At 40.8% G+C, this 144179-nt stretch overlaps 1 protein-coding gene and 1 pseudogene across 1 annotated transcript; one reads left to right on the top strand and one right to left on the bottom strand.

Annotated features, from left to right (window-relative positions):
- The window catches only part of LOC147247689 (uncharacterized), a 3050-nt pseudogene extending 1629 nt beyond the window's left edge, over positions 1 to 1421 (top strand).
- Positions 1422 to 39059: 37638 nt separating this feature from the next.
- On the bottom strand, positions 39060 to 107373 carry LOC147247690 (uncharacterized). Its single transcript, XM_086180644.1, has 34 exons — positions 107352 to 107373; positions 104310 to 104360; positions 103313 to 103348; positions 99936 to 99962; positions 99683 to 99709; positions 98738 to 98764; positions 98624 to 98650; positions 96855 to 96881; positions 95419 to 95490; positions 88993 to 89085; positions 88773 to 88814; positions 88663 to 88680; positions 88219 to 88245; positions 70974 to 71009; positions 70843 to 70887; positions 68596 to 68682; positions 68491 to 68517; positions 68350 to 68385; positions 68185 to 68241; positions 68079 to 68102; positions 67943 to 67996; positions 65902 to 65946; positions 65616 to 65732; positions 64666 to 64737; positions 64459 to 64500; positions 64294 to 64344; positions 63636 to 63662; positions 59532 to 59618; positions 54352 to 54405; positions 54192 to 54245; positions 51763 to 51798; positions 44933 to 45019; positions 40853 to 40891; positions 39060 to 40740 (listed from the first exon to the last, which is right to left on the bottom strand). Exons 9-34 carry the CDS (start codon positions 95425 to 95427, stop codon positions 40738 to 40740), a joined length of 1269 nt encoding a protein of 422 aa, XP_086036770.1. The 5' UTR covers positions 95428 to 95490; positions 96855 to 96881; positions 98624 to 98650; positions 98738 to 98764; positions 99683 to 99709; positions 99936 to 99962; positions 103313 to 103348; positions 104310 to 104360; positions 107352 to 107373; the 3' UTR covers positions 39060 to 40737.
- Between the last annotated feature and the right edge of the window lie 36806 nt (positions 107374 to 144179).

Raw genomic sequence — 144179 nt, forward strand, 5'->3', positions numbered from 1 at the left:
CGGACACCACCCTAATCCAGTATGTAGATGATCTTCTCATTGCAGCACCGACATCAGCAGCATGCCTGGCCGCAACAAAGGCTGTCCTCATCCGATTGGCTGGACGCGGTTTTAAGGTCAGTAAAAACAAACTCCAAGCGGTCAGGATGCAAGTTACCTTTTTGGGCAGAGTACTCTCGCGAAAAGGAGCTGGCATGTCGCCTGCACATAGAGCTACCATTCTGCATCACCCAAAGCCCATGACTGTAAAGGAAATGTTGTCGTTTCTCGGTCTGACTGGGTACAGTCGCAATGACATTACTGACTATACGGGCACGACACAGGCTCTCCATAACTTGATTAAAGAGCATGGCATGCGTAACCTCAATGCTAAACTAAATTGGACCAAAGACACCGAGTCAGTCTTCATACAACTCAAACAGAAACTAGCACAGGCCGCAGACCTGGCCCAACCCGACTACCAGTCTCCATTTTTTCTCAACGTTTCTGAAACAGAAGGAGTGATTAACGGTGTTCTGTTTCAGAAAAAAGGGGGAGAAAGGAGCATACTCATGTACATCAGCATAATGCTAGACTCGATGGAAAAACGACACCCAAAATGCACACAACATGCAGCAGGGGTAGCAAAACTGATTCAAAAAACAGGACACATAGTGATGGGACACCCCCTAAGGGTACTCACGTCACATAGCATTATAGTATATGTCAACTCCTAGACATTCACCCTGACATCACTAAGGCAACAGAGACTCTGGAAAATACTGGAAGCACCAAACATCACAGTCACCCATGAAGGAATCAGCATGGCGGATTGGATGGGAACCGGACCACCGCATGAGTGTGAACACGAAGCACAAAAGGATGAAAAGGTATGACCAGATCTGAAAGCTCAACCATTAACAGATGCTGAAGAGATGTTCACAGACGGATGTTGCTACAAAGATGAAAAAGGTGGACTGAAAGCAGGATACGCGGTGGTGAAGAAGGAAGGACCCAATTGGGTGACAATAGAGGCCCGGCAACTAGAAGGACAGCAATCCGCACAAAAAGCACAGGTAATGGCTCTCAAACTAGGAGAAGGAAAACGAATAAACATCTATACGGACTCTGCCTATGCCACGGGAGCAGCACATGTGGAACTGGGACAATGGATCAGAGCAGGATACCTCATGGCAGGTAACAAACCCATTAAACATGAGCGGTAAATGAGAGAATTAGCAGAAGCTCTGCAACTTCCCCAGGAGGTGGCTATCATAAAGTGCAAAGGTCATGACAATGCCATTACAGAAGTAGCAACAGGGAACCGAGAAGCAGATGCGGCAGCAATAAGAGCGACAGGTTATCTGCCCCAACTACAAACGGTGAGTATGGAAGAAGAACTACAAATCTCTCCACTGGTCACGCTGATTGACATCAGCTGATGTCAAAAGGGGCCTCACCACAGGAAAAGACAACATGGAAACAGAGAGGAGGACTTGAAACTGAGGGGCTCTGGCGAGGGCCTGATGGACGGCTAATACTGCCCCCTGGAATCAGAGAGCAGGCACTGGAAGAAGCACATGGAATCGGTCATGTGGGAGCGGCTCTGATGAGTCAAATTCTGAGAGAATGGTGGCATCCGTTTTTATCAGACATAACAAAGAATTGGGTAAAAAGCTGTTCCATATGTTCCCTGTACAACTCTAAGCCAAGCATTAAACCCGAGACAGGTATGTTTCCGCTGGAGACCAGGCCAGGCAGGGAGATTGTGATAGAATACACGGACATGGGGACAATGGTCAGAGGGTACAGGTATGTGTTGATGTGTGTGGATGTGTTTTCAGGATGGCCAGAGGCGTGGCCAACAAAGACGGAGGATAGCAAGTCAGTGGTGAAGTTTTTGATTAATCAATACATTCCTCGGCACGGGTTCCCACAGAAAATTAGATCAGACAATGGGACACATTTGAAAAACCAACATCTACAACAGGTGGAGGCAATGTTGGGGTTGAAGCACTCGTTTGGCACCGTGTATCACCCTCAATCACAAGGTAAGGTGGAAAGAATGAACCAAACCATCAAACAAAGATTGGCTAAAATCTGTGCACAGACAAAATTATATTGGTTGGATCCTCTACCGTTGGCTCTAATGACAGTTTGATGCTCTGTTAATCAGGGAACAGGTTTCACCCCATTTGAACCCTCCACAGGAAGGCACTTCCCAGGACCAGGAGCAGGCCTGCCACCAGTGGAGCTGGAATTCGAAAGAGGGCACAAAGCATATTTCACTGAACTCCAAGCTCTCATTTCAGATTTCTCCAAACAGGTCCAGGACAAAAGACAGGCGAAGGTCGAGGGCATCCTCCCCACTGCTGACTGGGTCCTGCTGAAGGTCATCAAGCGGAAGTGGGCTGAACCCAGGTGGACCGGTCCATTCCAGGTGACAGAGAGGACGTCCCACGCGGTGCGGCTCAGGGGGAAAGGAGACACGTGGTACCATTGGAGCCAGTGCGCAGCGGCAGAGGAACCAGGCAGATCGGTCCAGGAGATCCACACAGACCTTCAAAGATGGTGCACTGACTCGGCTGAGTCAGAATCAAACCTTGACCTCAACAAAGGGGCAAAATAATCCCCGGTCAGTGGCAAGGTCACAGGGTAGTCGACCCCTGTGACTGAAGAAAGAAGATACCACCCAGAACGGCTGACAACATAAATGATGGACAATTGATCCTGCTCATCATCCTGTCTGGTCGTATGTTTTACTTTTCTTGCAGCTATGCTCAAGTTAGCCCTCACAGGCAGCACTGTGTTTTAACTGCTTCAAGCTGAATAAAGTGTATTAAAAGCTTCTTTGCATTCCTCCACTAATTGACGAGCCAAATGATCCTGAGGAGGAAACTGATTTTCAACATTACCAATTAGAGTGATCTCCTAAAGGAGATCAAAAGGGGGAATTTTGAGAAAATGAGCTTTTAATCATGTTCTGTTCATATGGCACCATTATATCAGGAGTTGATTGTGTATAAGTACATGATCTAATTGTTTTTGTTAAGTTGTGCAGGCTGCTAGTTGCGCCCGAACTGTCAAGGCTGAATGACGAAAACAACAGGACAATACGACCTGACTGTGCAGGAGGCAGGAGTACTAATCAAGAAGTGTGATATGCATGAGTGTAAAATTACGTATGCAAAAAAGGTGTGGCTTCAAGCATATATTCACTGTTTGTGAATATCTTATTCAGACTCTCTGCTGCACTCTCAAGGTGCATGTAGTGGGGTCTCCAGATATATCTGTGTCTGCTTTGTTGTGTGAAATAAAGTGTTGATTTGTCTAAAGCAGACGACTCCGGTTGATCTCTTCTCATCAATGGACCCGGTGAAGTCGGCGTACTTCAACACTTTGTAATTCAGACCTTCTAAGATGGAATCGTTCGGGTGAGATAATTAGCAGGACAAGCCCATTAAAGGCTCTCATATTTTCGATTTAATGAAGACTCTGTCAGACCATCGATTCCATGCACGAACCGTACCACGTGGATGGGCCGAATTTTTACAAACAATTTCCGAATTAAATATCCCAATCACAACTGTTACCAACACTCATGCACGCGAGCAATTACGGCTTAAACCCTCCAAAACCTTGAACAAATCAGTGCGGCAGATACGACGGAGTAAGAGAGAACGCGGGAAAAAATCTCAGATGATGTCGTTACTAATAGACACGGATTACAAGAGGACGCCTTCTCAATCAACTGGCGACAAACGCGAGATGTATAAATCTTCACCAGTTGAATGGCATCTATCTACACCGATCCCCTCCAAATGGCTCGATTTCAGTCCATAAAATTAATTTGTGCAAACTGTATCTTTTTAATCAACAAATGTTTTATTGAAAATATATATGAGAGACAGAGTATTCATTCAGAACACATATAACAATGTTGTGCCAACTCAACCAGACCAAGAGATTAATTCAGAGATGTGACAATTAGGCCTCACAGGCCGAAAGCCTTTCTTCAGCTGGACTAACACCTCTTTACAAGCCTGAATTCAAGTGACCACATGTTCTTGGACAAAGGATCGTAAAATAGGTGTGATGACTCTGACCACTGGCCCCCCTCTGAGAACTCTGGCCACTGACCACATCCAAGAACCCAACAAATGCTATTGGCTGAGAGCCAGTATCATCCCACAGGAAGTGACATCATCGGCCTCCACATATAAAACTTCAGCGTGAAGAAGACTCTCTCTCTCTCTCTGTGATTTTCGCCTCTCGGTGATCTTCTCTCGGTGGTTGTCTTCCCTTGGGTGGTTTGCAAGTCTTCAAGAAGATCTCACCCTCCGGTTCTCTTTGGGTTTACCTTTGTTCTTTCCTTCCTTCTTCTCTCTCTCTCTCTCTCTCAGCGCTCCGCTTAGTTATTAACATTCCGTAAGTTCTACCTCCACGGTGCTAACTAGCAGCTAGCTAGCCTCAGCTAACTAGCCTAGCTTTTAGCCCTGCTGCGACGCTAACTGGTTGCTAGGCAACCATACTCCCCCTCCCCTTTCTCACTCACTCACACACACGTTTACACACACACGCGCACACACACATATTATCACTTGTCTTTCGTTTAGATAACAGTTGTACCAACGTGTTGCTAATTGATTGATACACGTGTTAATAAATATATTTTTATTATATGAGAGAAGTCGTCGTGTCTTTTGTGTACGAACTTGTGGTCACGTGTCTACGCAATAGCCAGTGCTCGGATCTCATCCTTCAACATCAGAGCTGTCCCTAGGAAGTTCATGTTACAGAATATTGACTGTTTAGTAGATAAACTCTGTTTAAGACTGATAACTGTTACAAGTTTGGTCGTATTATAGTTTCCCTGAACTCATCACGGTGGTGCCCCGTATAATTAATATTTAATATTAATTAGTAATTTATTTATTAATTGATAATTATATTCATAATTATCAATTATCATTATTTTTGACCAATTTGCTCTTCAGCGCACAACAACAATGTTAAATAGTTTTGAAGAGCATGCTTTCTGATTACACATTTTACTACTCTTCACACGAGAAATACATTTAGCATATTTCTTGACAAACTTGGTGACAAGAGAATCATTCTTAAGTTATCAGAATACAATCTTATTGCTTCTTGAAAAGAGAGTCCTTTAAAGCGCTGGCAGAGGAAGAAAAAAACATGGGCCCCACTCGCGGTAGAATAATCGTCTCAAACTTGGAGTTTGTTGTAGTGTATTTCATCCGAATTCCTCGTTAGGAACGTGATAAAACTTTCGGGATAGTATAAAAAATCCGGTGGATGACCGTAACTGTTGAAGAAGCTTGATTTGTCTTGTTCAGCTTCAATGACCATCCCTACCCAGTGTTAACCCTCCCGGGTTTGATCGTGGGTGTTAGCGACTAGATAGCACGGTCGCTTATCAATCTTAGTCGGCATTAAATCGCTAGACTCTAAATGAGTCACCCAAGATCGGTCTCAGGATAGATAGGGTGAGAGAGCCTCGCTATCCATTTCATCATCTCTCGACAGATTAAACAGAAATAATGAGTAACCGTTTTCAAATTTTTCACAGTCAATGCAGAGTGGAGAGTCTCTGATATGTCTGTTTGTACCCAGATAGAGGTTGTAAAATTCCCGAACACTCTGATGCGAGTCAGAACGTGGTTGGAAAGGTTTCGAGGGGATGAAGCGTGAATTCACGCTGAGAGAGAGGTATTCAAGATTCGCGTGTTGGAACTTGAAAGGGTTCAGTTCGCTTGCTCCAACGGATGCTCTGTGATCCACAATTCCTGCCACTATATATTTAGGAAGCCTGCCTAGATACAAGTTGTCCTGTGAACATACGCGACTGGGCGGGGATAGTATAATTCTTAACCACCACGCGGCTTATGGGGTAAATGGCATTTGATTTCATTAGAGCAGCTGAATGCACCAGCATGACATCCAGCGAGACTTGCAACTTTTTCATGAAAACGCTCACGCTCAGAATTTTTAAACTGAACTCGCAATCTGCAGCGGACATCAGTGTAAAAGCATTTTTAGCCTTAACAAGTTTCAGACGTACATCCACATTGTTAAGCAGGAGTCTTTCAGAAAAAAAAAAGTCGCTGTGCAGGGGTCCAATTAACTCAAATGGTCGTGAACCATGAGCAAAGCCCGTGCGCTTGACCAACCCTTTGTTGGGACCATCTTGACCCATGGCAATAGAGTCCAAATCCGGACCGACATCTTTGTACCATAGGTCGGCTGAAAACTGGCTTTCCAGCGATTCTTGTGAAAAGTTCAGGAGGGTTTCAATGATAGCTCTGTAAGGATGTGTTGCGTACGATGAGCTAATGAGAACGTCATTCAGACTGACATCTATCTGTGAGAATATAGTATTTAGAGGGTATTGAATTATTCCGCAGTTATCGGCGTTTGCGAGATCTAAGCCATCCGTGTTTGTTATCTTAAGACGTAGATAGAGTAGTGTTGAGTTTAGGTCTAAATAAAAACTTCCACTTCCAGGTATCAGGAAATCTAGCACCTCTTGATCGGCGGCAGAGTTTAAAGGATAGATCTCTACATAATTGGTCTGCTCTATAGATAGCTGGGTCATCGGCGGGGCAAAGAGGTCGAGCTCTTATTTAGTGCATTCTAACGAGAGGCGGTGTGTGAGAGACATGTTTAAAATATATTTCTTCCATGCTCTTGGCTTTTAACTTTCCGTTGTAGCTTTCCAGCTTGCAAATCGTCCTCCCGTATGTGAAGCAGACCAGGGTGTTTAAATCTGTTTTTAATTCAATCTGGATATCCTGTATGCGCTGTTTATTGACAGGAGCGTAGTGTAAGCGATTGTAGGAGAAAGTGATCAGATCCCCATAGGATCCTTCTTTTTTAATGATTCTTAGAAGGGGAACAACATAGTCTCTGACATGCTGCGCTTCCACGATATTCGAAAAAGATGTAAAAATTATACTGACCCCTGTTAATATCACACGGATATTTGCTCACTGGATTTCCACCTGTTCGCACCCATTCACCGGGTTCAAAACCCAGCATGTAGGCTAGTGGTGCCTTGAACTTGACAGAATATTTATCGGATCCTATTATAGTGATTCTTTTCTTTATAGAACTGTAATATAAAACTATATCAATTTTTGTTAACTTAAATAAAGCATTACTCTCCCTCAGCACCACTTCAATGCTCTCATAATTCCTTTAGTAATTTTCTGATAGATTGGAGGGAGCTGGGGTCTTAAATGGTCTATTGCGTCGTAAGTGTCTTCTAAACTTATATTATTATTCCACGTGTGACAGTACATAATCTCGGCTAACGCCACCTCATAAGGTCCTTGTAATTCTATAGGCTGAGACAACGTTATGGTATAATTCGAGCTATCATTGTCCGGGAAAATGTCATGACAAGCGTTCAACGGCAGCGTCACATAGAAAGAGTCTCGATCGTCCATTATTCTCTTTTCAGATCTTTCTTGTTTTTCTCCTTTTCAGTTCTATGACCTCTTTAGCCGGGAGCCAAGAGTTAAACTGACGAGGCCATCCTCGCCACTGGACTAAAACCAACTTCTCACCATTTTTAGTTTTCCTATCTACAATTTTTTCTATACGAAAAACACTGTCAGGCATGATTGTCACTTTCTGCAGTTCTGGCTCATAGAATGTCCCATTCAGAATTTTGCCTCTTATATCTTTTAATTTATAAACAGGAGGGTCTCTGAGCACGCGTTCGTTCACTGTGAAATATTCATCCGTGAATGATTGTTCATACATTTTATCAAATACCCCACGGTATTTTCTGTGAGTGTGAATGGTTGTTCGTCTCTGTATGTTGGCCCTGCGATGGACTGGCGACCTGTCCAGGGTGTACCCCGCCTCTCGCCCGTAGATGCTGGGATAGGCTCCAGCCCCCCCGCGACCCTTACTAGTAAGGAATAAGCGGAAGATGACGATGACCCCACGGTATTTTGAAATCCGCACAATGTCCCCCTCTTTGAATTTAAATACAGGGGGTTTAATAAAGTAGTCTGTCTGTCTGTCTTTAGCGCTCAGCGGAAGTTTACCATATAAATTAACAAACACCTGTGAGGTCTTGCTAGGGGTTACCTCGGCCGGTTTCATTTTTATACTGCTATGATAGCTGTTGTTTTAGCTATCAAGCAGATCCTGAAGTACATCTATATACCTCCGGGTGTTTTTTGCGGTGAAAAAACGCCACATTTTTTATTTCAGCGTTCTATTAAAGCGCTCCACGACTGAAGCTTTCATTTCACTCCGTGTTGCAAAGTGTTGAATATTGTGTTTCCTCATCAGCCTTTGAAAGACGCGATTAAAAATTATTTTCCTGCATCCGTTTGAATTTTAACAGGTATATCGCTCTCCTCTAAAACCGAGGCAAAAGCTGTTGCAACGTCAGACGCCGTCTTGTTTTTCAATGCTCGTGCATAAGCTTTCTTTGAAAATACGTCTATGACTGTAAGCAGAAATTTAAACTGATCATTGTCTTTAGACAGAGCAGTCATATCACATAGATCCCCTTGAAATTGATACAAAGGGCGGGGTGTGAAGACACGATTCCTAGCATATGTTTTTCTTGCTGTTTTGTGAAGGGTATATGCATCCTGGGCTGAGAGCCATTCTCGCACTCGATCGCTGCTAACTTTTTTACCTGTCTGCTCTTCTGCAGCCTGTTGAAGTCTTTCTACACCCCCATATGATCCAGCTCTTGTGGGTCGTAATATATGCGTTTCAGTACATGTTCCATCTTCCTTGAATGCATGTCTTCAAATTCATCCCGATCATCCCTATAGTTTGAGCCAATATACACTAGATTCTTCCAATGCTCTAAAGGACTCTTATCTCTCACCATAGCCAAAATTCTTTCAAAACGGTCCAAGTCCTCTTTATTGACACCCGCGTTTTTCTGATATACTGAAGCATCATTGACTCGATTAGCAATTGCGTGTTTTAAAAGATATGTATGTTCAAGGAGCGGAAAACACGCTCCTTCATATTTTGAAAAAAATATAATTCCAGGTCAGATTTCAACCGATCGTTGAACTGATTTTTCGAAGCTTAGGGAGACGAGGAGGGAAGGATGCCGGAAGTCAGTCCCAGAAGTCAAGGAATTGTTGCAGCAAACATCCCCTCTCCATGTCTCCAGCCACGTACGCCTCTGTGATCTCTTCAGCCTTCTCCAAAATGCTTTCTTCAGACTGTAGAGAAAAGCATCCACTGCCCCTTCCAGTCTAGCCTCTTCTATATCTACTCCGGTTTTCTCCAAGGTATACTTGAGAGCTGGGAGAAATTCCCAAGACAACAGAAAAAGCATTAACTCTTCAAAGTTTTTTTGAAAATATCCAGCTTCTGGAGGATGGCAACAGGTGTGGCCGCTATAATACCACTGGTAATCAATTTGACAACTGAAACAGTCTTTTTTTTCATATGCTCGCTGGAAAAATCAGCCATGGTCGAAGTGAAGTACTTTCTCTCTCTATTCTACCTTGTCATATATATGTATTTTGAAATAGATGGGCGTGTCCACTGGTCGACACCAGAAAGTGGGAGGGCTGGAAGGCCGGGAATACCAATCAGGACAGAGTCTTTTGAAATGAGCGGTTCGGGTCTAGCACGCATGGCCGCAGGCATTAACAGGATATGTATGTAAGGGTGGGGGTGTTAGGAGGAAGTGAGGTCAGAAGATTTAGAATCAACCTCGTCATAGCCGCATTCACATTCATTCCCAGGATCGACCCGCGCTTCTGTTTCAATGTCAGACAACAGATTTATACGTCTCCTATATCCTCCCATGGACCTTGCTTCCAGTAACATCTTCAGATCGAGTTGTTAACCGCTTTTCCAACAGGATCCGTCTCCGCTTCAGGTCCTCTTGACTGAAAAACGCCCCAATTTCTTTCAAGAGATTAGCCAACTTCGGGAAGTCTACCATCTTGAACGCTAGTTGAATCGGAAAATAGCGCTCTTACTCCATAACTGTCTCGGCTCTGTCAGCGTGGCGAATGCTAGGACAATATCTCACCAGCAGCCACATGTGCGATCTCGAACAGTCGACGAGAAAAGTACCACCATCCGGGTGCACTTGCGAATCTGTTCTCTGCGGTTCAATCACGGGCAGTCCCACATACCCTGGTCATGCACAAACTGGATGTAATGGATGTAATCTTCAACCAAGGACTTTAGTTCTTGAAATTCACTCGAACAGATTCTCAGGTGCAGAGCCTCAGGTTGAGAAGTTCCATGACTGAATAGATCGACAAAGGGGAGCAGCCCGTCGGTCTTAAACTCACTAACCAATACACTGTCTCCATCCAGAGGGAGAATTTTTTTCTGGAGTACAAATTTCTCCATTTTCTTCCACTCACAGAGCTCTACAACTCAATACACTACATGCGGTCTGTTTAAATACCCAACACTGGGGTCCCGAGACGACCTCCCGAACAGATATCTCCACAAACAATGTGTGATACACATAAAAGAGTGAAACACTATAAAAGGGCAAAAGGTCAACGTATTTTCTTCAAGTAGCAGCAACTTACAAACTAACATCCAGTCATCTGATTTCAATATGATGTCAGGTCTCTCTCACACACACACACACACACACACACACACACACACACACACACACACACACCTTGGCCCCGAGATGACCTCCCGAACAGATACCTCCACAATGTGTGATACACATGAAAGAGTGAAACAGTATAAAAGGGCAAAAGGTCAACGTATTTTCTTCAACTAGCGGCAACTTACAAACTAACATCCAGTCATCTGATTTCAATATGATGTCAGGTCTCTCTCACACACACACACACACCGTGGCCCCGAGATGACCTACCCCCCCCCCCTTGGAATGCGGAAGGGGGCGGGGATATGCTAATTAGGGTCATAAATCACTCTCTTTTGACAGAAAGTGGGTTCTATATTCTCTGACATTTCCCATCATGACATTTTGCTGCTTAGCGTGCCATTTACTCCTGATGAACAAGTTAGGACCAGCCAGCTCACTCCACTTCTTCCAGAATCTAAGTGTTTTTGTATGAGTAGCCCTCAAACTCTCCTGGATCTCCTTTTTGGGCTGATCTGACCAAGCAAGAGAGAATTGGGGCTGATGTACTCCACATAGTTTTCACAACTTTGATCACTGGTATCTATCGGTTGCTCATGTACCAGGTTTGCTGCCAAAAAGATGAATGCCTGGTATTCTCCCCATTCTCTCCACGTAAAGACTTCCTCTCCACCAAGGTCATTTAGGGCTTTTTTTACTAACTGGACTGCTGCTTCTCCTACGCTGTTCCTGAGGGGGGAGTCTGCTGGGTGAATCTTCCAAACCACTCTGTTCCATTCTTTGCAGCTTCATGCTTGACTTCAGCTCTGTTTAGTTTACTTAAAAAACTCTGGAGCTCCTTCAATGCAGGTTTGGCCCCCACAAAATTTGTGCCAGCATGACACCACAGTTTCCTGGGAGGGATGTGAATCTCTGATAGGCCAGGAGAAACACTTTGGATGACTGGTCGCTGACAACATCAGTGTGAACAGCTTGTGAAACCATGCAGCAGAATACAATGCCCCAGACCTTTAATTTAATCCTCTTTTTCACCTCATCTTTTCACCTCATTTCATATGGTCCAAACAAATCAACAGTTGGGAATTCAAATGGGTTTGAAGGGCTTAGTCTTTCAGGTGGCAGCTCACTCATAACCTGTTGGCAGTGTTTGGATCTGATCTTCCTGCAAGTAAGACAGCTGTCATCTTCTTTGCCAGCCTTCGACCTCTAATCACCCAGGCCTTCTTCCTCATTCTGAGGAGTGTACCTACCACACTGTCATGGTTTGCATCATGGGCCTCTTGTGCTATTATCATGCTTATCCTTGCTCCATATGGTATTATTGGCACTGCAGACTTGTCTTCAGCAAACACCTGACTTCTACCTCCACAGACTAGCAATCCAGAGTCTTTATTTTTGAATACCACAAGCCTGTTAAGAGTTGTAGATTGAAAAACTTTCCCTGCTTGGGCTTCAAGGAAAAGATGTTTAAGCGCATCTTCCCATTCCTTCACTGTGAGCCTTGGTGCTTTCACTTGCTCTCTGCTTTTCTGTTTAATTTCAAGCCACATTTTAGCAGCTTGCAGTACCCAGGTGACAATGCTGACCAGCTTGTTCAAAGTGCTGAACCTCCCCGCCTTTTTTGTGTAGACTCATTACCTGGACCAACTGTGGGGATACTGTGGGGTTTCTCTATGGTGGGACCTTTAAAGTCTTTTACCTGACCTCTGGTCACTGCCGCTGTGAAAGCCTTCCTCTATAGCTTGTCCACACTCTCTCTGGCATGAGCAACAAATTCCCCGGCTGACTTCTTGGGCCATGTTTCCACTGGCCACCTCAGAAATTCCGGTCCATTCTGCCACAAAGATCCTTCACTCAGGTTTTTTGCTGTGCCTCCTCTTGTGATTATATCAACAATGTTCAAGTCTCCAGGAATCCACCACCAGTTCTCAACAGGTCCGGCCTTTTGGATTTCACCGACACGGTTTGAAAAGGAGGTTTGACATCCATAGCTGTCTCTTTGGATGGCGCCCAGGACTGTCTGACTGGAAGTGGAGAAATGGTTCCGTTTAGTGGACAATCATCTTCTGAGCCTGGCTGCAAAGACTGCTCCACAAATCTCAGCTTTAACTGCCTCGTCTTTTTGGTCCAGTGGGGACAGTTGCTTCCACAAAGCAGACGTCAACTCCCCTCTCCATGTTCCATCTCAGGTACATCACTGCTCCATAGGTTCTATCACTCCCATCAGAGAAAGTGATGCCCCTTAGGCTTTCCTAACCAGCCAGCTGGTGTGACACTCCTCTGGAACTTGATTTGCCCAATCTCAACATATTCCTCAAACAGTTTAATGGCTTCCTCTTCAAGACCCTCTGAAAGTGGCTCATCCCAGGACTCCCGAGTCATCTTCCCACCTCCAGCCTCTTGGAAAGCTCTCCTTACAAGGATTGCCCCCTTCTGTTTAACAGGTGTCACTAGACCAAGTGGGTCATAGAGTCCAGCTACCTGACTTAGCAGCTCTCTCCTGCTCAGAGGATCAGGTGTTCCCCATCTTACTTCCTCCTTGGTGAGATTCTCACCCAGCCTAATCTTTCTCTTCCTTTTGGAGAAGTTGACTGATTGTCATTTTTGGAACTGTCATTACCATTACTTGTTGCACTTTGTAGTTTGGCCTTGGTGTCTCTTAGTCTCTCTGTTCCACAGATCCACCAGAGCTCCAACCGCCGCCTGCATTGCCCCCCCCCCCTTTTATTCCCTACTATTACACCGGCCTGCGCTCCCCTTCCATGAACCAGTCTGCCATCCAGTCACCCATCAAGCTGGCTTGCTCTCCCTGCCTCCCCTTCCAGAAGCTTCCTTCTTCAACTGTTATTAACATTTCCATGTTTCCCACATTTTGTATTGTAAACTGTTTTCTTGTCTGTAGCAACATCTACTGCACTTCTGTCCGTCCTGGGTGAGGGATCCCTCCTCTGTTGCTCACCCTAAGGTTTCTCAGATTTTTCCCTGTTAAAAGGGTTTTCTATGGAGTTTTTCCTCAGTCGATGTGAGGGTCTAAGGGCAGAGGATGTTGTTATGATGCCATATGAAGCCCTTTGAGACAAACTTTGTGGAAATGGGCTCTACAAATAAAATTGCCTTGCCTTGCCTTGCATGAGATGCAATGGGCTGTTAATTAAATCCAATATCTTCACCTTCTTAAAATATTTGCCCAAGTCATTTTTGGACATTTTTTTTTGCCTAAAACAACTCTTAAGATGTTTTGTCTCCAGATTTTTGTATTTTCTGAAAAACTTATGACATGCAGCAAAGTACCCGCAGCTGGAATTCAAATTGGTGTCAGCTGTATATGTGACATGCACTGTAACCACTCGACAACCTGAGAGAGTTGCCATATTGTAATGTTAATGCTATCTTACAAGTAAGGTTAAAGATTTTTTAAAATAAAAGAAAAGAAATATCTGTTCCTATTATGTGTCGGTAAAAATAGGAATCAGGGCGATTGTAAATTCTGAGAAGAGACATACAAACACCGGCTACTGTTACTGTGAATTGAAATAAAGATGAAATTAATTGCATGTTTTGTGTATGTATTCGTGTACATTCTCAGTCATCCAGGTCATTGAAATTCTCAAAAATAATCAATTTAAGCAACTGGACTCATCTCTTGTAAGTGAGGACGTTTCGCCTCTCGCAGCTCTCATCCAAGAAGTTTGTTTAGTTCTAAATTACTGGTGGGAAGTATCAGGTGTACAACCACCCAAGTGGAGGGTGGCAAAAACAACTGGTCGTAAAGCCAAAACAATAGGCTAGTTAGGTGGTCATGTGAGTCGTTGGCCTCAGTTTTGAGTCATCATCCCTCTCAGCCCTGTTCGGCGGGTCGTTTGAGTCACCTGAGTGAAGGCATGACTGCTGGCTGCACCTCCTGTGGAGGGATCTAAGGACGGCATTGTATGTGGATGATAGGTGGTGTCTGACGCCCCCTCCTCCGTTCTAGTTTGACATGAATGGCTTCTTTCACCCCCCTTTCAAACCATCTGTCCTCTATGTCTAGAACGCGCACCTTGTAATCTTCACCTTGAAGTGAAGGTGGACTGCTGAGTTCTGGCCTGTGGTTGTGGCTTTCCTGTGTTGTGCCATGCATTTTTTCAGTTGTTGTTTTGTCTCCCCTATGTACAGGTCAGAGCACTCCTCGTTACACTGGACTCTGGTTATGCCTTGGAACCTTGTCTTTAGGATGGACAAGTTTTTGCCTCAGGGTGTTGCTGGGCTTAAAGTGCATGGGTATCTGATGTGTGTTAAAGATCCTTCTGAATTTCTCTGAATCCTCTGTCACATATGAGATGACAATGCAGCATTGTCATCCCAATACAGTGTACAGTACAATTAACTCAGGTGACCTTAACGACGCCCCCAAGAGGGCTGGGAGGGGTAAAGACCCGAAACTGAAGCCAACGACTCACATGACCACCTAATAACCAAATCTAACCAAATAATCCCATCCAGTAATAAGGATCTCTGTCCAGCATTTCTGTAAATAGTTAGGGAGCAGCACATTGCTAATTTGTCTTGAAATGCACATGGCTCATTTGCATAAAAGCTATGATTTTTTTTTTTTGCAAGTGAAATGTCAGGAAAACTGGACAAATAAATCCAGGTTAAGATGTGCTTTCCATCATTCAGCCATGAAGCCAAATGAGATCCACACAGGGAAGCCATAGAAGTTATGCCTGACTGCAAAGAAAAAAAAAATCTCAGTCAAGGACTCCCAACTTTGTAAAAATCATTCAAAAGAATTAAGTTTCTGAAAATATTGAGTTGTTTTGTAAAAAAGATTTAGTTCATAAAGTGTTGTTTGGGGCAGAAATGGTTAGCACTGTTGTCTTACAGCAAGAAGGTTCCAGGTTCGAGCCCTGGCTTTAGCATGGGACCTTTCTGTGTGGAGTTTGCATGTTCTCCCTGTGCCTGTGTGGGTTCTCTCCGGTCACTCTGGCTTCCACCCACAGTCCAAAGACATCAAGAGGGGACTATGTTAATTGGATACTCTAAATTGACAATAGGTGTGACTGTGAGAGGGAATGGTTGTGTGTCTGTATGTTTTGGCCCTGCAATGGACCGGTGTCCCGTCCAGGGTTTCCTTGCCTTGCTTGTTCCATCGGCCTTCATTTACCGTGTTAAATGGAGGTCTGGCATTGTCAAATACGCTAATATGCTGCTCATTAAGTACTGTAAAATGCCAAAATGATGCTATGTGGTGGAATGAACAAACAACAGTGCAAGGAATGTATGGAATGTGTCGATAAATTTATCATTTGCAATGCATAGTAGCAGCTCAGTTTAGTATAAAGATGAACTAGGACATGGCCGACCAAGAAGTATACAACTGGATGTTCTCAGATATCACCCCTCCCCTGCAGCTTATAAGACAATAATTACAGAAGTAGCATGACACAGAGCAAGCAAAATCAACAGAATGCGTCAGACACAGACAGGACAGAGTAGTTATGAAATAAGGAAAACAGATAAAGTTGCTTCCACAGCCTCAATGTCACCGAGACTATCAGAAGAAATGGGACAGGAACAGATGATGCTGGTACGCTGACACGATAGAAGAATCTGCCTGATGACAACGAAGATCAAAAATACACACTTGCACGCATAAGCGATCACATAAGCACCTCCTTGTAAGACATAAATACTGGAGAAATAGTTAGATCGTTGGACATGGGGTGTTGTGTCATAGAGACTACTTGAGACAACAACAAAGACCCCCACCATATGCAGGGTCGTCAGCCCCTACGGCCTTGCCGCCCGTGTTGCAAATGCCGGTCATATCTCTGAGTGGTGATGTTTCCATGGAATTCCGGGACATGGATCAGAGAGACCAGGCGTCAGGAGGACAGGACCAGGGAGAACAGATTCAGTATGGAGATGTCAAACAAGATTTGGAGGAGGTGAGGAGAAGGTTGGAGGAAGAAAGGCTAAGAAATGAAAATAGCGGGAATAAGGAAAGTAGAGAAGACAGGGAAAAGAGAAAGAGGGATGAGAAGGTGTTCAGAGAGAACGAAGAGAAGTGTGGGGGAAGCTTATTGCTACAACAAGACGGAGCAAGGTCCCGACCTAAAAGAGACCAACCTGACCATGACTTATCAGGAGCCATGGAGCAGAAGGCGGTAACCACTGGTCCGTCCCACCACTCCGCCCTGAATAGATGGCTCACTGTCCGACAGACACAAGAAGGGACAGAAGATCAGGGACCTAGTGACGATAACAGTGACAACATAGGAAGGACAGTTCAGAGACCAGCCAAGGGGAGACTAAGGTGTGACATTGTATTTGAGAAAGGGGAACTAGAAGACAAACCAGACAACCGGGGGGGAGTAGACACACTGATGAAGCACGTGGCAATCCCGGTAGCCCAGTATCTGAACACACTCGCAGCAAAGGAGTCAAGACGGTGTATGCCATGCCCCTAATACAACCCCAGGGCGGTGGTGAGCCCGTGTACAAGCCATGACCATTGGCCGACAGGGACACTATAGTTCGCCGTCTCCCCAGCCTGTGGGATGAGGGAGCTGGCCCCTGGCTAATGAAGTTACACTCTCTCACTTCGGGGACCACTCTGTCTCTTGGAGACATGAGTGTGTTAGTAGGGGCACGTACCTCTGTATCGCGGATGTTAGATATAGACACAGTGGCACAAACATACAATGAACCCAATAACACGCCATACACCCGAGTTGCACAGCGATGGGGTAGTGCTTTAAGAGCTGCATTTCCACCCACCTGCACTGCCCACCACACCATGTTTGCTCATCAGCCCGGTGAGGCCCCTTCGTCATTTATGAATCGGTGCAAGGACGAATGGGAAAGCAGGACGAGGGAAAGACCTAATCACTCAGCATTGGCAGCCACACAGTTCAAACTTGCCCTGTTAGCAGGAGGTGTCACAGAAGGTGCTCAGTGAGATGGAAAATGACCCTCATTGCAGCGGAGATAACTTGGCGCAGTGGTGCAGAGTGTTTACTCACAGACTCAGACAAGAAGATTGTGACTCAGCTAAATCTAATAAAGAATTAGAGGACTTGAAGATGCAACTGACTAAACTCCAAATAGCACAAGCCAGAGAACAAGCAGCCGGTGCCAAGTGGTCTGCCTAAGCAGAGAAACAGATGGCGCAACAGCAGGCCGCACCTGCACCACTGGCACCAGTAATGCCTGCACCTGTAGTACCAGCCTTATCATACTATCCATTGCAGTACCAGTGGGCTCCACCTGGACTCCACCCTCAGTACTATCAGGCCCCTCCCCAACGAGGAGGAGGCAGAGGGTGTGGTTACTCTCAACAGAGAGGAGGAGGCAGTGGTCGGGCGGTGGGAACGGTAACCAGGGGCTGCCGCAGGCATAAGCATAAGGCATAAGACAAAACATAATTTTATTTTGCATTATCTGCACCTTATTCACTTTTTTGATCTGCTAGTTGATCTATTGACCAAGAGGTTTGAAACCAAACATGGTTTGTTCAAACGAATTAGACATGATTTGCACAATACAAAGAATCTAGAGCTTTCTTTAGGTGAAAAGCATTAGCAGTTCATGGCATACTACTTAGATGGACAAAGTCTCTTCTGGACTAACCTTTACATTGAGAAAATTAGCACTGTTCAGATTGGATCTTTGAACAGTTCACAGAAATCTGCTCTGTCAAGAAAATATGTAACATTGTGTCTCACGAGCAAAGTGCAGCTGTTCATACAGAACAGAATATGCTGAAGGCATGGTTATCTCAGCAGGGCAATGCTATGAATTACCAGAGTTTTCTCGATTGTGAGCATTATAGCCAGTGCTGACAATGTATCATTCTTGACAAAAAAAGCTCACAGCATGGTTAACCGCATTGGTGAATGTGATTTGTATTCCAATTTCCCGTAGCCACAGGGCCTGCCCATATCAGAGTGTCCACCAATCATGTCTCACGAGCAAAAAAAAAATGCACGGACCATTCACCAAAACCATCCCCAAACATGGGCCCACTATTTCCCATAAAGGTGGAGTGTTCCTTTAAAATTGAAAAAGATATCATGATTTTTTTTCTAACCTGAGCAACTCTTTTTCCATAGGCACTGCTACTTTGTGTTATCATATCTGCTAATGAGGCATGACCTGTCAAACTTACCGAAGAGCCACAGTCTGTACTTGACTTCTTAACACAAAAACTACAGCTGCAAGGAGATTTTTCATTACAATTTGAGGACATTGACTTTGATAATGCACTGTGTGATTTATCAAATATAGCTGAACTACCAAGGGAGCGCGCAATCTTGCACATAAAGTGGAAAAGTGTGCCTACTATTAATAACGAATGTGACATTCAGTCTCTTGACTCTATATCATCTCTTAGGTTTTCCTGGGGGGGGGGGGCCTTCATCTGTCTTTTTGCCTGGCCCTCCACCTAGCCCCTCTAACAACCCTTCACCTATCCAATCATCCTCAACTTCTGGAAATATGCATAATGCAACAGTGTGGCCTTGTCCATTTCCTATTTCTCCTCTGTCACCTGACATTGAACTATGGTTGAAAAAGGTCACTGAGGAACATACAAAAAAACAAAAAAGGCATAGGCAAGGTGCCGAGGGCCATGTCAACTGATATTCTGAACAAAATCACTCAAGCAAGTTTTAGTATCAAGGCTTCTCCTGAGGCGGCGCGGTGGTGCAGTGGTTAGCACTGTCACCTCAGGAAGGTTCCGGGTTCGAGTCCTGGCTCGGGCACGGGATCTTTCTGTGCGGAGTTTGCATGTTCTTCCTGTACCTGTGTGTTTTCTCTCTGGGTCCTCCGGCTTCCTCCCACATTCCAAAGACATGCAAATGGGGACTAGGCTAATTGGATACTCTAAATTGACTGTAGGTATGACTGTGAATGTGGTCTGTCTGTATATGTTGGCTCTGTGATGGACTGGTGACCTGTCCAGGGCGTACCCCGCCTTTCGCCCGAAAGCCGCTTGGATAGGCTATAAATAACAATACAAATCACATCCACTGCTGTACCTTTTTTTTTTTTTTTTTTTTTTTTAAGGCCCTGCTTGTGCAGTTGTTTCCCATGGACAAAAGATCTCTCTGTGAACTTTGTTTCACTTATAAAGTGATGCTGCAATTTACATTGTTCAGCTGATCTATACATGATGTATAAAGGATATAATCCCTGAGTGGCACTGGAGCTACAAATCATAGATTCAAATTTTACCAATTAAACCTTAAACCATCACACTCCGGGATAGTTGAACCGATGTATACTAGATTTAGAATAGATTTTTTATTTCAATCAAGCAGGGGTGATTGTAATAGCAAAGTGTCAGTACAGAATGTTTTTTTTTCCAAGTTATATCTAAAAACTTGCCCATATTGTTGTATTTGAAGTTCAAGTTATGATCACTGACTAGCAGCTTTTAAATCCTGACATTTGGTAGGTTCACAGAACTTATTTGTTTCTACATATAGGGTAGGTATGGTTTAAATTAATCTATTGCCCTGTGCTTTCTATAGGAATTCAAAAATAATAAGGGTGCAACGCAGGCTGAGTTATAGACAGTCAATGGATCGTGGAGCTTTAGTTTTAATTTCTATGAAATATTAGTCAGTTTTGCTGCTTGTCGAAAACTCAGTCTGAGTTGTACCAAATAATCTGTTTCTTTTTTGTATAGATAGTGCATGACGACCAACGATAGGGATTTGAATCAATTTATACTTAACTTGCCCTTTAATTCTCTCTATGATGCACAGTGTTTGTATTGTTGTCTTAGCAAAAACTATATGCTTTCAATGTGAAATTTGACACACCCGCACACACGCAGATTGTTCATGCAGAATGTAGTTTTAAGTAAGACCTGTGAATTGAACCATTCAGAAGAATTCAAAAATCTTTCTGAAAAGAAGGCCTCTGTGGCTCCTTTTGTTTAAAAGTTATGTGCATTGTGCCACTGAATTTCTTTTTATTTTTTATTTTAGATACATTGCATTATTCACTCTTGATCAAAGTTATTAGGGTTAGTCAACAAGGAAATCATTATATTACCAGTTAATTAAAAGTTAAAAACTTTTAGTAAAGACAACAGTGTATTTGTAGTTATCACATCGCTATTGACTCAACAAACAATCTTGCATTGGCAGAATGATAAATTTTCATTAGTGCCCACTAGTAAAATGAACAATTGTTCGTAAAGACACCATCAATTCTGTAGTTTGAAAAGCCCATAAAACTTTGTTGGGAAAACACCAAAATTTTAAATGCACACGGTTGCCAGTGTATTTAGCGTTTTCATATTTTTTTATTTTTATTTTTAAGAGTGTGGAGCAAGCCAGAGAGGGAAAGGACTGACTTCTCTCAAATACTATTATTAGAAAAGCACGGTAAAACAATTTTGCACAATACGGAACCTTAAAGATGTTCGGCCTCAAGCTCCTGTAAGGGGCTTCCTCATGACGCTGCAGCTTTTCCCTTATTGCTTACCTCATGGCCATCCTCAAGATCTGCGTGCCTTGAAGTGGTAACAGGTCGGAAAAGAAAAAAGAATGTTTTCCACCATTAAATTAGAACCATCAAACTCAGGTCTATATGATTCTTGAATCGTGACAGATGGATAGCTGCTTAAATCTCCTTAGAAAAATCTTTAAATCATAAAATTGGGAGTGTCACGAAGGGGGAAAAATGGGACACAGTCGCGGACCCGGAAGTCCTAAAGTTAACCCAGAGGGTTAACCACTAAGGTCACTAGTGGACTACAAAATGGGAAAAATAAACCCGCGCTGCCAAGCAGCTGAAACCCAAACTCGACTCCCAAAACAAGGAGGACTGTAGCTTCCCAGCTACAGCTACTTGCCCAAAGACGACAAAACAAAAAGACCTACAAGGCCACTCCACAAGGGCAGAACCAAAACAAAACCTAATAAGACAGTGGAATCACACAGAGAGGTTCAATGTGGAGCTCCTGTGGATTCCCCTGTTTCTAACACTAAACCAGTAAATGGTGAGTGATCACGCAGACAGGATCGGTGCGGTAACTTCTGCGGACCAGTACACCCCTACCACCTACAGAAGACTGAACAATGCTTTCTCCTTCACGCTTAGTGAGACAATGAGTCAGCACCGAGCAGAGGAGCCAAGGGCTAGATGTAGGTTTGCCACACCTGGTCCACATCAAGGGCAATTATGTCTCACACCTGACACTGCTCAGGTAATCAGCCAGTGGAGCCCAATGTGTGGCCTGTGTGAGGAAACCCTCACAGAACCCCCCCCCCCCCCCCCCACGGGACGGTACCTGACGTCCCCGCCAAGCCGCTGGGGCGGCGCTGGCGAAAATCTTGGATAAGCCCTGGGTCCAAGATGTTTCTGGCTGGGACCCAGGTGCGTTCCTCTGGACCGTACCCCTTCCAGTCCACCAGATATTGAACCCCGCGTCCCACACGACGACTGTTCAGAATACGCTTAACCGTGTAGGCCGGTTGCCCCCCAATCAGTCTCGGCCGGTGCCAGAGGGCTAGAGACCACAGGTTTCAGGTGCGAAACGTGGAACGTAGGGTGAATCCTCATCGAGCACGGGAGCTGAAGCCTAACCGTGACCAGGTTAATCTTTCGGACTATTCTGAAGGGGCCAACGAAGCGTGGGCTTAACTTGCGAGACTCCACCCGCAAGGGGAGATCGCGAGTGGAGAGCCACACCCGCTGACGGATGCGATAGGGGTAGCCGGATGTCGACGGCGATCTGCATAAATTTTTTGGCGGGCAGAGGCCCGCTGTAGAGATGTCCACACCCGTTTCCAGGTGGCACGGCATCTCTGGATAAAGCGAGCAGCTGAAGGTACTGTCGCAGCCCCCTCCTGATCAGGAAATAGTGGTGGCTGATACCCGTACTGACACTGAAATGGGGAGAGGCCAGTGGAAGCATTCTGTAAGGTGTTGTAGGCATACTCTGCCCAGATAAGTTGATCACTCCAGGTGGTAGGGTTGGAGGAAACCAGACACTGGAGGGTTCTTTCCAGAGTCTGGTTAGTACGCTCTGTCTGGCCATTCGTCTCAGGATGGAACCCTGATGACAGGCTGGCCGATGCGCCCACCAGGGTGCAGAACGCCTTCCAGAAACGTGAGGAGAACTGAGGCCCACGGTCTGATACTATGTCCTGGGGTAAACCATGGTGGCAAAATACATGCTGGACCACAAGCCAAGCAGTGTCCAGCGCGGAGGGGAGCTTGGGGAGGGAGACAAAGTGAGCTGCCTTAGAAAAGCGATCCACCACCACCATAATAGCAGTGGATCCATTAGATGGAGGCAGCCCTGTAATAAAATCCAGTGCTACGTGTGACCAGGGGCGATGGGGAATAGGCAGAGGCCGAAGGAGCCCGGCAGGGGGGCTTTGAGAAGTTTTGTTACGGGCGCAAACCCTGCAAGCTGCCACAAACTCTTGCACATCATTCTCCATCTTGGGCCACCAGAACTGTCTTTTAAGGAAGTCCAGGGTGCGGCGGACCCCAGGGTGACCCACTAGGCGGGATGAGTGCCCCCACTGTAGCACCTGGGAGCGCACTTCACAAGGGACAAATTGTTTACCTGGTGGTCCCCCACCTGGGTCCGGCTCTCGCCGCTGAGCCCCCTGAACTATTGTCTCTATACCCCACGTGATTGGTGCCAAGATCCGAGCAGGGGGAATGATGGTCTCAGGTGGACCCTCCATGTCCGATTGATCAAACTGACGGGAAAGTGCGTCTGGTTTGAGATTCTTAGACCCTGGGCGGTACGAAAGCGTAAAATTGAACCTATTAAAAAAGAGAGCCCACCGCGCTTGCCGAGGGTTCAGGCACTTGGCTTCCTGAATGTACGCCAGGTTTTTGTGGTCCGTCCAGACCACAAACGGATGCTCGGACCCCTCCAACCAATGACGCCACTGTTCTAAGGCTAGCTTCACCGCCAGAAGTTCTTTGTCCCCAACGTCATTCTCGGCAGGCAGAAGCGGCCGCGAGAAGAAGGTGCAAGGGTGAAGCTTCTGGTCCCGCCTAGGATGTTGGGACAAGACCGCCCACGTCCGAGGCGTCAACTTCGACAATGAAAGGCAGTGAGGGGTCAGGATGAACGAGGATGGGTGCCATGGTGAACCTTCGTTTCAGCTCCGTATAGGCCTCCTCGGCTTGCTCTGACCAGCTGAACCGAGAGGTGGTGCCTTTAGTTAGAGCAGTGAGAGGAGCGGCAACGGAGCTGAATCCCCTGATGAACCTTCTGTAAAAGTTTGCGAACCCCAAAAATTGCTGAACCTGTTTGACCGAACTCGGTCGTGGCCAGTCAAGTACAGCCTTGACCTTGCTGGGGTCCATCTTCATACTACCCTGTGAGACAATGTACCCGAAGAAGCTCACTGTGGAGGCATGAAATACACACTTCTCCAGCTTGACATAAAGCTGGTGTTCCAGCAATCTCCGCAGTACTTTTTTGACGTGGATCACATGCTCCTGATAAGTTTTAGAGAAGATCAGGATGTCGTCCAGGTATACATAGACGAATATTTTGAGCATGACCCTGAGCACATAAATGCGGTCTTCCACGCATCCCCCTCTCGTATGCGGACCAGGTTGTAGGCGTTTCTAAGATCCAGTTTCGTAAGAAAGGATGCGCCCTGCAGGTGCTCAAATGCAGTGGACATAAGGGGGAGAGGGTATCGGTTCTTGACTGTGATTTTATTTAGGCCCCGATAGTCAATGCAGGGTCTAAGCCCCCGTCTTTCTTCCCCACAAAGAAAAACCCAGCCCCCGCAGGGGATGTAGAGGGCCGAATAAAGCCTGCGGCCAGAGCCTCATCAATATAGCTTTTCATGGCTGCCGTTTCGGGACCCAACAACGAAAACAACCGGCCACGGGGGGGTGTGGTGCCTGGGAGGAGGTCTATGGCATATGGCAATCATAGGGTCTATGGGGAGGCAGAACGGAAGCCTTGTGTTTGCTGCTCACAGGGAGACCACAATCCTCACAGTGCAAATGGAATGTCTTTTTGGTTAAACCATGAGCTGAAGAGTCCTTGATTCTGTTTTTCTACGGGGGACAATGAAGGAATCCTTCTTACAAGAATAAATTGAATAATGTATAGCAAGAGTTAGAACTACCTGTCAGAATCAGGCAGTATCAATAGTAAACAGTTGCAAAAAGTTGCAATCATACCAGGCCAGCAAGAATCAGTATCAGTGGTGTAAAATACAGGAGGGTGGTAACAAAGTAATGATATTTTATAATTTAGTATTCGTTATCTATAATCTAAAGAGAAATTTTCTGAGAGTAGACATGATTAAATGGTAGCCTATGGAGGTAGATATTTTTGTCTTTATTATTCTATCAAAAAAAGGTTGCTTCAATCAAAAAATGTTTTCAGCCAAAAAAAACTTCACTTCAACCCAAAACAACTTCTTCAATCAAAGAAAAAGCATGTTTGAATGCAAAAAAAAAAAAAAAAAATTAAGACTCAAAAAGGGCATTTGAATACTTTTTTCTTTGACTGAAAAGCTTTTCTTTGAAATAGATTTTTTTATTTGATTTTTTTTATCGGAGTTATGTTTTTGTGTTTGGGCCATGGTATGACATTTGAGTGTTTATTAAATTCCAAAAAAGCTGCTTTAATCAAAAACCATATCTTGAATCAAAGAGAAAATCTGTTCAAATGCAAAATTAAAATCGACCCTGCCCCCCCCCCCCCTCCAAATTTTTTTGAATGTTTGTTTTTTGTTTTTTTGACCTGTCCTGTTCAGCAGCTGGGGCAACCAGTATGTTCCTGGTGCCTTGTTGTACTGAAGCAGTTTTACTCTGCAAAGGAGGAATCTGATATACTCCTCCTATCACCATCTGTGTTTAACTTTATTGGGAATGGTAATGGTTCATTGATAAAGCTACCGGACTGAGGCTCAGGAGTGGATAGAAAGAGAGAACAGGGACAGGATAGGGAAGACAGGAGGGGAGGGGGCACAGAAACAAAAAAAACAACAACAGCAACAACAATAACAATAGAAAAAAAGAAAAACATTGGTTGCAGGATTTCCAACGCACATTTACCATTTTGTTTAATATAATTTAAAATAAATGACTGTGTGATTGTGTAGCAGTTGTGCACCGTGTGTGTATGCGCATGTGTATGAGTATGTATGTGTATGCTACTGTTTGTCATTGGATGCTGTGGGTAGCTGACTGTAGCTGATGTGGGGGACCAGAACAACATGCTCCCGGTCCAGGATAGCAGGCAGGTCAGGACCAAGCCACCAGGGCACCTAGCAACCCCCAGAACATAGGCAGCCAGGAGAGAGCCACAGGCCTAACCCAAAGCAGGTTTAGTGAAAACTCAGGGTCTATTAACCCTGAAATAAGGAAAACTGAGTTTTCCGTTTCACAAAGGGAGGTAACTCAAACCAGAGAAAGAGGGTTAACTCTAGCCTGTTTCACAGACAGCGGTAACTTAAACTCTCGGTCAGTTACCGCAGTAACAGACGCCCTGAAACTATCCTGGTTGGGACCATGTTTTTGTCAATGAACCTTGAGTTTCTCGCTGTGTCCGCCCACTTTCAGAGCCACATACTCCATTTGATATCCGCATTCATTCATCAGCAGGTGAGTTTTGGTGAGTTTTTCAACTAACATGGCATGTCGTTTTGTTGATGATCCCATTTGCAACATCACCAGTCGCAGTCATGCTCTCACGTCATATATATATATATATATATATATATATATATATATATATGAGGTGGTGGTGGTTCTGGGCCACCACCCATTTTATGGGCATCTCCCTTCTTTCTGTTGGCTGAGTAGAAGTCTGTGTTAGTTTAACTAGGCTTAATTATTTAACAGAACATGATATCGATGAAAAGACATTTGTGTATGAAACCAGCATTATGTTGGGGATAAAACAACTACTGTACGCATTCAAACAGCCACTTAATATTTAATTTACAGTGCAGAACATGGGGTACCCCATGAGATGGTCTGACCTGTTTGAATGATGTTTTTATGCTTCATTTTAAGTTGCTGCCAAGTGCGTTTCTCCCTTCTTCGGTATTGCATCTAAACGATATAAATAAATGCGCTACCATGTAAGCAGCTTCCTCCGTAATAATCATGATTGCAAAGGACTACATTTAAACTTATGCATTGACCCGAGCAGCAATGTTCTTCCACGCCATCTCTCTCTCTTTTGCAGCTACAGCGGTGTTGCACTTCTTTTTTTAACGCGTGTTGGAACTCTTCACATGATCGCATCAAGATTTCCAACTCCACTGACGTGAAAAACAAAGCTCTCCGCTTCTCCATCACCATGGTGACTTGGTGAATTGGGGCTCCATTTATGCTGGCTTTTTAGAGTTGTCGTGATCGTGCTTTACCCCAGGTGAACCTACTCCGAGTTGATCAAACTGATTCAAATCCGCTGTTCTGAAACTGAAAACTCTGAGTTTTCTATCTCAGGGTAGATCAACTCGGAGATCAGGATGAAACTCAGGGTTTGATGAACCTGCTTTGTGAAACGGGCCTATGGTTTCCTTGTGGAACCGACTGGTGGATTTACACTGCAACCATACTATGAGGACACAAAAAGGGTCACTAAATGCTAGGACTTCAACTCCTACAACCAACCGCTACTGAAGAATTGCACTATGCCCGGAGGTTATTGCACTAAGCCCACTTAAAATAAATAACCAAAAGAAAAAGGCACAAAGAACATAAAATCACATTTGAAACAAAAATGCCCCAAAATAAACTAATCATTAGGAAAGGAAAGAAAACAGTAATAGTCACTGCATTCACAGACAGACCTTTAAGCAGTTTTGACTAACACCACGCAGCAGCTGGTTTGTCGTGAGTTGAGAATAACGACTAATGAAGTGACAGACACCCTTCTCAGCATGCAGATGGCTGGAGGCTACATAGAAACATATCGGGCCTTTACGGCACCCAACCTGCCCAAAGTGCTGGTGCTTTTCACCACAAATGTTTGGAGACCCTTCTACTGCGTGCGTGCCTGCACTTCCGTGTCTGCACACCGGTAGAGAGAAAGTGAGAGACAGAGTGCTGCTTCCCCCCTGCCTATATAGGCTCCCCAGGGTCCTACGCCCATCCCAGTTACATTTGTATTGTTTTATGGCATTCACACTAATTGCAATTCTTTCTTTACATCTTTCAGCTCTCCATGGATGTTGCTCCAGTGAACTCCATCTTCTATGATTTGTACCTTCGTATCTTCGTATCGTTTCTTAAATTAGTTGTTTTTTTTATGTAACTTCATGATAGAGGTTTCACTTAAAGTAACCAAACCATAATCTTTCCTCAACCTCAACCAATGAAACCCAAACCTTGACCTTTGCTTTCCTTTATTGCAACTTATTAATCAATCAGACTTTATTTATCTGCACATTTCATATAAATAAGATGAAAAACAAAGTTCTTCACCACCCCCTATAAACACACAAACACACACAGACTGATAATGCCACTTACTAAATGATATTATATATTAGCATAATACAATATATTAGCTATATCATGTATTTCCCATTACAATGAATCCAGATGCCTATTGATTCTTAATTTTTAGAGCAAATCCAGTAAGACAGATCACATTTTTTTCTAACCTCAAAATGTCTGTGTCCAGGAAATGAGGCTCTGTGCAAATGGAGGCCAGGCAGTTGTTCTCCTCAGCCCATGGGGCCTTTATTGAACCATTGCCCATGGACAGGCATTGGCTGGTCACCATAGGAATGGCCTTCACGGTAAACACATAATGTCTGTTTGAGAAGAAGAAGCAGTAATTTGGAAAGCTGTTCTTCATTCCTTGATGTCTTCTTTCATAAATGATAAATTATTCCCTACAGAAATGGAAATGGCCATATGATTTATTTGGTGAACACAGATATGACATTATTTTGGAACAGAAAACTAACTAAAACCTCCATCATCCATATATCACGAAACAAATCTGTGCAAACAAGCGTACTACTGTCACTAAACTGTTTTCACTATTCCAAAGAAAATCTGAAATTATGGACCATACCTTCCCTAAATCTACCTGTATGAATAAGAAAAAGAATCATGATTTACCTACAGATTGGCTGCAGAGCACATTCAAATCAAACTGCTCACTCACTCAGTGACACTGTTCCATATTCCCTTTAGAATAAGTTGTTTATCTGGTTGCCTTCCACAGCCGCAATGACAATCATCTGCTGCGTACGGATCTATTTTGTGTGTCACCATGAAGGGCGGTTCTAATCTAACAGGAGTATGTGGCACTCCCTGGTGGTTTCTCTGTGTTTGACATTTTGTGGCATTCAGTGAGACAAAGCAAGATACAATGAGCCTCATAGGAAGTGATGTCTTTACACCCGATGAGTGTACTGCATGTAGTTTGAAATGTGATTTGTAAATATTGCTATTGCATACATTAGGCTGAGCAACAAAAAGTGACATGAGGAAGTGAAAAATAATTTTGAAATATTGCGAAATTGTTGTTCGGCTATTCTTTCCTGCCTTCTATTATTCTAATAACAAAGAAATATTCTCAATCTATTTCACTTAAGTTTCCTCACTGTGTAGAATATAGTTCAATGAGGCATCACAATTATAGCCAAACTTACAATCATGATTATTGTGACATCAATAGACACATATAGAATACAAAATGGGTAAACCAGAATTTATGTTTATATTTTAGATTTTGAGGCCACCATTGACTTTGGTGCTGCTTTTCCTTCACTACAACAGTGAAACTGCGGCATGTATTCTTGCACTAACCAATCACTACTTGCACCTTATGTAAAAGCAATATGTATGCCTTTTATGGATAGTGCCATGTTGAGAGAAAGACCTATTTAAACCATGCTGGTTGTCTTCAGATTTGGTGGTGACATACTTATGTGACATATGTATTGATCTCCTTGATGCAGATTAACCATGAAATAAATCCCTCTGCATATTACATCTGATGATGATCAAAGAAATCAATATAATTGCACTTCTCACCACAGTTAAAATTTTAAATGGGGGGAGGGGGGGGTCTGAATTTTATTTTGATGGCCAATTCACAAGTACTGTCAAATGTGCTTAAATGATCAAAAGTCCAGATCAAAGTAATTACACAAAATGGACTGGTTTAGACTTGGGTTGTTCTGTTTATTCTGTTGATTCAGTGAATGAACAGTAAATCTATATGGCAATTTGTGTTGACAGCTGCCATTGTTCTTATTATAAAAAGCAAAAGAAAGTACAAATTATTTTGGAGAACAAAAAATATATAAACATTCAGGTCAAGTCCACATTGTTCTAACATGTATTCAGTTAATACACAAACTGGATGGAAATCACATTGAAACCTGGAAATCAAACTTCATCAAACATCTTAATTGAATGTTCTGGCAAATTTTACTCAACTGTCAGATTGCTTTTGACTGTGCAGAATAAGTAGATTATATCTGGATGATTTTAAAAAATATCAGAAACAGAATGGAAGCAAATGTAATGCTTCTTTTAGGCTAAGCAAGAGCATGCAAATTCTGTACTGTATAATGCCCTTTTATCCATTCACAGATATTGTACTAATCTCTCAGTTAAAGGAATTTAAAACAAATATGTAGACATAATTATTTCTACTTTTATCAACACACATCATGTTAACTATTTTTATGTACATTTTTAATGTTTTTTCTTTACAAATAAAAACCAAAAAAAAATCCTCTAAAGAATAAATGATGCAATTACACATATGAGCACTTTGTTTGAAGATCAAGAAGCAGTTTTGTTGCTCAAAGTCACTTGTATTTTGCCTTTGTAACATTCTTATAGAATGTTCCTCCTTTTAGCTATTTCGTGCATAGCTTTAAATTTCTTGTTTAACATGTACTTGTGCACTAGGTATTCCTTCATGACACAGGTAACTACAACAGTTTATGATGCCAGTGAATTTGCTGGACAGACTAAATGAACCAGCTAACAGACCAAAACCAAATTAAAAAAGTACACTTAGCCTCCACAGTAGTACAAACATATTACATTCAGAGGTTTTCCAAGAAAGAAAGGAGCAGGTTATTACATTAATTATATTGTAATCTGTTGATTTCCCCTAATCCATTAATTATTATTATTATTATTAGTCATCAACACTCAAAAAATATTTTGGATTATACAGAAGCTAAATTGCTTAATACATGATCTAGAGTTATTATCATTGGATCAGGCAATTGATATGAGAATAACAATATAAAACATATACATAAATTTATTTTATGGTACCTTTTTCTAATTCTATTGTCATTTTCCTCCAACTTTGTCACTCCGAGGGAATTTCTTGGTAATCTATTCATGGCCTTTCTGCATGTTTTATGCATAACCTTAAGAGGGGGGTTGTGGGGTTCTTATCGTATTCAGAAGTTGCCAAAGTTTGACGATGGTTGCGATTATACACATCTGCAGTTTGCAGAAATGTGCAATACCCAAGACTCTGGATATAGTGTTATAACATCTTAATTTTTCCAAGGGTTTCTTCCATTATTTGGTGAACATTATAAAGCATGAATGGCAAGTTCATTTTGACATAATTCAACTAATTGAAATTAATAATTATGATAAAAAACACAATTTCTACTGAAATAAAATGAGATATTATCAACGATGGGATCAACACCCGAATCCATCGTAAAACATAACATAACATAACAAAACATAAGCAAACAGACAAAGAGAAAAAATAAAATCTAAAACATGTTAACAGACAAAACCCAAGAAAATGAATATGTGAACAAATAAAACACAAGAAAGGTTTGAGAAAAAAATAAAAAATGAAAACCAGAAATAATTGAAAAATTAACAAAGCAAAAAAAAAAAAAAAAAATTGAGCAAACATAATAGGGTCTTCGCCTGAAGTACCTTCAGGCTCAGGCCCTAAAAAAAACAACAAGAAAACAGGCAAAAAAGAGAACATGCATTGAACATACTTACATAAAAATGGACTTTACATGAGCTAACAACCTTTTATCTAAATGGTTAAATCACATCATTTTTCTTCTTTTGTTGTTATCTTGATATGCTTCAAGTTGAGCTTGCCTCACCAGTCTCATTTTTTTAAAGATTCACAGAAAAACTTTAAAATAATGAAATATTACTACTTTTTTTGATTGTTTTCAGCCTATTTTCTCCCCACTAACATAGCTTTTGTGTCCTACTTCTCAGATTGAAATTGAAAAATTCTAAATCTAAGCTACAAAAGTGAATATATAAAGATTAACACTGACTAAAGTATATCAGTCATTATACTTCAAATAAGTGATTTTAATCAATTGAAGCAGTACATTAAACATAACTTGTAATCATAAACTACTCAAACATATAAAAAAATGAAACAGCATTTCACCCAACTCTGTTTACAGCTGTCAGTATGACATTAGGAATGCTTTTCTCCACTTGATTTTTTAAAAGGAACTGGAAAGTTTGTGTGACACGTTGACAAAGGGTATATTTTACTTTAGATTACCACCATGTATAGATAAAAATATACCAATATTATAGCTAGGTTCAGAGTGACAAAGCAAGAAAATGGGGAAAATTGCCTCAATATTGAAAAAAATGTAAATGTACCCAGTAACAAGTGTCAAGTCATCTTTACAACGTCAAAGTTCCCCTTCAGAATATTTGATTTGATTCTTATTCTCTATTTAAAATGATGCTTCATCAACACAATCTATATACAAAAACTGAATGGTTATATACATATGATCTTTTTTCTTACATTGTACAATACTTACAATTACAGCACTAATTTGTGGTGTACTTAAACATTGAAAAACAAAAAATCACAGAACATTGTTGAGCAGGCATGAATAATGAGGCTGATTTCAAAGCATTTCCTGTACAGCACAATTATCCAAACTTAATATCATAGCTGCAGGTAAAGGGACTTATAGAGAAGGCAGTGAATCAGATATTAAAAAGGAATCATCAAGAGGGTCTCCCTTTGTTATTTGGTTTTCATGGAAACACATGGCATCTTACTGCTCAATGAGCTGCTCTGAATTCTTTATCACAGTTACAGTATTGATGCCACTGCAAACACAACAAATAGCATGAACTAAAGTGTCCATGCCTCACTTCCATTAGCAGTTCAATCAATCAAAATCTAGTGAGTCAAAGAAACACATCAATATAGGTTCAGAATTGTCCTATGGCTGTGATGGTCTTCTTATCCGGAGAGCCTTTAACCACTTAATAAACGATGGGACATGGCCTGTACTTGTCTAGTCTTGTTAAAGTCATTTATTTCAGCACTGCCACTTGACCCTCCAACATAAATGGCCCTGTGTCCAGCTTCCAGGGCAAAAAGTTGATATGGCAACTCCAGGTTTGGATAAAACTAAAAGATATCCCCTAATATCTTCAAGTTCCCTGTGCATGGCTTCATCGGTTTCTCTCTGGTGGCCTTACTTCTTAGCCAGTTGGAAAGGATGTTGACCCTTGAAACAGGTAAATACAGCTTCATCACTTCAATCACATACGTATATATGTGTGTGTGTGTGTGTGTGTGTGTGTGTGTGTGTGTGTGTGTGTGTGTGTGTGTTTGTTGTTTGTGTTTGATATATAGTGTATTCCAGAGTTTTTTGGTGAAAAACAACTATCAGCACCAGTAAGGATGTAATTTTGCTTGTGTCTGTCGATTATATGTCTGTCAGAAGGATGCAACAATGTGGATGATTTTTACTAAACTTTGTACTAAACTTTGTGGAAGTGTGGTGTATGAGCCAAAGCATACTCCATTCAATTTTGGGACTTATTGAGCATAGTGCTACCTGGAAGACAGGGGAAATAACATTTTTTTTCATACTTTGTTTTCCTCCTGGGTTGACCAGATCCATGTCAGATTTTAAGAACTTGGCAATTGGTAACTGTGAAGACTATAAGCCCTCTTTAAGTCATCTATGGTTCCATGCATTTGGTGGATGACAATGTGTGTGCCATGCGTTCAGGGCTTGTGCGTCCTCATTTTGGTATTTAGAGGGCATATAATCAGAGTGCAAACCATTGTGCTTGGTTAAACCAATCAAAGTGCTTCATGTCATTTGCTTAAAAATCTTTGCTGCACCAGGACTTGGCATATTGCTATTTTAGTGGCACGCATTTCAACCTGGAGTTTATTTTTGTGTGGCTCTTTTTTGGGGATCTGGATTACACTGTAATCAGAAACTCTGTGTATAAATTGTATGTTGAAAAATTAATTCTGTAGTTTCCATCCATCCATCCACCCATCCATCCATTTTCTTCCACTTATCCTGTTAATGGCTGCGGGGGGTCTGGAGCCTATCCCAGTGGCTTTCTGGCGAGAGGTGGGGTACACTCTGGACAGGACACCAGTCTATCGCAGGGCCAGCACATATAGACAAACAACCATTCACACTCACAGTCATACCTACGGTCAATTTAGAGTATTCAATTAACCTAGTCCCAATTTGCATGTCTTTGGACTGTAGGAGGAAACCGGAGTACTGGAGAGAACCCACGCAGACACAGGGAGAACATGCAAACTCCACACAGAAAGATCCCGTGCCTGAGCAGGGACTCAAAGCCGGAACCTTCTTGCTGTGAGCCAACAGTGCTAATCACTGTCCAACCAGGCCACTCCTCTGTAGTTTCTTCTTTTATAAATATGCTTTACCATATGGGCCTTGTGAAGTTCTCTTCAACCACAAATGTTGTCATCATGAAACAGCTCAAAATGAGCAAACAAACAAACCTCAACTCACTCAGTGCATGCAATGAGTGTCAAAATTCAATCATAAATCAAACTGGATTAGAAGTCTTTAGAGATAGACAGACCCTATCAAAACAGGAACAGGTAGACATTAGGGGTTTGAAACAATGATTCTGGAGAAGGTCTGGTGGGAAGAGGATGTGAATGAAAAAGGATTTCCATGTAGCTTGTGACTTAAACGTGTATTTCCTAAAATGAATGTATAAAACAAATTTAAAGAACTCTATTTTTATTTGAATACAAATTTAAATTATTTCACTACATCAAAAATAATGACACAAATACATATTTTGTGTTCTCTCCACATCCCTGGGGCTCATTGCTCAGTGTAGCATAGATTCTGGGTTGAAAAGTAACATTTCCGAACATTGAACTACAATAATCCAACATTGAATTTATTCTAAAGAACAAAATATTTCTATAATGGTGTTTTCTTGATACACATTTGCTTGTTTAACCCATGCACACTCAGTCCAATGAATTACTGAAAACACATACCCATATTGCATCCCTACATTATATGCATCTCCCTCTATAATGTTAGGAATATTGTTTTCCCAAAAATGACAACTCTTGAATAGTGGCAGTAATCTTTTCTTATGTAAACAAGTGAAGTAAATATAAGTTTGCAACCCTCAGAAGCGAGAGGATTTGTTGACTTGTTTGATTGTCACATTTGTTGCCCAATACAGCAACACCTCTAGAAGGACTTCAAGATTTAAGATTGAAATTGTCTGAATAAGATACTGTTGTCACATTTGGAGCAAGGGATAATCTAATGTTGTTAATCGGGCTATTGAAACATTACAGTTTTAGCGGTCAGTGAAGTTTATCACGTTTCAAAAGGTCCTGTTGCCATCAAGATTATTGCAATTTACAGTGCATTCTTAATGCAGTGGAAGCTCAGACTAGATATTAAGGTTTCATTCAGTGGAAATTTTAGGCAAAAATGCTTTTGTCAGATTAAATTTGATCAATAGTTTTGAATACTGTTGTCATCTTCCTCCTCCACTTAACTGGTTGGTCTGGGTCGTGGGGGCAGCAACCTCAGCAAGGAAGCCCAGACTGCCCTCTGCCCAGCCAGGCATTCCCTGGCTAGCCGAGAGAAATTATCACTCCAGCATGTCCTGGGTCGGTCCCAAGGGAGGCGTCAGCAAATCCTTTACATTTGCCAGGTATTTTAACCAATGCACAAAGAGTTAATATTGATGGAAAGACACAGCCAAATTGTAATTAATTAATAATGTTAATATTATGTATGACAGTTTTCATTCATATCACTTCTTCTCTTAACTCTGGATTACACAAAATGCAAATAATAACAAAATGATAAAAATATAATGTAAAATAAAATATGATAAAAAAGGTGGACATGGAGTGGCTCTACTCTGAGTCCCTCTGAATGACTGAGCTTCTCATCCTATCTCTCAGGGAGAGCCCAGCCACACTGCGGAGGAAACTCATTTCGGCCGCTTGTATTCATGATCTTGTTCTTTCAGTCATTACCCACAGCTCATGACCATAGGAGAGGGTTGGAACATAGATTGACCGGTGAATCGAGAGCCTCGCCTTTTGGCTGAGCTCCCTCTTCACCACAATGGACTGGTTTAGCACCCGCATCACTGTGGATGCGGCCCCAACCCGCCTGTCAATCTCCCGCTCCATCCCACCCTCACTCTTGAACAAGACCCCGAGATATTTAAACTCCTCCACCTGAGGCTGACCCCCCCCCCCCCCCCCCGACCTGGAGTGGGCAGGCCACCCTTTTCTGGCGAAGAATCATGACCTCAGACTTGGAGGTGTTGATTCTCATCCCAGCCGCTTCATATTTGGCTGCGAACTGTCCCAGCAAGAGCTAGAGGTCGTGGCTCGATGAAGCTAAGAGGACCACATCATCCGCAAAAAGCAGAGATGACATCCTCCTACCACCAATCTTGACCCCCTCCACCACCCGACTGTGCCTAGAAATTCTGTCCATAAAAGTTATGAACAGAACCAGTTACAACGGGCAGCGTTGGCCATGTCCAACCCTCACCGGGAACAAGTCCGACTTACTGCCTGCAATGCGGACCACACTGTAACTCCTCCAATAGGAAGACTGAACGGACCTTTTTAAGGGGCCATTTACCCAATACTCCTGGAGTACCATCCACAGGGTGCCCTTGGGAACATGGTCATAAGCCTTCTTCAGATCCACAAAGCACATGTGGACTGGTTGGGCAAACTCCCATGCCCCCTCCAGCACCCTAGCAAGGTTGTTGTGCTGATCCACTGTTCCACAGCCAGGACGAAAACCACAGTGCTTCTCCTCGATCTGAGGTTCGACTATCGCCCTGACCCTCCTCTCCAGTACACTGGTGTAGACATTTCCAGGGAGGCTGACAGTTGGAACACGCTCCCCTTTCTTAAAGATGGGGACCACCACCCTGGTCTGCCATTCCAAAGGCACTGCGATGCAATCAATGCAATGTTGCAGAAACGTGTCAGCCAAGCCAGCCCCACAACATCCAGAGCCTTGAGATACCCAGGGCGGATCTCATCCAACCCTGGAGCTCTGCCACCGCAGAGTTGCTTAACTGCCTTGGCAACTTCTGCTCCAGAGATTGGATGAAGGAGGATTTCCTCAAAATATTCCTTCCACTGCCCAATTATCTCCCCAGTTGATGTCAGCAGCCTCCCGTCCCCACTGTAAACAGTGTGGGCAAGTTGACCAATAGTCATTCTCCATGGCCCCACCAAACTACTCCCACGCCCAAGTTTTCACCTTGGCAAACACCATGGCTGCACACTGCTTGGCCTGCCGGTTCCGGTTGGTTGCCTCTGCCCACTGGTGAACCATGCCCTGTAAGCCTCCTTCTTCAGCCTGATGGCTTCCCTCACCTCTGGTGTCCACCAGCAGGTTTGAGGATTACCGCCACGACCAGCCACTGCAGCCTTACAGCCACAGCTCACAAACAGCTGCCTCGACAATGGTAGATCAGAACATAGCCCATTCAGACTCAATGTCCCCCACTGCCCCCGGGATGCGGTCAAAGCTCTGCCAGAGGTGGGAGTGGAAGATCATCCTGACAGGTTCTTCCACCAGCCGTTCCCAGCAAACCCTCACTACTGGTGTGGGCTACCAGGTCTGCATGGTGTCTTCCCCTGCCACCTGATCCAACTTACCACCAGATGGTGATCAGTTGACAGCTCAGATCCTCTCTTCACCCGAGAACATAAGGTCGCAGGTCAGATGATACGACTATAAAATTGATGATAGACCTACGACCTAGGATGTCCTAGTGCCTAGTGCACGGATGGACATCCTTATGTTCCAAAATGGCGTTAGTTATTGACAAACTGTGACTTGCACAGTAGTCCAATAACTGCACACCACTCCGGTTCAGGTTTGGAATACTTGCAATGGTTAAATTCTGATAAAACATGCGTAAATGTGTTCAGATCTCAATCTCCTTTTTTTTATACAAGAAAGAGACCTTTTCTCTCCACTGACCAGTTCAGTTTACATCCATATTGTCCATACTTAAAACATACTGTATGTGGTACAGGCCTTAAAAAGATTTGATGACAGATGTAGTGTGTAGTCATTTTCGTAATTGAACTATTCTCTCTATTGTAGTGTAAAGATTACCATAAATAATGGCCTGAAGACTGTTTTTGCAGAATACAGAAACATTTTTTTTATATAAATGTAATGTTTTCATCATTTCATGCTATTAGACATTTTTGTGAAATTAAGTCATAATTTGTCATTTTTAAGTTATGGCCAAATATTGGATTCATTGTGAATCCTTCTTCTTACTCAACTGTCAACTTGTCCAGCTATTTATGTTGTATTGATTTATGGATAATGTGATTTAATGTGATGATGCCAAAGGAAACACAGGTTAAACTGCATGTGACACAAGGGACAACGTTTATTACCATTCACAACACTGTCCTTTACTGTAGGATTCCTGTCAGTGTTCCGGAAATAAACTGGAATAAATCAAGACTCCAAATAGCTTTGTGTCTGTTCAAAGCCACCAGCAAAAATTTGATGGGGTTGAGGTGTGACAATGCAAATCGTACCTACATAATGAACCAACATCAGCTAGTCATTTTTTTCCCCTGACAACTGGCTAAATTTCACCTAAGATCTTGTGTAATCCAGAGTCAAGAGAGGAAGTGATATCAGTGAAAACTGTCATACATAATATCAACATTATCAATTAATTACACTTTTACTGTGTCTTTCCATCAATAATTAACTCTTTCTGCATTGGTGAAAATACCTGGCAAATCAAAAAGATTTGCTGAAAAGAAATGCCCCCAAATTTCACCCACCATGATTTAGATTTTGTCATGTTTGTAATTGTGTTTTTTTTAATTATCTTTAATTGAATGCACATGTCAAATGGCAAGCTTTTTTGGAAACAGCAAACTAACAACTGCCTCAATCAGGTGCAGGCAAACTTTACTCATGGTAAGGTTAGATTGAGATGATTAGACGTTGTGAAATTCACACTGCTTTGCTCACAATGAATAAAGGAGTAATACTAGCCAAAATATTCTATAATATTAGAATAAGAATATAAATATAAGAATTAATAAACTACTCAAAGATCAAATTATTCTATATTTGATTACTTTGTGTGAAAGTCAGAGAAATGTGATGAAAAAAACAAAGCATTTGTTGATAAAACAAATAACACTCTTTTTTCCAAAAATGACTATAAAACAATCTTTATTAACAACTGCAAATTGTATCAAATAGAAGTCTCCTCCCACAAAGCCAGTGATGTTTTTTTCTTGCCACTCAACCAATTAATACTGTATGTACATGCTATTGACAAACATCATCTGATCAAACATCAGATTAGTCGTGGTTGCATTCAACATTTATCTTGCTTATTTTCCATCCATCCATTTTCTTTCGCTTATTCCTGTTAAGGGTCGCAGGGGTAGTAGGTAGGGGAGCCTGTCCCAGCGGCTATGGCAAGAGGTGGGGTATCTTGCTTATTTTGGATGTGTAAATCCACTTATTTGGCCATCTTTTCTTGTGAGAATTGTTTGGTTATTACATGTGTCAAATGACTGTTCTGAAAACATGGAAATAACAATCACAAAGTTTAAAAATAGTTCTACAATTGAAATGTCATATTACGGAGAAGTTACAAAATGTATGTATTTATTTTGGGGTTTTTAAATTCTGATCTTCTGTCTCAAAACTGGTGCTAGAAAAAATACTGATGAGTAGATGGAGAATTATACTGTTCAGCCCAAGTGACTGTCCTTAATTTTTGTATTTTTACCAGAGTGACAGAGGTGGTGATGCTTGAAATGTCATCACAGGGGTTTGCATATTTCTTGTTGCAATAAGAGCATGATCAAAACATCAACGGGGTATGTTTGATTTTAAACACTTATTGCAAAGTAGAGAGTTCAAATAAACATTCCAAAAGCACGCGCTTAATTTTTCCAGTCCCATAACCCCCTGCAGCATGGTCTATCATAGCTGAAATACACCTGGCACATCCAAAAATATGATGTGGCTGTCATTATAGAGATAATAATAATTTGGTAGCAACTACACTAAACATGGGAACCTTGTGGCCTATGCAAAATATTTTGTTATTTTTCTTACATGGCTGGGAACTTATTTCCCTTGTGTAATTTTTGCTCATATGCATGAGGAGATTGTCGTCTAGGCAAATGTGTTGACAGAATCTACACTTATGTGTGTAAAAAAAGTACTTCAAGTACAAATACAGAGTACTTCAAAAGGAATTGAGATACCTCATTCTATCAGAGGCAATGTGAGGCAGCACATCAAAGTTATGGGTAATTATGGTTAGGGTTAGGTGCTAGAACATACTTCAACATTCAGCATACTACATGAAGAGACAAGCTCTTTGGAAAAAAAGAAAAAAGAAAAAGACATATAAAACAAAGGAGAACACATAAGTATCCTGCTTAAATTCTCCTTAGAATTCTCAGAACTGCACACAGCTGTGCTCAGCACAGTTGGAACTATGTAGCTAATAGGAAGACCCACTCCACTTTGGTAATGTGCCAGGTGTATTTTAAGCATTACAAAAGAACAAAACAAGACTGTACAATAAGTTAATAAGCATTATCCACTTCACATTATGCACAAATATCATGCATATGTAGCCACATTGAATACATTTTTCCTTATCCAATCATATAAAATGAATGCATTGATATAAAAATCCAATACATAATCATTATCCTATGAATTAAAATAAACAATCTGTACAAACCATTTGCCTCTTTTCTACTTTTTTGAAATGTTTTCCATGTCTAACAGAATAGGGAAAAAGTATAAAAAATAAATATCCTATGTACAATCACACAAGCCATTCCAAAGTTATCGTCACTGCAATCAGAAAGCAAAAGGCATATTATTAAGTATTAGTGCAGAAAATGTCATTGGTTAAGTTAGAAAAACATGAGCTGCTAGCAACCCATGGTCAACCTCTCCTACTTACTTTGTTCCAACATCCGGGTACAGGTAAGCCATCGTCTCCCTAGAAAAGTACACAAAATGTGTAAAAATCAAAACTAGAGCATCTTGCAGAGATTGACAAGATCATCATGCAGGTATGAAGCAAAATTTAAAACAAAACAAAACAAAAAGCAGTTCACAGAAAAAAGCAGTTAACGGTCATTTTCCATACAAGGAACTTGTTATTTTAAATGAATAACAAAGGTTATTTCTAGGAGTCCACTGTTCTGGAAGATTCTTTCATTACAGTTAGAATCAAACAATAATCAAGCTGAACAGAGAGGGACTTAATGATTCATCAGTGTTATCAATTTGAATAATTAAAGATAAAGACCATACCATAAAGTACCAGAAGGGAAAACAGCTCACCTCCCACTACATTTGATTGCATGTATTTCACAATGTGCTCATATAGTACACTTCACTAATCTGTTTCCTGCTGCATTGGGGAAGTTTTATCTTTGTTGCATTCAATGTTTCATGCATTGTTTGCATAATGCCGATTGTTTTCCCCTCCAGAGGGTGTGGCTTTCTGAGTGTTATATCTCTGTCACTATAAAATTTAAGTCATTTTGATGAATTTGGAAGCAAATCATAAAAGTTTTTTTTGCTTCTTTTTGAAGCAAAAATATTTGAAATAGTGCCAGTTTTATTTTGCACATTCTCCATTTTCTACAAATGACTGTGGGCTGCAAGGATCATGTGTAGTATTAAGAGGCTAAACAAAATAAGAGTAATGATGACTTTGTTATCAAAATGACTTTTTTGTTTCTATTTAAAAGAACATTAAAGTATGATTAAAGAAAATTTCAGTGATAGAAAAATGTATTTGTATTATAATATTTCTAAAATGAGTTTTTACACCTGTATTTCTAATCAAGAGATCATAGTTTATAGGAGTACAATACACAAATAAGACCATCACAGAGAGGATTTTCATTTAATGAGGTACATAAATTCGGAAGTAAATTTGAAGGCTGTTTCAGTTGATTGTTCATTTTTTTAATGTTTTCTCAGTAATGTCAGAATATCCCATACAGTATATGGGCATGCTCTGTGCATGCGTAAAGCTTGGTTGAGGATGTTTAACTGCTCATTTTTATAGTTAACCACCATACAATGGCTCCTAGAAAATGTAATGTAATCTTTTGTAAAGAGGCCAGCACCAGGCAAAGTGGAAAGAGTTGCTTTTCCCAGATAACCTAAAGAAAAATACAGAGTGTATTTTTTTTGTTTTCGTTTTGTTCACAGCACTTCACACAGGACTGTTTTTATCACCTTGGCCAGTACAAAGCTGAATTAGCAGCTAGCCTGAAGCTTAAGATTTATTTTGTGTTAACAATAGGACAATATGTGTTGTAATAAACATTCTCTACTTACTCTGAACTCTGCACTGGCAAAATGAGAAGAGGGTGCTTGACAGTGCTCAGTAACCCTTTGGAAGTTCTTGAAACGGTGACCAATTGGTTATTTATATTTACATTAGCTTTCCCTGCTCATGTTTAACAACTACAGAGACATTCAAGCTAGCAGCAAAGTTAAATTTCATTCTCCCATGTAAAGACTGAAACAAGAATATTTCTCTCTAGTGCAATGTCAGTCCATCAGATCAAACTCCTGGCCAGCAGATATTGCTGGTATACTATATCTGCTTTCAGCTTTTATGTTCCCCAAAAAATCAAATTCACCTTCAACTACAGCCCCAGACAGGGCCACCAAGATTAGACCATTGTCTGCAATATGTCAGTTCCTTTGCACATATACTGGAGATGTAGAACACGCAGCGATTAGTTTGCCCTCCATTTTCTGACTAGACAGGATGTCACTTACATCAGCATCCAGCTTGCTTGTACCACCTGCAGCTCCGAATGTGAAATTTGCACATTAAGACTTTGAGTCACATCACCAAGTATAAATTCCCTTCTATTTGCATTGTTACACTGAACCTGTATGTAATCTCTGCATGCATTTGGTCAATGTATCTTATAATAACAATGTATGACTAATGAACAATGGCAGACCAATGAGCAAATTATATAGAGTAATTTCATGATATCAGAGTGACATCTGGGGTTCAAGAATGCAGTGTTTAGAAGTTGATTTAAGACCTTTCAAAGTTGCACTACATAAACAACTATAGTAGGTATTCCATAATGGACCATGGTAATAAGTAACTGACAAGACACAACTTTAAAGGACAATTCTGGTGCAAAACGAACCTAAGGTGTGTTCGTGTATTATTAGGATTTCGAACGATTGCAGAGATTTGTTTTTACAGCATCCAAATGTAACCCTGTTTTTGTGCATACCGCTAATTAGCTCCCGATGCGGGTTGTGGGGCAGTGGGTAAACAGACAAACCATAACAATAACAAAAACTCAAAATAGCAAAATGCCTCGGTGGTAATATAAGTAGAGCCTCTACATGTAAACAGAAGCACTGAGAACTTTTAAAGTGTATGGAGAGTCTATTAAAAAGATAAGGTCATAAGGACAGTATATAGCTCAGGCCATCTTAGGAAACTAGGCACTGCCAGTCAAATGTTGAATGCTATGCAACTTGAACTGAAAAGTCACATGGAATCTGTTTTAATTTCACATTTATTTATTAATTTTCTCAAATGTGAAATTGCTAAACAATGAGCCACACAAGATTCCATGTGAATGAAATGCCACGGTAAAGGGCATTGAGTCCAGCTAAGGTAAAAAGTCGCTGTATAAAAATTAGACCATTTACCATACTATTAGATATATTTAAATATTGACGGAGAATCTACATGTGCTTGACCAGCTGTCTACGGGGGACAAAAAAACTCATGCACAACATGCAACATGGGGATTGTGAGACTTGGAGTACTTTTCCATAAAGTTCCCACTGTGCCGCTCAACCTGTGATATTCTACTGTCTTGAAGATGGAAATACTGGTGCACCATGCAAGAGATGACAGAGAAAACAGGGGAGTATAAATTTAATGCTTCAACATATCAAGGCATTATATATTGATTGATTAGGATTATTTAATTTGTTATAATGATCTTAATTATTTATTGACAGAATTGACAAGTTAGTTTGATGAAGTCAAGTGCATTTCCTCTTGAAGGAAAGGCTTTATAATTGCAGTACAGCAGTAGTAGGACAATAGTAATTGCAAGTTTTGTCTTGTTACTATATTAGTCAAACTCATTATTAATAGCAGTGAATACCTTTTAATCCCCATCCAAGCATGCAAATGCTGAAGTGTAGCAAAAGGCATACTGGGAAAAGTGAAGGGAAAGAGAGAACACCATACCACAGGGCAAGGGGCATCCAGCCCATCCAGGCCTGGCAAGCCTGGTTCACCTTTCTCGCCTTTAAAGCCTCGGAAACCCTGTTTGTGAAATCAGCCATTTAAAAACTAGTTTTACAGCTCATAAGCTGCAGGCGGGTGCTCATCCTGGACCAATGAGGGCAGTTAATCCACTGGGCGACTGGATTCAAGTTTACCCAAACATGCAGGCAACCTAAGACTGACAGGAACTTGGCTTACCAAGATTCGTTTGGAAAGTTTTTTGAGGGAATTGTGCCTAGGACATATATTTCTTCATGTCAAGAGAAACCCGGAAGCAGGGGGTTCTGAAATCTAATAAGAATGTCTCCACAGCTTTTCTGAGTCTAATTTTGAGGAGATATGGTTTCAAGTCAGTGTGGAACTCTTGTCCATTGTGTTTTAACATTAAGAATAGTGCAGCACAGCTGAGGAGGTGTCTGAAAATCCAAGTCTCATAATCTGTTACTGACAATTATCATCAAGGGCTGCCAGGTTCCTGTCTCATTCCTGGGAAAAAAAGAGATTCCTCAGGCAGAGTGCTGGTCTGTAGTCCATTTAAGTATTTTTTTCCATTGATATTAATTCATTTAATTTGAACATTTTGACCAGACTCTCCCTGAGGTTAATTAGAATCAAAGAATCCTAGAGCCAAAAGGAAGGTGTTTAAAAAAAAAAAAAAAAAAGCTTTATGGGAAATTATATTTTGAGGTACTCCTTCCTTTTGGCCCTTGGCTACACATTGTACTACTGACATACCAAAGGACAGGGGGCATCTAATCCAGGTGCTCCTTGGTCTCCCTTATCCCCTTTGGCCCCCCTGTTGCCTTTCTTGCCCCTCTCTCCCTGCAAACAACAGTGTATTAAAAATGACAAACTTAATTCCTCCTTGTCAAGCCACATTCAAAGTAAATGTCTGTTGTAACATTTTATCTTTTGAGTCGTGATGCACAAATTGCTGTTCATTGTGATTAAACGCAGATTGTACAAATCAATTTTTGTACAAACTACACCCATTAGTTGGGTGGACAGGTGCAGCTTCAATGTTTTTTTTTTTTAGATTTAATAATGAATTGTACTTCAGGAGGGGGATCATGTGGAGGTATCTACAGAGCAAACATTTTGATTGGCTATGTATTTCTTCTTAAAGTAATATCTCACAAACTAGACTCTCATGTCCTGCTCAGCATTATGTAAGGTACTGTAGAAGAGTAGTGACATTTCCAAGCATGTGGATGTGTGGGTGTAGGTCAGAAATTGGATAACATAAATCCTTCAGATTGGTGGCGTGTGAATGATTTATACATACACGCTGATTCAGATCATGCTAATCTTTGCATCACTTTTAGTCTAAATATGCCTTCCATACAAAATGATAACTTGAGAATTCAATAAATGATATTTCATTACAGGGGTTTTGTACTTTTTGCTGTTTTAATGAAATATAATTCAAAAAGCATATTAAATCAAAAATTTAGTGCTGAGACATGGTAAGCAGGTGGAGCTCAGGAAGAGGGACTAGAGCCAGTGCATTGGTGAGCGGGCTTCATTTGAATGTAGACTTAAGTAGACCTACAGCAGCAGTGAGTTAGGAAATTGTCAGAATTCCTTCAAATGCTTCTACATTATAATGGTAAATGTCTGCTGAACATAATATTAAATAGTTTTAATATTTTAAGAGTTTTAAATAATGTACAGGGCACTGTCAAACATACATGTTTCTTATAGCCAATCCAGTCATTTTCACATGAGGTTTCTTGCCTTAGGAGTATTTCTAAAGAAGTCGTATGAATATTATTAAATATCATCAATATTAAATATTATGATGAATACAATCAAAATGTAGCCAGGGTCATCTCTCTCTCTCTTCACCACGCATGGCTTTGTTGCTGAATCATGGCAGCTGGAGCTGATAGCGACCATTCCGAACAATGCTTGTGACTTAACAAGAAGCGCTGCAACACATTTTAAGCTCATCCCAGAAGCTGTTCGATTAATGCAGTCTCACCCCCTATTTGTCAAAGAACGACGTTTGGTCAAGTCCCCCTGTGTCCAAAGGCAACATTGAGGGTACCCTTTCGGCGTCAACGTAGATGAAAACGTAGATAGCAAATTCAGCATTGTTGGATGTTGACGAAAGGGAATTTCCATGCAAACAAGTTGATGTCATGGTGATAACCGGTTCCTAACCCTAACCACTACCCTCACCCTAAAACTAACCCTAACAACACAAAGAATAGTCGATAAATAAGCAAATAGGACCAGACAGAAAAGGAAGTTGTAAGATAGAGCAGATCGAGCCAGACAAGAACTCCAAACATGAGTGAATCCAGTCATTTTTCTAAATAAAACACAATGTGCCAATTGCAGAAAAAGACAGAAAAGAACCAAATTTACTTTACTATAGATGCCTATGACAGACAACATAGACCAAGGGAAAAACCCTCAGGTTCAGGTTTCAGAAGAATTTGAGCAAGATAGAAGATCCAGGCAGGCCAATGTAATGCATCTGAAATGCTCCTAATGGAACAGGCACCTGTATGGAGGACTGATACCAACAGCATTGTAGGAAAAATGTGACAGAAAAGGATTATTATTTACTATGTCTGGCCCTCACACTGGTAGCGGTAAGAGTGCACAGCCTGCTGGGTAAGTCTTACATGTTTGGACCATGATGGATGTTGTTTATATTGTCCTTCCCGACAACTTCCTAAGTCCAGTGACAGCATTTTAGACAAATTGCATTCTGCTTGCCCCGTTTTGAACAGTACAATGGAAGAGACTTTCTGTGAGCAGCAGCTTCCTTGCTTCCAGTCCTCAAAATAGTACTTTACCATGACAGAGTGAGTAAAAGATCATTGTTGATAACAAAAGGTGGAGGGACTTAGTAACTTGGTGATTAATTGGTTAACTATGCAAGGTCATCATTCCCCACGAGAACTAACAGAAACAACCCTCCCCTTTCTCTAGCTCCTGTCATTCTGAGAATGAGAGCTACAAGAACTATAATTAATTGTGGTCATACTTATAGCGTTGCTAGATATATGGTGAAGATTTTAAAAGATAAAAATATTGAGTAGCCTGATGTGGTAGGCTTGGATTAGCAATGCAGTTAATGAGGCTAGTGGGGCTGTAATTTTTGAGGAAATACAGGCAATTTCACACCAAAAAGTTTATATTTTACAAAAATGTATCTTATAATAAGAAGTACATGAATGCAAAAACACAGAATTGGATTGCAAAATGCTTTTTCCATTTCAGTATGTTCTTAAAATTATGTTGACCTATAAAACTAAGTTGTTATTTAGCATATTCTCTATGGATGAGAGCCATGGTTTGTGAGTATTTTTGGCTAGTTTAGTCATGAGAATATATTTCAGTAGAAAATACAAAAATATGACTTAAAATCAAATATTTTTTTAATTAGACCAAAGAAAGACATCATCAATAGAACACCTGCTCACCAAGGCTATAAAGCAAGAGATAACACTCTGTGTATGGGGTCAGACAAATGCAAGCTCTTGGACTGCAATGCTCTCCCAGTGCTGTCTTTAATTGTGCAGCTGATGATGTGATGATGATTAATGTTTTATATCTATTTAGAGTTGGCTGGTTGTTGGAGGGCCCAAGGTCGCCCCCCCCCCCCCATAGTGATCTTTTGAATTTTCTTTTCAAACGATAATTTAAAAAAAAAAGAACATAAGAGGGGCGGCATGGCTTCGAGGTGCAGTGGCCGTCTTGCAACTGAAGGGTCGCTGGCTCAATCCTCACTTGACATGAACAAGATACTGAGGCCCTATTTGCTCCTGATGGCTCTGACAGACCGGCGACCCATCCAGGGTGCCTCTCACCTAATGTCAGCTGGGATAGGCTCCATCCCCCGCAACCTTTCATAAGTGCTATAGAAAATGGATGGATGAATGAATAACAATAACTACTACGTCTAAAGCTAATAAAAACATATTTTAAGATTTGGAGCATTCAAAATACATGGTAACATCCACCATGGACAGGTCGCCAGTCCATCGCAGGGACAACACATATAGACAGACAACCATTCACACTCACAATCATACCTATGGTCAATTTAGAGTATCCAATTAGCCTAGTCCCCAAATGCATGTCTTTGGACGGTGGGAAGAAGCCGGAGTACCCGGAGAGAACCCAGGCAGGCACGGGGAGAACATGCAAACCCGAGCCGGGACTCGAGCATGGTAACATATAATATATGAAATGTAAGTCATTGCATTTGAGGAAAAAAACAGCTTCCTGCTCATCCCGTCTCTCATTGCCATGTCAGAGCAGCAGTACTGCCAATTGTTGACTGTTTATGGTATTAGTTATGCATGTTTCAAACTGCATGTCAAAGAACCCCCAAAAACAAAAAATGGAACTAAATCATACTCATATGTGTTACTAACTCGTCTTCTTCTCCGGAGCCTTTGTGCCTCCCCACATTCCAGATCCCGCGTGCTGCTGAAGGAGGCTACAGACCTGAAGGGGCTCAAGCAGCCACCCTTAGCACCACCTGTTCACGTCCCCGACTGTCCATCAGTCTCTTCCCTTTCTCTCTATTTTTATCTCTGTCCCTCTCTTTCCTTCTGTATATCTGTCTTCCTCCATTATCTGTCTTTGTCTCTTGTCTCTTTCCCCCCAACCGGTCAAAGCAGAAGGCCATCCCCTTTGAGCCTGGAATGTTTTTGTCCCCACTGTTGCAGGTTTTGCTTGCTCATGGGCAATTGTTGGTTGTAAATTCATTCATCGGTACTAGACTTGATCTACCTGTAAAGTGTCATGAGATAACTTTTGTTGTGATTTGGCACTAGACAAATAAAATTTACTTGACTTGATAGGGCACATTAGCGCTGTATTTGTTATGAAGTGCTGTTGTGGGTTTGATTCCCATTGGTGTCACTTTCAAAATTTTTTGTCTTCATAATATGTTTGTATGTGTGTCTTCATTTTTTAATGGTACTTGAGAGCTGAATATTTCAAATTGCACTGGTTAGTATTAAATTGTTGAGTGGTTACTGAAGCTAAGTAAATATGGTAGCAGCAGCCCCTTCTGGAATATTTTGGCCACTGTAGATATTCATCCAGAGTCCCACTAAGAGATTTTTTATACTGTGTACCACTTTGACAGAGTTGGTGCCTCACCTTTGAATCTGTGCAGCCCTCTACATTTATTTGAAGTAGTTCTTTCTCATGATAATATTATGACAAAGACATTTTGACAGCTATAGGAGAGCATTTCTTGCCACTTTGAGGATTGGGGTAAAGCGTCAGGGATGGAGGGACTACATGGGGGCTTGCAAGGGAGATGTACTTTTTAGTAGGAATGGGAGGAGAAAAGAGGATGTGTAAGAGAAGGAAGATTAACCCAGGACTACATTAGAATGCAGGAGGAACAAGAACAGGAAGCCAAGTTTTGTGAGAGGGAGAGAGGACAACCCTTGCGATAAAAAGAGCCACAGGGCAAGGTGGAGGGAAGGAAAGGGGATAGGAAGACCTGCGGAAACAAAGGAAGATAGGACAAAGAGTAAAAACACAAAAAATATCCCATAGCTTTATATTCGACACCCTCAACTGGACAGTCACTTGCAGCTTAATTTGGATTGGTTTTAAGCAGTACTCTGCCTGGTTGAGTGAATGAAGTAGCTCAATAATATAAAATTGCTGCTTTTCCAATAGACATTAGTTGAGTGTGTTGAATGAGCTTATGAAATGTGAAGACTTAAAAGAAGGGAGTGGAAATATTAAAAGTCACATGTTAATTGGAGGGAAACAAACATTATTTTACAGCTAGGGAATATGGACATATCAAACAGCCTCTCAAATACATTGTAATCAAAAGATACAAGATAGAAGTACATTTCGCTCTAAAATTATTTTTTGCATGTTTTTTGGCCATTCCATGCTAAATCAGTTAATAATCACAAATAATGATAATGATAACTGCCAGTTTGTTTTATTGAGATGAGATACCTTATTGCTACATTAGTGAACAGGCAGTTTGCCTAGCTTTGTGTAAAGAACATGGTGAACATGGTTTAAAATGGTTTAACACAGCTCCGCCCAATGTAAAAACACATGCTTAACATGCAGGAAATAGTATGTGTTGGAAATAATTTTTCTTCTACTGTTTAACCAACCCCTATGCACTTCAGCTCTCATATAGATGAACTGAACAATACTGGCATATTAATTCGAAGTAAGCGGGAATGATAGGGCCTTTGCCACATATTACTGACATGGAAATGCAGTTAATTACAAAACATACACCATGAAACATCACTTGGGACCAATTTTTATTACAAAATGTTGACCCCCCCCAATACTTTTGTACACATCGCAATTTTGTGAGATGGCACAGTAGAGGCTTATTGTTTCTAATGTTGCACAGAGCCTTGATTGAGCATGAGAAATTGACTTAAGTTTTGTGTTAAAAGGAGTTATTGTTAAGCTGTGCAACATAGAGATCATATGTGAAAATTGGGCAGCTTGGCCTTACAGCCCAGAGGTTTGTTTCAATTTTTTTCAAATGTTGATCTATATCAATAGAATATGCTCAAGTCAGGGAACACATATATAAACCTTTTGAGTATGCAATATACAATGTTAAAAAGATCTAAGCACAAAAAAAGGAGACATGACCTCTCCAAAATCACTAAACTTTTTCGTTCTCTTTGGTTAGCTGTTTTTGTTTGTTTGTAAGTGCATCTCCATCTGATGGTTCAATATAAAGCAACTGTAAAATGAATACCTTTAAATTATATCTTGATGCCGTTACTCAGAATGATTTTTAATCAAAATACACTGAGTCATTAAACTTTCTTTTCACGTGTACTTTCAAAGATAGCTTCCAGTTTATTCAGCTCTTTCATTTACACTTCTTGAGAATAAATTTAAAGCCCTCACAACGCACCACAGATGACCTTTGATGGCCCCACACTGCAGTTTTAAACAATAATGGCAAGTTTAAGTGGGGCGACTGACACTACTACACTTTTCCTCATTTTATGTCAAAAATAATGTATAATGTTCATATAAAACATGGCCAAAGCTTCAAATAATTTGATAAACACTTGCAAGTAATATGAGCAACAGTCTCTCACTCTGACTTTGCCAAACTTTTGTTTTACAAGTTTTTTTCCCCCTACTTTCTACTTGTTTCCATTGACTACAGGTAAGTTGTCCCTTTGCAGCATTCTAAAAGTTCATTAGTAATCAGAGGAAAGCATGCTTTTTGGGAGGAGACCTTAAAGCGACAGATGCCAAAACAAACTTTATCAGATAGATAATGAACTAAGGGGCTAAAGAAATGGCTTTTATGTGAAAATTAAGATTGGAAATTGTGAAAAATGCAAAGTTAATTTAGAGGAGTCCAAGGACAAAAAACACATAAAGGTGAAAGTGAGAATAACAGGTCCTTTTAAAAATGCTCAAAAACCAACAGTTTACTTTGTTAGATATGAAGCACAAGCCCTCAAAACAAGGTGTAGTTCAGCAGGAATTTGGGAGAGAGAGTTGGTGTGTGTATTCCCCTGTTGTATTGTTATACACAGAAAACAATACAGATTATATCTTACCCGGGTTCCTTTGAGTCCTTGTGGTCCAACTAAACCCTGTAAAAAAAATAAGAAATGACCCCGTCCTCTTATTCATTTCAGTGAAGCAGAACAGAGAACAAAAAAATTGCATTATAAGAAAAAAACTTGCTTGTCACATACTGCATACACAAACACAATTTCCTGGTATGAAATAAGTAATAATAATGGATTAACTAATGTTTGTGTGTTTGTTTGTGTGTGTGTGAGACTTCATATTCTTCGATCATGTCCAAATGAAGAGAGTGAAAGAAATTACTAAATACATCAGATTGTGAATATTGGAATCGTGTGCTGATACTGTTATTCACATCAGATATTGGAAATCCATATACCAACCCTAATTTCCTTCCATAGGTTGTCCATGAACCCGCCATGACATAACATAGCTCATGTCACTGATTGATACATAATGTTCAATTAAATTGCTTTACAATTCATTACAGTTTATGAATGTGTGTGTAATTTGTCCTTTTATAATTACAGGTGGCTTTTGGATGATGATGTAACCATAAAATTAATACCAACAAAATCATTAATGGTGATAATTTCAAAGAAAAAATAGCTCTGGTATTGGAATCAGTATTGGAATCGGATGATGAGCGTCAGAATTCTGCACTGATTAAAATGTGGATCACATCAACACAATAAAATACTGATTTAATTTTACCATTGTTGGATCATATGTTATTACATTATTATTTTGCTGTGAGGATGTGATCCACATTTCTTCAGTGCCAGACAACAGCAAAATAATGATGTAATTTTACCATTGTGAGATCATACGTAATTACAACTGTTGCTCAGCAATAATTTGGCCATGCAAGTGCATCCAAGCGATCAGGTATTTTGAGTAGTCATAGGAAGAAGCAGGAAGTGGAGGAAGAAAATGCAATACAATGCAATCATTAAACCTTGAAATTGTTGTGTCTGGTCTAATTCACACAAGATTATGCCTGGGCAGGGATTAGGATGTTTATTCGATGTCAACTGTAGTAACTGTAATTTGTAAGAGAACTAAAAAATAATGACCACAATCAAGCAAACTGACGTGATATATGACATAGTTATCCAAAATAAGGGATACAGAATGAAAAGCTGTTTACAACCATGATTGAGGGGAAACTCTTTCACGGACACAGTCGGAAGGAGCCTATGCTCAAACTTTTAGATCATCAGAGAGCTGCTCTGCCTCTTGAACTAAATGCTACCTTTATGTGAAATGTGAATGATAGGAGATTTCAACCTAATGTCAAAAAATCAGTTATCAAAAGTGAATTCACAGAAATGCTTGAAATTTGTCTTCAAATGAATAAATTCTTAAAAAAAAATGATGTTTAAATACGCTCTACTTTCTAAATATTCTGTATGATGGAAGGGACAATGACTTTCTCCTATTATCCAGCTAGAACCCTTTCTCCCAGGATGCAGGGTGACTTGTGGTTCCGAGAGCCTCTAAAAGTAGAAAGGGAGCCAGAGCCTTCAGCTATCAAGCTCACCTCCAGTGGAACCGTCTACCAGTTTCAATCCAGGATGCAGACACCCTCTCTACCTTTAAGAGCAGACTTAAGACCTTCCTTTTTGATCAGGCTTATAGTTAGGGCTGCTTAGGCTAGCCTAACCTATGGCAGCATATCTAAAGATGCTGCTATAGGCGTAGACTGCCAGAGGATCTCCCATGGTGCACTGGGCTTCTCTCTCCTTCTCTCTTTCCTCTCTGTCCTTCTATATGTCGTACATAAATCATACTCATATGTGTTACTAACTCGTCTTCTACTCTGGAGCCTTTGGGCTCCCCGCATCCCAGATCCCGGGTGCTGCTGGAGGAGGCTACAGACCTGAAGAGACAGCAGCCACCCTCAGCACCACCTGCTCACGTCCCCGTCTGTCCATCAGTCTCTTCCCTTTCTCTCTCTCTCTTTATCTCTGTCCCTCTCTTTCCTTCTGTATATCTGTCTTCCTCCATGATCTGTCTTTGTCTCTGTCCCACTCTCCTGCTCTCTTTACCCCAACCGGTCAAAGCAGAAGGCCGTCCCCATTGAGCCTGGAGCTGCTCCAAGTTCCTGCCTGTTAAAAGTAAGGTTTTTGACGCTGCTGTTGCCTGAGGTGCATGAAAATTGTTGGGTGTAAATTCATTGAAGAAGTGTGGTACTAGACCTGCTGTACTTGCAAAGTGTCATGAGGTAACTTTTGTTGTGATTTAGCGCAATACAAAAAGTGACTTGACTTTTTCATTTGGTATAGGTATAAGTTAAGACAGCAAATATTTTGAGAAGCCCATCACATATATTCAATTATTTGAGACAAACAGTATATGTTGACAAGATTGTACAAATCTAACAACTCAAAATTCCAAAACATTATTTTGTATTTAAAATTTATACGGCGATCTATCTAAGTGACCAACTTACAGGGATTCCCTGAGGGCCGATTGGTCCTGGTAATCCTGCATCTCCCTTTTCACCCTGCAGTTACAACAGAACTTTTTAATTCTTCTCTATAAACTGCTAATAAAAAAAACACATTTTTCTGAATGCCTGCAGAACACACACACACAGATACTGTACTCACTCTATCTCCCTTTGGTCCTGCAGGTCCTGGAACACCTGCTGGTCCTATTACACCCTTCAAAATAAAATAAATAAATAAATAAATAAATACAAGCTGTACATAAATATAAACAGAATACAGGAATAAAAAAATGCAAAGACAAAATCAATAATCATTCTTATGGAGTTGAATTGGTTACACCAAATCTTATGTAAAGATCCATTTATATCAAATTATATTAACATACAAAACTTGTTGAACTGCTGTTCAAGTAGTATAAATAGTTAGAATAAATAAAAATACCCACAGTTGGAGTTCTATTTCTGAGTAGCAGTCAGGACTGAAGAGAAAGACTTTGCATTCAGACATATTCAGTCAGTGCTTGTGCTGTATGGAATACAGTATCTAAGTGTTGTAAATGCAACATGCAGCATGGGCATCTCCACATGCGTGTTTGAATAATTAACTTTTGGCTTTGCAGCCTGCTGCTGGCATAACGTAACTCTTGCAGAAGACTGTTGGGACGGGACTGAAGATTTACCCTGTCTCTGTCTCTAATGTGAGACACAATAGAAAATTCCCTGCACTGAATGGTAATCTTATTTCAAATTTATTAAACTTATTATTTCAAATAGAGCAGGCATGTCCACAAGAAGTCCCTAAATAGTCTAAATATTAACCTGTAATGAAACAAATGAATCAAAAAATGTCAAATTGGTTATTTTTGCAGTCGACTTTTAATTTTTTTGACTATCAATTTATCTAAAATGAATATTGGTCAAATCAAAAAAGACGAAATTACAATGCACAAAAGGATTTTGTCCAAAGCAAATATACTTAAATACAAACAACTGCCTGCAATTGTGTCTTGGGATGACGTATGTGAGGAGGAAGATGCCAAGATTGCATTTGGAAAGTTCATATAGGTTATTGGTGCTGCTATAGTTTCAATGAGAGAGTCCCCTTTCTCAAGTCTAAGAAATTTCGTGAGGATTTCAATAAGCCATGGTTTGCAACTGAATTACTGAATAAATTAAGGAAAAAAGAAAAAACTTTCCAGAAAATATATTTCTAATCCTTCTCCTCTATAAATCTTATAGAAATACTTTAAATTCATTCGATTATATCTGTAAAGAAGCAAATAAAAAAAAAAAAATGCACGTTATTCAAAAGACATTAAGGCAACTTGAGGCAAATGAAAAACCATTAATCAGTTTCTAATAAGGAAAAGATCTTGTACAGATGGTGAGAAGGATCATGCAACATTTATACTCAAATGAAATTATGTATGAACACCAATATGGTTTTTGAAAAAAATCCTTCTACAAATATGACACTTCTTCACTTGATTGACAAGATTACCTCTCCTCAAACTAAAAATGAATTAATTTATAGTATTTTTATAGACTTGTCTAAGGCGTTTGATACTGTTAATCATTCTATTTTATTAGAAAAATGCATAAATATGGCTTTCATGATCTTACATGTACATGGCTGAGTTACTATTTATCTGATCAAAAGCAGCTTGTTTGTGTCAAAGGTTGCAATTCTAACTTGGCTGGACCAATCTGTGGGGTACTGCAGGGTTCTATTCTTGGATCTTTATTATATCTAATCATATTAATGACATGGCAATTGTTTCAAATCTTATTTCTCCAATTACATATGCAGATGACACTACCTTGATTCTTTCTCATTCCAATTTTAATATTCTGATGAAAGAGGCAAATGTTGGCTTAGCAACATCCGCCACTTGGTTTAAATTAAACAAATTGTCATTAAATGTTAAAAAATCCAATTTTATTTTTTGAAGTAAAAAGTTCTATTCTAAAGATTTATGAAAATTAAAATTGAGTCTACAGAGATTTTTAGAGTTACTTCAACTAGATTCTTGGGAATTTTGTTCATGAAAAACTTATGTGGAAAGATCAAGCAGACTGGGTTTGCAAAAAACGAATAAATCAATTGGGATAATATGGAGGGTTAGTCATTATTATAGTTTAATTTATCCGTATCTCTCTTATTGTAATATAGTTTGGGCAAGTACATTTCCTACAACCCTTCACAAAATTATTGTCCTTCAGAAACGCTTTGTTAAAATTGCAACTTGTTCTGAATCGTATTCTGCATCAAATCCTGTATTCAAAGAGCTTGAAATGCTCACTATTTATTTCATTTAAGAGACATATAAAAACAGAGGAAATATTCCTGAGCACTTCATGTGCTAATTTAAAGTAAATACACAGTTCATTCTTATGCAACTGAGGCAAATCTGCAAATCGTCACCCTCCTCAATTTTGATCTAAGCAAGCTCAATTTTCCATGCACTATAGGAATGTTAAACTGTGGAGTAATATTTTCTATATAATTTGTAAAAGTGCCATGTTACAGTAGAGAGCCCCTGAATGACAAGTGCATCCTCAGAACCCAATCCTGAACAGTCCTGTTGTCACAGAGCTCTCATTGGAAGAAAATAAGACAAGACAAGCATAAGAGGTGGCAAAAGAGAGTTGAAAGGACAAGCAGACATGACAGACATCAAGCAAGCTAGCGAGGTGGAGGAGGAAGATGATGTAGAAAGAAAAGGAAAAGGGGGACCGGAACATGACTTGCGCCACTCACCACTGGACCCGGTCTGCCGTCTAACCCATGAGCCCCCTGTATAGCGTTGTAAACAGTTACAGAGTAGAGGTGATGGGGAAGAAGGTGGGAGGAAGGTGGGGTAGGGGATTGGGATGGGGAGGTGATGGGGGTGAGTGAAGCTGTGACTCAAGTGACTTCAATAACACATTCAAGTGATGACAAAATCAGACGTGAGTGAGGTGTTGGAGTGAGAGATAGTAATGATCAGTAACTCCCTCAAGTTGTCATAGTTGAATGAGAATAACTCAATGGCCATGTTGTTGCTGTTGATGCTGCTCTGTAGTGTGACTGTTTATGTTCACTAAGATGCTAAATTCACATTCACAGATAAAGGTGAACAGCACACGGTATTCACTGCTAAGGTGGAAGCACTTAAATACATAATTTAGCCTGCTGAGGATGACAGGTATTTTAGGGCATTCTCTCAATTTTGAGATGTTCTCTTAAATTCAGTTTCATAGGTACTTGTAGACAATGTGATAATTGTGTTTCTTTTCAAAATTTACAGAACAGTGTCTACTGTAGTGCTAGTGTAATGTCCAGATCATACCACACATTTTTTTTGTCTATCATTATGTCACCATGTCAGACTGTGCTAGAAATGTCTACGCCTGTCTTGGCCGCAGGTCTAGCAGCACAACACATATAATCCTGACCAATCATTTTATGCTGTTGTCATGATGTCATCTTCAGTTGTTGTGACTGTGCATGGGTTTGTAGGTGGTCGGTGAAGTGGGTCAAGGATTGTCACATATGGCTGCTACAGCAGATGTACTTTGTGTGATGCTAGCAGTCTTGCTCTCAGAACAGAAAGAGAAAAGAGAAAAATTGTGGACCCGTAACTATGTCTTGCTCAAGAGTACAATATGGGTTGTGTGTCTTTCACAAAGAACTTGAGGTAAGATCTTATGACATTTCACAACTACTGGACTAATGAGCACTACAAAATAATGTTATATGTGGTCAAAGCAGAAGGCCATCCCCATTGAGCTTGGGTCTGCTCGACGTTACTGCCTGTTAAAAGGAAGGTTTTCGTCGCCGCTGTTGCAGGATGCGCTTGCTCATGGAGAATTGTTGGGTGTAAATTCATTGAAGGAGTGTGATACTAGACCTGCTCTACCTGTAAAGTGTTATGAGATAACTTTTGTTGTGATCTGGCGCTATATAAATATAATTGACTTGACTTGACTTTATGTGTAAGAAAGTTGAGGTGGCCCCATTATGTGAACATAAAAACCCCCAAATAACTATAAGATGTGGAGTTGACAAAGATACAAAGTGGCTGAATTTGCATTGTCTGACCTGGCCTTAAGATGATGGCTTATTCTGTCTTCAAACCAAATCTGCAAACCTCCAGTGAAAATACACCTGTGCTCATATGGACCACTAGTGTGGGTGCTTGAAATTTGCTTTGTCGTCTTAGGCTCACATATGCAGTGTAATATATGAATAAAATTGTAGTTAAATATACGACCACTGTCAAAAAATGAAATTTTGTCCTATTCACGTTCATAGATTTGTCTTCCTTTATTTTAGAAGGGCTGAGCTAATCTGAAAAATTCTTCTAACTTCAGATATTACACATCACGGGATGTGTTACTGTACAAATGAAGCTTCTTCTTTGCTGTCCTGTCCCACAAAGCCTTGTCACTCACAAAGTTATATTGCTAATGCTAATCAGCAATCAGAACAATGTTTCATAATTGTTCTACTAAACTGCTCACAGTGTTCTCATTCCACCAGGGCATTCTCAAAAGTTGCAAGTTCAATTCAAGTCTTGTTGAGAATATAGTGAACTTCCTGTCAAAACAGAAGAAAATAGAACTAAAGTATTTGAATTGGGTGCATTTTTTCTATCATGTTTTGTTCTATTTCTGTCTGTTGCAATTATATCATTGTTTTTTATGTTTGTACTCCACACACACCACCTCAATGTTGTATTAAACAATATAGTACAGCACACAACATGATCCATAGATTTGCCTAAAAAGATTTCCTGTGCAATTTATGTGACACATATCTATCAGGTGAAAACCTCATAACCTTATATTCCAACTTGTTTTACAAATCTGAATCTTGATTTAGAATCATTAATTCCAACTGTTGCCACAGAAATCTAAGGATTCGTAATTAAAAAGCATAAAAAACATTGTAGAATAGATTTTTTTACCCAGGAGCAACTGCATTTATGTAATGTAAATGATTTTTGAATGAGTACAGAGAAACAAGACCCAAAGACACCATTTTGCCAATTGAAAGCATCAAAATATGAAACAGCCCAAATATGTATATAACATAATTGAAAGGCCAATAATAACAACACAAAAACTAGACATCTGATGTCACCCTTCCATGCAACATTATAACAGGAAATCTTCTGCCATGAAAACACCCAGTGACAGACATCTTAAATACTGTTTATGCAATGTGATTTTTTTTCTTTTTAGAAATTACACTATGAACCTGTATGCAGATTAAAATTAATAAAACTGTGTTTACTTGATGAGCTAGATATTTTACTTTTAAACTTTAGAGAAGAGAGAATTCTTTTGACTTACAGGAAGTCCAAGATGACCTCTGTCTCCCTTGTCACCCTTCTGACCTGTTGCTCCTTTTTCTCCTCTGATGCCTTGGCCTGGTTCTCCCTGAGAGACGAGGTAAGATTTCATCACATCCTTGAACATTTATACTACTAAGCATCTATGAAATGTAAATGTAGAAAAATCAAGTGATGAGCAGCTGTTCAACTTCTTACTGCTAAATTCAGATAAAACTGAGGTCATCGTGTTTGGACCTTAACACCTCAGTGACACACTCTCAAATCGGATCACCACTCTAGATGGCATCACCCTGACCCTGAGTATAACTGCAAGGAACCTTGGAGTCATTTTTGACCAGGACCTTTCCTTAAGCGCCCACATAAAGCATGTGACTAGGACCGCCTTCTTCCATCTGCACAGTATCGCTAAGATTAGGAATATCCTTTCCCAGAGTGATGCTGAGAAATTGGTGCATGAATTTATCACTTCTAGGCTGGACTACTGCAACTCTCTCTTGTCAGGATGTCCTAAATACTCTCTAAAGAGTCTCCAGCTAGTCCAGAACACTGCAGCGAGGATTCTGACAGGAGTTAAGAAGAGAGAACACCTCTCTCCCATTTTAGCTTCTCTCCACTGGCTTCCTGTACGATCTAGAATCAACTTCAAAATCCTTCTGCTGACTTATAAGGCTCTCAATGATAAAGCCCCATCCTATTTGAAAGAACTCATTAGTCCCTACTGTCCTACCAGAGCACTCCGCTCCCAGAATGCAGGTCTTTCTATCGGTCTGTTTTTAGAAATACTGGGAATCACTATTCCCAGTATTTCTAAAAACAGACTGGGAGGTAGAGCCTCCGGGCTCCTATACTGTGGAACCAGCTCTCTCCATGGGTCAGAGAGGCAGACACTCTGACTACTTTTAAGTCCAGGCTCAAGACTTTCCTTTATGACAGAGCTTTCAGTTAGGACTGGTTCAGGTAGCTCTGAACCATTGATAGCTATGCTGCTATAGGCTTAGACTGCTGGGGGACACATCTGGTTACAGAGAGCCCTCTCCTCTCTCCCCCTCTCCTCTCCTCTCTCCTCCCCGCACTTTGTAGTTTGGCCTTGGTGTCTCGCAGTCTCTCTGTTTCCACAGATCCACCACAGCTCCATCTCTCTGCTCCAACCACCGCCTGCATCGCCCCCCCACCCCCCTTTTTTTTTATCCCCTGCTGTTATACCAGCCTGCGCTCCCCTCCCATGAACCAGTCTGCCATCCAGTCCCCCATCAAGCTGGCTTGCTCTCCCTGCCTCCCCTACCAGAAGCTTCCTTCTTCAACTGTTATTAACATTTCCATGTTTTCCGCATTTTGTATTGTAAACTGTTTTCTTCTCTGTAACAACATCTACTGCACGTCTGTCCGTCCTGGGTGAGGGATCCCTCCTCTGTTGCTCACCCTGAGGTTTCTCAGATTTTTCCCTGTTAAAAGGGTTTTCTATGGAGTTTTTCCTCAGTCGATGTGAGGGTCTAAGGGCAGAGGATGTTGTTATGATGCCATTGTGAGGGCCTCCTGCCTTACTGGGTCTGCTTATGTTGTTTTTCCCCATGTCTGATGTTCTATTTGTTTCCCTGGACCTTGGAGCAGTCTAAGAATTCCATCCCTGAAAGTATTGCTACATATGTAAGTGACCAAAAGGTAAAAACTGCTGCCTAAGTGGCTGCTTTAGCAGGTGACTATGTGCTGACGCATAGGCATAATTTTGGTGGTTTGCGTGCTCGTAGTACTGGATTTGGGGAAGTTTCAGGTGGTGTGTATTTTCCTACCCAGTCATTTAAACCTGACGTGAGGGAGCGTAGCATGCAGAGTTCTGATAAGGTCTGTAACTTTTGCCATAAAAAGGGGCATTGGAAGGCAGATTGTTATGCTTTTAAGTCTAAGGCTAGACCAACTGGTATGGTGGGGCAAGCAAAGTGTGCATGTCTATGTCAAACAGGTCACCTGTGGGGGTAGTAGGTGATGGGATGCAGGAAGATGTGTTGTCTGGTGAACTGGATTAATTTTCGCCTTTTGTGTTGGAGGGTTTTGTCTCTCTTGTGGGAAGTGAGGTGAAGGTGCCTGTTCGGATACTATGTGATACCGCTGCTTTCGACTCTTTCATTCAAGCTTCAGCATTGCCTATTTCAGAGGAAAGTGATACTGGGTGCTCCATTCCTGTGCTAGGAATGGGTATGAAAGCTTTGCAGGTCCCTTTGCACAATGTTATGCTGTACTCTGACTTGTTCCAGGGCCAAGTTGTTGTTGGTGTGCGTCCGGCACTGCCTATCAGGGGCATCACATTGATTCTGGGTAATGGTGTGGCAGGAGGGCGCGTTTGGGCAGATGTTCCACCGCCGCCCCCTCCTGCGGTTTCTTCAGTCCCATTGGAAGACCTGAAAGCGGAACAGTGAGCTGATCCGTCTTTGAAGGGCTTGTTTGAGCAGGTGGTTCCCAGTGAGGAGCACATCCAGATGCTGTTCACCCGCTTGACTGAGGCCCAGCTCACCATCAACCTCGCTAAGTGTGAGTTTGCGAGGGCGACAGTGACCTATCTGGGTCGAGTGGTTAGGCAGGGTACAGTTAGGCCAGTACAGGAAAAAATCAGAGCTGTTGAGCAGTATCCTCCGCCAGCCACAAAGAAGGAACTCATGTTTCCTTGGCCTAGTGGGATACTACAGGAGTTTTTGCAGGAATTTTTCTGAAGTGGTAGCACCCCTTACTGATTTGATAAAAGGAAAGGCTACTTTTGTGTGGACCCCTGTTTTACAACAGGTTTTTGAGAGGGTGAAGGCCCTGTTGTGCAGCGCCCCAGTTTTGGTAGTCCCACGGTTTGACCGACCATTTTCCCTTCAGGTGGATGCCAGTCATGTGGGGGCGGGTGCTGTCCTTCTGCAGATTGATGACTTTGGGTTAGAAAAACCTGTAAGCTTCTTCTCACGGAAATTCAACTCGTATCAGTTAAACTACTCCACAAGAGAAAAGGATGCACTTGCTCTGATATGGGCAATATTTTCATATTTATGTGGGTTCTGGTGTTGTACCTGTGGTGGTCTACACCGACCACACTCCCTTGGCCTTTCTTAACTCTCTGCAGTGTCCGAACCAACGACTGATACGGTGGTTGCTATTGCTGCAGTCATATTGGTTGGATATCCGCTACATTAAAGGCTCAGATAATGTTGTGGCGGATGCTTTGTCTCGAGCTCCTTATCATCAATAGTCGCCTGTGTGGATAATCCTGTGCCTGTTATCCATTTGTCTGCTTCCTTGCCTCCCCTTTTTCCCTCTTAATTCGCTTCCCAGGTACCAGGTTGCTGAGGAAGAAAGTAGGATGGCAAAGGTGAAGCAGGAGCAGGTGGCAAGTATTGTGTCGGTCTAGTAACAGTAGACAGGTCAGCCATGTAACATGTAATTTGTGACAGTTGACAATATAACTTGAGTTTTTATATATGTAAATCTAAAATGGGATGCGTTAGTAATTTGATTGGGTGATTTTGATTCCGGGGTTGGAACCTCGTTCCTATGGAGGGGGGTGTGACGGCCTCCTGCCTTACTGGGTCTGCTTATGCTGTTTTTCCCCATGTCTGATGTTCTGTTTGTTTCCCTGCAGGCCTCAGGAGGAGGGGCCAATTAGTCCAACTGGGAGCACCTGGCCAGTGCTCCCAGGGGTATAAAAGGCTGGCTGATCAGGCCGTTTTCTCTCTTCCTCCACGTGCCCGGCACCTTTTGGTTTGGTTGGCTTCGGCCATCTTTGCATTTTATGTTCACACCATACAACACTCTCCCCACCATGTCACATACATACACCACTGACGACACACCTCATACCTGTATTGAGTATTTTTAGTCATCCTTGCTTTTAAGTAAACTTATCCATTTCTTTATAAACTGCTGTGTCGCTCCCCTTTTTTTTGTCATGGCTCCTGAGCCGAGTCATGACACCATGTAAAGCCCTTTGAGACAAACTGTTTGTGAAAACGGGCTGTACAAATAAAATTGCCTTGCCTTGCCTGTTCAACAACAATGGGGAAGATTATCTATCTCTATCTATCAATCTATACGTGTGTGTGTGTGTAAAAAAAAAACAACAAAAAAATCTCACCTTCGGTCCTAATGGTCCTTGAGATCCCTAAATGATAAAATAATAAAAAAAAAACAAGAATTGTTGAATTCTTGATATAATTCATGCGGATTACATCTTACTCGCAGTGCATATCACAGCATGGTATATTTTAGCAGAACCATAAGGGAAGGCATTAAGAAAAAAATGTTTAAGACCAAACTTGAAGTACATTTTCTATAAAAGGTGATTAAAATCAATGTAAAGGTAAAAATTTAGGCTCTGCACCGACACAAACAATGTGATGCAAATGATGTATATATAACATATGGTTTTATGAGCTGAAATATCTGGTAAGAAATTTGTGTGAAACTCAAATAAATGTATTAAAGTTTTCACCTTGGGGACAAACCTGATAAATTTGATCATGCTTTGTGTATTTAAGTAATTCTGCAAGTAAACTTGCACAAGTAACGGTAAGCAAATGATAGAATGTAATTATTCATCATAACTTAATACCAACATGATTACCCCCAATCCCTTGAATTCATGTCAGAGGTCATAACATCCAGTCAACTTCAGTAAAAAAGCATGCCAATGTGTGTGTTACTCCTAGACTCCGGCTTGATATTTTAGGGTCAGTAATCAATGAAAAAATTTTGCTGCACCAGTATTGACAGTGAGACATTATTTTACTCACTGCTGGACCAACAGGTCCTGGAGGTCCTGGGGGCCCTGGTGGACCATGGATCTAAATACAGACACAAAAGCAGCAGGTTTGACTGGGTACATTGTTCTCCTGAAACACTGTCTGATTGGCACGTTTGGCTCTGAATAATGTTATGTTTTAATGACACATCCTTACCATGTCTGACCGTCCCCCTTCTCCAGGGTCACCTTTCGCCCCCTGAGGATAATAATAATAATAATATATTGTTATTGTTATAATAGAAGTAATTTACACATGAAATAAGACAAAAAAAATGTTTCACAGTACATGGCATAACTACTCCATGCCCTTCAACAGCTGCATTCACAAAGATGCAGAGGATGAGGGGGAACCATTGCGTACCATTGAGCCAGGTAATCCAATTGGACCAGGGGCCCCTGCAGTGCCCTTTTCACCTGTGGGTCCATCTAAACCCTATAGAATGAGAAGGGGGAGATAGGCACTTCATCATGATCATGATGGTTGAACATTTCAATTTGGTGACTGCTAAATATACTTTAACATTAGAATCGATGTTGTAAAAAAAGGACTGGGGTCAGAGGATCAGTTTATCTAATAATTTACAAAAACAAATGTTAAAAACGGAGCAGAAGGACTATTTAGTGAAATCTGTATTTTTGAACGGTTTGTGAGGGGACTTTAATGACGTGTTTGTTCACAGTATCCAAACTACATCTACTGACATTCAAATGGTCTTTGTCCTCATAAGTTTATCCACCAATGAATTGTTTGAGTCAAAATGGGTAACAGTAACATATTTTGAAAGTTCCCCAAAGTAATGCTTTTGGAGGAATTTTTCAATTCATTCAATTTCTAAGCTGTTAAAATTCAGCGTTGTTGGTTTACTTTTATAAACGTAACATCAATTCTTTTTTGATTTTTACCTTTTATAATCTTATAATCACCCGTTTTCATGGCTGTATGGATATACAGTAGCCAGATACCTCATAAGATCAAACAAGAAAATAGATGTAAAAGCAAAAGTAAGTGTTGTTAAACATGTTTAACGTAAAGTCATAACATTATGCGTTTTCAGTGTAAATCCAAGCCAAATGCAGCTGGCCTTAGTATGGGAAAATATTTGGTTTCCATACACTGTGCAATTAAGCATTAAGTTAGTGTAATATCCGGGATCTCTTTCAAGTTATCAAGTCTCTAATTTGATAATAAAAGAGCAGCTTGGAGACCGAGGCCTTCCTTCTGGTTGATGACAGATGTGAAACTGAGGCTTTGGACAAGTATCCCAAGGGAGTGGTGTGATATGGCTGGGTCTGTGGTTAAAAGTTACTCACAGGTGAACCAGGTGGACCCATGTCTCCTTTGGGTCCTGGGAACCCCATAACACCGGCCTCTCCTCTTAAACCTTCAGGACCCGGGGGACCAGGTTCTCCAGGCCTCCCTCTGGGTCCCTGAAAGAACGAGAGCTCACTATCTCACTTATTGTAACATAATACAACACTGAAAATACATTTTTACATCAAATCTCTCTTAATTTTATTCCAAAACATTCCCTCAAAATGAGAATGCTTTCACTACATACAAATTCATTGAATCTACAAATATTTGATACTGTCTTACCTTCTCCCCATCAAGTCCTGGGGGACCTGGTAGGCCAACTTCTCCCTGAGAAGGCACCAAAAGAGGATTATCCAGAGGCAAAAATGGAACTTTGCTTTTCAACTGTATGTAAATTGTTTTTATGTCACATGATTCATTGCAAAATTGTGGAGTATCGGCAAGACACCATGGGATTAAGATGTCCAACAGCCCATCATCAGCTAGAACCTATTTAAATTCCCCCTGTGTGGGATTAATTAGGGCCTGAGCCAGAAGGTACTTCTGGCGAAGACCCTATTATGTTTGCTCGGCAGAGCAACACATTAGCAGCACTAAAAACACTAAAAACACACACTAAACAGTGTCCCAGGCCCCCCCAACACCCATGAGGCAACTGGGCCAGACGGCCCGGAGCCAGTTTTCACATACACACCCATTCAAAACCTGGTATTATACTGTTCTTGCTCTCAATGAGTGCGCGCTATATGCGCATAATGCGCATAACGCGCATAATCTAATTTGACCCCCTGAACATGCATGAAATTCGCTGAAATTCGGCACAATCGTTCGGTATGTCTCAACATTCACTAATCAAAAACAAAAACGCCACTAAAGTCTATAGCGCCACCTAGGGAGCCACACAAAAAAAAGATAATTTTTTTTAATTTCGCGCGCTATAACTCCTCACACAAAACTCCCACAAACATGGGACCAACACCGTTGGACTCGTCTCATCAAGACGAACAATTCTTACACTCTGACCCCTCACCTATCTCCAACAGAATGTCCACAAATTGGACAAAACTGTCAAAATCAGGACTTTTTTTACTCCCCGAACAAAATCTATGTCCTCCTAAACCCTAAATGCCAGGGCTTCCAAACTTTCACACATTACTCTCCCAACTGTGCTGATTAAAAGTTCAGTAAGAATAATATACTACGCGCTCGGTTCCCATTTTATAAGCCGTCAAAGTCGGGGAGACACGTTTCACGCTTACAATGGAAGTCAATGGGGAGGCCGTGTCCTCTCATGGTACATACTCTCGAACAAATGCTTCTCACGTCTATACCATACATCGCACAGCTTTTAAAAACATATCACTGTATTCCTGACAAAAATCCCTACAAAAATATGGTATTTTGTGTTACTTTCGACCAACGTAAGCCGAGTTATTCAGCTTTTACCCACTACATTTCTCTTAATCCTCCACTCTCTCCACTCTAGCACAGTTCAGACACAGTGCAGCGGGGGAGGGGTTCTTAATGGGCCAGCTGGCAGCTCTGCTCTCAGCTCTGCCAGAGATGGCAGAGATTTGTTTACTGTAGTCATGGAAACCACAATTGGCGCTTCTCTGCCCTCATGTACATACTCTCAAACAAACACTTGTAGCTTCTAAACTAAAACACTCACACCTTCAGAAAACACACCATTGAATTCCTGAGAAAAAACTCTACGAACTGATGTCTTTACATTACACTTTTGACCAACATATGCAGAGTTATGACTGTGTTTGTCAGTAAAACTGCCAAATCCTCCTCTGCTCTCCACTCTGACACAGATGGCAGAGAGCGAGCAGAGAAGGGAGGGGCTCTTAAATGGCCGGCTCTCAGCTCTGCAGTCACACTGTGCAGCGAACTGAGGCTTGTATCTCCTAAACTACAAGGCCTAGGGATTTGCCGATTACACCGTTGGATTCGGGCCGGTGTCAAGGACGCGGCCATAGGCCGCGCGGGGGCTCAGGCCCTAACAACGCTGCTTGCAGCTTTAATTAAGTATTATTATTCTTATTCCTATTAACAAATGCCATTATATAGGACAATTAAGAAATTGAAGCTTCGTAACACTTTAAACATTAAAAACATTCATGAATGACAAATTAATAATTCATTAAACTTAATTCAATAATAATATGAAATGTCACAGTAACAGTCAGCCTTAATTATTTTCGAAAGCTGTTTTGCAGCAGGACCAACCAAATCCAGTTTTGCATTATAACCCACATTATTTTAGTTTTGGAATTGTGGATCTTCTTTCATATATTCTAATATATATTTGCCTTACCTTGGCACCAGTAAACCCAGGGGGCCCTGGAGGTCCAGGTAATCCAGGTGGGCCCTACAAGTATTAGTGGACACCGTGTAACAGGATCTTTAAAAATTGTCTTCACATGTCAAGGTAAAGCCTTGAAAGTGCTTACCATCATAGGTATATTGCGAATATCCTGAGGAGGAAGAATATTCAATTATTCAGATTTTATTCCTTAGCCTTCTTATGTCTAAGATGTCTAAATGAGAGTAGCATACATTTTCATTGTTGTGGATTTCAGCCTTTCCTGGCTCACCAGTTGGGCCTGGGTGGCCCTAAAAAATAAGGTGAAATACTGACATTATTAAATTGACAAGGAATTGGACAGTGAAGGATGTACCAATCTTTGCAACATTTTTATAAACCTTCTAGTCATGACTTACTCTTGGTCCAGTTGGGCCCTCAGGGCCTGCTTCCCCCTAATGGATAAAGGTATGACACATACACATCCATTAATTTTGAAAATTCATCCTCTCATTCAAATTTTTTTTTTCCAGCCCCATCAAAATATTCTCTGATCCCACCTTTTCTCCCTGGTTGCCTTTGTCACCCTGTAAGAGAGGTATCATATAATGATTGTACTTGTGTTGCAATTTATGTGATCAACCACAAACCAATCTGCTTATTACCTTGGGTCCCTCTAGGCCTGGCATTCCTGGTGAGCCTGGTTCTCCTTTAATTCCCAGGGCTGCAGTACTGAAGTCTCCCTTCTCTCCCTGCCGCACATACAGATTACATTCTGAATTAAGTATTTTATTTTTTTAAACCCATTTAGCCTTTTACCACCTGATTTTACATGTAAATTGTCAGATCACCCTACCAAGCGTGTCCTGGTTGTTGCTCCACCCCACCTGCGGTTCTTAGGAGCACTGAGGACTTCAGTATGCGTCCTCCTTCACCTATCTTATTTTTTTACATTTTTTTAAAGGTACTTTCCATATTACTGGCTGACTGATTAATTAAAGGATTAGGCGAGTAAAGTGCTGTTAGGGTAACAGGTTAGGTTTAGATATTATGCTGTAACATTATATGTATTATTGTGTGTTATGTATTATGCACATTATTTTAAGAAGACAACAATATGCCAATCAATTTATGTCTTGACCTATTGCTCTTATATTGTGAGTGTACAGTACACAGTAGGCAGTACAAAATATCACTGCTCTAACTTTGTACCCTTTTAAGTGTTAACGAGATAACATCAATCATGAAAAAATTCTGACAAAAAACCAACATGAAAAAGCAATAATGTGAATACTGTACTGTATATCAGTGTTTTTAAAATGTAAATTATTGATAACCCTCATGGGACTCAAAGACCCCACTTACTGACACCTCAGACTCATGCACAGGTGTATAATCATAATACTGATCATATATTGTCTGGAAAATGTGATACATATTCACGAAACATTTTCATAAAATATGTGAATAGGGTCTAACAATGAGATACTCTAAATATAACTGTGATAAATGTATCAACTTTAAATCAATTCATGGAATCTTAAATAATAAAATAATGGATATTGAAGTATGCTTGCTGCTTTTTCGCTAGTTTTTTTGTTGTTGTTGCTCAACTCACTTTTAAACCAAGTTTTTTTCCATTGCATCATTGTAAAACCTTGTGGGAGTTAATCCTCATAATAACATGGCCTGCTGCAACTGCACTGACATCCATTCATCCATCCATTTTCTACCGCTTATCATGTTAAGGGTTGTGGGGGTGGGGGGGGGTGGAGTCTTCCCTGCACCCTTCAGGTGAGAAGGGTTACATCCTGGATTTGTCGCCAGTCCATCGCAGGGCCAACACATATAGGCTGGCACACATTCACTCATACAACCTATGGTCACTTTAGAGTGTCCGATTAGCATAGTTCCCTCTTGCATGTCTTTTGACTGTGGGAGGAAGCTGGAGTACCCACCTTCTTGCTTTGAGGCAACAGTACTAACCACTGTTATTGACCCCAAGCCCCTGTACTGACATCTTCAATGGAAAACAGCAGTGTTGGGCCTTCTAATTATTTCACGTTTTTATGTATTTGGTGTAACTGTTTTTTTTTTATTATCTTTAAAATTGTCACAACCCACTGGTAATAGGTTTCAGGCCCATCCCCAAATGGGATGAACGATTGATGATACATGGACTGGATGGATGGATAGATATCCACATTTAAACAGACAAGACAAAGACAAGCTGATGTGATGGACAAGCATCTTATCTTCCTCTGGGGGTTGTGTATTTGTAGTTTACCAGCAGAGATTTTAAGGTCTTGACTGGGTCCTGATGTGTACTAACTACTGGAGGTATTAGGACCAGCTTAACCAGTAGGTCCACTGCTCTCTGTGGTCCATACTTGCAGTCAATTCATATATTAAATCTGGATGGGATTATCATCATCAGTTCTGGTTTTGAGCCTTTCCATCCTTCTCCCCATAAACAAGGGGACATATGAAGGAAATCTGAGAAATCGTCATGACAACCAAGCAACTGTTGCAATGAAAACTGAGAGTTAAAATCAATAAGGAAATGAACTTGAGCATTCCTTCATTTATAGTCTCACAAATCATAGCACATGTTTTGGGCAGTCTTTTCTTTGATTCTGAATTAAAAGTAGGAGTGTTAAAAGTGATGAACAAATACTATGGCCATGCCATTCAATCATTCAGAGTTAATTAAACCATCAACTGATGAAATTCCACTCCAAAAAAAATGCTCACTGAAAAAAGAAAAAAAAAAACTCACAACACAGAGACTTCAAGATGATGGTGTTAAAACTTATTTGAACAAACACAAATGGTAATTTGATGCATTGTTTTTACAGACATCCAGAAGCACAGTTACAACAGTTGGGGTGCTCATTACATGCCAGGCCTACCCTGTAGCCCCGTTTGCCAGGAATACCTGGGGTGCCAGGCAGGCCCTTTACAGTGGAAGAAATACAGTTGTGACTCATTACTCTTGTATTAAACATTTAATAACTGCTGAATGTACTGCTCTGTACTTTACCTTTAACCCAGGAGTGCCTGGGAAACCTGGTTCTCCCTACAGTTGCCAAGATACAAGGTGGTTGAAGAAGGCAGCGAAGGAAAGAAATGAAGGTGATAGGATAAGAAAATAAGAATGTAATTTTTTTCCATGAAAAATTCCTGATTCAGAAGAGCATGCAAACACATTTACATTGGAAGCATTTCAGCAACTTCAGTGTGATTTCAAAAACTTTTCATTGAATGGCATAAAAATAGGCTATTAAAAGGGAACTATGTGCATTGTCTCATCTAAAGTTGTAAGGATTTTTATGTTGCATGTTAACACCGTTAAAGGTTTCTATATGTCATTTAACACCCCATAGACTACCATTGTGAGGAGGTGGTGTGCCATGCATCTGAACAGTAATGTTATTGGGGGCGACTGTTTCCAGCATGGAGGCGAAGTACAAAGACAGTACCGAGTATAGACTGTCCTTTCCCCAGTTACTTCCAACATCTCTTCTGGGAGAATCATGAGGCGTTCCCAGGCCAGCCAAGAGATATAATCCCTCCAGCGTGTCCTGGGTCGGCCCGAGGCCTCCTCCTGGTCGGACATGCCTAGAAAACCTCCCAAGGGAGGTGTCCTGGAAGCATCCTCACCAGATGCCCGAACCACCTCAACTGACTCCTCTCAACATGGAGGAGCAGCGGCTCTACTCTGAATCCCTCCTGACTGACTGAGCTTCTCACCTTATCTCTGATGCTGATGGAACCCCACGACCGGCACCAGATTCCACCTCACACGAGAGGACATCTCTGATCAATTGTTGTGCTGATATGTTGGGACCTAAAACATCCAGTCCATGGGCTAGCAACCCACATTGGCAGGATCCTTTCACAACACAGTGATCTGGATCCACCCAACTATTTGCTTTGAAAAGTTCTAAAGGAAAAACACCCCTTGAATCTGCGAGAGTGGGAGAGGAAGATGACTCACGGGCAGTAACGAAACTTGCAAGGGAAATGACAGCGAATCAAATGATCAGCGTGGTAGTTGAAGGAGCAACAGCACTGGCAAGACACAAGCTATAAAGCTGCATCTGTGGCTGGAAAAAGATAACATCAGAGAAGGGTACAGTAGGGCAGGAAAAAGTGCCTGAGAGAGTGTAGCAAGGGGCCTCGCATTGACCACTACTTCCTCAGAGGTAGGGCAAGTCAGACAATTGAAACCCAATGGCAGGATATTCACCACTGTCTACAGGGCATCAGAACCTCAGAAAAAGCTCAACCAAGGAGGGATTCACCAATGAAAATGAGTCCAGAGCCTACTCAGCCACAGACAGCAATAGAGAGGAAAATGAACGGACGACAGCCTCGAATTTTGTGGCCTAAATCCTGCCAGAATGTCTGAAAGGATGCGTGGAAAAAAAGCTGGACAAGATTGGGAAGATCATCTAGAGCAGCGGTTGCCAATAGGCGGATAGCGGTCCAGATCCGGACCCAAAAGACGTCACCTCCAGACCCAGACACACAGTTAAATAAATGCTAGTAATAATAATAATAATAATTAAAGCTGCAAGCAGCGTTGTTAGGGCCTGAGCCCCCGCGCGGCCGACACCGGCCCGAATCCAACGGTGTAATCGGCAAATCCCTAGGCCTTGTAGTTTAGGAGATACGAGCCTCAGTTCGCTGCACAGTGTGACTGCAGAGCTGAGAGCCGGCCATTTAAGAGCCCCTCCCTTCTCTGCTCGCTCTCTGCCATCTGTGTCAGAGTGGAGAGCAGAGGAGGATTTGGCAGTTTTACTGACAAACACAGTCATAACTCTGCATATGTTGGTCAAAAGTGTAATGTAAAGACATCAGTTCGTAGAGTTTTTTCTCAGGAATTCAATGGTGTGTTTTCTGAAGGTGTGAGTGTTTTAGTTTAGAAGCTACAAGTGTTTGTTTGAGAGTATGTACATGAGGGCAGAGAAGCGCCAATTGTGGTTTCCATGACTACAGTAAACAAATCTCTGCCATCTCTGGCAGAGCTGAGAGCAGAGCTGAGAGCAGAGCTGCCAGCTGGCCCATTAAGAACCCCTCCCCCGCTGCACTGTGTCTGAACTGTGCTAGAGTGGAGAGAGTGGAGGATTAAGAGAAATGTAGTGTGTAAAAGCTGAATAACTCGGCTTACGGTGGTCGAAAGTAACACAAAATACCATATTTTTGTAGGGATTTTTGTCAGGAATACAGTGATATGTTTTTAAAAGCTGTGCGATGTATGGTATAGACGTGAGAAGCATTTGTACGAGAGTATGTACCATGAGAGGACACGGCCTCCCCATTGACTTCCATTGTAAGCGTGAAACGTGTCTCCCCGACTTTGACGGCTTATAAAATGGGAACCGAGCGCGTAGTATATTATTCTTACTGAACTTTTAATCAGCACAGTTGGGAGAGTAATGTGTGAAAGTTTGGAAGCCCTGGCATTTAGGGTTTAGGAGGACATAGATTTTGTTCGGGGAGTAAAAAAAGTCCTGATTTTGACAGTTTTGTCCAATTTGTGGACATTCTGTTGGAGATAGGTGAGGGGTCAGAGTGTAAGAATTGTTCGTCTTGATGAGACGAGTCCAACGGTGTTGGTCCCATGTTTGTGGGAGTTTTGTGTGAGGAGTTATAGCGCGCGAAATTAAAAAAAATTATCTTTTTTTTGTGTGGCTCCCTAGGTGGCGCTATAGACTTTAGTGGCGTTTTTGTTTTTGATTAGTGAATGTTGAGACATACCGAACGATTGTGCCGAATTTCAGCGAATTTCATGCATGTTCAGGGGGTCAAATTAGATTATGCGCGTTATGCGCATTATGCGCATATAGCGCGCACTCATTGAGAGCAAGAACAGTATAATACCAGGTTTTGAATGGGTGTGTATGTGAAAACTGGCTCCGGGCCGTCTGGCCCAGTTGCCTCATGGGTGTTGGGGGGGCCTGGGACACTGTTTAGTGTGTGTTTTTAGTGTTTTTAGTGCTGCTAATGTGTTGCTCTGCCGAGCAAACATAATAGGGTCTTCGCCAGAAGTACCTTCTGGCTCATGCCCTAATAATAATAATAATAATAAGGTAGGTTAGTTTTTGTTTCAATATTATAATACCGCCAATAGGCGGATCGTGGTCTGGATCCAGACCCAACAGACGTATCATCCAGACCCAGACATATTGTAAATGAATAAATAAATAAATAAATAAAATAATAAGGCTGCACGGTGGTGCAGTGGTTAGCACTGTTGCCTCACAGCAAGAAGGTTCTGGGTTCGAGTCCTGGCTCGGGTACAGGGTCTTTCTGTGTGGAGTTTGCATGTTCTCCCCGTGCCTGCGTGAGTTCTCTCCGGGTACTCCGGCTTCTTCCCACCGTCCAAAAACATGCAATTGGTGACTAGGCTGATTGGATTCTCTAAATTGACCGTAGGTATGAATGTTAGTGTGAATGGTTGTTCGTCTCTCTATGTTGGCCCTGCGATGGACTGGCGACCTGTCCAGGGTGTACCCCGCCTCTCGCCCATTGACGCTGGGATAGGCTCCAGCCCCCCCGCGACCCTTAATGTGTAGGAATAAGCGGAAGATGACGATGGCTGGATGGAAGGCTGCACGGTGGTGCAGTGGTTAGCACTGTTGCCTCACAGCAAGAAGGTTCCGGGTTCGAGTCCTGGCTCGGGCACAGGGTCTTTCTGTGTGAAGTTTGCATGTTCTCCCCGTGTCTGCGTGGGTTCTCTCCGCATACTCCAATTGCCATCTATGAAGTCACTCTATCCCATGCCATTTGACTGGAGAGGCTGGTAAATGTACAAGTGAGGAAGTGGCTTGGACTGTCAAGATGCCTTGGCAGCATTGGCCAGTATGGCAATGGAGCCCACTACCTACCAATCTCGAGCTGGGTGGAGGAGTACAAATGTGCAAAATCAAGGCTGGAAATGACTCTCACTGAATCCCGGGATCCATTTGTCAGAGGTGCTGCTCCAACCCTGCAATGGGGAGGAAATGGAAGCCATCTGCAGCAGTCACAGCTGGAAAGATTGCCCTTAGGTACTTGGATATAGTGGGGCATGTCGAACATAGCATAGCATAGCATAGCCTTGGTTTGGAAGTAAGAACACCCACATGGCAAAAGGCTACTCAAACCAAATGGTGGCACATGGTAGTGGAGGAAGTGGAGGAAGGAGCCAGGTGTGCAAAGCAGTCTCCCAAGCTCAGCAAGACTGCTGGATGAAGTGGGAAGGTGTGTAGAAGAGGCAAATCACCAACAGACCTAAATCTCTAGTATGGAGAGGAACCAGCCTGTCTACAGTGAGCAGCCCTGGCAAGCCTCAAACACATTTTGGAGGGTTGCAGGACCAGTCTGACTCAAGGAAGATACACCTGGTGCCACAACCAAGTGCTGAAGTGCTTGGCTGCCGAACTTGAGAAGAAGAGGGTATCCACCAATGCCATGCCTCTAAATGCCCGGTCCACCTTCCAACAGAAAACAATGTTCATCTGGGAAGGGGTCATCAAAGTCATCTCCTCCAGAGTTGGGCCACTGAACACAGCCTGGGATTGGAAAATGTTGACCTCAGTCAGAGGCTCACATTCCAACCCGAAATTGCAGTGACCAACCTGCGCCCAGACCTGGGGCCTCATGTATCAATACCTGCGTGGATCTCATACTAAAAAACTGCGGTCGCAAGAATCGTGAAAGTTGCGTACGCACAAAAATATTCGGATGTATCAATGTGTGCGAGCGCTGGAATCCACGTACGTTTCCTTGATACATCCCAATCAGTGTGGAATTGAGCGCAGATGTCGGAGCGACCGGGCCTTCCCCCGTTACGCCCACTTGTAAATGCGCAAATTTGTTTAAATAGGCTCTGTCGGTGCTCGCAAAACTCTGTCAATAAAAAAGAGGTTCACGGCGTGCGAGCTGGTCGGGAAGGTGGAGAGACAGCAGATTCTGTTTGGCAGCCTGTCCAGTGGTGTCAGTTCAGACAATAAACGATATGGTTCCGGATACTGAGTCCGAAGCGGAGCAACACCTGCTCTACATGGATGACATCAAGCTGTACGCCAGAAATGAGTGATAAAATGACACACTGATCCACACCACCAGGATCGACCACCAGCAACGACATAGGATATCATTCGGATTGGACAAATGTGACTGGATGGTATCAAGGAGAGGCAAGATGATTAGAACTGAAGGGGTCCACCTACCAGAAGGAAATATAGGTGACATCAAGAGCAGCTACAGGTATCTTGGGATCCCACAGGCCAGTGGAAACCACAAGGAGGCAGCGAGGAAGTCAAACACTACAAAATACCTCCAGAAAGTACGACACGTACTAAAGTACAACAAGTACTGAGATGTCCGCTGAACGGTAAGAACAAGGTCCAAGCCATCAACATGTATGTGTTGCCGGTCATCAGATACGCCACTGGGATCATAAGCTGGCAAAAGGAGGAGATAGAAGCCACAGATATCAAGACCAGGAAGCATGAGGCTGAGGCTGTACACTAAGTGGAAAGAGGGAGGACAACAACTAGTCAAGTCAAGTCAAGTCAATTTTATTTATACAACGCCAAATCACAACAAAAGTTATCTCATGACACTTTACAGGTAGAGCAGGGGTCAAGTACCACACTCCTTCAATGAATTTACACCCAACAATTCTCCATGAGCAAGCACATCCTGCGACAGCGGCGACAAAAACCTTCCTTTTAACAGGCAGGAATGTCGAGCAGATCCAGGCTCAATGGGGACGGCCTTCTGCTTTGACCGGTTGGGGGGAAAGAAAGCGGGAGAGCAGGGCAGAGACAAAGACAGATAATGGAGTAAGATAGATATGCAGAAGGCAAGAGTGGGACAGAGATAAAGAGAGAGAGAAGGGAAGAGACTGATGGACAGAGAGGGACGTGAGCAGGTGGAGCTATGGGTGGTAGCTTGAGCCTCTTCAGGTCTGCAGCTTCCTCCAGCAGCACCCAGGATATGGGATGAGGGGAGCCCGAAGGCTCTGGAGAAGAAGACGAGTTTGTAATACGTATGAGTATGATTTATGTATGACAAATATAGGAGGACAGAGAGGAGTAGAGAGAGGCCCAGTGCACCATGGGAGATCCTCCAGCAGCCTAAGCCTATAGCAGCATATTTAAGGGCCAGCCTAAGCAGCCCTAACTATAAGCCTGATCAAAAAGGAAGGTCTTAAGTCTGCTCTTAAACGTCGAGAGGGTGTCTGCATCCCGGACCGAAACTGGGCGACGGTTTCACAGGAGGGGAGCCTGATAGCTGAAGGCTCTGGCTCCCAGTCTACTTTTAGAAACTCTAGGAATCACCAGTAATCCCGCATCCTGGGCGCGAAGGGTTTGAGCTGGATAATAGGGAACTAGGAGCTCTGTCAAATATGAAGGTGCCTGATGGTTGAGGATTTTATATGTTCGAAGGAGAATTTTGAATTCTATTCTAAATTTGACAGGGAGCCACTGCAGAGAAGCCAGTACAGGAGAGACATGGTCTCCTCTACTCGTTCTCGTCAACACGTGGGCAGCAGCATTTTGGACCAGCTGGAGAGTCTTTAGGGACTTACTGGTGCAGCCTGATCGGAGGGAATTGCAGTAATCCAGCCTGGAAGTGACAAAGGCATGGACTAGTTTTTCTGCATCCTTTTGAAACAGGATGTTTCTGATCTTAGCAAAGTTGCATAAATGAAAGATAGCAGTCCTAGAAATTTCCTTAATGTTGGCATTAAAGGACAGATCCTGATTGAAGAGAACTTCTAGGTTCCTTACGGTCGTGCTGGGGGCTAAGGTAATGCCTTCCAGGGTACCTATCTCATTAGATAGGGTGTCTCTAAGATGTTTTTGGCCCAGGACAATGACTTCAGTTTTATCAGAGTTTTATAAAAGGAATTTATGGGTTATCCAAGTTTTTATCTCCTTTAGACAGGCCTCAGTCAGCTCATTTATTTCATGTGGATGCATTGATAAGTACAGCTGTGTGTCGTCAGCATAACAGTGAAAATTGAGTGTTTCCTAATAATGTGACTGAGAGGAAGCAGATAAAGGGTGAAGAGGATTGGTCCAAGCACAGAGCCTTGTGGAACACCATAAGTTACTGCAGTGGTTTCCGAGGGTTTATCATTAGTTAGCACAAACTGAGATCGACCTAGTAAATATGACCTGAACCAGTTTAGTTCTAGTGGGTATCAGAGCCACTGTCTAGGAGAAAACATAAAAAATCCAAGAGTACATCATGATGATGCCCCTAAGGATGAACTGCGCAGTGTAGGAATTTTTCAACAAGTCTACAGCAGTGAATACCTCAGACAGCTGAAACCCAAAGAGAGTGAGGAGGGAGAGCTGCAGACACAGACGGACAAGCCCCTACATGGCATGGCAACCACCAGACTGAGGTTGGGGGCTAATATAAAGAAGACCTACCAATGGCTGTGACATGCTGGAAATAAAGACAGCACAGTGGCACTCATCATGACAGTACAAGAGCAGGCCTTTAGCTCAGGAGCCATAGGCCATAGGCTCTTGTACATAACTTGTTTAAAAAAATTCATTTAATATTGCAGCAGTCTGGACTGAGCCACAACCAAAGTTTGTATTGAGAAACCTTGTATATGTCAAATAGAAATAGAACAGAGAACTCATGTAACTATATGTTGAAGCCAATTGAATGGCCAATTTCTGAAATTTTTTTATTCATATATGAGATGATGATGACTACACCCAGCTGATCCTGTTAAGGGTTGCCGGGGGGGGGGGGGGGGGGCTGGAGTGTATCCCAGCAAGCAGCCTTCGGGCAAGAGGCAGTGTACACCTTGGACTGGTCCCCAGTCCATCACTGGGCCAACACATATAGACAGACAACCATTCACACTCATAGCCACGCCTACAGTCAAGTCTCCATTTGCATGTCTTTGGATTGTGGGAGGAAGCCGGAGTACCAGGAGAGAACCCATGCAGGCACAGGGAAAACATGCAAACTCCACACAGAAAGACCCCATGCCCAAGCCGGGGCTCCAACCTGGAACCATCTTGCTGTGAGGCGACAGTTCTAACCACTGCACCACCGTGCCGCCTTCAACACAGATCAGAAGAGATTTTCTCAAAACATCAGTTCCATCCATCCATTTTCTACTCTCCCTCTGTTCAGGGTTGCGGGGGGCTGGAGCCTATTGGGCGAGGGGCAAGGTACACCCTGGATGAGTTGACAGTCTGTCGCAGGGCCATCAGGAGCAATTAGGGGCTCAGTATCTAGAGCAAGATACTGAGCCTCTTCAACATGGTCACCAGGGAAGTGAGGATCAAACCATTGACCATTTGGTTGCTCGACGGCCACTCCACCTCTGAGCCATGCCGCCCCCCAAAACATCAATTTTGAAACACACCTTCAAAAGTAAATTTTATCACACTGGCATAATCATGCCAAATATATGCACAGTGCAGCCATTGAATTTGCACTGTGGGCCATAAGGTTGGGCTCAGGTGCCAAAGCATAGAGAGGGCCTCCAACAAAGTCCAAAGTCCTCCACCCTCAAAGCCAGTAATGTATGACCATGTATTAGAAGCTGTTATAAAAGTGCTTGAGTGGTTGGTAGTCTCAAAAAACACTATATTTAAATGCAGTCCATTTACCGTCCTGACAAGTGTTGCTACAGAGGATGTCTATTGAGACATCAGGAAATGGTGAAGAACAAACATCCCTTGTGGGATTCCACCATGTAATGTCTTAGTTGGTGTGTAGATGTGAGTGTCAAAGGCTACTGAGTAAATCTCTTTTTATTCAATAAGAGGGTTATTATGCAATAAATTCACAGGCAGGTTCCACAACTGAATGTCAAATCCATAAATGCTATAGCAGAGGCTACCTGCTCCATTTTGTGGGGTCAGACTTAGTTTTAATGAAATCATTTGAAGTCAGATGCAAAATTTGTATTTACTATTTTTCCGTTCAGACAAGTGACAAACGGGAAGAAAAAATTCATCATTTTGGTCAACTTTAGCCACCACAATAGCTTCAGAGTGCCTTGGCAGCGACTTAACAATTCTACAACTGCTTCCCTGTTTCTCCGGCTTCTTCATTGTGCCATGGTAAGCAGCCTGTTGCCACAGCTCCCAGTCTATCTCTTGGTTTTCTTGCATTTTTCTGTTTAAAGTTCTTTTAACAAATCTCCAGATTGTGTTATTGTTCTTGTTATTACTATGGACCTGCTAAGTTTAGTAAGCGTAACAGCATGTCATCTACTCTTTTTGGGACTTTTCGCCACCACATCTGCGGAACCTGTGAGCCGCCCCATTGTTTACAGCCGAGATCAGCTGTTAGTGTAGAGCAATGGAAGGGTACTCCCAGAGAAGCGACCCGATATTCTGAAGGAATTATTACGTCGGAGAGGGGGCTCCAGAGCTGGAGCAAAGTACTGTGAGAGGAAGAGACAGTACAAACCAAGCATTCCATCTATTCTCATGGGAAACGTAAGATCTTTACCCAACAAGATGGAAGAGCTGACTAAACAGACTGCAGTGGCAGTACCAGCAGAGCAGCCTCCTGCTGTTCACTGAGACTTGGCTCATGGACCACACACTTCGTCATAACTTTGGATGGCTTTCAACTGGTGAGAGCAGACTGGAGCGTGAGGACAAGCGGCAAGAGGAGAGGTGGGGGACTGGCGATGTACGTGAATGAGAAATGGTATAACCCAGGACACATCACTGTGAAGGAGCAGCGCTGTACCAAAGACATTGAACTGTTAGTGTTTAGCGTTTGGCCATACCACCTGGCTCAGGAGTTTTCACATGTTATTGTGTTGACTACATCCCACCCTCAGCTGATGCTACGGCAGCCTGTGAGGACATTCACACCACAGTCTCTCAGCTGCAGATGGCACATCCACAGTCCTTTATCATTTTCTCTGGGGATTTCAACCATGCCCTGGTCTCCACCACTCTCCCCAACTTCATCCAGTATGTTGACTGCCACACAACGGACGATAAAACATTGGACTTGCTGTTTGCCAACATAAAGGAGGCTTACAGCTAATCACCGCTCCCCCTCGCTTGGCCACTCAGATCACAACCTGGTCATCCTTCACCCTACCTACACCCCCATGGTGAAAAGGAAACCCCCCACCAAGAAGGTGATAAGGATGTGGTCTGAGAGACTGCTTTGAGTGCACAGACTGGCCTCTGTAGGCCCCATGGTGAGGACATTGACACCCTCACCCACTGCATACGGGACTACATTAATTTCTGCTTAGAGAGCACTGTGCCAACCAAGAAGGTGCAGTGTTTCTCCAACAATAAACCGTGGGTGACCCCGGAGCTGAAGGCCCTGCTGAATGAGGAGAAGAAGAGTGCTTTCAGATCTGGAAACAAAGAGGAACTTCTGAGAAGGGTGCAAAAGGATCTTAAACATAAGATCGGGGGGGAGGGGCAAGGAGAGTTTCAGGAGGAAGATGGAGAACCAGCTTCAGCAGAGCAAAGTTTGAGAAGTCTGGAGGAACATGAACAAAATCTCTGGCCACTTTGAGGACCACGGAGGAGCCACAGCCTCTGCTGACCGGGGGTGGGCTAACCTGTTTTTCAACAGATTAGACTCTGGGCTACATAACACCTCCCCCACCCCCCAGCTTCCATCAACTCCCCTCCACATGCTGCCCCCCTCCCCTCTCCTGGCGCTGTGCTATCGCTACCTGCACTCTCCTCAAACCACCCTGTTTCACCCCCACCCACGCATCCACAGGAAGGTGGCAGGACTGGACAGAATCAGCCCCAGACTGCTCAGGGACTGTGCAGACCAGCTCTGTTTGGTGGTCCTGCACATCTACAACCTGAGCCTGAGTCTGGAGAAGGTTCCTGAACTGTGGAAGACGTCCTGCGTGGTTCCAGTGCCGAAGATCGTTCACCCCAGGGAGGCAAACCACTTTGACCTGTGGCCCTGACTTTGCACTTGATGAAGGCCATTAGGAGGCTCATCCTGCACCACCTCCGCCCACTGGTGAGCTCAGCGCTGGACCCCCTGCAGTTTGCCTACCGGCCCGGCATCGGGGTGGATGACACCGTCATCTAACTGCTACACCGATCCCTCTCTCACCTGGAGCAGGTGGGGAGCACTGTGAGGGTCATGTTATTTGATTTCTCCAGTGCCTTCAACACCATCCAGCCTGCACTGCTGAGAGGGAAGCTGGAGGCAGCTGGAGTGGACGAGCAGCTGACCACATGGACCATTGACTACCTCACCAACAGACCACAGTGCATGAGGTTCCAGAACTCTGTGTCTGATGTGGTAGTCTGCAGCACAGGGGCGCCGCAGGGCACAGTCCTCTCACCCTTTCTGTTCAGTCTGCACACTTCAGACTTCAGATATACCTCGGACCATTGCCACCTACAGAATTTCTTGGATGATGCAACCATCATCGGATGCAGATTGGACAGGAATGACCGGGAATACAGGAGGGTCATGATGGACTTTGTCGACTGGTGTGAGGTCAATGCCCTGCAGATCAACGCCAGCAAGACGAAGGTGATGGTGATAGACTTCAGGAGGAAGTCACCCCCTACTACACTGATGAACATCTAGGGAAAAGATATCGTAACTGTGGACTTGTACAAGTACTTGGGTGTTCACCTCAATAACAAACTGGACTGGTCCACTAACACTGATGTCCTGTACAAGAGGGGCCAGAGTCCACTCCATCTGTTGAGGAGACTGAGGTCCTTCGGAGTCTACAGGACTCTGCTGAAAACTTTTTATGACTCTGTTGCATCTGCCATCTTCTATGCAGTAGGCTGCTGGGGGGGCGGATGCACCGACAGAGACAGGAACAGGATCGACAAACTGGTGCGGAGGTCTGGTTCTGTGCAGGGATGTCCCCTAGAGTCTGTGTTTGTGGTGGGTGAGAATAGGATCTTAGCAAAGCTGACATCCATCATGGACAACCGCCATCACCCTCTCCATGAGACTGTGGGTGCGCTGAGCAGCTCCGTCAGTCAGAGACTGAAACATCCTCGCTGCAGGAAGGAGCGCTTTCGCAGGTCATTCATCCCAACAGCAGTGAGACTCTGTAACGCTTTATGATACTGAGAGTCACTCGGACACTTTACCTCCTCCGTCACCTCCCCCCACTGTAGTCACTTACACACACACAGTGCACCCCCCACCCCACGCACATATTTATAGTACATATACACGCACATCTACCGCTGACATACACATTTATTTATTTATATATTATTTACCTTCACTCATAGTTGCAAACCATGTATATTTTGGTGTCTTGTACATAGTATTTTGTACATATGTAACTTTGCTTATAATGTTCTTCTCTTTTCTTGATATATTTCAATTGCTGTTTCTTCTTCTTCTTCTTGAAATTGAGCTGTGGTAACAAATTTCCCCGTTGTGGGATCAATACAGTTCTATCTTATCTTATCTTGGGTAAAATTCAGTTTTATTTGTAATTAACAGGTTGATATAATGTTGTATGCATCTAGTGGGGAAACAAACTGAGTGATCAGAGTAGATAATCTAAAGTGTACCACCCAGCACTGGAAAAAGTGCTGTGCACAGGTGTCACACTTCTGTGACAACAATATCTTAGCACATTCAATGGTAGACAAGCATGACTTCTTAGATTTTTCATCCATTACTTCTTCTGCTGTTTATTGTCATCCATCCATTTTCTTCCACTTATTGCTGTTAAGGGTCGCCGCTGGAGCCTATCCCAGCAGCTATGGGCGAGAGGCGGGGTACACCCAGGACAGGTTGCCAGTCCATCGCAGGGCAAACACATAGAGACAGACAACCATTCAGACTCACATTCATAACTACGGTCAGTTTAAAGGATCCAATTAGCCAAGTCCCCAATTGCATGTCTTTGGACAGTGGGAGGACGCCGGAGTACCCGGAGAGAACCCACGCAGGCACGGGGTGAATATGCAAACTCCACACAGAAAGATCCTGTGCCCGAGCCGGGACTCAAACCCGGAACCTTGTTGCTGTGAGGCATCAGTGCCACTGTTTATTGTCATTATTCAGGGAATCTTGCTGCATAAATAAAATGTGCATGGATTTTTTTTCCATTAATTTTTTGTCTTTTGTTTGGCATCTATTTTGTATGCCTCCTTCAAGAGTAATCAGAAGTGTTTTATTTGTTTGCTGTTTTTGATTTGTTTTGATTTTTTTTCAGCACAAAATTATATAAAAGTGAAGCTTTGGCCTTGTTAAATGTCACCCTTCATTCTTTTAACTCATTAGACATTTGTGTAATGTTGTAAAGTTATCATATAAATTGATGAGCTTTGCAAAGAAGCTTTGTTCAGTTACAATTGGAGGTGCTATCATTGTTCCAAAAAATAAGCGAGTGTTGCCATACAATAAAGTACAAAAAAAATACCTTTGGTCCTTCAGGTCCTGGTGGACCAAAATCACCTTGATCACCCTGAAGTGACACAAAGACAAATATTGATAGGCCACAATTTCACAAAAATTCAAAATTGCCATTGATCCAGGACAAAAATCATCAACATGGCCAGTTGTACTAAGATATCTTTGTATCCACTTAGAAACCTGTTGTTCTCTGAGGCTGCATTTCTGCCCATATTCCATTTTGACTGCTTACTTAAATGTAATTTAAAATTGTCCAATTACATTGTGTTTATATCTGCCTCAAACTGCAAAGGTGTATACGATTATTTGTTTTTATTTGTTTGTTGCATTGTTCATCATGATCTCCAACTCCAATGAGAGGAATATCCTCTGTTCATTCATATCATAGCACCTTCGGCAAAGACCGAAATTTTCCACATATGATTGAGGCCTGAACTGGCTCTGAGAGAAGTTAATCACATGTGCTTTTGTGCTGTTAACATGTTCATATTACCAATTTGATTCGTGCCACATGTGAGCAAAAGATTGGATTTTGGGTGTCTTCATTCAGGCAGTGTAAATAAGGCCTTAAAACCGGACATAAATTTTACACCTAGTAAAGAACAGTGATGTCTGCGGTGTTATTGCGCTTGCTATTATCAGGTGATATCAAAGATCTCCAAAGTCATCGACAAAATCCTGGGTTGGGACTCGGCGAGAGCAGTCGCACCCCCCCCCCTCTCCTCCTTTTCTTTTCTGTCTGACTATCATTCTTTGTCTCAATTTCTATCTAATGCAGCTGTGAGCTCTCCTCCAAAATTAATCATGGAATTGATCAGCTGGTCTCTCAATGCTATTGACACCATATTTTCGACAAGGAAATCAGGATCAGAGGAACCTGCCTGTCCGCATGGAACCAACCCTTGCGGGCTATGTCTCGATTCCTGGGGGAGATGGTGTATCGCATGCTTGACGCCTCTCTCCGTGGAGGACATCGAGGACCTCTACGTATTTGGGTTCATGGTTGTGGGGCTTCTCCTCATCGGACTTGGAGGTGCCCTCACATAGCGCAAAATTGGCAAGACGACGGCTGCCACCAGATCTGGATCTCCACAACTGACCGTCATTTACAACGCAATTATTGAGGCTGGCAAAGCGGGGCAACAACAGACTCTTGATCTGAAACAACAGACTCTTGAACTGAAATGCAGGATGGAAACCATCTCGGAGCAGTTGGCTGCTCTGCGAAAAGGAGAGTGATGTTGAAGACCAGAAAATTTTTAACTTTACAATTTGGATTGGACTGAAAGAGAAGACGTATTGGAATGTGTGCTCCTCTGCCCAAACCCAAACACAGCTTCCTTATCGGCTACTGAAGGTCATCTGCCCCACTGTTTATCCTCCAGGAGAACTCCTTCTGCCTTGGTGACGCAAATGGCAGGTACTGTCTCCCCCCCCCCCCCGTGTGTTCCTGACCCCCCGCCTCTGCCCTCTCCACCACCCTTGGGGTGGCAGCGCCTGTTGGCTGCAGCCTGCCCCACCCAGGCTTGGTGGTGCGGCCCCCGCTGCGATGCCTCACTTAGCTCAATTGGGTCAACAGACTGCTCAAGTTTAGCGTACATACACAAAAAATGTATATGTGCTGTTGTTAAATTCTGAAGTGTACCATAATTACTTTCAATCTGTAATAATTGTGACCGATTGAGATAATTGTATCAGGCTTTGAGTTGTGTAATGGCATTTCACCTTGGGCTCGATCCCTTGGTGACAATACAGGCAACTTATAGTTATACTTATAGAGGAAGATCTATACACTTGTAATGTTTTTATAGTGACATTTTCATGATAAGGAGCATTTCCCACTTAGGTAAATAAGAATGACATGCATTTTGAATAAAGTCACCCAGCCAGCAATTATTTATGACCTCCATGTTAGGGATCCTCCCAGTGCTATCCATGGCCCTCCTCCTCTGGCTGGGAGGACCAGCAGCACAGGTGCTGCTAATCGGTAATCAGCCACGCCCACAGCCAATTACCAGCCCAGCAATAAAAGGAGGCCTGGACCTGCACGCTGTGCTTGAATGTACAAAACCCACGTGGTAACTATATTAACAGGCTCGCTTAGGATTTTGCTGCCCTTTTGCCAACGCTCTAGTTTTTGTTCTGTGGCTTTTCACTCATGTTATTTCCCTCCTGTTCCTCTGCAACTCCAACACCTCTCCAGAACCCCTCCACTGCCTCCCGAGTCCTCTTCTGTGATTCTTCCAGCTCCCAAGACCTGCTCCGTGACTACACGACCACCCTGCTATAACCGTTTTTCCCCTAGACCCCAACAGTCTCCTGTATTCTGCAACACAGGAGAGCCACAACCACAGGCCAGGACTCAGCATTCCACCTCAAGGAGAAGGGGCACTCTTTTGAAGATCACAAGGTGCCCAATCTAGCCAGAGAAGACAGACGGTTTGAAAGAGCTGTGAAAGAAGCCGTTCATCGATGAATGACGACTATCTTTGAACAGAGCCAGGGCCTAAGACACCACATATCACCCACCTACTGTGACGGTTTTCGGGGACTGGGTTGTTCTAGGATGCCAGCGAGGCTTAAAGCCTGACAATAAATATCATTTGATTTGTCTTAGTCTTTTGTCCGTCTTGTTTTAGTCCCCCCCTCCCCACAAACACAAGGGAGCATCAAGGATAAACGTTGAAGACCACAAAATATATCCACCAGGAATGTAAGCAGCAGACAATAAACGTTTCCCTTCACCAACCCACAAGTACCACCCACAATGCACACCTCCATCCCAGCCCCAGAACAAAAGAAAAATTCAAACAACTCAGATTTGTTTTCAAACACAATTATATTTCGCTTTCTTTTTTTCAGTTCAGCGCAGAGTCAGTTCAGTTAGCAGTTTTGAAATTAATCCAGAAGGAAAAAAAAACAATCGCAGCCTCAAAAAAAGGATTCTAGAAGAATATCAATCTATCCTAATAATCCAGAAAAAATGGAATCCAATCCAATCCAAAAAAATGGTAATCCAGAAGAAAAAGAGAATTTAATCCAGTTCAGTCAGGAGAAAAAAAATAATCTAGTCCAACAACACAAAAAACCCTCACACTCTGATAAACTGAGGAGAGAGGGAGAGAAAAAAAAACTTTCTCCATCATTGAGCTAACATAACAGGTACACACGCTGGCTGCGGGATGCAGCGCTAATTCGACTGTCGAGTTGCATACCCAACAGCTGATCAGGCCGTCATGATTTAAGTCAGCCCCCCATTCATGTGAATGTGCCTGGATTGGCCACCGCTGCCAGCAAATCAGGAGGATTGTTACTTCCGCCAGCAAATCAGGAGGATTGTTACTTCCGCCAGCCAATCCGGGGTGACGTTACACTACAACTCCGTTCCCTAGATCTCTCCCCAGGAGGTGCAGCCAGTGATCACGCCTTCACTAAGGTGACCCGAACAACCCCGCCCCCAAAAGTGCTGGGTGGGTGTGTGTGTGTGTGTGGGGAGGGTAACAACCCGAAACTGAGGCCAATGACTTCCACCACCACCCACCTAGGTGGATATATACCTGATACTTACCAGAAAATTTGAACTGAAGAAGCTTCTTGGATGAGAGGCAAAACATCTTCACTTACAAGATGAGTCCAGTTGCCTAAATTGATTATTCTTGAACCAGGTGTATACTTTAAGCCTTTCCATGATTTTTGTCCATATTTTTTTTTAAAACACTTGCTTACTGCTACCTTATTAAACAATAAAAATAAGTGTTTTATGGCTTTTTCTCCATGAAGAGTCCAGTTATTACTTAATGAACAATGTGTATTAATATGCAGAATATTTTCACTCTAACCACATCCTGGAATCCACAGAAAAATACTTTTTCAAAAATGAGGGAGCTCACCTTTTCTCCTGGTACACCTGGTTCACCCTAGAAGAATAATCCAAAATACTTTTGTTAAGTCTTTTGGTAAATATCCAGCTGGTACAATGTATTAGATTCACAGCTGCACAGGCAAGCAGCTAACTTGGTATGAAGGCGGGAACGTGATAATTCCACCAAGATGCATCTGATTGTGCCTCAGCCCTATGCAGCTGTTATTGCTCAAACTCACAATCTATTTTCCACATTTTAATCAATGAGAATGAGTCATTTGAAGATTGATTCTGTATGCAGATGTAAGATAGGTCTTACAGGTTTTCTCTATTGTAGATGGAGTTGGTCTGCACATAAGTGCAGCTGCACAGTGATCAAGTGGAATCAACTTGACAAGATCCCTGTTCTCAAGGGCTTTGTAATAACTCTTGAATGATTGTGTTGCTGGCAGAAGAGAATAAATTTGTTTACCTTTAGTCCTGGTAAAAGCTGCAGAAACCGCATAGGAAGGTTAATGTCAGATCAACAAACTTAACAGAGGTTTATGGAAATATAAAAATGAAGACTAAGCTAAATCTCACCCTTGGGTCTTTTCCTGGTTTGCCTGGTTCCCCTGGCTTTCCCTATGGGTAAAATCAAATTGTCAACACCACTTTCATGATACTATTTGAATTTATTGGTTGTAAATTGAAAATATCCTATTTGTATAAAAAGTGACACCTAATGTATTAGATTTACATTTTTTTGAAAATAAGTTTCAGAAACATTTTCTTTCAGTCACTGCCATCTATTGACACTTACTGGTGGGCCACTAGCTCCATTCAGGCCTGGATTGCCTGGGAGTCCTGGGGGTCCTGGAGGTCCTGGGGGCCCCTGTACTCCAGGCTCACCCTGCTGAGAGATCTTGAGTTACAACCTGCCATGTTGGAGAAAACATTGCTATACAGGCCGTGCCAACACAACACCCATTCATGATCACTTCAAATATTGAAGCAGAGGGTTGCAGAGAAGAGGGTTAGTTGGGATGCTTGGCAAGCAGTTTTAAAGGCCCAGACACAGATGAAACATCCGACACATGCATTTTTAAGTACACCAATTGTTTTAAATTCACTTCGCTTTTTGGAACACATCAAACATCTTCACTGTTTCAATTCTGGATTGTCAAAGGAGGACCAGTGCCTATTACCACTGCTGTTCAGTAGTCACAGCACCAGGCTCTGCTGTGTTGGCATTTCAAATCTGATGCGCCCTATATGCCCTAGGGTTGTCAATTGGTGAGGTGTGACACTTGAAATATAATAAGAATACTTTATTAATCCCACACAGAGGAAATTTAAATATGTTTATGTAAATATGTTTAGGCCTTAATGCTTCTGAATGAAAGTTAATAATTGACGTTGGATGCACATATGTACAAGTAAAATATTTTAATGTCAAGGTCCACTTTTCCTTGACTCTATTCAATGACCTTCATGGAATGGAATGTGCCCAGGTATTATGATAGTCATTTCACTGTAAGGGGCATCCTTATTAATGGTTGTGCTGAGAACCCAGGATACTTGCTTTTGAGGCTGGGTAAGACAAAGGTAGGTGAAGGTGTTAAATGGTATTGGAAGTAAATCTCAGCTGTGAAAATGAAATGAGAGCTCATCACATTATTGACAATTAACACCCTCTAATGATGAAAATTTGGTCAACTGGCATCAAGCTGGTCAAAGTCAAAGAGTAGCCTAATTTTGAACAGCATCAGATAAAGATCAGGAGGACCTTAACGTCCAATGCTAGTGACTATCTTGAAGCAAAGACACAGGTTACCTTTTCCCACCTGTTTTTGCCTTGGTCTACTTTGGTCTACACTGTTCATGTGATGACACTAGAACAAGTTCTGAAGAAGGCTGTTGGATTTGAAAAAGCTCCACTGACAGCTATTGAGTGAATTTTGAGTATGTTACAATAATGTCTCTACATGACTTTGTTTGGACAGCAAGCACTGAGAATTATGTTTGAGTATTCCGATGCATTTCCCCCCCCCACTTTTTGACTGACCACCTAAACTAGAGTAAAGAAAAAAATAAACAATCAAATGGAATAAATTGGCACTGAGCACTGGAAAGAGAGAAAAAAATTCTCAGTAGGCCTTTTGCCTCCTGTTGCTGGACATCCTGAATCTGTCCCCTTAGTTGAATGAAGAAATAACAGCGTATTATCTTTTCCAAATTATAAAATCAGTTCTCTGATTGGTATAGTTCGTGTCCATCTTGATAAATCTAAATTTCATGGAAGTGAACAGCATGGCAAAACATCTAATATATATTGCAACAGAACATGATTTATTTACCCATGTGGTCTGACAGTGAGTGTTCTCTATTCTCTGAAGTGTTGGCCTTGAATCAGACAGTAATAACTTTGTTACTGTAGAATAGCACAATAGCCTTAGACCAGGAAATTTTGCAAAGTCCAGGAAATATTTCTTTTCGGAGATAATACAGAACATATCCATCAACATTAGACTTATTCTCTCTAATTTCCCCTTGCGCTGCAGAACAGTATGTCCAACTATGATTTATGTCTTTGGATGCTTTTTCTTGGGGTTATATACACAGTGCTTTCCACCAGCAGCCAAAGAAATGTGCTAGCCAGCCAAACTTGTCCACATTCAAGACAAAACATCCTTGAATTTTTTTAATCCCCATCAAGATGGAAATTCCATCATATCAGTGACCGACTGATTTATCATAGAGCCAATATGAATGTCATTCTAAGTACAACCTATGGTTTTTGATATATGTCAGCGCTGATCTCCAAACAAGGTATTGTATTAAGTATAGAACATACTGTACACTAGGGAAAAAATTAATACAGTGCAGATGCCAAAAAGGCCAACCCGTACCAGAGTCCAAAATAATGTACATGGCAACATACTGAAGCTCCCTCAAATGCAGTATTGTTTAATGTTTTAGGAATAGATGTGTTATTTTTGCTGCATACTTACTTTCTTTTCTTACACCCTTTAAGTGAGTATTGGCTCGTAGCCATAATACATTTTTAAATGAGTCCAAATTTATGTAATAATGAATCAACAATGTGACACAGTTTTTGATTTAATGAAATGTAAGAGGTACATTACAGAACTACATGTTTCAGAGTGTGGTATTATGTAAATCTGAAAGCTCTACATGTTCCAAATTAGTAACTGAAGTTGTCAAGCAATGAGTAGTAGCCAGCAGTATGTGACTTTCATTCATATTCTTAAGACTTTGGATGGTGTCCTAATTAATGAAAACTACAGATCCAATTCAAGGATCTTTGTTGTCAGTGCAGACATAAGAGGTTGTTTGTCCTTAATGTAATAAGTTAAAAAGTAAGAATGAGGGGGTCAAGAGTGTCAGATGGTGTTAGTCCTCTGACCCAAATAATAATCAAATTGGTTCTGCTAATCTTTTTCAGCACATTTTCTTTGCGCCCTTACATTAGAGGAAATTATGCCATATATTTTGTTATGAATCAGCGATGACAACTGATGATGCTTATGATATGTCAACATAATACCTTAATACATTCCTCATTTGACTTCCTACTTTGATCCTCATAATTATGATAGCTACAAGAGAGCATCTGTCATTTAAGCATCAATCAGTACTTCCAGAAAAATGCAGACTTCTTCTGTGATTGTTGTGGGCAAGAATCCTTGATTATGTGGCACGTTTTCTTAAAAGATGAGATGGAATATGGATGTTTATGCAATTTTCTCCAATGAAATTGTGGGAATTTGCAAAAATTGTGGGAATTTGCAAAAATTATGAGAACAAAAATTACAGCTTGATGAATAAGGAAAAAAATGATTCCCCCAACACGTTCTTACTAGGCTACAACCTTAACGTAAAGAGTCAATTCTAATGACTTCCTATGATAAGCAAGCATACTATGTCACCAAAAGGGCTAGGAATATATTAAGTTCTCATGTTGTTTTATTTCAGACCTAAGTAAACACATGGCTCAAACTGACAAAATGTTGATGAGTCAAAAAAGTTCAAAGCTTATTTTCATTAGAAAATGAGACTGATTTACAGACTACATCATGACTTCTTCGTGGGGTTTGCAGCTGTCCGATGATATCACTTCACACCAGGGCCGGGGTGGGACTCCAAATCTGACCGGGAGGAATTAATACCAGCAGGCCACTTCGGCCATCCGGCGCGCGTAGCTGCAATCCGGCAGGTGTGATGTGCGCGCCGCCGCCAAAATGGTGCACAATAGCGTGAAATGGTGGTGTCTTTCTGACAGACTATCATACCTCAAGAGGTGGTCAAACTTTTCAGTCTATTTTTGGCCAGATCCACCAACTATTTTGTGCAGTAAAATTAGCGATACATTCCCATTACTATATAAAAACAAAGGTGTAATAATTACTTAATTAATTTCTCTATTATTATTGGTCAGTGCCGCTCGCTTGCGCTACACAAACTGGAGACTGCAGCGGCAGCACTGACTGACTGAGCAGATTGATTGAATGAATGGCCTGGATAGAATTGAGACCTTTGTTTTATCTGCGCTGTCTGTCGCTTTTTCCTTGCCAGCCAGGCAGGACACCAAGGGGCCAGGCCACCAGGAAAGCTCCTGGTAGTCCCGACAGCCACCCCGCCACTGCTTCACCCTGTTCCCAAGGTAATTGGAGGAAAATGGCTGTTCTTGTGTGAAGTAAATAAAACATTTTTCAACAATCTTCAAAGATATGTGTTTTTGCATTGAAAATATGGGTATTATGAAATCATGCAAACCCCAAATATTTCGCACATTTTCCATGAAAATCAGAGATTTATGTGGTGAAAGGGTCTTTGAAAAAATGTGGCCACAGCATTGAATTATGTGACCGCATAATTGCGTTTTTCTGGAGGGACAGATCAATGGGTTACCAGTGTAACACATTTTGAAGTTTGTCCTTTAAACCCTCTCTTGTGAATTTGGATAGAATTATTAAATTGCTGAACTTTGCTAATCATATCAAAGTCAAAGTGCCAATTAAATGCATATAAATAAAATTTTAGGAGTTCAACCTGTATAAAAATGTGAAGGCAAACAGGATACTTTTATATACAGGACATATTTTTTATGTTGTGAAACGAATCCAAATTTGCAAATGTGCCCATTTAGTGTTAAAATGACAATATCTAACAGCCTTCATTTGAAAATAAATGAATACAAAAATCAAGAAGTGTTTTCAATTTTTTTTCTTGTTACATATTATGTAGCTGCAAAAAAAAAAAAGTCATGTTGGTCTTCAACATGACTTAACATTCAGAAGCGGTGGCAGCCAAAATTTGGTTAATTATAGCGTGATTTGGAAGAGCATGGGTTTAGGTTTTGGGAACAGCAGATGTCGATTGGGATCCACAGGATAAGGGACAAGTAGGGGGAAGAGAAAATTGTACCTTGAGGCGTTTTAAGATTAGAGGGCTTATTGAGGGCATGTTGCGCACGGTGATGGGCAACATCTGCTGGGGGTAGTCACAAAGCACAGGTGGCCAGCGGTGCAAAAAGGTCACAGGGCAAAGGTCACCAGGAGGCCAGATGAAAGAAACAAGGCAAAACAAGGAGAATGGGGGGGGGGGGGGGGGAGACATATAACACAAGAGTGACAGAAAGGAAATTGGTAGGTAAATGAAAGAAAAAAGGATACAAGGTTGAGACAGAAAGAGGCACCAGCACAGCAAACTATGGGCCTGGAGTGACAGGGGGACGGTCAAGTACTATGATGCATCTTCCTTTTTCTTTTTTAACTGTATGTTTGTACTGTACAATAAACATACATATATGTGAAAGTATGCACATACTTGGAAGTTAACAGTGTCCAATTTTAGTTGCAACTGATCAGGCATTCCTTATGGATATGTATGCATCAAGGTACTCATAGACAGACAGGCCCCTAGATTGCAGCATTAAGAGTTTTGAGCTGAGATCAGGTGGGTGCCAGTCTTGCCGCAAAGAGAGTACATCAGTACAGTTACAGTGCACATCCAGACTTACTGTGGCCAACTGTCCAACACAGGGCTGTACAATACGCCGCTTCTGTTGGGATGACCAGCATCATCAAATGCAAGTTTAGGATATGGCAATAAAAGTGAGTTCTGTTCATATATCCCTCAGACACCAAGTAGAACCAAATGTATGCAACTTGCCTACTTTTTACATGCCATACATATTTCCAGAATTCACAATGTTAGGACTTGAAACGAACTATTCTGTAATCCTTCTTCTCAAAAAAACAAAATCAAAATAAACACTTATAGCTTGAAGTGGAGTTTAGAATGTTTTTTCTTACTAGACCAGATACTAAATACTGCAAATAGCATAGCAGTGTTTCTATGGAAATATATACAGCATGTGATAAGTAATTATAAGTAGGGGAACAAATGTAGTAAAAGTAGGCAAGTCTGCTTTCTTGCTCATCATCTCAAGCTATCCACCACATCTGCACATGGGTTTAAAGATATACAAATTAAGGACTGGCAATATTGAAATGAAATAATTCAATAAAAATGAAATTTTATCCTTTTCCTTTGTCAGTGCATGATTTTTTTTAAACCCATAAATTAAAAAAAAGCATTTTGTTTGCATAATCAAAGGATTATTTTTAAACTAAAGCAAAATTCATTTTCATGTGGGATGCACACAAATCACTGTAAAGACATGAATTAACACCAGGGAAATTTTTTTAAACTTGGGTCAGACATTTAAACAATGTAGAATCAAACTTATTGATGCAGTATTGTTCTATCATATTATACCACAACATAGTTATTTCAATCACTATAAAAATTAAGAAAGTGAAGCATATGCATTTAGAAAGACAGAGGCCACCTCCTAACAGCAAAAAGAATGAAAAATAAATATTTGATTCATCATGCACACAAAAGTAAAATGATGATGATTCAGTTCAATTAAATTAGTTTCATGGTTTGTAACCCTGGACAGTACACACATTTATCTTCAAGTCCCGTACAAATGTTATGAGAAAATATTTATGATTTTCATGACATTCCTTAGATTTTATTTCTAAAATCTGTTTACCATAACCAGCGATTCGACAAATAAATTTTGTAAATTTAAGAAATTTAATTTGGTGGTTAGCAGAGGGTCCAAGGCACTGGCTCTCTTTGCGGCACAACTTGGTGACCCCACCTCTATTTATCTATTATCTCATGGGGTGGTTCAGGATCACCCACAAACCTTCAACATCAGAGGCTGACTGGACCGCAAGGCAGCCAGGGTTTTCAGAGGAATATCCTGCACAAACAGTCCCTACACACCAGGAAAGTCTTCATTTCAGTCAAGGATAATAATGTTGACCACTATTATCCAGTGAAACAAAAGGGAATGATTCCATGAGATTCCTAATTTAAAAGTGCCATAAAGGATTTTTTTTGTTTCTGAAGGTCCAGACCCCACCACTAGAAGTCGGGCAAAAGAAAGGCATCTAAAAAGTCATCAAATTCACCTTAATCCAACATTGCCTTTGCCCAGATTAATAAAAGAAGTGTTGTGGTTAATATTCCCTGTGGAGAAATAACACCGAAATTATGAGATGTTGTTATTTTATTAGCTACAAAGCGTCCTGTCCTGTCTTGGTCTCTCAGTTTCCATAAGCCTTCAGTTCCTCATTTGTGTTATCCAGTTAAATCAAAATATTCAAGTACAATTCTAACATTCTAGTTAAAATAGATCATGTTCAGGGTCTTTGTCTAGAAGTAATTCTTCTGCCCTTCTTGTGACTCTTGTTTAAAGCTGTCTGGTCTGCCTTTGATATAAACACATCTTTTTGATTTGATTTATTTAAGATTTGATTTGCTATATTCAAATAACGGAGAAGTATTTTACAAGGAATTTAAAAACAGACACTGTATATTTACTGTAGTCAACAGAAAATTCTATTTTAATTCAGTTGGACTTAAAAGGAGACACCCACACTCACCCACGGAACGCTGACTTGAGGCCTGGAGTGTGAGCAGACAATGTAAATGGATCTCCCTTACAGAATTCAGCAGGCACACAATTTGTTAAGAGTCCCCACTAAGCTAAAAACATCAAATCCACAATGCTTTCTGGACCCTTCTTCCATGGAAACCCCCATTTTGACCTTGATCAAACTGAAAGAATTTAATGTCCAGAGATATATATTCCAATATCTATTGGGGCAATTAAAAGGACAGCTGCGTAACTGGAAGGTTGAGGAATGCTGGAAATTGACCCTAAATTCCCCTTTACACTGGAGATACTGGTTCTTGGCACCACTACACACAGGTTCCCATCATATCCAACTGCACGCTTTAGCAGACTGATGGTAATTGCTTTGTTTTCTCTCAACTAGTGAACCCAAAAGATGGTGAGCCACATAAGTGTCGAGCATATGCTAGCCATCATTTGTCCACTCAGCTCCTGTAGTTTTTCCTCCAACTGTTCTATTCTGACAGTAGTGTATGCAAAATATGTGAGCCTCTGAGGACTAATTTCATCAGCTGAGGAGTGAACAGTGTTCAGTTATAATACAACTTGACCACATTGCATTGAATTCTAATAATATCCTGATACTGGAATAAACACTCGTGATGTAGCTTTTGACAAAACAATGATTAGGAGGAATAATTTTTGAGATTGTGTTTGCTTACTCTATGTGTGTAGTCACCACAGACACCCTGGAAGGAAAAGAAATAATTCAATCAGACAAAGATGAGAAACGAGTAATTGTCTTAAATTTTCTTAAACTAAATAGTTAAAATCAAAATCAGATAATTCATCTGAAATAAAATGGGGCCCCCAATGCAGACACAAAGATTCTAACAAATAAAAGCACAGTTCTACACCTTGTCCTCCACACAGCCTATTGTATTCATATTTTGTCTCATACATAACATTCCCCATCACTAAACATGAAGTGGATCCATTATTTTTATTTAGGTCTAATTCTACACCGTATTCTCACGACCTCTCAAGTAGGCCAGCGGCATCTTAAGACCTGACCTAACCTTGATATTTTCTAAACCCAGACTTGGCCAGGCTAAGATTTGCTATCTCTGTTCTATTTTTGATATAAGAAACTACTAATGTATATTTACTACAAGCACATTTTTGCAAATGTCATTCCGACCACTTGGGGGCAGCAAAAATAAACTGTAAACACATGAAAATCATTTTTTTTGTTTTAGAAGCCATGTCAGGCAGGTGTTTTTACAGTGACAGTGGTAGAAATTAGTTTACCTAACTTTCATGTTTATATCAGAGATGATTGAAGGAGTATCTAACTATCTCTGACTAATGCATAATCAACTGATGGTGAATGCAAATTATAGAGTAGGGAGAGAAAAGCAAGATGATTAAGGGGTTTTTGTCCAAGCTGAAATGTATATGACTTTCATGAAAAGGTTCACATCATCACCCAATTAAAATAATGGCCTAAGTCATTTTTTGACGAAAATGAGTTTTTGGCCTTTATCATCGATTGATAATGCTGGCCATCTCTACTAAAATCACCTAAATCCTTTGTTGAAAGGATCATGCTCTTTAAGGTCTATGGACAATGGCCTATGTCAAGAGGGTGACTTAAGCCAATTTATTTTTTGCCTAAGTCAACATTTTTGATTCTTCAGGATAAAATGTCCGACTTGGCCAATTTAACAAGCTTTCATGATGGTGGCTGCTTCAAGAAGCAACACAATCAGTCCATGAAATATGTGATGCCCATAGAGTGTCATCACTTCTTTGACAGTTTGCCACAGTTAGGCAAATCAAGATGATGGAAAATGAAGATTCAGGTAACTGGTAATTGTCAGGTTTCAAAAAGTTGTCAAAACTGGATGTTGGAAATGGGTTAAGTTCAATAAAAACCCAGCAAAGAAGACCTGGAGAAGTGAGGAAAAGGAATACCTCTTGACCAATTTGATATAACTGACATTTGTTTAATTTAACTCAGGGTAATTTCAGTTTTGAGTTTGCACTATCAAATGAAAGGGCAGTTTAAGCCAGTTTTAAAGTTGCCTAAGTCACACTAGAACGTTCGAAAATTGGCCCAAGTCACTTTATTCTTTAATGTTACATAACTGACACACAACATTCTATGTATGTCAACAGCCATCCACTGCCAAGGCCTTTTTGTTTGAAATGATTAATAAATATCATATGCTCTGCATTTGGTTACTTTTTTTTTGTTTTGTCCTTGAAACTTGAAATTATGACTCAGGCCATTATTTTAATAGGGTGACGACATGGACTTCTCGTGATGCGCTTGTGAAGGATATCTGACTGGATACTCTACTATGTTTCCTTGCTAATGTCTAAATATTCCTTTTTAAGAATCTGCTATGTCATGTGTCATATGTCATTTTAGGGGCCTTCTCCTCACTGACTTGTTGAGTTGTCACTACTAAAACCCATATCTCACCTTCTCTCCCTTCAGTCCTGGTTCCCCCTAAATGGAAAACGAACCAAGAATAAGACAATCGGAAACAGTCAAAAGATGATCTCTGATAACTGGTTTTAGACTTGCTACACTTACTGGGAGTCCTTTAGGACCACGCTGACCCTGAAACACAAAAGCGGTAGACAGTCTTGAATCAGCTTTAGGGCAGCTATGTGCATCATGACAAAAAACAAATGAATAAATAATAAAACAATAGAGAAAACTGGACCTCAATTACCATGTGATGAGTGAAATGAGAGTTAATCAGATTAATCAATTAGCTTCCCAAAGTTTCTCATCTATGCTGAATGACAAGCTCTTTATTTTGACTGTTTAACAGGCCATCAGTCCCTGGGTTTTGCCAAGTCTACATATCTGTCAGAGCACAGCGACCAATTAATGATCTCTGGGAGAAAGCCAAGCACACCCTGATGGTGACCCAACAGACAGCTCCCTAAATTAATTTTCAATACTGATATGTCAAAAGGAAGATAAAAGAGGGGCATTAATCAATATATGTTCTATTCTGAACATACTCAACCATTTATTTTCCCACAAGAGTTCCCCAGTTCCCAAATCTAAATCCCCAGGATTAAAAAAAACAAAAAACAAACAAACAAACAAAAAAAACATAATTTGGGAAAAAATCTGATCCGAAACTGAACTGTTCAGGCCCCTTGGTTCAAGGTGTACCTGTATTGTTTGGCTTAGGGCAAATGCACACAAGTTTCAAGATTTACAATTTTTCTTCTGCTTATCCTGTTAAGGGTCACGGGGGTGGGGTGGGGGGCTGGAACCTATCACAGCAGCTTTCGGGCAAACTTTCCATTTAAGTTTGTATATAAAAACCAAACAGGCAGCTAAAAAGAAATGAACACCAAAATCAATGGATCAATGCAATTAACTGAAGCTGGTCTTGACTTCTAACAGTAAATGCCACAAAACATACAAAAAAATGTGTCGTTAAGGTTTCACGGTTTTCCTCTGAAATTAGCAGCATACAGTAAAACACGGTTTCTGACATATTTAAACAAAACTTACCACGTCTCCCTTTGGCCCAGCCTGTCCCTATATGAAGATTAAAAATGTGGGTACAATAATAAATGATAAAATAATAGTTAAAATTGATTTGCTTGGAAAACATTTTAAAAATATACAGTAATTACATATTAGAGATGTTATTATGATAATGACCATTATTATTCGTGGTTTAGTTTTGCTCATTTTTAGCATGCTCTGAAGGAACACTTGCTAGTGTTATTTCACTTTTTGAACAAAACTTGAGTAAACTCACAGGCTTGCCATCCAATCCAATTGGACCCTGTAATACACAAGAGAAATTCCCATGTAGTTACATAAAAGAACCTAGATTGCATTGAAAATTTCTAAAGTAACATCTTGTGCTATCACAGACAACAGTGGGAAAACTGGCCATAGCAAATGTTGAGTCACCAAACGTTATGTATGTTATTTATATATATTACATTTCTGTATGTAGAGAAAAAAATATTGTGTTGTGCATTTTCCACCATGAGCTTCTGGTTGTACCAAATCAATGGGCAAGTTTTTTTTGCTGTTGAATAAATCAAGAGTGTTGTTATTGTTTAGGAATTTAGCTTTTACTTTTTAAGGCAAGAGAATTTGCCAGTTCTACTTTCAAAAGTTATCAGTTGTCAGTCATCATACCGTAGAACTTTTTTTTACAAGGGAATTCTGCCATTCGACAATTTAAACTGTTCACACATATAAGATTTGGTCAAAATGTATTGGTTGCCAGGTTTATGTTTTTTTGCTATTTGCTGTTGCCAGTTACTCTCACTGTGTGAGTTTGGACGCAGGAGTGGAATTGGTTTAGCAGTATAAAACCAGCCAATGTGGAGGATAAGAACTTTTTTAGAGTCAATTTCATTTCAATCAACTCTTTTGTTATGAATAATCTCATTTTAAACATATAATTATATTTTTAATTTGGTAATTGGCCTGAGATCAAAATCAGATGTATTACAAATTAATATTAGGCTAAATAAAGGTTGTGAAATTGATTGACCAAAACATTACATCAGGATAAAGTATTAGGACAACATCAATTTGATCTAGATGACTTGCCATCAATTTTTTTTTGGTTTAAAATTGTGTTGTTCACTAATCAAAATCAAACAAAGTATTTCTAATCTGATGTAGATTTTTAAATTTTCTTTTCAAATAAAATTAAATAACTTACATTAAATCTAATTATTAAACTAAATTACTAACTAAACTAAATTAATTATAGCTTGAAATAACCACCAATTTGCTCATTCAATATCTAGGATATCTAATCTATTATGTCTTACCACAGAGGACTCTGTTGTCAACCTTAGTCCCTCCCAAACTGATCATTTCATCAATAGTGCAACAGGCACCTTACAAACAACCTTGAACTCTGTTGCCCCATTAAAAAAAAAAATTCTGAAACATGCACGATGGTACATTCTGAAACCAACAGCTTAAACAAAAATTCAAAAACTGGAGAAGACATGGTGTGGCTTGAAACTGGAAGAGTGACAGGCAATCTGGCAAAATAGCCCTAAAGGACAGCCCTTCATAAAACTAGAGCAGCCTATTACTGAGAATTAATCAAGGAAAATAAGAACAACCCCAGGTTTCTCTTCAGCACTGTAGACTGACTAACAGAGCCACAGCTCTATCGGGTCAAGTATCCCTGTTTCCCTGAGTAGCAATGACTTCATGAACTTTTTTGATAACATTTATCTTATTAGAGGTAGAATTGTTCTCTTCTTGCCATCAGCTGACCCTATGTTATACTGAAACTCAAACACCTTAGAGACAACTGTAGGCCCAGACATGTAACTGAAAAGCTTCTCTCCCATTGACCTTCATGAACTAAAATTTCCTCTTCTAAACAACTCTAGAGCCAGATATTTTGGCCAACTATCAACCAGACACAGCATTAGTCAAAGTTACTAATGACCTTCGAATGGCATCACATAAGGGACTTGTCCCTATGGTGGTCTTGTTAGATCTTAGAGCAGCTTATGCTATTGGAGAGACTGGAACTTGTCATTGAGTGAACCGCACTAAACTGGTTTTGGTCATATTCATTAGGTCGATCTCAGTTTGTACTTGTTCATCCGAGACCACTACAGTTAGCCATGGTTTTCCATAAGGACCTGTGCTCGGACCAATCCCCCTCACTCTAAAATCCAAAATGTTGCTGTGTGTATATTGAGAAGAACTCGTAGGAGACCATATCGCTACTGAAAGAAAGAGAGAGATACAAATTCCCTCAACAGCACCTTGATATGACTGAGCTCAAAGTCCCCTACTATCTAGCTACAATCATAAACTATCAGGATGCAGAGTTACTGGTGGCGTCTTGAGTCTTTTAAAGTAGAATGGGAGCTAGAGACTTCATACTGTAAAAATTACCAGGGTCATTCAACTTAAAGGTTTAAGTTCATTTGCTTTCAACTTCAAGAAAAGTTTTGTTTTAACTCAGGAAGGTAATTGAATTGGCTATCAACATTGAGTTGCAATCCCCTAAACTCGAAGTTAAGTTGAAATGTTGTTACTCATTATGTCAATTAAGTTAATTATAGAAACAAGTTATGATACTAATTGAGCTTATCACTTTGAACAGTGCAGTCATCAGGCTCCTCTCCTATGGAACCATCTCTAAGTTTCAGTCCGAGACGCAGACATGCTCTCTATGTTTGAGAGTAGTTAAGAGTGGACATAAGAGCTCCTTTTTGATAAAGCTTTCTGTTAGGGTTGGCTTAGCCTAGCCCTTCGATATCCTGCTCTAGTCTCAGGTTGCCAGGGGATCTCCCATGATGCCCTGGGCTTCTCTCCTCCTGTCTGTCCTCACTGTCCTCCTGTACCCATACTTTTTAATGACTTTTCCCATATCCCAAACTGATGCTGCTGCTAGACACCTGAGGAGGCTCAAGCTGCCACTCACATCACCTACATCTTAGTTCTAGTACTCATATTAGTATTTTCAATACTGTACCTACACTAACATCAACATTGTGTTTGTATTGTATTTGCTAGCACATAATTGCTCATTATGCTGCATTTGGTTGCTTGAGTAACCTGTACATGTTGTTACAATTGGCAGCTAGTCATTATTGTTTACTGTGCCCCCATCCCTCTTTCTTTCTCTCTGTTCATCTTTCTTCTTCCAATTTGGTAACATCTGTTTGTCATTCTCTCCCTTCTTTATCTCTGTCTTTGTCTCTGCCTTGCTTTCCTGCTCTCTTTTCCCCCAACCGGTTAAAGCAGGTGGACATTCCAATTGGCCATTCCTGCCTGTTGAAAGAAAGGTTTTCATCACCGCTGTTGCAAGATGTGCTTGCTCATAGAATTGTTAGGTGTAAATTAATTGACGGAGAGTGGTGCCAGACCTGCTTTACTTGTAAAGTGTCATGAAATAACTTTTGTTGTGATTTGGTGCTATAAAAATAAAACTGACTTGAATAAATCAGAATTGACTATGATTGTTAGCAAAGGAATTCCAAACAGGGAGTTTTGAAATGAATCTCACAGGCTTGCTTGCTCCTAACTAACTCAGAATTTTATGACAACTGTAACTGTAATACTGTAATAATCATTTCTGAAATAGGTCTAAGCATCCATTTCTATATCAGCTGAACTATGGAAATTACTTACTGGAAAGCCTGGAAATCCTCTTGTTCCTGGTTGTCCCTAAAGACAGAGAGAAAAAAAACAGTTGCTGGGCTGAGAGTCTGACATAAAAATCTGCTTGAAGAAGATTTTGTAAGAAGATACAAATGTCACTCCAATCCATCCACACAACAGAGGCATTTGGTTAATGTTGTGTTTGAGTTGGACGTAGATGACATAGTTTTACACTTGACTCTCCTCAAGTGTTATTTCCTCTCATTTTTACCACCTTTCCATTCAACTAACTCCCTTTTTCGATCAAAGGTCCCAACAGGAGTCTCTCATGTCAGTTTCACCTGCTGTGGTAAACTGTCTACTAGGTGTTCCTGGATGACAAGTGCTGTAACTTATGGATTTGGCTTTGGAACTTCCTTCACAGACTGCTCTTCATTAGAAATGCCTATTACCATCCATTAAGAGTGGTACAGGTATAGAAAAACAGATGTCTGTTCTACTTAAGTTTGCTAGAATCTTGGTTATGCTAAAATAAAAGCCATATTACCAAATCCTTAACTTATTATGCAATATTAATTCAAAAATGTTTTGAGAATTTGAGTCAAAATACGAGCATTCATTAAGACTTTATGTTTTCGTGGACAACTAGTTAGACCATGATTGAGATTCTCCCTTTCCTTCTTGATAAAACCAACATTAATAACAATCCAAATTAGGGCCAAATCACACATCCAACCCTTAAACAAAGCTGCTGTTTATAGAGTCTACAATTATTAATAATTATTTCATCATTTGTGGTGAATTCACCCAGTTTTGAACAAAAATGGTTTGGTAGTTTGCTCGAGCCCTGTGCCCTGCAAGCCTGGAAAAAAGCCCCTCAAATTGAGCAGTTTCATCAATAGAACTGTCACATCTGTTAATGTCTAAGAGCAGGACATGAGAAGCACAAAGGTTTGCTCTTCAGGGAGGCATTTGGCATTCAAGATGGAAGAGAAAATTAAGTCTGGGGATCCATGAGGACACTTACAGGAGGTCCTCTTGGTCCGATAATAGACAGACCTGGCTCTCCTGGTGCACCCTATGGACAGATAGAAAGACAAGGGGAAAATAAAGTAAAAAAAAAAAAACAGGGCAGAGAGGGAGTCCCACCTACTCCCCCTGCAGTTTCTACACATTTAAAGATAATACATACGAATGCATTTTTAAAAATATTTTTGCCAGAAACATTGCTGGGACAAATCACAATGGTTCTTCAAGCATGGTGGTTTGCTAGTTAGCAATTGCCACCTAGCTAAGTCATTAGCCCAACAAGAAATTAGAAGGGTTCAGACAATTTTAAACATCAAAGTCAGTTATCATGTCATGATGGGTATCCTGCAACTTAACTGATGTGTAATGGCTTCTGTGGTTCCAGATGTAGCCTTCCAGTCTGAGCAAATAACTCTGATGGCATCATCACAGTTATTTGCTCAATTTGGCATTAAAGACTACAAATTTATAGCAGAATTTTTTTTTTAATAGAAATGCATAGTTAAAGTAAATAACCAGTAAATAAGGCCACTTATAGTCTCATACACATGTATACTAGTATAAAAAATACATGATCAAGCATTTTTGGAGTTTTAAAACATATAAGGACTAAGAATCAGAATTGCCACATTCATTTGAGCAGTCTTTTTAGGTGTGTCTTTTGCAAATAGCCAGAGAACTTAATGGTTAAAACTTTGTTATTCAAGAGATATCTTTTTGTTTGTTTACACAGAAGTATGAGGATGGATAATGAAAATAAACTGAAAACTAACAGTGATTAAATGAATAATATGCAGTTCCATAGGAATTAAAATTCACTATAATTGCAGAGAAATTAAATGCACATAGAATGTAACCTTGCTTGAACAAATTAACCTTGTTAAGTATGTTGCTTTTTGTTCTAGTTTTAGTCAAACTTAAATTGAAATGTGTAATGATTATAACTTGTTGGAGTCTTTGTTATTACCTCACAATTCCATTTGAAATCATTTTCCTGAGAGAACCATTTAGTGAAACATTAATGGACTACCAAGACCTGTCAATGAAACACTATGCCTCTAAGTAGGATTTGGGCTTGACTTTTTTTTCTTTCTGTCTTTTGTGGGTCATGGATAATATCATAGACAATAGTTAATGTCATTGGTAACACATGCATTATAGCTCTTATGACATCAGCTCCTCATACAAAACTCTGTGTCCCGCATTGTTGTAGAGCAGAGCACGGTTGAGCTGATTAAGGACACAGTGAATTGGGTAGGAGAGCTTCCACTGTTTCGATTATCCATTAAGGGTTGGGGGGGGGGGGGCTTGAATTTATCCCAGCTGACACTGGGTGAGAGGCAGGGTACATCCTGGATGGGTCACCAGTCCATTGCAAGGCCATCACGAGCAACTAGGGATTCAGTATCTTGCACAACGATACTTCAACATGGTCACCGGGGGAAGTGAGGATCAACCCAAACCTTCGGTAGATGGGCACGCTACCTCTGAGCCAATAACTTATTTTCTCTTAAATGGAAACCCTATCACAGGGACATATCTGTTAGTCCCAGTCATCCATCAATCCCTTCAAAAGTTGAATCTCAACATTTCTGAACAAATATTTACTATAGAGGGCCAAGAATTTTCTTACTCTTAGTTTGATGGCAGATGTATCACTTAGGGGTCAAAAGGCAAGATAATGACAGAGTAGAGAAGTAGTGTTTATGTCATCTGAAACAGTTTTATGTTGCATCTTTGTTTTTTCTATATATTCTTTATATTGTCAAGTAGACAAGTGATGATTTACAGATAAACCCATACAGATATTGGATTACAGTGGCAACACCAACTCACACACAGCCCAAGCAACCAATTAGCTCTTAGTGTGGTGTTTGGAAGAGTTCTTTAGAGATGTGGACTTTATCATTATTATTATTATTATTATTATTATTATTATTATTATTATTATTATTATTATTATTATTATTATTATATTGCTAGTCATCATTATCATCATCATCATAACAAATATTGTCATGGTAAATTATCAGTGATCAAAACAAGTAGCAAATATGAGGAGGTAAATTAATTATGATTACAAGATAATGGACAATTGAGATACACTTGAAATTATTATATCAAAAATTGAAATTGCATAAAGTACATAATTTGTTTAAGAACTCACAACGATGGGGATGAAAAGTCTAAATTATGACTTTTATTTAATAATTTCTTGACTAACTGTTAAGGATCTCCGAGCCAATAGCATAAGCACGTTGCTGTCACATGTGATCTATGTGTTTTCAACGACTTGTATAATGTATGTTTTCATTCTGTTATCCATCTCAAATATCGTCAGATCAACAAAGGAGCAAGAGGAGGGTCAATATTGGTTCAGCATTTCTAAGGTTGTCTTAGCTGAAAGTCCAAAAGGGGCTAAAAATTCATGCAAAGGCCATTACTTTTCCAGCAGTATACTATTCATAAATAGAAGTATGTCCCACTTCGCTTCACTAAGTCAGTATCAGAACCTATTGAAAATGTGTCCAACATGTTATTTTCACCATGAGGCTGACAAGTATATATATAACTGTTTAGTTCTCTTTAAGAATACTTGCACGTAGGCTACTGCCGTGGCCTCTAAATGCCTCTCTTTTTCTTGGGGGAGTCTTGAATTAGAACTCACAGATTCTTATGTGAGAAATTGTTACTATGGTGTTTCATAGCGTAAAGAGTTCAGGTAATCCAACCGGGGTGGGAAAACATTTATAGAATGTGTCCCTCTTGCTGTTTTAAAGTACAGTGCTCAGTCCCTGAAATAAATCACACAGTACCTGTGCACACAATTCAGTGCATAGTTCTGAACTTCTAACCACCAACACCACTACCCTCTAAGACTACTTCACTGGTTTGACAAACTCATCCTATTTCTTTTGCTCAGCTAAACAGACTGGGTTAATGGATATTCAGATATATAAAAGAAACACCTAAGACATAAATCTGAAACTATAAAATTATATAACATAACAGCAGTTTGTATGGCATGACCTAAACTTACCTTCTCCCCTGCGTGTCCCTTTAATCCCTGGGATCAGTCACAGCAGACACAGACACATGCAGAAAGGTGTGAAGGAGGGAGAGAGACACAAGAGAGAGAGGAACCAGTGTTAGAGACATGGAGAGGGTTCGGGCATGCAGCATACTTAGGACTGGTAATGGGGAAATGATGACAGATCTAAAGGTAACTAAGTCTATCTAAGTGGAGTAAAGTGAAAGCAAAAGATTTCAGTATACTTCATTTAACAGTGTTTGAAATATGTTTTCAAATGGTGGAAATAGGACCAGATTACCTAAAAGATCTTAAACAGACTACACTTTGTTATCAATTTTGATTTTGAGAGGTTTTCAATATATTAACACAGGTACCTTCATTACTTTGTTGGTGCAAAACATGATTGGGCTATTTTATGCAGGGTGCAAGCTGGCGCTCAGTCAAGTGCAAGCCTCATTGCTAGCTGGCTCAAATGATGTTTTCACCCCAAGCCCTCTCACCCTTTAACGAGCAAAAGAGTTTGTACCAGTAGGCGCTTGAGTATGATGATGAGGCATGGTATGGCACAACTGTGACATATTACTATTTCAGGTTTTGTTTGTGCCATAGACCTAGGAAAGGCTGGTCTTTGGTCAGTGGTGTGAAGTTCTATTTAAAGGGTACATCAATCAGATGAGTAATTGCACAGCATTACAATTCAGTTCAATTCAGTTCAATTGACAAGGAAACATTGTCTGCCACCTCTTCCCAGCCCTGATTCACTTCTGACGGCTTGGGTGGATTCCTGGTGCGACTGAATATGACAAGCTTACGTGCCAGGAGGTCAGAGTCGACAGGTGAGAAGCACTTGCTTCTCCTGATTGGAAATGCATGCATAACTGAAACAGTGGCAACAGACCTGGTGCAACCTGGGCTGGTGTAACTTGGGCTGGCGCAACCTGGGCTTTAAAGGGAATGACATGTGGAACTCTGACTGGATTGAAACTGGACACACACGTACGAATAATTAGTTATCCAATGACTGCCTTTTGCAGATTACATTGTGCACCCCAACCACCTAGTGACATAGATTGCTTAAATAGGGCCCAGTGCAACAATGTTATTGCATTAATAGAGAGAATTACCAGGATGTGTCTTAATTCAATGAGTTTGGATACAGTTAAGGGAGACAGAGCCAGCTTTTTGCCTTTAATATGACCATGGGGAACAATATGTAAGCAACAACATATCTGTCTTGTCCTGAAATAATCTACCACGTTGCTTCTCAAGGGATCTTCACCTGGTGGTAGTAAATTACAATTGTGTAAAGCAGCCGCTGGCACTCCTATTAACCAGAGGGTTTAATATTCTACCAACCCCCTTCTGATTGGACAACAAACAGTAACCAAAATCTGCTTCTGATTGGCGTGTACTGGTTGCCTTCCAGGCAGTGGTTGCATGCTGACTCATACCTTGCCTCATGCTCTGCCCAGGTGTCCATTGCAAGTGTTTCTATATGTGCTGTGCCAGTGATTATCAGCAAAAGTGAATAAAATTATAGCTAGATAGCTAACGTTAGTCTGGTTGATGACTTGATGTCTGTACATTTGATATGTGCATTACTATTAATTGTTTTACTTGCTGCTTTAACTTAGGTTTATCGCACCAGTGCAATGAAGGACTGGGACATAAGAATTTCATGCACTGTAGACTTGAACTGTTGTGACTGATATTTACATTAATGTGACAAAAAACAATTTCAAACATGAAATGGATCTTTACACAGAAACTGAACAAGTAATGCTACGCTATTGTTGTGACGCTACACCAACTTACTTTTAGAATCACAAAGATGGAATCTGAAAAAAGTGTAGTTCATTTTTTGCTGTAACAGAGGAAATGACTAAGCTTTGTTTCAAACATATATTACTAGCAGCAATTCCATGTAAAACTTAACAGCGACAAGTCCATTTAAGCTACAAATCTTAAAATGAACTTAAGCTACTGTAGCTATAACTATATTCAGTTTATATTTTCACTGTCACTGTACACATAGCAACACAACAAACAAAAGCATGGATAACAACTGTGAGGCAGAGCATCCAATCACAATACACCGCCTGGAAGGCAATAAGTACTAACCTATTGGAAGCAGAGCAGGGCAGGTCTTTGCTAGCCAATCAAAAGCGGAGTAAGGTGGGTCTACCAGAATGTAGGTTGGGGGAAAAAAATTTGATGTACAAGAACATTGTACCTATAGTCATAAAGCTGGAGTTACAGCATGTAATGAATGTTTTCTCTCCAGATATCTTAAGTCTTAATAATGATTCAACAAAGAGTGAGGGGGCAGCAGTTGGCCCAGCCACTGTATGGAGAAAATCCTTTGTGACCACTTTTTCTATTATCGCATTTTTTCAGGCACTGCTCAACCAAAATTGAGAGATGGAACATAAATCAAGTCAAAGCTTTGACTAAAAGGTTAGCATTTTATCATTTATTACAATAGGTGTGCACGCTAAAATCTTCTGGTAATAAGCTAACCCCTTCAAATATGAAGTACATGTGAACCACAAATGTTTGCGTCTTAAAGATCACCTTTGCCTAAATCAAAAGTATCAATCACTATGTGGAAAAGATACATTTAAATCATCAAGTACATTTTTTTGCCATGGTTTTGCTTAGACGAAACATTAAGTTGTTGCTTTGGATGATCTGTGCATTTTATATTTAATTGACTGCAGAGACTGCAGAGAAAGAAGAGAGTGATATTGGCTGCTGGGTGAGCTAAACTGACCTTAACTTGAGAGAGAGCATCAACACATTTCCACACAGATCAATCAAATATGAAAAGCAGAGAGGTAGAACTTAAACCAATACAAAGTGGGTCTATTACTTCGCATGTACCTGGAAAACACTTGTATTATAGCTCCATGGGCTATCAAAATTACCAGGCACTGTGTAATAATTCTTTCCACTTAAAGAAAAAATGACATCAGATGATAAGGCATTGCTTCAGTGTAGCCGAGGACAAATTTGCAACTCTTAAATAACATTCAGTAGTGGACTGAGTCACATGTATTTTCTTGAGTGATCACATGTCAATGTGTCCTCAGTGTGTCCTGAGTGGGTTCACACCTGTACTAAGAGGTGTCAACTCTGGATCAGATTGCTCAGGATGCATATTAATCCCAAGTAAGGGCAAATGTATGAGGACAAGGGTAACACGGGGAGAGTTGTGAAACTTTGACACAGTGATTTCACAGCTTTGATTAATTATTAATTTTATCACTGCACTTTCTTTGAGCGGGGGTTTGAGATAACCTCACCTAAAACTAGAGGGTTAAGTTTTATGAATACACCAGTGACACAATATTGTATCACTCAATTAAAGCCTTGCCTGAAAATTTAACGTTCTTGTTTGAATGGTTTCATGCTGTGAAAAAAATAAGCGATGCAGACCATCAAACAATTAATGTAAAAATATAAACTTTTAAAAAGTTATACGTTTGTTGAAATTCTGTAAATTAGAGGACATGAACTATTAAATGGTAGTTACAGCAAAGTAATTGATTGCTAAACAGAAAACACTGTATATTACTGCATACATGCATAACTGTCTATGTATATTATACATGTAACAGATAGCTATAGGGCAGTACTGTATAGTATATTTATGCTGCTGTATTACAAGTAATTCTTTCCCTCTGTCAGCATTATCTGTGTTAAAATGTAGGTAGTAGAAAACAGATGGGCATGCCATTATGAATATGCCCAAATTCACATTAAAACATTAGGAACCACAAAAAAAAATGTTCTTCAGGTAAAGATGATATTTTAAAAGTATCACTAAAGACAATTGAATTCTAAAACAACAGCCAGCAGGGGTAATATCAGATGGTTTCGGTTGTAATCAAAAACTGATGTATTATTACAATTACAGGTAAATAGAACCATATATTCATTTTGCTATATCATGTTACTGAACTGACTATATGGTAACACTTTACTTTAAGTTCCCCTATCCAGCATTCATATGCTGTATCGAAAACACAGATGTCCAGTATAGTTTATTTTTACTAATATATTAAAGTAACGTGATGCTGAACAAGAACTGCCTTCTGCGGGATCTGGCTACTACGTAAAGAGATATTGAAAGACAATATGGTAAAACACAGTTGCCATAACACAAAATAAGTCTTCATCAAAGAGGCGTTATAATTATTGATCAATTCTGTGCATGAGTAAGTAAGTGTACTTTGTTGTTTGTTTTTATATACTGCTGATAAATGCTAAATAGCAGGCCTTAAATATAAATTTTGTAACAAGTTTATATCCTATTGAATTAATTAATTAATTGCCACAAACACCAATATGATATCCATTACTTGATTTTGAGAGATGCTATCTTAATACTGAATTGCAAACTTCCATGCAGTAATTTATAAGTTGGGGTTTGCTCTAACACATTGTTTTCTTTATAATAGATAGGTTACTTTTGCCATTGGTCAAGTAAAAAAAAATGTCACCACTTTAACAGTGCATTTACCGCTCAAAACCAAGTCACTCACCATTCTTCCAGGAATTCCCATACTTCCTTTGTCACCCTATTGACCAGTGCAAATTAAGAAGGAATAGGGTTCAATGAGTTTGACTGAAGACTGAAGAGAACTCAAAGTGATAACTTGACATGTGGACAAACAACCTCTTTGTATTCCAAAGGCATTACATCAAGTTGGAATTAAATTACATTCTCACATTATGGAAAACAGAGCATTTACTATCATTGTCACCAGGGTTTTTCCATTAGGACTATTGGGACATATCATCATACATTATAACTGCTGCTTCTCATTGTTTTGGAAATGAACACAGAGTATACAGAGTTGGTAGAAGTCCAAATGTCATGCTATCGATTCTACGCATAACAAACAAAAGTGTGTTAAGAGGGTTTAGTCAATTAACCATGCCATGCCTGCTGTGAAAAGGAAAATGGAAAGACTTCCATGCCAAACCCTAAATTGACACACCAGACAGTTTGTTATACAGCAGCACCACCACTTTTGAAAAATACTCTGTAGGTGATTAACCAGCAATCTATGACTATCTATCATGTTAAATTCAACCAATCCATCATCAATGTTATGTAGAAGCCAAAACCAGTTGAAAGATTGAGGGCTTTTCTTGATGGAAGTAACATTTTCAGTGTCATTCTTTGCTCTTCTTTCAAAGAAAAAAAACTCAGTTGCAGTAAAATTGATACAATAGCAGCATTAGCAGCATCTATGCTAAACTCTTCAGGAGCTGCCATAATTGTTTTGAATGGACAGTCTCACTGCTGTCACACCTATACCACACCCTTATCGCCCTGAAGGAAGTTTCATGGCCCAAACCACCGTTAGTATTAGCCCAAACATAAAACTTAAAGCCTAGCAAAATGAATTCACCCAGCTGCCTCACAAGGTGCCGAACCCAAGATTCTTAACAAATAAATATCTGATTTAGCAAAGTCATTATTTGAAGAACATGGTTTGTGTCTATGATTAAAAACAGGAAAGAAAATGAAATACATTTGGTGTGAGACTTCATTGTTCATTCATGTAAGAGTTCATACATACACAGTATCATGTCAAAATGACTTAGATGAATGTACTCATTCCTGAAGCCATCAAAAACTCACTGGGGGGGGGGGGGTCATGGAAAAAGAGAGATTTCATTTGGGGATTAGGGGAGGATAATGGCAAACATTCATAAATCAAAGTTTTTGTTGTGGTTTTTATTTGCAGGAACACAATGTATGACTTTGTGTACATTTTTGGATAATCAGGGGATGGCTCTGCTGATTGAGTCCATAAAGGATTTTTAAGAGGCCATGCCATGCCCCAATATTAAATTTTGTCTCTCATAGTGTGTTATATATGTCTTTGATACAACATCTGTGAGGCTATGCCACATGGAAATTATTTTCTGATATAGAGATCACTGAACCTGAACTGCTGGAAAAGTCTTGTTTCTATCCCAGACTTCTCTTGTGACATTATTTAGTTTGTCAGTCATTTAGTTATTGTGCACATATCACCGAATATGGACTAGCTGAATTAGTATTAGAGGGACAGCACTAACTTGGATTCCTATTTTTCTGGTCATTTTGAGTTTGTAGGGGCATGACAAGCAACCCAGGGGTCATTGGTTCAATCCTCACTTCCCCCTGTGACCACGTCAAATTATCCTTGAACAAGATACTGAACCCCCAAGTGACCTGTTCAGGGATCACAAAAATCCTCCTGGTGCTGTGTAATTGGTGGAAGGGTGGGGGGCTGGAGCCTATCCCAGCAGCTTTTGCCTGTGAGGCAGGGTACACCCTGGATGGGTCACCAGTCCTTTGCAGGGCCAACGTATAGAGGACAGACAACCATTCACACTCACAGACATGCCTATACAACTTCCAGTATCCAATTAGCCAATTCCCTATTCGCATGTCTTTGGACAGTGGGAGGAAGCTGGAGTACCCAAAGAAAACTCACGCAGGCACAGGGAGAACATGCAAACTCCGCACCAAAAGATCCCGTGCCCAAGCCGGGGCTTGAACCTGGAACCTTCTTGCTGTGACGCTACAGTGCTAACCACTGCACCACCATGGGACCAGGGCCTAAAATATTAACATTTGTATTTAAAGATAAATATGGTAAGGCAATACCATGGAAATGATGTGGGCTATAACCCTTCTTGTCTTGGCTCTTAGCAAAGAGTATGTCAGTGTAGTAAATAATTATCACTCTTTCTTTATTTTGAACAGGCTTCCGAAGTAACTACTTGATCTATTAAATCTTTGAAATGACATGATTCACATTTACACAGTTAATTTAGCCTATGTCAAATTCAAAGTAATTTTCTTTCAACTGAATCCCTGAAGGCTAGTCCCTGAGTGGGACTAGTTTTCAGAAACACAAATATATGTTGGACTAACAAATTTTTCAAAAAACACACACATCTTGTTTAATGCTCAGTGATGTTAAAATGGGAGCTAAGACAAAACTCCTTTAGGCACTGGCATGTCCTCTGAATGCTTCAATAAATTACACATTTGGCGTTAGCACCTTTTGGATAACACATATTCGGTTAGTTTACATTATTGGCTTGCTTTTCTCCCTCAACTTGACATGGTAGTATGGTATTAGCATGGTTTCAAATATATAGTATCAATAAATATATGAGGAGTAGATGAGAGAATAAAATGTATGAATGTGATGGTAAAATACATGAAAGAAATTGCACACGGACACACTTTCATTTGCTATTTCAAAACATGAGCATGTGTTGCGAAAAAATTTTCATGTCTGTGTGAGTGTGAAGAGGTGCAATGTTATCTATTTATAGTATCAGAGGGGGCAGTCGTTTGTGGTTAGAAAAAAACTATACAAAAATCTGCTCACTGATTTGCAATTCTTGCAGTTAAATCCTACCCACATCCTCTCGTCCTTCAGTCGAAGACTTTTCCCTGATTTCATTTCCTCCCCGAACATAATCTCATACTTCCTTTGACACAGGTTGAAAACTTTAGAAACAAATTCTTGAGGTCTGTGTTTGCTTGAGACTGTTTCATTGGCCTTTTTCAGAATTGGGGTTTGTTTTTACCTGTTGTTCGAATAGCCTCCAGGTTTGAATTTTCTCTGTGTGAATATTTACAAATGAAACGTTGTTGGAAAGTCAAAGTAAAAAAGGAAATGTAAGCTGTCTGAGAGAATTAGATCAACACTGGAGCAGAGTAGACACTACTGATGCTCTTCTTTTACCTTTTAGCCTAAAGCCTTCACAGCTAGCCTATGTATGGGCAGTCAAACCTTGGAAGCCCTAGATGATTGAGCTTCAAGTCACCAGAGTTCGGTTTTCTTTACATTACAAATCATATCTTTTCATTTGGCTTGATTCATTTCATGTCTAGAATTCTATTGCTGTACAAAGCTGGACACATGTACAACTAAATTGTATTCAAAAGGGTTTTCTGAACCATGCCCTGGTCTACACAATGAGGTCATGTTTACAGTATGTTATAATTTAGTAAAACCTGTAAAATATTTACTGTCATTCAACAGAATTTTCCTTCCCTGTAGCATGCTCTTTTAATTAGCCATATCAATGAAATATACTCAAGCTCAGAAAGGATTGTGAAAAGTTCAGAGAATCAGAGTGTTTTAACTGCCTAAACCTAACATCACATGAGTATGCGTGACCAGAATCCACAATTGTTTAGTGCTGTTAGGTACTATCACAGTTAGCACTAGAGGAATTCATGGCTCCAACTAGACCATGCAATATTATGTACTCTTTCGGGTGGGTAGACCAGATCCATCTCAAATGTGTGCTCAAATACCCTAAGAAGTTGGTGATGAGTAAAAGTGAAGACAGTAACTTTTTCATTAGTGGTGTTCCTGAAGTGGTCAATTTCACTGCTGAACACAAATCTGTAGCAATTGGATGGCCAGCTCTTTTCTGTCTGGCTCTTTCTGTTTGATGAGCGACCATGCTTTAAGTCACAGTCATAGTGCCAACTTGTGTTGTGACGAACATCATTTGCTTTAAATTAAAATGACACTATTGTGTCTTCAAGTGATATAATGTACATCAATATAATTCTCTTGAGCTAACTAGCAGATGCAGGACGTGATAGTTGCACTAAAGTCTATGCCATACTATCACGCTTCCTTTTGCTCTGGAACAGCCACACACTGTGTGGAGGTGTAAGGGCCTACTTATTGCAGCTTGAAGCCTGGGCCCCAGAGTAAAACAGGGAGCGGAGGTATGCACTGTTTGAGTGCTTTCTAGTTTTTATCAATTCAAATGTTTCTAATTTAAATATAAAATATTCAACAGCACATTAGAGTAGTTGGAGAGGTCAATCCTGCTGTGATTGATATCAACTCATGCAAATACAAAGCTACATACAAAGACAAATGTTAAATAGACAGTTACCGGAAAGCCAGCTCGTCCAGGAGGACCCTGAAAACAGGTGAGAGAAGGATAGTACAAAAAGGAAAGAGTGAATTTTTCCAGATAATGTAAATATCCCTAATGCAGTATCATGCATCTAGACTGTTATTAAACAGAAATTCCAACACATATACATTAAGGCACAGTTTATTCATTTCACCACAAAGACACATGCAACGATTCATCAAAGCATGCTCAATTTTGTTAAATACCTTCATATCTCAGCATAATGAAGTCTTAACTAAAATGAATGACTTCAACTGAATACCTTCCTAATGTGGATATGACCACATATCAGCAAGTGAATTACATAAAAAAAAAAAATCACCAGGAGCATGAATACAATAGTGGTCCATATTCTAAAACCAAACTCTTGCATTGTTGATGTTGTCTAAACAGCTGCTGAGGCACTAATATTGAGCTGAGTATAATAACTGGTTCTACTTGGATGTTATCAATATTCCTACAGAAGAAGGGGTCCACACTTTCCTAGGGGGGTGGGGGTAACATGGATATTACATCATACACTCATCTGTGTTTTTGCAGACTGGCTTTGATAAACTATCTGTTATTAAAATGAATTTCAGAATTATTTGTCTGTCAACTTGGGGTTGTAATAAGTCTTGCTGCACAATTTAAATGCTTTGTAGGGCATTGCACCTCTGTTCAGACTATCTCTGTCATAAACACCCTTCAAAATTTTGCAGACTAATTTCTGCACAATATTTCTCAGCGTCTGTTGTCATTCATACATTCAATTTATCCCATATTATTACAACCCCAACCCTCCCTCTCCTGCCCCTTATTGTTTTGTGCTGTGCTCTTTACATCCATCTTCAAAAACCTCTTAATTAGGAAGGGAAACACTTCCACTTAACAGATACACTTATTCATGTTTTTCCTTTTTTTATTTCTTATTTTTTAATAATTGCTATTAAAAGTTCCCTTAGTCACAGAATGATAGCCTTTAGTTGAGAAAACAACAATACACCAATGTCGCTTATCTTTACCTATTTACAGAAAAAAAACAATGTTAGATATTGTTGGTCTTTTGGAGGCTTCTTTGTTTGGTTATTGTTTTGCACACACTAGTCTTATCCATGTGAAAGTAATTTATCCATACTCCAGTCTTGAGTGTTTGGGGTTAGTGTGGCTAGTGCTATTCCATCCAGCAGTACTTATTTATTTATTTTTTTTACTAATTCTGGCAGTCAGAAAGTGGTGCATTAAGGTGCATTGCCAGGTGCTGAGTGTGAACATGTTGCATGTAGGAGACTACCCATTTACTACAAAGTCTCTCGGGGCTTTCTGTGAGGCACAGAGGTTACTGACTGCCAGAAGGGACCCTCCACTTAAATTACACAGTAACTCTACAACATGTGGCTTCCATTTGGCAAAGTGCTCCTGGATGAAAGAAAAAGCAGAAACGAGTTGGAGGATAAGAGAAGAGGGATATATTTGGCCAATGTATGTAGGATGTACAGTATGGTCCCTGGGTGTACCACTTCTCAATAAAATGTGAGTTGGGTATAGCAGAAAAAATTAATATACTGTAGCTTCAGTGTTACATGCTCTACTTTGGTGTCTGAAATTGAACACAAGCTAAACATTAGATATTAATCTTCAGGAAATTAGGGTGTATAATGGGTTATTCCATTGCAACCATCGTGCAGGGATGCTTAGCAATAGGGCAAACAGAAGAGTGAACGGAAGTGGAACTGAGAGAAAGGGTCCTCTCTCAACTGACAAGTTAGTGCTGCATTGCCCATGCCTCTTGGGTGAAGAAAGTAGACTTTCTGATTGGTTTACTTTATGTTTGGCCAAAAAATACCCATGAATTGATGAAGGCACAGGGGTACAGCTGATAAGTGAATACTGCTTTGTGACAGGAGCAGGGAGGGGTTATTATTCCTGCTGCTGGTACAGGAGGATTGGACACACTGAATAAATTAAAGCCATTGCATGTTGCAACTTTGATCACTGAACGATCAGGCGTAGTGTGTGCATCTCTGTGTGTCTTTGCTCAGACCGGGCATCTTTAGACTTCATTTACCCACATTGTGTAGAAAAATGTAACATGAATGAATGTATTTTTGAGACTGTGGGGATGTGAGTTTCATATTTCACACCAAATTTGGGGTGCTAAACATAGCTCTTGTGCTATCTGCCTAGCAGAATGCCCAATTTGCAAATGTTACAAGTTGCACTGTATTCACCTCTGGATGACTGTGTTTTAAACAGATATACTAATGGTCACATTTTACAAATACACAAAATACACAAATGAACCAATTAACTAACCAAACACTGGTAATGGTAATGTCAGTGCCAACAGATGAGTTCTATCATGTCATTTAAAGTTGCTAACCTTTTTTGTCAAGAAATAGATGGGAGAACAGTTTTGTTTGTTTTGTAATGGACTGTTTATATTTTAAAGAACAGGATATAGAATAGCCTTTTCTGGACTTGAGTGAAACTTAACCCTTTGTCCTTCAGTGACAATATTTTCCTTCATTTAGAAGATAATGCTAAGATTGACCTGAAGTTTGGGCTATTCTTTTCGTCAGTTTTCTACAGTGGAGCGCACTGTTATGGATCCTGTTGAAAAGAATTTGAGAGTCCAAAACCATGACCTTAAACACCAGATTGTTACACATACCCATTTGGGATGGCTGTACAATCGTCTCCACACAAGGTTCTTATCAGTTAGTAATTTATGCATGGGGATCTCAGCGGAGGCTATAATTAAGTCTAATGACAAGTGTCAGATTGAGTTAACACAATTTCAAGTCAGCATGACTTGCAATGCAGGATAGTAAACTTGGCAGAGTCAAATGATTGTTATGAGACCATGCTTACTGTCATCTATGCATAGGATGTCACTTATGCATATAAAATCAAGCTTATGGTGATAGCAGGGACAGGAAGGTGCTCCAAATGACTTGAGTCATCTACTTGAGAAGTATTTCTTCTGCTTCACATTAATATAATCCATCCATCCATCCATCCATCCATCCATTTTCTTCTGCTTATTCCTGTTACCGATGGGGGGGCGGGGGGGGGGAGTGGGCTGGAGCCTATCCCTGCAGCTACGGGCAAGAGGTGGAGTCCACCCTGGACAGGTTGCCAGTCCATCGCAGGGCCAACACATATAGACAGACAACCATTCACACTCAGTCATATCTACAGTCAATTTAGAGTATTCAATCAGCCTAGTCCCCAATTGGATGTCTTTGGATGGTGGGAAGAAGCCGGAGTACCCGGAAAAAAACCCACGCAGGCCCAGGGAGAACATGCAAACTCCACAAAGAAAGATCCCGTGCCCGAGCCAGGACTCGGACCCAGAACCTTCTTGCTGTAAGGTGACAGTGCTAACCACTGCACCACCGCACTGCCTCACATCAATATAATTTAGTACTGTATTCATATAGCATATAGTACATCACAAACAGCAGAAGTGTAGGTTACACAGATCTCTAACATACAGACAGGTGAATGAGAACTGCAGCTGTCTTGGATCTGTGAATGGGAACTTTGTGACATGACTGCGGAATTATGCTCAACATTATGCTGCACAGGATGTTATTGTATGTTCAAACGAGCACAGTCGGGTAGGAGAATGTATTGGTGCATAATATTTAAATGATAATTATCAAAATTGGATCATTCGTACATTGTGATCTCTGTATTGACTGGTCCATGAGTCACATACGAATCCTGTCTTTAGACGATTTCTACACTCCTATCTGCACCAGTTTCTACACTCAAAAGGTAAATGAAAGCCATTGTCTCAAGCAGCTTTCTGAACAAATGAAAAAGATAAAAACAGATATCTTCAACTGAAGCATTTTGAAGTTTATCCCTTTTAAGTACTCCAGATTAAATTTTTGATCTGTGATAAGCAAAAAGAGAAATGATTTCAATATTAGATTGGTGAAAACCTTAATTTATGTATGATTGGTTGGTATGAGCCAATAAGTGTTCTGACATGTTGAAGTTACATGCTCCAAACTTTGGAGCTGTATGAAAGAAGAAAATATGTCTCACCATTCTCCAGTGTAGGGACCTATCCTTAGAATTTTCTACTAGCAGAATGATAGCAGCAGCCATAAAATTTGTCTTCTGTGCAAGTGACAAGATTTTCTGACGATTAATGTTTCCGCTGTTGTATTGTCAGGGGGAACTATAATGGATCATCTGACAAAAAGGGTCAACTTGAAAAAGGATTATTTACATGGCAGGGCATGGACAACGGGAGTTGATATTCTTTCTGAAATTAACAAAGTTCCTGTCAGTCTTATAAAAATGTTGGTTTTCTTAAGAAAATAATCAATAAATGCACAAAACTAGATTCCCTTGCTCTTGATACTGTCCCTGCTTGCACATTCAGAAATGGATCTTTTGAAAGATCAGTTTATTTTAGCAAAAGTGCTAAGGCTGGCAAACAACTCTTTATAGAACAAAAGGAGTTAAATGTTATTTCAGTGTTAAAGATTTACAAGGTTTGGATCTATGTGCACAATTAGAATCACATTTTTTGAAGTATAGAAAAATTCATGATATAAAAAGGGAAATATAAGAGAGCAATGCAGATCACCAATGTATTGATTCAAGGCATGAAAATGGCATTACATACTTAAAGCTTAAGAGGCTGAGTTCACCTATTTCACACACCAAAATGTAAAAAAGCAAGTCACTTTACCCCATGCGACTCATACAAGGTGTCCTGTCTACTTACTGGAGGTCCTGTAAAACAAATAGAAAGACAGAGAGAAAGAGGAAACATTTTGATGAATGATTTTTACAACATATTGACTAACTGAGCTGTATAATCTCTTTCCTCAAACACCAGTTATACTCCACAAACACATAAGGCTAGTCCATGCTTTCAAAGCTACATGATGGTTGATCACAGAAGCATAAACCACAAAATCAATTTTAGTCATCTGGAATCAGTGTGTATCCAAAAAGTTCACTGTGTAAGCTCCAGGGACTGCCAGAGTGAGCCCTGAAACCTCTGCCATCGCTGGGTATACTCCACTTACCAGAAACTGACAAAGCAAAGAGAAAGTGAAATCAGAAATCATCTATATCTTCAGCTAGGGATAAACTGGTATTTGGAGAATTTCATCAAGTCTAGTACAGATTAATGTGACATTTTGTCAAAGCAGACCTTTTTTTTAACAGTGTTATAAATCAGCTTGCCTGTATTTGCTAGGTCCCATTTGACAACACTTACATTATGTGTATTGTTTTCCCATCTGCGTATAGGTTTAAGTTATGTTGTAGAAAAGAGTAATAGGAAAGATGTTGATGAACAATAATTACTTCATCCAAATTAATGTTACACTTTTTTTTTAGCATGCCTCAGAAATGTATCTCCATTTCTGCTTCCAAAGATGTGCTCTCGAGAGGTTGTCCTAAAGTTAGTCTATGATAACCCATCTTTGACCCTCATCATAGGTTCTGGCATAGTGTGGGCATGGAGCAGTTTTTATCATAGCACCTGTCTAACTTAGTGTTACTAAAAGCAATTTATAAAGCTGACTCATTAATCCAGTCACCCACTGATGATAGAGGTGACTAAGAAAGGTGCCACTCCTCTCATCAGAATTAGGTATTCAGTATGTTGTTTAAAGAAACTTTGTGACAATCACCAGGGAGGTATCCAAGGTGTGTAATATTTCACCAGAAAATGTGGAAAAAGTTAAGTAAACACAAAAAATTATGATACTAAAAAAACATCTATTACACTCTTGATTAATTTTCAGGTTGGCAAGCACTCCTGTTAGAAAATAAAGCTACTGACTGAGTAATGCACAAACCAAAATGTATTAGACATACATGAAGAATCTTATTTCTTCATGTTATTTAAAAAAAATACAGCACCTTTGATTGTCATGTGACAACTTAGATTTATCTTGGCGCCTGCATCCACAAATAAGCAACCACTGCTCTAAATGTATATTGAGAACTTTTTTCAAATCCAAAGTTTAACATTATTTCTGAATGAGTTTTAGTAGTTTTCTTTAAGATCAGCTAAAAGGAGAAATTGTCGTCTGTGTCATATTAGACGGAACTAAAGAGACTCAGATGTGAATTTATTCATTAGTTGCATTTAGTAGTTGCTTCAAACAGAGAAACCAGACCAGAAACTGTATCGTGTTGGGTGGATAAATTGTTCCACGCTTTGGAACTCATCAAAAACTCATGGGAGGGACAGATGGTCAGGTCCATGGTCTGAAGCTCTATGGGCTTTATAATACAGAGCTTTCATGAAAATCAATATGCTTCTTTTGACCTTTTCATGAGCACACCCAGAGAGCCTGGTGTAATCCAACAAAATCAATTACTGCTAAATTACTTACTAAACATGTTACGTCAATCACAGCAAGGTGGGAAAAATTACTAATGTAAACTCTCTTCTGTGAAATGTCAAATTGAATCCCTCATTTTGTCTGTCTGCTCCTCAGACAATTCAATCATAGGCTGGAAGCTTATTTGTCAGCTGAATTTGTTCACCTTGCACTTTCACGAAACAAAAAGCAGTAGGGACAAAAAAAAAAAAAAGAAAATAAACACTTGAGCTGAAGAGGGGCTTGACTGAGTAACTGCTTGGTGACAATGAAAACATATACAGAATTCAGTGTAACCCACTGAGTTATATAAATTGTGTAACTTGCTATTAATCCAACAAAATAGGTACACATTACACATTCAATTTACTCAAAGAAACGATTGGCCAGAGACACAACTGATCACTGATCCAGCCCCATTGACAGGCCTGACAGGAACATAAATATCCCGGAGTAACACAAGATGCAGTCATTGTGACAAACTCCACCCTTTCTGGACCTGCATTTTATTCTCTCTTTTCCTGTTATTTTTTGTGGTCAAGTTCTTAAAGTATTTAAAAAATTAATTTTCTTCATCTTGTGGTGACTGGACAAGGACTTTATTCATTATGCAGACCTGGGGGAAAACAAATGTCAAATCAAAAGTGCAACTTGAAAATTACTTGTGGTGTTTAAATGCAGTTTTGCAGTAGCTTAGGTGATAGTTTTCTACTACTGAATATATTTCAATCAACAAAGCTGCAGAGAAAGAGAAGAAGGCATGCAGTTGCTGCCCACATCAGCAAGCACACATTTGGTAGTGCTAATGTGCCACAACACTGCAAAATTTTAAAATATGTTAAAAAACAGTGGTTGATTAAGCTTGTTCGCTATAAACAGCCAAGATACATTGACTAATTTAAAAAGGCTGTGTTGTCAACACTAAAAAAAACCCACAACAAATAAAACAATGAAGATATTGCGATTTTGTGATATGTAAAATACCAGTGTTTTATTTTGATGACTAGGTTGCATTTTTATTGTCATGTAATCCTAGAACTTTGATCCAGTTTCTTTTGTTGTTTTCTTTTCAACAATGACCCAGATAATTTTTCCAACTGTTTTTCCAACACAACACACAGACACTATATTTGTTTACTAATTTGTTTTTCACTTAACACAACTGGGAAAATAAAATCATTAAAAAATCCTCCTCTCGGCTTCAAGTTTATTTGTAATGTGTCAGCCATATATATATATATATATATATATATATATATATATATATATATATATATATATATATACTTTTTTTTTTCTTTCATCAGGGCCAATATGTCCATAATATCTGCATTCCAGCAAGTTGGCTGACACATCAAGAATCTCTGAGCCAAAGCACAAACACATTGATATCATGTGTTATCTATGTGTAGTCATCAACCTCCGGAGCTCAGGAGATGCCAGGTGCTGGATTAACAGGAGAAACGGCTGATAAATATAAGTGGCAATTTTCTGTTAGTTAGCATGTCAAACACTATGAACAACTGAGCAAGATGATGGTCAATATTCGTTCTACAGTGTACAGTAATGGTATATGTTGAAAAGTGAGAGGCAACTGAAAAGCAATGCTGAAGTCACTACTTATTTGCTGGATAGTTGTGCTGCTGTGGTTATTGTTAATGCTTGACAATATAATGAAAGATAACTCCCTGGACATGCTGTCTGTCTTCTTCCTGCTATTCCAACTGTGCCCATATATGGTCAGTTGTGTCTACTAGGCAACCAGGAGAATAAATCAATGCAGCATGAGAGAGTGCTACACCTACTGACCAGGAGCTGTAAGTGTTGTCCATTGCAACTTTAATCACTTGGAATAGGAATTTGAATAAAAGAAAATAGCTTTTACAAGTATTGTTTCTCACTGTAAATGATCCAGGCTTTCTTCAAGTAAATTGAAAAAAATTGATACAGCAAACATCTTTTTTATTTGATTGTAAAATTCATGAACATTTGAAAATGTTTAAATACAATTAAAAACTTCAAGTTTTAAGCTTTGTTTTAAATATAAACATAAACAAACTGTGTTTGTTCAACAGAAATGCAGCTAACAGAGTGTCTAATTATTTTGAAATATCCAAAGCTGAGTCTCTGCTAGTCTCTTTGCAACCAGCACTGGATGTCAACATCATTACTATGCATGTAACCCATCTTTGCTCACGATATGACAGCTGGCATATAATTATAAATTATGTTATCCAAATAAATGAAAAAATCTGTTTGATATGTATGACTTGTACCCTAATGGCACGTGAAAAATCTCAAATTTTATCATTTTAGTTTTTTTTAGATACAAGACACCATATTATGGAATCTCAGCAATTGTCATTCCTATTATGATCCATTTCCAAATCCAGCTTAAAACCTCTCTACATGCAAACCTAAAGAAAGCAAAGATGGAAGAAAGAATCTTGCTGCATTCTGGGCCTGGTATTACATCCTGTTGGCCTGAGCAACTCACTCAGGGGATTTACTGTAGAGCACCTTGAGCCAAAGGCACTTTGGGAGGCCTGGTGGAACAGATTTCAAAAATAGCACATGAAGTGGCGCCTGATGAGGGGCTTTATAGCAACAGCTTTACATGCAACAAGCAGTGGGCACAACATGAAACAAACTTTAATGGCCATAAACACACATACACACACACACACATACAAATGCACACATACTAAAAAGGACATAGCTTGACTGAACTGATATCATGTATACTAAGCCCTCTCCTCTCCTAGGCATAATGTTGTATAACTATTGCTTACACCTGTTGTTTCCCCTTATGTAAGGCACTGGTTAGATATGGCGTGAAAGGGAGATCTTATAATACATGCCGACATAAAGTACAAATTCTTAGGCTTCTCCCTTTCCTGCTTCTATAAAAGCGCAAAGCATTTAATAATGATCACATATTATATCTGGTCTTCAGGGAGTGGGTCCTCATCAAAATGATGAATAGTTATTATATTGTTATTGTTATTATATTATGTTATAATAAATTTCCAACTTTCTTGTCAATTGTACAAAAAATACATTTTTTGGTGTGGGGGTAGGCTAATTTACTGCTAACAATTTTCCGATGCTTTTTGAAGGAAATCATTACACTTTGCAGGAGAGTAACGGGAGATGAGCAAATTAGAAAAAATACTGTATCTCTAAAGGAAAATTAAAAAATTAAAACAAGATCTATACAAGTAAAAAAAAAAAAGTAAACTGCGTTCTTAGTACTGTGGTGGGGGGGGGGGGGGGGTGGAGCCTATCCCAGCTGGGTTCCACCCTGGACGACATGATGATAAAATCTTTTGTGCCCCTATCTTTGTCCTAAATGAATAAATAATGGAATGTCTGAAAATATATATATACAAAAAAAAAACACCATCACTTTCCCATCTTCTCCTGCTACCTCACTCTTTTAAACACACAGTTGCAGATAAAAATGAGTGGGAGTTTTGATTAACTCAGTGCTGAAGCTAAAGCATAATGAATGAGTGAGATTTTTCAATTTTTTTAAGATTTAGAAGATTTCTCTACAATTGACTTAATTTATATATTTCATAAATATATTTCATTTATATTATATAACTTTTGGCTGTTCTCCATCACAGGGCAGGAAAATGTGGTCATTTCAACCCTAGGGGCAGCATGGCTTAGCAGGTGGCTGTCAAGTAATGAGGGAGTGGCTGGTTCAATCCCCACTTCCCCTGGAGACTATGTCAAAGTGTCCTAGGCCACAATACTTAACTTCTAACTTCATTCCATTTATATTTTACTGAAACCTGGGAAATCCTTTTTCAAGTATCCCTCTTTATATATAAATCCTCTAGCATAAATGAATAAATCCAATACACTGTCTGTTGAGGAAGTTAGCTGCACCACTCTGTGCTCCTGCTGTATCCACAGGGCGATACTTTTTTCCAACCCACATTCTGAGTAGACACGTCCTACTCTACATCTGACTAGCTAGTGAAGACCCAGCCTGCTGCTTCTGATTGGCTAAAACTTGTTGCTTTCCAGACATCTTGGGTGATTGGATCTTTTCCCTCAGGCCAACTGTTAAAACACCAATAACATAGCTTTTGAGCCACTCAGTAGCCTAATTGCCCAAAAAATTGACTCCTGAACAACTCTTTTCAATACATGGTGAGAACGAATGACTTTACTGTAGCTATTTTGCTCTCATTGCCATTCTTTTTTAGGCAGCCTGGAATAGTTTCCAACAGGCCTCAGACCAGAAAAAAACATGGCTACTAAACCTGGTATTAAATAATTACACACCAGCTCTTAGAGTAGCCACAAAGATGACACTGAATCTTTGCCAGAAAAGCCACAATTAACCTGAATCAACAATTATTCTCTAAAACTTTTCTCAAGAGGATGAAAGGTATGTATTTAAAAACATGTACAACTCTACTCCAGTCTGGACACACAGCAATCTTCTTAATGTGTATGGAAAATAGTTGTCTGCAAAAGACTGGTATATGGTGAGATCATCTGTATAATGGATAATGAAATACCAATGTCATGGAATATCCAATATAGAGGATTCTTACAAATATCCCCCACACAGTATCCCCGAAGTGGCCCTAAAATGGACAATGGAGTTGGTTATTTCATGGAGCGAGGAAAACTGGCTGAAAAGACCACCATATAATGAAAAATTCTCACTCTGTATAAAAATTGTCATTGCCATTAAGTGGAGACTTTGTTTCTAATATAACATAACTCCAACCTCCAAAAAGCTAAATCAAATACCAAATATGCAAATTTAAGTTAAATTTAAAATTTACAATAATCTAGAAAGTTGAAAAAGGAAATAATTTCAGTGTGCTCTACAGTATGTTGGAATCCACTGTGTGGGTAAAATATTGTGATATTTTCTGAAAGATGTGCCATTGAGATAGAGAATGAAAGTGTACTTGAGGAAGACACAACTTCTAACAGCTCTTGATTTCTTTGCCATGAATGTGTGTTAGCAAATTGACACCTTCCATGGCAGCTTCTTCCAATAATCTATTAATATGAATCAGTTGTAAATCACTTTGAATGGTCAGTAGACTAAAAGATAGCTATATATAAGCAGTCTATTACCGATATAGAAAGCTCCATGGATCAGCCTGCTGAGTGATATTATATTTACTATCTACATACCTAAGACCTCAGCATCATATTTCACAGCATTATTTCAAGGTTCCCATGAACCAAACACTTCAATTAGAGCTTGGAAAGCTAATTCATTTCAGAGGTCTATCATTAGAAAATTAGTCGAAACATTGGTGCCCCAGGATGTAAGCTAACATTTTCCTGACTCGCTAATTCACCTAACCACTAGATATGCAAAGTTTGGGCCTTTTTGCAACAGGCCAGAGCTTTTAATGAGCCTGTAGCACTGGTTTCTCTTTTTATTGACTTAAAGGTGGGGTTCCTTTCATCTACACCGAGTTAGCGTCAGGTTTTACTTTGTTCATGAAGAACTGTTGTTGAGCCTTAGGGCAGGAATTAGTAGAATGCCAAAGATCTGTCACAGCAGAGAAATTGTTTGGCTTTTCAGGTAGCAAGGGCAATGGTTGAGGAAAATGACAAAGGTTAGTTTTTGTCCTGAATGTGCTTACCTTCAAGAAGAAGCAAAAAGAGCAAAACATGTGAGACAGACTTAGGGAAACCCACACAACGGAAAAAAAGATGTGAAGGATGTCATGACAACAGAGCACCAGTAAACGGCTTCTTCTCAATGCCTTTGGCTAGGATGCACCAACCTCCTACACTGTAACCCAAGAGGGGTCCCTGTGCTATTAAATAACCTTCAAATGTCCATTGGCCTCTGTTATGAAAAGCAATATGTCATCCAGCTCGCCCTTCCTTTACTTGATGTCACCAGCTAAAGGAAGTGGCAGAACTATAGGAAGTCAGTGAGAGAAAGACAAGAAGTGGAAACAGAGAGCGACAGCATTTACATTTAATCTGTTCCAGGTTTAAAAATCATCAAGTGTGGTTCAAATGTATCCGGTTGGTTTTGGATCCATTCCTCAGAAGCTGTGGGTGGGGTGGGGTGGACGTCTGAGGGGGGCTGAAGTGAAAGCTTAAAGGGTGGAGAGGCTTAAACATGCAGTATGATGCCAAAGAAATATCTAAATGGACCGGAATTTCAGACCTGTCGAAGGTGTACCCCGCCATTCGCCCGAAAGCCGCTGGGATAGGCTCCAGCCCCCCTGCAACCTTTACCAGGATAAGCAGAAGCAGAATTTCATTCTGAATCTACAGAATGTTATAGATGGAAGTCATTACAATACAAGGCAGCAAAATCGAAACAGACAGAAGATAGGAAGAAGATGCCAAGAGTTTATCTTCACTTCCTATTATCTGCTATGGCCTTTAATTACTCTCTGTCTGGACAAGCAAGATCTCTCTTAATGTCTGCTTGGCTTAATTTCACACTCCTCAACAATGAGGTGCAGTTTTTGCGAGAATGTTGGAACGTTTTCCTTTATTGTAAGAACACCTTAGCCTGAGGAAAAATTTCTAAAAGTACCGATCGTCACATGTTCACTTGCCTGTGGTCATGCTTTTGTGACTGAAAGAATGTGATCGCTGATACATTAGACTAAAAAAGTAGAAATGGCCAGGACTACTGCTCCATTACCCTATAGCGACTCACTATTGCCTCTCAATAAAAAAAAAATCATCTTTACAAGATAAGACAATCCAGTGAACTGACATTGAGTGATATAGTTTTCGCCAACTCAACAAAATACTCAGTCTACCTGATCCACCATTCTGATCTATTGTGTGTGTGCACGCATGCATGTGAGTGTGTGTGTGTGCATGAAGGTGCCGAAACCCACTCTGCTTTAGCACAGAAGGTGTGTGTCTATGCCTGTCCTGACTCAGAATGGAACCTCTATGCTTAATGCTTATGCTTAAAACCCTTTTGTTTGAGCTCATTATAGCTCTCTGCACCCATCATTGCATCTGTATCAGCTCCTGCACAGAATCGCCCCATGAAGACACAACACCACTTTCATTTTTTGTTTGAGTCGAGGTTGATCACTTTTATACTGTTTTTCTATATTTCTCTTGTCTAGTTGTGAAGCTGCTTGCTGATGCAAGAGGAAAATCCAGATGCTTGTATGGGATGGAGCATTGCCTCTGCAGACAGACATAATGATGAATGTGAAATAACAGATTAATAGCATATTTTTCCTCATTTTCTATGTGAACCCTGCTGTTGCATTATTATGTATTAATCCATCTTAAGCTAATTATATCATTCAATCATCCACTGAATCAAGTTTCTAATAATAGATTGAGCGTGTGGCAGCCCTAATGTGAGCAAAATCCAGGCGCCACTTACTTCCTGTCTGCCACACTTTAATAACAGACTGTGAGCATCAGGGGAGGGAAGCCCCACCTCTGCCTGACCCAAAAGCACGTACTTTGACCAGACAAATGATATCCCAGTTAAGGTTAAAACAACAAATTCATAAATGTAAAGCCTCAGAGTGTTTTATGGGTTGGTACAACAGTATGTGGGTTGTGCAGGTTACACTGTTGCCCTTCCCTCCACCTTTTGTTACTTAATGTGCACATGGTTGATTAAGGGAGTCATAAGGTGTTATCTAAACAGTCCTTTTGTTTTCAGGAGATGATAAATGAATGATCAGTTATGTCTTTCCCAAACAGCTCTATTAAAATAAACAAAAAGTGGTGAAGCCAGGAAGTTACATTAAGAGAACAGGAGGGAAAAAACATACACAAACACAAGTCACACAAGTTTATCCTCATTCCTATATTAGTCACAAGTAGTAAATGTAGCCCTCTACCTAGTTTGAATGATGTGTTTTGAGGATTTTAAGTGGCAATTCACTCTTTAATTGAGTTACCAGGCCAGAGAAATGGTAGCCAGCACACTGCACTATGCAAGCTATTAAAACAGAAGCTCACAGACAGAGAGGGAGAGAGATTGCTGAAATAAATGGAAGTTAAGTAAATGAGTTTTCCATGTGTGCTGTAGGAGTTTGGCATTTGGCCACATTTACAATCTACACTACTCTTCACATTGAAATGGGGCTTTCACTCACACACTCCACTCTCCTGCTGGGCTAATAACAAAAGCATTGCCAGCATAAATATCATTCTTGCAAGGTCTGGTTTAAATGAGAGATACATGACAAAAACTGTGAATGACAAGAAAATTGTACTTAAAGACTAACAATGAGTTTAGAATTCCGTGACGGTATCATGAATCTGTTTGATACTGTGAGTGGGTCAAAAATACTTGGGACTGATTGAAAGCGCCAAATTTGGTTACCAAGGTAATCATGGAAGGAAAACTCACTACCTCCACCCCATCACTCTATACCTACCACTTAATTATTCCTCGCCCTTATGAGCTGAGTAAAACTCTAAAGTTTAATGTGGTTGCTGCTACGTCTGGACTGAAGCACTCTTTTGCTTTTCATACTCCTGCATTCTTGGCAAGTTAGAAAAGGCTCTAAAAAGCACTCAGTTAAAACATTTGTGTGGGGATCTAACAACAAAATCACAAGTTATATATAAATATTTCAAAGCCACCAATAACTAATACTAGTGGTGTAATTAATGAATACGCTTCATAAAACTGAAACAAGCGTGAAGCTTTATGGCTGGCTAGTCAAGTCAATTTTATTTGTATAGCGCCAAATCCAAACAAAAATCATCTCATTACACTTTACAAGTAGAACAGGTCTAGCACCACACTCCTTTAATTAATTTACACCCAACAATTGTCAATGAGCAAGCACATCCTGCAACAGCAACGACAAAAACTTTCCTTTTAGGCAGGAACACTGAGCAGATCCAGGCTCAAAGGAAACAGACATCGGTTTTGACCGGTTAGGGGGAAAAAGAGAGCAGGAAAGCGGGGCAGAGACAAAGACAGGTGCAGCAGTAAACTTGGGATTCCTATTAAATACTGTGTAAAAAAAGCCCGAACTATTTTGGCGGTCAAACTATAGTCAAAATATGTTTTAAACATTCTCTGTGCTCTTATGTTGTTAAGCTAGCTTTATTTAATCTTCCCTCTCCAAGTAGTTGCCTGTGTCCTCTAAACACATACCTACTGTACCATCCTCTGAAATCTAACTAAAATGCAAACTAAATTAGGGGACAAATACATTTCTATACAAAAGTAAGGCTTGTGGATTTTTCACTTATATTTTTGAAAAAGTTATTGAGTAATTAAGACTATCTTATAACCACATTACAGTATCCACCAAATGTTGCTTGATCCAGACAAGAATGCATTAGCCTTAAACCAGGGGTGAGAGTAGGCCAGTATGGTGCAGTACATTCAAGCCCCTTTCACATTGCACCAAAAACGTGGATGAACACGGGGGTTTGGGAACTCTGAAAGGGTTGCCTCATCATTATGACCTGTGTCCACCGACCCTCCAAGCGACCCAGGTGTTCAGCGGCTCGCCTTGGCTCTGTTCGGCTCGCCTGCAGTGAGAAAAAGGCACCCCGCATTGTCTCAGTTTCCCGTGATATGACCCGTTGACGTATATCTACTGTAATGATGACGTTGTCAGCGTGATAGCATAGACACGCATGTTTCAGTGTGAAAGGGGTTTAAGAGAGGAAAGGGGCTGTCTTTCAAAACCCACATTCAAAAGCAGTGACATTTGCACTTTAACCAGTATACGCATCAGCTAACTTTACATCATCTTTAACAACATGTGATGACTTTATTATTTACTTCTAAGTCTTTCTCATTTGCAACTGAACCTTACAGTGAGGACATTTTTAGAAAGTGGGGACTTTTAGCTGGTCCTTACCACTTCAAAGGGCTATTTGAAGGTCAAAACTTGGTTTAAGGGTCTGGAGTACAGACAGGCATTTAGTTGTGATGGTTAATGTTAGGGTAAGGGACTAAAAAACACAATATGTCAATAAAGGTCCTCACAAAGACATAGGGTGTGTGTGTGTGCGAGTGTGTGTGCGAGTGTGTGTGTGTGTGTGTGTGTGTGTGTGTGTGTGTATGGCCCTCAGCAGCAAAGAGGAAGGCTCGGCTTTAGTCAGGCTGGGGGATTGTTCAGCAACTTGACATGAAATGTGACACTCGAAAACCACTTTTAGCCTGTTAGGTCCTCTGAAGGACGCAAAAAAGAAAAGATCAATGTGTACATTGGGATAAACTATTCTGACATACAGCTATTCAAGTTTTTCCACAACTCTAGCTCTCATATACCTCAGCAGTAAATATATGATTTAATATTTTTATTTTTGGAAATAACCTGTTATTAATTGCTGCTGTTCATTATATTAAACAATAAATGCAAGACTAGTTCAGGTCTGTGATGCTATCCCTGAAAACTGAAATCACAATCAAACACAAACATGATCAACATCCACATATCTGTGGATGTGTGAATCTTCTTCTTTTGCATGACAGAGCTGTATCATCATAAGGCATATTGTAAATGGGAAGTGCAAAAACATTTGGGAGCATTGTAGATCCTGTGGTAAAACCTCAAGTTAATGTTCAGCCTATCAAAATAAACAGTAATGGCTGATGAGGGATGGTGTGTCTACTGCAAAGACAAACAAAATGAAAAGCTCACATCATGGTTTCAGATTTCATACAACGCTGCTCCAAATGAGGAAAACAGACCTGGCCTCAAAAATGGGACTCTGCCTTCAGCTTGGCAGAGTTATGACTGTCATGACTTTCCTGCATTCCATTATTTCACCACTAGTAAACCCTTCTACACCTCTATATATCTACTGACCTGAAAAGTGCAAATCTGATAACAGAGGTCTGAAATTTAATAATCTCATATTGTATGAAAAGCCTTATACTGCACCAATTGGAACACCACAAACATCTCACTCTTTTACTACAACAACTGAGTGCATAATATTCATGTTGAACATAGTTTGGAGCTTGGAGTCTGTGCTCATTTTGCTGAGCAAGAGATCAACAAAATCAGACAATGAATGTTCACAGTTGATTTTATTCCAGTTTCTTTTCAAACCCTGTTGCTCTGTAACGAATGGGTTAATTGCACGGAACAACCAAATTCACAACTGCATGCTGCAGGTTAGAAAAAAAACATGCAGCTGTATATTGTGATTGTGCATAGCCCAAGTGACCTCACCCATTGGTTTGTGGGATCCTTTTGTAGGCCTTGAGTATGGCCTTTTGTTCATCAAAATCTTCATATGTGACCACATGGGAAAGAAGTAAATCATGTGAAAAGTAATCATGTTCTCAGACATCAATTTGATCTCTATCCGCATTAAAAATGATGCGGGCTTAATGCACATCTGACCCAATGCTTCATCTTATTCAACAAGCTATTTATAACATGATTAAAGAAACAAATAATTTTTAAATATATGCAAACTTTTAAGACATCAAAAATTTCTTTCCCCTACTCCTTGATACTGACATTTGTTCTTGATAAAACTTTGATTTAGCTCTGTCTTTGGGCCCTATTTGAGAGCAGTGTATAATCAAAAAACAAACCCACAGCACACAGTGTAAATAGGCAGTCATTAGACACCTTATTATTCATAGGTGTTTTTTGGGGCGTGACATCAGTCACAGAGTACCATGCCTTATTCCCTTCAAAGCCCAGGACTTGACATGCTGCAATTTCAATGACAGATGCATTTCAGCTCAGGAGAAGCGAGTGCCTGTTATCTAAAGAAATGGACCTCATTGTGCACCAGGTGCATGGAGGTAATTATATTGGAAGCAGTGGTAATCCACCCAAGCTGTCGAAGATTAAGTAGGCATGACAGGAAGTGGCAGCCAATCTTTCCTTTTTCAGTGAGCAATATAACCGCACTGCAATACTGCAAATGATACAATGATGCCCAGAGACATGGAAAACTGAAGCTTGCTGCCAGTAGTAGGTAGTAGTCAGAGACAGGAAGAGGCCCAGCGAACCCCGAGACAGTATGGAGCAGAGACAAGCTCAACACACAGCCATGCATCCAGAGGACCAAGTTGTTGCGCACGCGCCTAGGTGCATAGCAGCCTGTAACCATTGCTCCATCTAAACTTTTTGTGTTTTAAGTAGTTTTCCTTCTTTTTTCCTTGTTTTCTTCATTTTGTTCCTTGATTTAACTTTGCAGTTAGGGGCCCTCTCTAAAGATGCTGATAGAGAGAGTTTTGGTTGTGTTTTACATAATCTTTTTGACACTTTTGTTCAGTGGCTTCTCTGTTGCCCAGCAACGCCATGGATGCATTGTGTACTCCAGTGATCAGCTGATCTCACTCATGCCGGCCGGCATGGAGCTCGAGTTGATGGACATTCCTGCTGAAGTCTGTAGGAGAACACACTGTGGCTGCAGAGGAGGAACTAACCAACAGAGAAAACGGTACCAATAGAAGCTTCTGGAGAGGAGGAGAAATCAACCGTGTCTCCCCTCTTTCATCATGGGAAACGTGAAGTCGCTGGGGAACAAGATGGACGAACTAATGGTGCTAGCCAGGAGTCAACAGGAGTATCCTGAGTGCAGTGACATGTGCTTTTTGGAGACATGGCTTCACCAGGATGTTCCCGACAACAACATCTCTCTGGCAGGGTTCCAGACTGTAAGGGCCTACCGGTATTTCCCCGCGTGTGGCAAGCGGAAAGGAGGTGAGCTTGCTGTTCTCATTAATAACAAGTGGTGTCATCCCGGTAATATCGCAGTTTAAAAAACGGATATATGGCCTGGATCTCTGACTGTTAGCCGTTCGACTGCGTCCATATTACATGCCCCGGGAGATCTCACAAACCATCGTTATAACTGTTTACATCCCCCCCGTCCACCAACCCGACAAAAGTGTGTGACGTCATCCACGGAGCAGTCGCGGAGCAACAGACTTCACACCTCGGTGCCCTCATCACTATCTCAGGGGAATTTAACAATGTCAACATAGACAAAACCCTGTAAGCATTCACTTAGTATGTGGATTGTCCAACCAGGGAGGGGAAGACTTTGGACATGCTGTACACTAAGATTAAGGAGGCATACAGCTCCTCACCCCTCCACCCCAGGAAGATTTGACCACAACCTGGTCCACCTGTACCCCTGCTAGGTGCCCCTGGTGAGGAGGCAGCCTGTGACCATTAGGACTGTTCAGAAGTGGTCTGAGGAGGCCTACCAAAAGCCCCTTTCACACTGCACCAAAAATGCTGGTGAAGGCGGGTGTTTGGGCACTCTGAAAGGGTCGACTCAGCATCAACCGATTCGCCAAGCGACCCAGGTGTTCAGCAGCTTGCCTCGGCTCTATTCGGCTTACCTGCAGTGTGAAAAAGGCACCCCGCATTGTGTCAGGTTTCATGCGACCTTCCTGTCACAATCTGATTTTGTCACTGTGCTGACTGTCAGGCTGTCATTGTGGAAGCTCCGGGAAAAAATAAATAAATAAAAATAATTGGGCTGGGCTGCGTTGCGAGAGCTGCTCACTCATCTCTTTATAAAGTTTTGGCCTCTGCCATAAAATCAGTCTTGTTGATGTCACCAAGACTCTATTTCACTCCTTTTTTTCAAACAATTTACACATGTATGATCTTAGGTTAATTAATCTATGCTTGGGAATAGCACAACTGTGCTTATAAACAACTTGTATAACGATCTTCACATCTTTTTTATTGATCATGGCAGTGCACTGGCAAGATCTTGAAGTCTGCAAGCTGCTCACCATCCGAGAAGAGCAGATCCGGTGGCAGATTTCTGGGACCATAAGGGACACAGTGATTTATGGGAACATCACCGGCATTTTTAGGCAAGGTGCACGTTTACGTGTAATGATGACGTTGCCTTCGCAATGACGTACAAGACAGAAAAACACAGGCACGCAGCCCTCACAGCTGGAGTTCAGACCCGCGTCTGCTGGAAGCTTGAATGTGCCCTAATACCAACACGTTGACACACGTTTTTCAGTGTGAAAGGGGTAAGACACTGCAGGGCTGTTTTGAAGTCACTGACTGGGACGTACTCTCTGAGCCACATGGAGACAACATCGTTAGACTCACGGGGTCTATCACCGATTACATCAATTTCTGTGTGGACTCCAATGTCCCAAGAAGGGCTGTGAGATGTTACCCAAACAACAAACCCTGGGTAACAAAGGACATCAAAGCCATCCTGAATGATAAGAAGAGGGCATTCAGACATGGCAAAGCGGAGGAGCTGAGGATCATTCAGGGGGACCTGAAGCTAAAAATCAGCGAGGCCAAGGAGAACTACAGGAGGAATGGATATGACACAGTGGCACCCTGCTGGAGTCTGTCCCCGACTTGTGCCTTTGGACCTCCTGACATCCCCCCTTATCCCCACTCATCACCCTGTGAGGGTCTCACACCTCCACCTCACATCTTCGCCCATCCACCCACCCCCCCACTTCACACCTCAGCCTATAGACCCCACCTCTCCTCCCTCCCCACCAGGACCACCATTGTTCCTGACTGATGACCAGGAGTCAGCGGGGAGCCTTCCACTCAGGCAAGTGGCCACCGGTGTCAGGCCTGGGGTGCTCAAAGCCTGTGCCCCCCAGCTGTGTGGAGTTTTACATCGACTCTTCACCATCATACCCTTTTCACACTGTAAAACACTTGTCAACACAGGTTTTTGGACCCGTGTTTGCTCGGCATTAGGGCACATTCAAGCTTCCAGAAAACCCGGGTCTGAACTCCTGCTGCGAGGACTGCGTGCCTGTGTTTTTCTCTCTAATATGTCATCGCGACGAACGTCATCATTTCACATAAACGTTCGCTGGAATACTGAGAGATAAACAAACAACAACGTGGACGTCACCGAGTCGAACGTCAGTGTTGTTGTTGTGTGCATTGCAATGTTGTCTCTTTTGCAAAGCATACAAACTCGGCGCAGATTGGAAAATGTCTGACTGCTAATGCAGTGAAGGAGGATGGAGTTTTTGGCTCGTCTGGAAGGGAGCCGAAGAAGCTGGAGCGCCTGATTCTGGCTCAGCTCCGGCCTATGGTCACCGCATCCCTGGACCCACTCCAGTTCGCCTACCAGCCCCACCTGGGAGTAGATGACACCATCATCTACCTGCTGAACCGAGTCTACACACACATGGACCAGGTGAGTGCAAGCCTAACCCGAACCCCAACCACAACCCTAACCCCTAATGGTTTAGAATTAGGAATAGGAAACACAAGCTCCATAAAAACCCTACCGGGCCTACTGGGCATTGATAACATTGGGTCAAGCCAATGAATAGGTGATCACAGCCTCTTACACCTACTAGTAGGTACAGTAGGGCCCTACTAGACCATGTCTGTGGGATTGAAGTATTACGATTAAGCTTCTTCAATGGCATGACAGCAACCAGATCGGGTGGTGTGAAGGGCTGAATTTACAGTAGATTGTAATATGCCTCCAATGCAACTGACAGAATAGTGGAATAACCCACCTGCATAAAAATGTACTACAGAAGTAGCCTTAAAAGCACTTGCGAGAGCACAGGGCCAGCTGGCACTGACCTCCAAATCTTCTGCCAGTTCAAAGATGTCCATGATGGTCTGCGTTGTCAAACTAAGTTTTCTTCAGCACTCCTCCTCACCAAGGGAGGGGTACGTGTTCCTAAGCCAGTAGATCCCCCCCACTGTCTCTCAATTCTTTGCCCAATGATGCCTTTGCCCAAAGACCAGCCTCATTTTGGTCTATCGTGCAAAATTGCAATATGCCATGGTTGTGCCAGATTAGGCCTCATTTACACCTTTTAACACCTGCCATTGCAGGCAGAATGCAAGTTCACTCGCTAGTTAAAGTGTGCTTGGTGTGAAAGGTGTCATTTGCACTGAAACTGGAAGTGATGCTTGCAATTAACCAAGCTACTTTGGCCCATGGGTAAGATGGAGACCTTGTGTTTAATTTAATCAGCGAGTTGTGCTTTTCTGTCTCATCCCTTACTACCGTTCCCCTTTCAGTGGATCTCTATTTCCCAGATGTTTTCTGTACACAGACCTCCTAAACATCTGCCTATCAGATCTTCAGTCCGTCTCTCTTTCACTCTCTCTCACTCACTCACTCTCTCTCAGATGTTTATCTACAACTGAAAGACTGACTCTACTTAGGCTTCACAGCTTGAAAACACAATTGTCAGTATGGCGACTGAATCTCATTTTCTGTTCAACAATTCTGAAATGTTGCAGACTCCTTGGGGTGATGATAATAATGAATTATTTAAAAAAAAATCTTAGAAGGGCAGCGGACGTTTGAAGGTACCAGGCTCTTGCTCAATCCCATAACAGTCCAGGCCAACCATCTGGTATTCAATTGTTACCTGCAAAACAAAATGTGGAGGCCATTGTGTGTTCTCAAATCAGCAGAGTAGAACCTCTGGACAAACACAACTCTTCTTGCTCTGTGAGAAATAAAAAAATGGCACAGCACTCCAAGCAGGGGAGCTATGGTGTCCATTTTGACTCACTGGAGCAAGACAGAGCCACTGCAACAGCACACTGGTTGTCATGACCCCCATAGTGACAACAGGCCTCATAATCTAGAATATCCATGTCATCACACATGAATGGGCAACAGAAAGTCAACCACCATGGAAAATACTAGAGCCAGAACAAATGAGAAGACCCGATTTCATTCAAAGAATGTAAAGCTGTATTCAAGGTTAGAGCTGTGACGTTGTGGTCTGCTCTGATTTGACAGTAGATCAGTTGGCGAGGACATCTGCGTAGTGAGTAATGTGATCTCTGACTGGCATGTACAGGGAGTACTAAGATTTTTGGCTTTGTATTATTACAAAATTGTCAGTATAATACAATAAATGTGTCTTTTTGTTCCCTTAGTTTTCCCTGGGCCCAGCTTTTGCAGCATTTAACATAATCAGAGGAGATTTTCACCTGGCTGCTAGAGAGGCTACTACAAGCATAATAATTTAATTAATTCAATAATTTATTCTATCTCTGCTACATTTGATTGAAAAACTGAGAGGTTTTTTATTTATTTATTTTTTTACAGAAACATTGAAGAAAATTTTGTTTAATGTTATTCTGGTATTATGACTAAAATGATGATGGTTGTATGATGATCCTGTCTTGGGTCCTTGTGATTTCAAAAAAGTCATATGACAACTAAGCAATCTCAAATCATAAAATCAACAACTATTGCAACTCAGTCCCCCACCTACATGTGTTATGTGCAGGGGTACAGCTATCCAGTGTCAGGGGAGTATGCAGAAACAATTCTGGCGCCATACCCCCCACCTCATGTCTGTCTCTTTCACTCCTTGCCTGTGTTCTTCTCCACTTAGACATATTGTCAAACAAACATAATGTAATAGATTTTCCACATTAGTCTTTCCTTATCAATACTATTAATCACACCTGAAATAAAATGAACACGCTGTTAAATATAGCAGCAGAATTCAATTCTTAAATCTGCCTACTGATAGCATCAGCAAGACAGCTAAAAACAAAACTTGATATGCAGTATAAGGTTGTGCTACTGTTTAAATTACAGTCACATTTTGGATTTTTAAAAGTACAAATATGGAGAGCCACTGAGCACAGCCCTTTAAAGGGATAAAGCTTCCATGTCACCAACAGTAACTCTCGCTTGTAGGTCTGACAGCACAGCTAACATGAACAGCTAACAGTAGCACAAAATTTATTAATTCCATGGTAAACTATGTTTTCCAACTTATTATCATTTATTGTGCATGTTATCTTATATTTTTACCAGTTGGTAAGCATTTTGGTGGGACTGGTAATATAGGGTTTAAGCAAAAACTAAATGTAGCTATCAACAACATTGTTTTGCATTCACGCTAGCTGTAAACCCCACTTCAGTTGTTAGTGTTAGCAAACACTAGCTAATCTGAGAACATCCTGTTAACATGAATATTTGCAAGCCTCCAATTTGGTAGCGAATCTATGCATGATTCCATTGTAAACCAGAGTTGTTGCATTAGCTATGGTTTCCATATTTTTGTCATTTACTGTACATGCTACCTTATATTTTTCAGTTAAGAACTCAGTAACCTTGGCTATGCATATTCGAAGCAAGCCATACATTTGGCTGCTACATGCCCATTAAATGATCCTACCTGTTGCCTTTCCCCATTCACTTGTTTAGCTGTTGTCACATCCCTTCACAAGCCATCTCCTTTTCTCTCCTTCTTTTTGTATTTTGCGCCCGACAGCTTTTTTGCTTTATCCATTTTAACATGGACATATCCTCAGTAGACTGCTTATTCAGGTCTCAAGGCAGCGCCCTTGCTCCCTCTTCCATGTCAAAATTCTATGATGGAATCTTATGAGATAGGATGCCCTTCTCTTGAATGTTAGTCCTCTAAAATGTTACATAAACTTTAGGAAATGCAGAAACATAAAGAAAATACAATTTTTTTTTTTACAATCGCTTTAGTGAGGATTGGAGGATGAGCTGATGTCGCAACCCCTCAACATAACACATTAAAGTCCTTATAAAGTACTTATGAACTTAACAGGATATGTGCAATAAGTAATCAATATCATCTCATCTTAGGCAAAAAATTAACAGTATACACCTGTTGGAAGACTTGACAAATCCCACCAGTGCAAACAGCCCCAGAAGTCCTTTAAACTGATTAATACGATTAGCTTGCTTCATTCTGCAAATTGTTAATAATTCCATACTCAATAAAGATGTGCTACCTCTCTTGAGCTGCAACTGATGATTATTTTCATGATCGATTAATTTGACAATCATTTTCACAATTAATCAATGAACCAGTCTATGAAATGTTGAGAAAATTTGAAAAAATCTATTTCTGAATGTTAAAATTGCTTCTTTTGTCCAGAGTTCACAGTCCAAAACCCAAACACAATATTTTCTGTATTGAGCAGAGTGGTAGGTGATCATCTGATTGTTGTTGTTGATTCCAAACTGATACTTGATAAACATTTCCTAATACAATTTCACGCATTGCAAAACTCTGGACAAGACCTAACTGCTTTGACAATCTCCCAAAAGCCAGTTTTCAGTCTCAACTTGATGTGTGAAACAATGTGAAAGATGAATAAATATGAATGAAAATGCATCTTGTAAACATGATGAGGTCAGACCATTATCTCAAATAAACATGAACACATGCTGTGGAAGGACCCCCAGCCCCCAACCTTCCCACACTCACACCAACTGCTGCTTGTAGCCTGTAATTTACAATGAGACGTCAATAGCGTTCTCGCGCCCAGCTTCCCTGGATTAGTCTCAGTCATCACCTTCCTGTTGAGGTGCTGCTGACACAGTAAACAATGAGAGCATACACACGCGCGCGCACACACACACACACACACACACATAGACACACTTTATTTCTCACTCTCTGTCTGTTTGTCTCTCTTTCTCTCGCTTTCCAATTGAATGTAGTAAATAATAAAAAGTTTTGGTGGTTGTGATGTGACACAGCCATTAGTGCAGAGAAAAGGCCTCAGGTCTTGGTAGCAAAGAACCAAAAGGGTCTGCTTGGTGGGGTATAAATACCATAAATAACCATGTTTATCCTATGGACATCAAACAGCAGGTCTACAGTTAGACAAGCAAACCAACTGTCTTCTGCAGCAGGGCATTGCTTAACTCTTTTCCCTGCACCTCTCCTGTTACTAGTACACTGTGCTTTTCTTCCACAGCTGGGGAAGTCATTGTGCACAGATGCTTGGTGTCATCATCTGCACTCACATACAAACACATGCAGACAACGTGGAAATGAGCCAGCAACAGGTTTGACCTCTGCCCTGAGATTCCTCACAAGAAAGAACTGCTTCATCCCAATTACTAGGCAGCACAGTACTACAAAAAACAGCAGGTTGACGGGTAGGGAAGTGTTCCAGCAGTTTTCCACATCCTACATAATTGTGACAGATCTTTTTCCTGTGTACAAGAAGAAAGTTGAAAATGATGCAATGATAGAAATCAAACAGCAAAACATTGAACCAAAATGTAGCTTTTGGTTTACTCTGATTTTGTGTCTTCTAAATTCTTCCAGGTAATTTTAAAGAACACTTGGGTAGAATATTGGATGATTACAAAATTTTGTTTCCTCAACATTTCAAAGTCTGACTTATTTTTGGAACTTCACTTGACAATATTTGCTAAAGCTTTGAAATTTTGTTGACGTGTTTTGAACCATCAAAATATAATTACAATCCTTCAAGCTTTATAGTTAACTCCTGTTTGTGTGCCTCTGCAAAAGATTTGTGACAAAAGCAATGTGCAACTTCACCTAAATGATAGTACACACAAAATTAAAAACAGTATCTATAAAAGGTTTTGTATAATCTAACAGGGGCTGCACGGTGGTGCAGTGGTTAGCACTGTGGCCTCACAGCAAGAAGGTTCCGGGTTTGAGTCCCGGCTCAGGCACGGGATCTTTCTGTGTGGAGTTTGCATGTTCTCCCCGTGCCTGCGTGGGTTCTCTCCGGGTACTCCGGCTTCCTCCCACAGTCCAAAGACATGCAATTTGAGGACTAGGCTGATTGGATTCTCTAAATTGACCGTAGGTATGAATGTGAGTGTGAATGGTTGTTCATCTCTGTATGTTGGCCCTGCGATGGACTCGCGACATGTCCAGGGTGAACCCCGCCTCTCGCCCGTAGATGCTGGGGTAGGCTCCAGCTCCCCCCTTACTAGTAAGGAATAAGCAGAAGATGACGATGGATGGATAATCTAACAGTGAGCATAAAAATATGCAAATTGAAAATTACCTTGTAAAACATGTGCATTGCAGGGAAAAAGGACACTGCACAAGAACCAAGGCAAAGTAGCCATAACATAAATGATCTTATCTAGCATTGTTTTTAAACATTAATAAAAATATTTCTTGTTTGGAACTTTGGGTAATCACTTTCACATCCCTTGCACCCAGTGAACAGAGTGGTAGGCTACACGTTCTGTTTTACAGACTACCAGAGAAAGTAGAACTATATCTAAATATAAACATATATCTGTAAATAACCATGTTTTAATTCTATTCATCGAAATTGGAAGGTATCTATATTGTTTACAGTCCTAATAGAGTTTTATCTTGTCCTATCTTTTCTTTGACTTTCTTTTCTTTGATTGACTTATTCTTTTGAATGAAACCCAGAAACAAATTACTCCTCAATATCTGGCTCCCTTCAGTGAGCAGTAAGTTTCCATCTATGCTACTGGAGTAAAAGTACTCTAGATTACATGACACAGCCAATACTAGGCCAAGAATGTCTAACACACTTGTGATTCTTTTTCATTCAAATTTTACATTTAAAGTGAGTTGGATCATGAAGAGTGGTTAATTTACTAATGGAGGCTGCTAGGTGAACAGGCTTGTTGCAGCCATATAGCAAAGGCTTTTAAATTTTGTAAATATAGTCCCCTTGAGCATGATAGCTGATTCTTGCATGACCTCTACTCATATTCATGCAGTACCTCCTAACTTTTTTCTAAAATATAAGGTGAATGCAAAAGTTGTCAATGTTGAGTTTGTTTGATGTTAAGCGGCCTCCACTCT

Source organism: Aulostomus chinensis, chromosome 16 (assembly GCF_037954235.1).
Source record: "Aulostomus chinensis isolate RoL2024-O1b breed Wild chromosome 16, RoL_Achi_v1.0, whole genome shotgun sequence".
Taxonomy (NCBI): Eukaryota; Metazoa; Chordata; class Actinopteri; order Syngnathiformes; family Aulostomidae; genus Aulostomus; species Aulostomus chinensis.

What these genes read in the sequence shown, in the direction of transcription:
- LOC147247690 (XM_086180644.1), bottom strand. An exon ending in CAGGCACTCCTGGGTTAAAG is followed by an intron (nt 70,888 to 70,973) that starts GTAAAGTACAGA and finishes TCCACTGTAAAG; the next exon opens with GGCCTGCCTGGCACCCCAGG. An exon ending in TGGGTCCACCTGGTTCACCT is followed by an intron (nt 64,738 to 65,615) that starts GTGAGTAACTTT and finishes CTCATTCTATAG; the next exon opens with GGTTTAGATGGACCCACAGG.